Here is a 129279-nt window from a genome sequence, read left to right as displayed (position 1 = left end):
GGCTATGTATATCCTGTTCATTGCATCATCATTGAGCATATTCCAGAGTGTCTTGTTTGGTGACATTCTATGTCTTATGTTGGTTACTATCTTACACTGGGACATACCCCCATCCTTGAGTCCACTAGATCTTTTGCGACTTTTCTCATCACTTGATCCACTTCTTGATCTTTGCGAGTCGTCACACTGGGGCATACCCCCTTTAGTGCTTTTCTACTGGGGCATACCCCTATCCTTGAGTCCGCCAGATCTTTTGCGATTTTTCTCACTACTCGATCTATTTCTTGATCTTTGCGAGTCGTCACACTGGAGCATCCCCCCTTTAGTGCTTTTCTACTGGGGCATACCCCCTCTCTTTGGGTTTACCGTGTCTCGTTTTGATTTCATGGTTGTCAGACCCATTTGTCGATCTTTACGAGTTATCACTTATGGCATCCCCCTATTTTCAGTTTGTTTAGGGCATCCCCTTTGTTTCATATTCACCATCATAGATTTTCATCTATGAGCATTTGTTTCAGATTTCACCACCATAGATCGGGCATCTATGGGCATTTCAGATTATCACCACCATAGATCGGGCATCTATGGGCATTTCAGATTCCACCACCATGGATTTTCATCCTTGGGCTTTCGAGATTATCACCACCATAGATCGGGCATCGGGCATCTATGGGCATTTCAGTTATTTCACCACCATGGATTTTCATCCTTGGGCCTTTGAGATTTTCACCACCATGGATTTTCATCTATGGGCTTTGATTAGTTTTTCACCATCATAGATTTTCATCTATGAGCATTTGTTTCAGATTTCACCACCATAGATTTTTATCTATGGGCATTTCAGATTCCACCACCATGGATTTTCATCCTTGGGCTTTTGAGAGTTTCACCACCATGGATCTTCATCCTTGGGCTTTGATCAGTTTTATCACCACCATATATCAGCTATCTATGGGCATTTCAGATTCACCATCATAGATTTTCATCTATGAGCATTTGTTTCAGTTATCACCACCATAAACTGGCATATATGGGCATTTTTATTGTATCACCACCGTAAGTCTTCACTTATGGGCCTTCTAGTTTAGTGTTTAGAGTCAGCTTTTTGGTTTGGCTTCCAGAGCTATTATTTTTCTTAGTTTAGTGTTTAGAGTCAGTCTTGTCATTCAGAGTCGCGGCTCCTGACGTTCATATTCGCTGGCATTGCACATCATACCTTCAGGGTTTTGCATTCCTGCTCGGCTTTCCTCACTTCGTTACCTGGTGCTTATTGCATATTCATCTCGTACTCCAAGGTGGTTCGACCGTTACTCATCTTTGACATTGATCTCTTGGGTCACTTTTGGAGACATCTTAGAGAGAGATTGGGTCCTTAGTGTGGCTTCAGAGGCGCTTTGAGATAGGTTTTCTTTTGGGATTAGAGCCTTTGTGTTCGTCTGCTAGCCTGAATGAGTTTGTGTTTCACTAGTGTCCCTGTGGGGGTCTCCTTGGTTCTTCGGTAGAGTTCACTTCATTCCACTCACTATTCACACTTTCTTTTCATTCCAGTATTCATATTCCTTGCACTCGTGAACTCTACCGAAGATGGGCATATTTGTAGACCTCCTTTCAGGAAACCAGAAAACTATTAGTTTTTTTTAGGATTTTTATAGCATGGGAGGAATGCTATTTCCTCATCACCAGCAGCGGGCAGCACTGGAGATAAATGGAGGGCCCCCTTTTCCCTATACCCGGGAAATCAGCTGCGGAGACAGGAGCAGCCATGCTGATGGTCAGAGACCCCATCCTTGCTGACGAGGGGAACAGGAAATGGAGGGTTGGGCTTGCTAAAGAAGACACCCACAGAAGAGAAAAAAGAGGGACCCGTGGAGGCTTTGCCGAGTTGGTCTCGATCTGGTCAGAGAAGATCACTCACAGGTATGGTTCTTTTCTCTTCCTCTGTCCATTCTTGGGTGATGTTTGTGTGTTGAGGGTAAGCATATCCATATATCCCTTCTTAATGGTTCTTGCTTAAGGTGATTTCGTCCTTGTTTTTCGCCATAATATATCTGCAACCATGCTCTGGTTTTGTTTGATGATCTTTTGGTTTCATCCACCTTCACCTAAGCCCAGGGATTGATGCACAACATGAGGTTGTTATGGGTTCCATCTGTTTCGATTATCCATGCTTGGTTTTGCCTTTTTTTTTCCTTTGCTCCGTTTGCCTCCATCCTGAAAGCCAGCGTCATGCTTGGAGTGATGCAGAGAACACAACATTGAAGACATTGAAATCTGAGCATCCCATGCTATCTCTACTAACCCTTTGATCCTCTGCCGTCTCGTGTGCATGGAGCTCCATGCGCATGGTCATCCCTACCTTCCTATCCATAGTATACTCCATGTTCATCCATCATATTCCTCTCAAGCAGCCCATGTATATCATATCTCTAAACTTATCCAAACCCATTTTCCTTGTCCATGGCACTCATTCCTCTCGTTCTCGCGTGGCCATGCATAGCCATGAGTGGCTGCCACCCTTCATACCTGCCTCCTCAAGCTTGCCCAGCCAGCTGAATCAATGGCGGCATTGGAGCTCCTCCTCCTCCACTGCTCGTCTCAGAGGCTAGGAGAAACTTCTCCACCGATCTCCATGGTCGCCAGGCGCATCGCTGCGGGCAGCAACGCTCCACTCCGGCGGCTGACTCCCTGCCGCATCGCGAAGCCGCCTCGCACCAACGAGCAGGATCGCCTCCTCCTTTCTTCCTTAACCCCGATCGGAAGGCCCGTCTCCTTCGTCTAACCTGAGAACTGAGCCGACGCCCATGCGTTGATGTCGCCGCGGCTGTCCAAGACTGGTTCAACCCTTGGCTTCAGCAACCGGAGCAAGCACGCGCGAGTGCGCCTGGGTGGCGGACCTTGAAAGAGGATGACGAAATGTGGGGTTCCGCTGAAGACGGAGATGAGGTTGACGGTGAGCTCAAGGACGTGGAGTGTTTAGATGGTGCCCAGGCGGAGGTTGGAGATGTGGGCTGTGAGAGAATTTGGTGTCCTTGGGTTTGCTTTCAATTTGGGCTTGAGTTGGAGCCCAACCCAAGCTTATGATGGAGTTAGAGTTAGAGGCCAGTCCAAGATGATGGATATGGGCCTGGTTGGAAGCCTAAGCCCAGTTGCATTAAGGAAGGGCTTCATGCCCCCTGTATTATTCACTCTCATGGCCCATACCCATTCCAAGATAGCCATTTGGCCACTTCATTCCTAAATAATCTTTTTTTTAAAAAAAGGAAAACAAAATCTTTAATATCCATAATTAATTAACCAAATCACTTCCTTTTATTTATTACCTTATTTCTACCAATTTAGTTAACTCATACTTAAAGACAAATTATTAATTATATTTTTATCTCGAAATTTATACTACTCAAACTTCATCAGCTTAAACGTTATGATTATTAATTATTATTATTATTCCGTATGTATCTATTTACCATATTTTAAAATCTCATTCATTAAAACCTAATACTAATTCTTCAAAATATTTGTTTAAATCATATTTTCATAAATCAAATCATTATCCCGTATTATTATTTATTCAAAGTCCAATCTATAAAAAAAAAAATCACATGTTTTAATCTAATTCCTCAAATACTTTTTTTTTAAATCTCATATTTATCCACTAGAATTATTATCCTATATTCTCCTATTTATCTATGCCAATCCTTCAAAAATTCTGAGTTTTAATTTAATTCTTTAAATACTTGTTTAAATCCTATTCTCATAAATCGAATCATCACCCCGTATTATTAGTTGTTTGAATTCTAATCCATTAAGAAAATCCCATGCCGTAATTTAATTCTTCGAATACTCGTTTAAATCTTATGTTCATCAATGGGAATTATTATCCTATATATTCATTTATTTATCTATACCAATCCTTCAAAATTTCATGCTTCAAATTAATTCTTCAAATGCTTGTTTAAACCTTATTTTCATAAATCGAATCATCATCCCGTATTTTTAGTTATTTAAAATCTAATCCTCCAAAAATCCCCTGTCTTAATTTGGTTTCTCAGCAATTTGTTTGAATCTTATTTTCATCAATTAGGATTATTATCTCATATTTGTCTATTTATTTAAAACCTAGTTCTTCAAAAATCTCTTGTCTTAACTCAATTTTTTTTCAACCCTAAAAATCCTACGGTTCATCTAAATTTTACCCTCATCAATTAGAATCATTATTCCATGTCTATTCGAAGTCCAATCTTCCGAAAACCCCATGCCTTAATTAAAACTTCAGTCCCAAAAAATTCTATTATCCATCTTTATTTAGCTAAATATTATTCTCGTTAATTAGTATTATAATCCCATACCTATCTATTTACTCAAAGTCATATCCTTTTAAAAATCCAACGCCCTAATTCAAATTCTCAATTAGAAAAATTCCGCTATTCTCTTTTTTTTATTCGTCTAAACATTTTGTTAATTAGTATCATTATTCCGTGTTTATTTATTTACTTATTTCAATCATTAAAATTCAATTCTTCAAAACCGGATTTCCAAGTTTAACCTTTAGACTAAAAAATTCCACCATTCATTCTTATTCACCCAAATATCATCATTGTCATCGCTGTTATAAATTCCACGTTTACTTATTTCCTTTTTCCGAAAACTCCACTAAATAAAGTCCAATTATTCAAAGATCCGACTTTCAAACCTAATTTTCAAGAATCCCACTATTCACTATTCATCTGTCCAAATATCGTTATGATTAATTAGTACCATCATTCCATACTTACCCATTTATTTCTCTTAAAAATTTCAATCATTAAAGTCTAATTCTTCAAAATTCCGATTCCTAAGCTTAGCTATTCGAAATTCTAATTGTCCTATCTCCGAACTTCATTTTCAGTTTCTCGTACTCCAATTCCCGTGTTTATCCTGCTACTTATCATTATTATTGTCACTATTGTTTTATTCATTATTTCTATAATTTTTGCCTTCAAATGATTTTCTAGATTGCCAACTTTTTATAAGTCGACTCTCATAATCTCTACTTCTCAAATAACTCACATTTTTTTCTTTCAAAATTCAATTCCCAAAGCCCCAATTTTCGTAACTTAGTTTGCCTCAAAAATCTCGAACTTTCAAATAATCCCCCAAAATCCCAATCTCTTTCAAATTTAATTTCCAAAATTCTCATTCTTACATCTAACTCCCGCGAATCCAATTTTCAGACCAATTTTAAAGCTCCAATTTTCGAATAACCTCTAAGACTCCAATTTTCAAAAGAATTTCAGAAATCCAGCTTTCCTTCGAGTAAATTTTGATTTCCGTTTGGTGATGCATGCGATATGTCTCGTGCTCTATATTGTGCACTAACCCCATTTTTTTATGATAGCACATTGCTCATTCGTGGCCCAGGTACGCATCTACTCCTATTCTAGTCATTCTCTATTGCATGTTTTGACTCCCATATGCGCTTAATCGATTTGAGTACCCATTGATTTTCCTGTCAATTGCCACGTCAGCTTCATTTTATTAGTAGAGACCCGACTTTAGGGACTTAGAGGGGTGCTATGGTCTTTACCGTACCTTCCCGATAAGTAACCTGACCCCCGAGCCCGATCTGGTTTTTTCACAGACCGCCTTTTCCAAAATAAGGAGTCACACTTAGGGTTTTTCTTTCTTATTTTGTTTACCTTTTAAAAATAAAACAAAAATAAGTGGCGACTCCAAGTCATTTTCTTAATCAACAAAAATCATAATTTTTCAAATAAAAATCGAGCTCGCCATCGAGTGGAAAACGCATGAGCACGAAATGCGGGGTCCACACAAAATCATTTTTAAAATTTACTACTTATTAATGAATCCAACACATTAAATCTTACTTAATTTGAACTTTATTTACGTAGCAAAAAAATATAATTATATGCAAAGAAGAAACTAACACAACTTTCTAATACTATGGAGTTTCATAACTTTTTAATTTTAATTAAATTAGTTTTTGAATTTTAAATTATTTGTAAAAATTAATCAATTTTACATATAATCTATAGATTGATTTATTATTTATTTGTTCAATAAAAATTTTAGAGAAGTTAAAATAAATTTAGAAAAAGGCATGTAACTTTAAAAGAAAAAAAAATCATATTAAAGATTCCCAAAATCAGTATTAGATTGTTGAGAGAGAAAAAAAATACATCATATTTAATTTTATTTGCTTTTTATACATTTTTTTTTTTCTATATGACCAAACAATGCTATCAATTTTTTAAAAACAATTTCTTATTTTTGAAAATAGAAAAATATTTTTTCATCACACGACACGACAAACTCAAGGTGGTAATGACAACATAAATGACATTTCTCATTAGCATTTATATAGAAGGGTTAAGCAACTTAGAGCTTAGCTTACCAAACCGCATTCAATACTGGCGGTGTTATAATATTTTCAAAGCCACACAATTATTCCTACATTCCTAACTCTACCATGATGAAAATATCATGATATATCATATGATATATCTTGTATCGCCAGCCTCCGACACAATTAATGTGGAAGAAATGACGGAGACAATATTTCCATAAAATTGATCATTTTTCACCTATATATGGACAATATATCGATATTTTTGCGACATTTCTACTGGTGCGCCAATATTTCATGCCATGTCATCTATTTCCTTTTTTTTTTTTTTACAAAAATCTTGAAATGGGCCCAATCACCAACCCAGCTCACATCCTCCCACCAGCCTGCATGCTTGGGAATTTTCCACGACTCCTATGCTTAAATACACCAAAGGGATTTGAACCCTTAGCTCACAAAAAATCCCACCATCAACCAACCAACCATGATTTACATTATAAAATGAACATATCTTTATATATATATATATATATATACCTATTATAAATTAATGAGAATAAAATTATTATAATAAATATATTAATTTTGATTATTGTGTCTTTTATATAATAACTAAATACAAAATAAATATAAACTTATGAATTAAATTATTAAAATTTTAAAATAAAAAATACTTATACAAATTATCATGATTTCTTTTACATTATTAAATACACCCAAATTAGATGAATATGCATAAAATATGTTTTCAAATTTGAACATTATTGTTAAATATCACACCTTATATTATATATATATCAATTTTTTTAACAAAACAACCTAAATATTTCTATTATTGTTTTTTATATCATTTTTTTTTTTTTACTTTTCACAATATTTCCATGAGTTTTTTTTATTAATTTTTGAGTCATCGATATTTTGTGTCAAAATATCCGTTAATATATCTCCGATATATCTATAAAATCAAAGTATCGATATATCCATGATTACCGACATTTTCATCCTTAATCTCTATAGGCTACTTCATTGTGGCCAAAATTTTTGTAGAGAACACTCAATGCTGGAGTACTTGGATTTCCCCTTTTTCTTTACTCACTCCTTCACCGGGTATTATGTGACCATCAAATTCACAAATAGCTACTGTTTTGTCTCATGGGCCAAACTGAAGCAAATTTAGTCAAGCAGCCAAAATAAGGCAAACGAGCAAAACCAAGTGACCTAAATCAAACAGGGAGGTGACCTCTTATTAGCGTGTCTTATAATGCCTACCAACCCCAATTCAGCTTCAGCACCATACTCCATTTCCTGCTTACCTAAATGAAATAATCCCAATGCTTTTGCCCAGGATTCAACTTCAATAATACAAATAATATCAAAACCATGACAAAGGCTTTTACTACCATTCAACATTGTTGTATGCTTTCCCTGGCACCCGAGTTCATATTCCCCTTGCCACTTTGGCCATTTTTGTAAACACACTCTTCTACAGACCTAATTCCCTTTCATAGTTTCTTACTCTGTCAAGAGAAAAGGCAGAACAAAACCATCCAGAGAAATATCAGAAAATATACAATACACACACAGGGATAATATGATTACTTATGGAGCAATATCAAAGAAACTCTAGGTGAAATGCTGCATGCAATATTATTTATTTTACATGTTATTATGCCTCTACTAAAGATTCTTTCTTAACTGGAGTGCCACTTCAATATGGAACGATAATGGATTCTATAAGCTCTTGAAGTGGAGCTAGCTCCTTCCTGTCAATCAGCACAAATTCCTGCACAAAACCCACATAATTAACATACTGAACAACTTTTTTTTGGAAATCCACCTCAAAAGTAAGCATCAAACAATCTGCAGCTTGATTCATCCATTAGACAAGTGAATTATTGGAACATAATTCAACCACCAGTATAATGTATGTCAGTTATTTCCTCCTCTAGTATCTAAATTATCACTACAGGAGCCCATTTTCGGATTTCCATAGCCAAAAAATGTGGCCCTGTGGATCATTCAGATGAACATGACCTTATATATAAAGAAATGTTTATAGATGTGATGGGCGATAGATTTGTAACAGGGAAAAGAAAAACAAATAACCATTCCATGGGTGAAACCTCCTGTCAAGTAACAAACAAACATTATCCTATACCCCAAACCCCTTTTCTTTTATTTTTTTCACTCATTTACAAAGCCATACAGCATCTATATTAACAGACATATGGATTAAACTTACGAAGAGGAGGTATTTTATAATTTCAGCATTACATGAGCAATAGTAAAAGAAAACTAGGAATTGATCCTAGTTCTTTTCACCACTACCTCTGCACCACTCTCATCAAATATGTAATATGAGAACACAACAAATTGCTGCAGAATGGATTTTAGGTTGCATCTTCTTTCCTTCATTTCTCCGTCTCTTCTTCTAATCTTGTTATTCTCCACAATTACCGTGAAAATCTTTGAACCTTGTTCAGAACCTAATCTTGGGCAATTCATTACTTGGTGCCAGAATCTTCTGATCTTAGCATCCATACAGTGGTAGTATTAGCAATGTAGGAACATCTTAGCAAGGTTTGAAAACCCATTTGTACAAGTTGCTTCGTGTGCTCGTCATGTTTTTGGTGCATTCTTGGGAGGTTGACACCCATTGACAGGCCTAACTCCAAGTTCCATTTTTTTTCTTTCCTTCTTTAGCTTCATATATTGATTGGACTGTACTACAGTATCAGGGGTTGATTTCCTTTGATTTATCATAAATTATAAGTTTGATTGGTGTAGATGCCAAGCCCATGAGTTACTGATTTTGATCATGAACTGTTTTTTGCTAGATCTAATGGATACTAGGGTGTTTCAGATAGCCTTATTGGAGCTGTTTTGAAACATGGCTCTTAATAATTGTGCCTTTCAGCTCTCTATGGGGTTAGATGGTCTTAGCATTCCTCTTGTTTTATGTATGCTGAAGAGTACAAATCTCTTTGGTTCAGTGGGTTTGTATGCATTTTTCTAATGTATGTCACAGGTAGCATTATAGAATGATAAAACTACCCTGTTCCTGATTGTGCTCATCTGTTGCAATGTGAAGAAATGGGTGAACTTAGTGAAATGACCGACTTTTTCCTCCACTGATAATTTTAGCATGTAGGTTACTACAGACTACAGTGACATTAAACAGAATCAATTTTCACTAGGTTCTCAAATAGTCAGTGTTTTTGAGCACTGTGGAAAATTTGGAGATCTTATTTCAAAGCCAGATAAACATGATAGTTTGCTATGACTTCACTTCATAATATGAACTACAATGAGTAGCAATTTCTTGTCTGTAAGTGCTGCTAAAGAAGTTTGACATGCTGTAGAAGATACACAATTCCGTGGAGAAAAATGTGTGAGCATTGAAAATGTCTGAGAAAATGAAAAAGCGGCAGCCTATTAATGTGTACAGGTGGTCTAAAGGGATGGATATTCCAAAACTCCAACAGTGATTTGGTGGGACCAATGGAATTCTGGTAACATGTGATCTCATACGGTCTTCTATTGATTTTAAGTTTTAATATTTACCAGTCTTAGACTTACAAAAAATGGTACCATTCTTTGGCTAGCAAAATATTAGTCATCATATTTTGAAGTGTTTTTATGAAAGGCTCATTAAAGTAGTGAAAGAGCTTTCTATCTTCCAACATTAACCCTGGACTCCAGAAATCGAAAAAGCCAAGGACTTCTTGTATGCACAAGAAGTCAGATGAATAAGAATACCAATATTCATAATTATTGTGAGTGGTTCACATATTTTGAGAGTGGGACGCCTTCTCAAGGTGTGATGTATGTGCACTACTAGAGTAATAGTAGGTTTATATTCATTTCCCCTTCCTTCTTGTTCTTCTTTACGCCTTCTTCTTCATTACTCAAAAGAGTGGAAAAAAATCCCAACTACATCTCGCAGCCCTATCCTTGAGTTTACTTATTTCTTTGTTTCTCAAATTCTAGTCCCTTCAAGTCCAGCATCCCTTGGTATGAAAGCTAGCTTAGGTTCATGTTGATACAATAGACACCTTATCACTCACCAGCAAGATGGAATTTAGAGGCACAAATGAGTAGCATGGAGATTTAGAATACACAAAACATGGTGGCACCAAGGAGATTTAGAGTACACAAGATATGGTGGAACCAAGGACTAAAGAATTAAGATTAACCGGTATATCAATCTAGTGGAAACACGTATATGAAAACAAGATATCCATATTGCATGGAAATCTAAAATTAAACTTCAGATTTTGTTAATAAAAGGAAATGCACAATTGAGTGAGAGGCTAGGAGAATTTATTGACAAGATATGACAAGTATAATAATGTAAATAGTGAAAGTTGTATGTACTAATAAGCATAAAATCAAATGGTTCTGCATTGAAGTGTCATAAAATGCCTTTTCCACCTTTCCAGAGAAAAAAAAGCCAGATTAGTAATTATTTTACCCACCAAGTTATATCATCGTTACTAATCTTTTCTTCAACATTAACAGTTATAATTACTACGCAATCAAATAATAAAATATCCACTATTACTATTACTACTATTACAATCTTTTCTCTTCTTTGCGTCTTAAAAGGTTTGTTTGTTTTTTTTTTTTTTTTTCTTTTTTTGTAATCTTGTGAACGATTTCACACTTTATTTAAAAATAAAATAAAAGAAAATAAAATCAAGAACAAACCACAGAACAAAAAAAAAAAAAAAAAACCATGAATAATAATCTTACTAATAAAATTAAAATCCACTACTAAACAATTCATTAAACAAATAGCATCCTTCTTCAGCATGTGCATGTATTTATCTACTAATAGTACATAGAAACATGCTAAATATTTTAGAAAGTCTGTCTATTTCTAAAAAACAAAAGAGTGATCAGTAGGAAAAAATTATACAGGGATTTCATTTCATTTTTAAGAAAAAGGAGGTTATTATCAAAACCCATCAGAATTCCATTGGTCTAATTTGGGACCTTCTGGTAGATTTTGATTCTATCTATTCCTACAAATATATCAAGATAAACAAATAAATAAAATAATACCAATCCAGTGCCAAGATTTATTTTTGATAATTATTATTTCTTTAACTAATTAATAACAAGATTATGTTAAGTATTTTAGTTGATGAGAGAATATGAAAGAAATATGGAACTGAAGGCTAAAAAAGTAGGAATGTTGTCCCATCTGTTATTTGGTTAGCGACGAATCAAAAAATTGTTTTTTTAAGAAGATGAGTGGTGTAGAGACTAATTCTTTTTCATTTCAATTCCCCCACCTCTATTTGATCCCAATGTCTAAGGAACGCCCCCAATGCTTCTATCTTAAACCAGCCCTCTCTCTCTAATTATTCAATCATGAAACCAATGACCTCTCCACATTTTTCATCTTTACAATATGTGTATATGCCATCTTCCTTTCCTAATGACAAAACAGGGTCATGACTTCATCAGGTTTATTCTCAATTCAGTCAATGTGTTGAACCTGCCTTCCACACACAACACCTAACAAACTAAACTTTGGCCAAGTTCTTTTAGTTAGACAAAGCCCTTTCAAAATGTTGGACTTTTGCTTGGTTAGTGGCCAATAAAAAGGCAACACTAATGACATGTTGTAGGTGAGGAGATTTGATAAGGCCTTCATCCCCAACTGGTGTGTTATGCGTCTGAGTTGGAGCAAATAGACAGATCATCGTTTTCTTCGTAGCCCGGTTGCACTAAAGCCTGACATAAGGTTATTAGACTTGTTGGGACCAACTAGGTTCCCCCTAGGAGCATGGTGACATGATGATCATAGCTTTTAGGGCTTTGGTGAACATTATAGAGGCAGAGATCTATGGCTAGTTTTCTTATTAGGAAAAAAAAAAGGAAAAAAAAGGAAAAAGAGCATTGGAAGATCGGAGGGTTGGCCACTTCCATCAAGTCCCCTATGTTCAAATGTCGTGGGCACTTAGATGAATGCACTATAAGGTTAGGGTATGCGCCTTTCTTGACAACAATTGTTTTTAAGAGAGTTGATAACGCCTAAGGTCCTACAAGTGATATCAGAGCTGAGGTCATGGGTTTTCGAACCCCAAGGGTGTTGTTGGGGGGAAGATTATTGGCAGATCAGAGGTTTGGCGGTGTCCATCAACTCCTCTATATTCGAATGTCATGGGTGCTTGGGTGAATGCACTATAAGGTTGGGGTATGCGCCTTTCCGGACAACAATTGCTTTAGGAGAGTTGATAGCGCCTGAGGTCGTACAAAGAGCTTTATGGCTAGTGTTAGCTTCTCATTCGAATTAAGATGATCTGCATTCCATTTCAATAAGATAAATCGGTTGTTTCTGATCCCAAAAAATAGGGCAGGGAATGAAACAAAATTGACCCTTTTAAAAATAATAATAATAATAATAACAATAAGAGTGCAATGATTTTAGGAAGTATTTCTAGCCTTTATGACACTTGGAAATTTTCATCCTTCAAGTATTAAAAATACTAGAAACACTTCCTACAATCACTGTCAAACGCACTCTAAATTAGGAAAAAAAAAAAAAAAAGCACTTGTTTCCACCAAAATATCAATTCACCAAAAGATAAGGCTCTAAACCCTGCCATATGTATTTTGCAAACACTCACTACATAAATGCACATTCTTGAGGCAATATCCCCTTCCTTAAATAGTACTATTTAGAACAACATCCCTTCCAAAGCCACAAACCACCTGATAGTCCCTGAGCTTTATTATCTCCCAATAAGGCCCTTCAGCCCTGCCTTACATCAAGGTGATGGCTTATCTGATGATTGTGGAAAAATGTAATCTATACATAGGTTAGCAAATTAGGTAAATTAGGGAGGTTATAGCTATATAATTCTAAAATTAAGGACATAATTGGACAATCTCTTAATCAAGTGGATCTTATGTAATTAGGTCAAAAAAGTTCCTATTTTTGGTGCTAAGAATGATTATATATATACTTGTATTTGTACAAATTGAAATCAATGAAAAAAATCATTCTCTTTATTCCTTCCAAGATTCTTTAGGCTCTTCATGGTATCAAAGCTTTAAGCTCGTAAATCTGGGAATCATTCCTTTTTGTTTTGTTTAACCCACACTGCCACCTTCAACTCTGCCTCGCATCATCCTCCTTGCACCATCACTGCAAACACATATCATGTCACCACCCTTGTCTCCACTTCACATTGCCATCCTTGCATTGTCACTGCAAACACAGATCATGAACGTATTCTCAGCAACCACCTTCGCCCTTGCGTCGTTGATACAACAGTAGATTGCAAGCTCAAGACCTCCCATGCAACCACCTCAGATTGCCACCAGCTAGGGTTCCAATACAATTTTGAACTCAACGTGTTGTTTAAGCCTTTAGTGTATTTTATATTTCAAAAAAAAAATGTCAGAGGTATTAGAAACTCCCACTATCACCCTTCAATCTAAGGAAGTGATAATCTGTCACACCATGAGAGAATTACAGAATATTCAAGTGGCATACAAACTTAACGAAAAGAATTACTTAAAATGGTCATAACTTATTCATACTTTTTTGAAGGGAAAAGGGAAATTAAGTAATCTCCTTGGAGTTGGACTAAAGAGAAGAGACCCTCAGTCTGATACCAGGGACAAGAAAGACTCGATGATTATGACATGGTTGTGAAACTCAATGACACCTGAAATCAATGATACCTGTATGTTCATGATCATTGCTAAAGACATTTGGGATGATGTTCACTAGACATACTCAAAGGCATTTAATAGAGCCTAAGTATATGAAATAGAAGTCAACATCGAAGCAACAAAATAGGGAAACAAGACAGTCATGGAGTAAGACAACATGCTGAAAAATCCATGGCAAGAACTCAAGCATTATCGATGCATTGAGACAAAATATCCTAAGGATGCAGTAACTCTAAAGAATTATATCAAAAAGGATTGAGTTTATGATTTTTTTAGTTGGTCTTAATATTGAGTTTGACAAAGTTAGAGTTCAAATACTTAGCAAGGAGCTTTCAACTTTGAATTATACTATTTTTATTATCTGAACAAAAGAAAGCAGGAGAAGTGTCATGCTCAAACCTCAGAATTTGGAAGGCTCGACTATGATAGCTAACTAGGGAAGTGATTAGAAGGCAAGCACCACTGACCACAAAAGGATTGAGTGGTCAAGGGTCTCAAACCATGATAACAGGGACAACTTATGGTGCACTTATTGCCAGAAGGCAAGACATACACGAGTGGTGCTGGAAACTCTATGGAAAGACATCAACATCTAGCAAAGGGTGGGGCTACAATGAAGGGCAATAGAGGGATAATGGGCAAGCACACTTGTCCTCTATACAACCAATTGAAGGGAGATCCCTGGAATAAGACAAATTTAACCAAGATGAGATTGAAAATTTGAAAACTTTGTTAGGAACTCTTGAGAAACCTTCAGGTACTTGCTCACTGGCACATTCAAGTAAGTTTCCCATTTCCATTGGATTAAAAGTCTTTGATGAAACCTTTGCTAATTCCTAAGTTATAGATTTAGGTGCCATGAATCACATGAATCATTCATCACACAAATTTAACAACTACAACCCTTGTCCAAGCAGTAAGAAAATAACCACAGCTGATGGTTCATAAACCACCATTGTGGGCATACGAGATGTCCGAATTAGTCCTACACTCACACTTAGAAATGTGTTTCATGTTCTAAAGTTGACCCTTAATCTTTTTTACCCTACTCATTGTGTATTTTAGAACTAGGATTTGAGAAAGACGATTAGAGTTGCTAAGGAATAGAACAGGCTATACTACCTTGAGATACCAAGTAAATCATCCTTATCATTTCTTTTTTAACACCATCTTTAAAATAAAGAAAAAAAGTTGACTTCATCATCATAGACTTGGACATTTGTTATTTAGAACACTTAAGCTCTTGTTTCCTTCTCTATTTAGGAGATTAGATGTTGAGAGCTTCCATTGAGATGTATGTGAATTGGCCAAACACAAGCATATAACCTTTCCAACCAACAATAAAAGAAGTTCAAATCCTTTTCATCTAATTCATAGTGACATTTAGGGTACTCCTACTATTCCTAAGATATTCAGACCATGTTGGTTTGTGTCTTTCATCAATGATTCTACTAGGGTCTCTTAGATCTTCTTACATAAACACAAATCTGATGTGAGTTTAGTTACCCCAAATTTCCATAACATGGTAAAAAACCAGCTTAGTGTAAAATCAAGAGGTTTCAATCTAACAATGCTAAGGATTATTTCAATCAAGATCTAGTTTCATTCTTTCAACAGAAAGGGATAATTCAAGAATCATCATGTGTAAACAACCCACGACAAAATGGAGTTGTTGAGAGGAAAAATGGCCACCTACTCGATACAATCGAGCTTTCTTGTATCAAGAAAATGTGCCTAAATCTTATTAAGGGAAGTCATCCTTACCACCACACATTTCATAAACCAATTACCTTTCAAGTTTCAAAAGTCCCATGGAAATGCTCTTAACGTTTTACCCTAATTTGAGAACCACAAACCATCTTATTCCTAAGATATTTTGGTGTGTCTCATTTGTTTATGTTCACAATCAAAATAGGGGAAATTGGATTTAAGAGTAGTCAAATGTATTTTTGTAGGATATTCTTCAACTCAAAAGAGATAAAAGTGCCACCATCCACCATCCAAAAACTTTTTTTCCCTCAATCGAAGTTACTTTCAACGAAAGTGAGTCTTCTTTCAATACTCCTTATCTTCAGGAGAAGAATTCTATCAAGGAAGATAAGGATCAAGATTCCTTTCTCATTGACCTTCCTAAAGTGTTTGAGCTAGTATCCATACCCTACTTCTTTGAACCTGAGTCATCTGTAGCCCTTAAACCCACTATTGAACAAACCAATGAGCCCTTGGTTGCTCTTGAGGACCGAATGATTGACAAAGTATTCTCAAAGAGGAAAGTTGCAGTCCCTAGACATACACAAGTCCAAGAATCTGAACTAGCTTCTGGAAACGAGGTAATAGTTTTTTTATCCTCCCTCATAATCTAAGTTAGAACTTTAGTCTAAAAAAACATATATCACAACCTCCCTATTGCCATTAGGAAGGAAACTATGGAACCCACTAAACGTCCTTTGTATTGACTTTCTTATGTTGTGTCATTTGAAAAGTTGTCACCATTCCATAAGAGTTTTCTTATGAGTTTGAACAATATTCACATTCCTACCACTATATCCAAGGTTTTATATAAGGGAAATTGGAAACAAGCCATGAATATAGAAATGGAGGCCTTAAAGAAGAATAGAACTTGGGAGTTGGTGGATTTGCCTACAGAAAAAAAAAAATCATTGGGATGTAAGTGGGTTTATACTATTAATAATAGAGCTAATGGGTTATTAGAGAGATACAAGCCAAGATTGGTGGCTAAAGGATATAATCAAACATATGGTGCAAATTATCTAGAGACATTTGCCCTAAGATGAACATAATTAGAATTCTACTATCATTTGCAACTAGTTATAATTAGGATCTATAACAATTTAACGTCAAAAATGTGTTTTTGGATGGAAACCTAGAAGAAGAGATTTATATGGAAGTCCCTCCTAGATTTGGAAGTAACCTAGCCACTAAAAAAGTGTGTAAAATGAAGAAAGCTCCATACATGCTAAAGCAATCTCCAAAAGACACTGTTTGGAAAGTTTGTCAGAGTGATGAAGAACATGGGGTATAGACAAAGTTAGGGAGATCATACATTATTCATCAAGCATTCAATTCAAGGGGAGTTACAACTCTTCTAGTTTATGTAGACGACATCATCATGAAGGGGAATAATGAAAGGAGAAACAGACTTTAAGGCAATGCTTAACCAAGGAAATTTAGATTAAAGAGTTAGGAAGGTTGAAGTACTTCTTAGGAATTAAGGTTGTACATTTTAAACAGGAAATTTTTATTTCTTAACAAAATATATAACAAACCTTCTCAAAGAAACACGGAAGTTGGTGTGTAGACCAGTAAGCGCACCAATAGACCCTAATCACAAGCTTAGAGAAGTTGAGAAAGATGTTGTCATAGATAGAGAGATGTATCAATGTCTAATAGAGAGACTCATTTATCTCTCTCAAACAAGACCGAATATAGCATATGCTATAAGTGTGATTAGTCAGTTCATGCACAATCTAAAAGAGGTTAATCTACAAGTTGCTAACTGAGTGGTACAGTATCTTTAACGGTCTCTAGGAAAGAGCATCCTATTTAAATGAAGCTTGGGGCTATAATACTTGAAGCATACATAGACGTAGATTATGTTGGATATGTAGTTGACAAAAGATCAACCACTAGGTATTGCACCTTTCTTGTTGTGAATTTGGTGACATTGAAAAGTAAAAAAATAGAATTTGGTGGCTAGATCTAGGGCAGAAGCAAACTTTCACAATGGCTCAAGGAGTTTATGAGCTACTATAGTTGAAGATCACTTAGGAAGATTTGAAGATTAAATAGGATTACCCAATGAGACTTTATTTCAACAACAAATCTACAATCAGTATTTCACATAATCTAGTGCAACATAATTGAACAAAGTACATGAAGATAGACAAGCTTTTTATTAAGCAACTACATGGTGAATTGATCTCTACTCCTTATGTGTTTACTGACCACCAACTCGCAAATATTCTTACCAAAGGTTTAAGCACTACAGCATTTCAAGCAAGTGTATCTAAGCTAGGAATGGAAAAAAATTATTCACCAGCTTTAGGGGGAGTGTGGAAAAATGTAATTTGTATGTAAGCTAGCAAATTGACTAAATTAGGGAGGTTATAGCTATATAATTCTGAAATTAAGGAAATAATTGAACAATCCCTTAATCAAGGGGATCTAATGTAATTAGGTTAGAAAAGTTCCTATTTTTGGTGCTAGGAATAATTGTATATATGTGTTTCTATACAGATTGAAATCAATGAAAAAAAACATTCTCTTTATTCCTTCTAAGATTCTTCAGAGTCTTCAATGACACTTTCCAACACCTTTCCAATGTCAATGCCCATCTACAAAATGCCAACCACACCTACAATGATAACCATATCATCGACATCCTCAAGTCCAAAGGAACCACCCCATCTACATTATCATCTGGCTCATTAAATCCTATCCTTATCATCAACTCTACATTCACATCAAAACCCACGTGCAACATGAACATCAAATGCACTCACCCCACATTTTGACTGAATTTTCAATATAGCACCTATATTTTCAATGAAATATCCAAGATTTTATTGTTATTGGGGACAAAGAGTTTCATTTCCAGCGTGCGATTTTATCATTCACCAACATTTGAAATTATTGATGACATCTTACCAATAATATTAATTTGTTTTTAATCCATAGGTGAATAAGCCATCAAAGCATGGAGGGCCAAAGAAGGATCAAATGATCATAAAGAGCCCCCAACAATGAACTAATTAATGAGCAAGTCTATTGCCCAACTGCTAGAGTCAACTTGAGTCAGCCCAAGTAAGAAATCCAACAAAACCAAATTAAACACATTTCTAGAGAGCTCCTAGGTCATTAATGGTCACAAAGATGACAAGAAGAGAATTTTATCCCTCACCTCTGTGGTAGATCTCTATCTATTGTCATAAATCTAATAATTCCTCTCTCTCTAGGTAATCCAAAACATACCAACCATGCACAATATCAAAAAAAAAAAAAAAAAAAAAAATCTACTCCAAGATCCCCTCCAAAAACCCTGAAACCAGTAACCAATATATCTAGAATCTCTCTCAAGTCACCTATTGGATGCTCGCCATAGTGAAGGTCTAGGTAATATTAGCATTAAAAAACCAATAGACTATCAAATATTTTGATAAGTAAATTAGCCGTTATAATTTTTGAATCAATAAGGTGTGAATTAGCCATTATACTTTTTGAATCAATAAGGTGCACAGTACCCTTTCTTAAATCTCCATGAGAAAGATCTACAACTAATCTAATTATAAAGTGAAACAAACTACAAATAAACAAAGAGAATTAGGGCTTGTTTGGCAACATTAGAAAAAAAACAATTTTTAAGAACAAATCTTAAAAACAGTTCTCAATTATTTTCAAGAATAAAGTTTTGTTTGGAACTCAAATATAAAAAATAGTTTTCTTGAATTCTTCACCATAAAAGTACTATAAATTTATGCATAATAAAAAAGTTTTTATAGTAGTTTCCATCTTTTCAATTGTAACTTAGAAAACTAAACAAAAACACCTGAAAACACCTCAATTTTATTCTAAAAAACTATTTTTAGAACAAATTCTCAAAAAAATGTATTCTATCAAAAGTTTATCAAACATGTTTTGTAAGTTAGAAAATGATTTTTTGTTTTCAGGAGAGAGACCAATTTCCAAACAGGCCCTTAGCCATTATAGGCATACAAATTAAGTCTTTCTTAAATATAAGAACCATAAGAATGAAGACTTACACAGGTAAATAGTATAAAATGCTTGAAGCATGTGTTGAGGTGAGCCTCCTCCTTAAGACTTACGATTTTCTGAAAGTGAGAGTGATAAATGTGGGCATATACCCGGAATAGACGTTTGAATATCGTCTTCACAACTTCCCTAAAGTTGGGAGGAAAAGGTGCACCTACAACATTAAAAGTAGCCGATGAAGTATAGAAATAAAGTGAAGGGAAAGCTACAGATACCAGCCTGCTCACCCTTCAGGCATTGAAAATAATAACTACAACACTGAAGATCCATTGGTTTGTTTCTTGGGAGGGTGGTACTTTTGACTTTATTGAAAGGAAATGAACAGTATAAAGGTTTTATATAAATCTAATAACAGATATTACCAAGCTTCTGAGGAAATATGGATTCATCATCAAGCTGAGCTTCAATCCAATCCATCAAGTATTCAACATATTTTGGAGCAGAAACTTCAATAGGCTTCTTGATTTGTACACCATCAGCCCACCTATACTCATACCTGTAAAGCACAAAATAAGGAATTATCACATTTATATCAATGCACAAATAGAAGGTTTTCAATTTGATTCAATGTCTTTATGGTCGGCAACAACTACATTGGTAATTACTACAATAACATAAACAACTTAATTAAATAAAGCCCTTTCTGTGGTCTAGACTACCCCATCAGATGTGACACTAGATACGTCATTGACAATACCCCTTGCAATGATAGCGGGCATGGTAATTCATGGATGTCAATGCTCTATAGGATACATCCTTAGATGAATATGCTTATTTTTCTTATTATTTTATATCAATTTCAAGTCTCTCATGGGATGGATTGTAAGGTCTTGTTTGTGGTGGAATCAAAGTCCTTCAAAATCTTTATTGAAAGGTCAAAGGGAGGATAAAAGGTAGAATGTTGGAGAGAAGCAGTTTTCCAGCTGGATCAAGTTTGGGGAGAAGAGTCTATCTCAATTGCCAGAAGGAACAGAAACTTGTTGCAATGGTGAAGTTAAGCTTCCTTATCTCAAGAGTTCGGGGGGGAGGGGGGGGGGGGGGGGTGTGGGGGGTTGTTTATTTGCTTGAGTTGCAAAGCAGTGGTAAAGGGCGTTACCTTAAGTGCTTTGGTTGCACTAGAAAAGGGAAGAATTTTTTTTGGCTTTTCCAGAAGGCAAAGGCTTCCTAGGAAGATGGGATAACCTAGCTAAGAAGCTTCGTTGCCTAGAGATTAGCTGCCACAATTGAGAAAGCCCTCCTGTTGTATCTTGTGTTGATAAAAGGGCTAACCCAAGGTGGGTGATAAGGTGTGGTAGGTTCAGCTTAGTGAATTGGAGGTAAAGCAACTAGAGGACTCCTTATGGAGTTGTTTAGTGGGGAGTGCACACACAAATTGAGTCTGCCAGTATGATTTTGAAAGCTAAGGAGACCTCTTAAGATAGACATATTTGAATAGTTTTCATTTTTCTTTGCAAATATCATTCTTTAATTAAAGTTAACATTTAAAAAGATTTTAAGACATATCTATATAGTCTTGACCCTTGAGATATTATTCTTTAATTAAAAAATTAGTATTTAGAAAACTAGACAAGGCATATTTTGATACATTTTTAGTGAGAATTGATACTTACCTTTTCACTTATCAAATTCATCATTTTTATTTATTTTGATAATTATATTTTTAGTGCCAAAATTTTTACTTCTTTATTTAATTTGAAGATAACTTGTCCCTCCTTTTGTGTGGGGCCATGTGACATGTTAGAATTTAATTTACTAGAATCATTGTCAAGTGATAATTTTTATTTTGTTATACTTGTTTTGTATTATGTATTTTTTTTATGACACATGACAACCAATAAGTGGTTAAAATTTTTACCGACCTACAAATGCCCCCCTTCAAAATTTGTTCATGCACACATATTTGAATATGTAAAAGTTGGGAAATTTTGCATGGCGATGTTAGTGCTAGCTAGTATTTACAATGGGCTAAGGGAAATTTCATCTTCCAATTCACTGAGCAAGTGTGATGCATCTTGTGAATTTTTCTGACATTTTTTTTTTTTTTTTTTTTTTTTGTGTGGACAATTTTACTCAATTTCCCAACAATTCTTTTGGGCAATTTTGGGTTGCAAGTATAATGGCTTGTGGGCAATCCCTTTGCATGGTAATGCTGGTTCTAGCTAGTATCCACAATGGGCTAATGGAAATCTCACCGTCCAATTCACTGAGCAAGTGTGATGCATCTTTTCTTATCCATTATGTCTACATGTAGTTTATTAAATATTTTAGCATGCATTTCAGTCATCCAACTCAATCTAGTACCCCTTTGATGGTCAAATTCAGTAGAGTGGATGGTCAAGCACTTCAATGACCCTAATGCTCATGGTTTGTTTAAGAGTTCTAACTTATGCTCATTGGACATATTACCCAAGTTCAAGGATCAAGCAAATGTTTTATGTGGCAATAGGGACATGTCCATATCTTGGACAAGTTGTTTCATTGGCCTTCACTCTAGCTACTAGACATTACACCAACAATGATGTTTATATCATTGAAGCTTATAGTCCTTTTACATTCAACAAACAATTTGGCTTCTATCAAGACATGGAGAATACAAAGTGAGAATTTGTACTGTTAGCTCAAATGAACATTTTCAGTTGTGGGTGTTCTATATAGGGCTTGAGACCAAATGCCAAAGTAGAGTTACCAACTCATCCTCTTAAAGGAGCACCTTCAATTACAAAGGAGTATTTTGTTTGGTGGTCCAAAAAGTTCAATATAGAAGTACTTGGTAAGACTCTAGCTTCGAATCCTCCCACCAAGATTCCATATTCTAATCCTCTTATAAGGTTCTAGATCTTGACGTTTGAAAATGCAAGCAACCTTGTGATGACAAGGTGCCAATATTGAAAGTTCAACCTCAATGTGTTGAGGAAAAGGGTATTAACCATCCTTGTGAGAAGCCTTTGGGTGAGAAGAGTGCTCTTATTGGTTTGTTGTGAACCAAGAGGAAGGTCTTATGGTGAAGTAATGAGTGATAGATGTTGGTTTGTTGTGGAATCAAAGTCTCAAAATCTCGTGGAGGCTGTTGGTGGGAAGCTACAAGGAATCATCTTGGAGAGAAGCAGAGGTTTTTCCTTGTCGATTTGGTTTGGGGATTTGAGTTTGAGTTGTTTGCTGGAGGGGGTGGAAGCTTGTTATAAGAAGGAAAGAGTTGGGAGATTTGTAAAAAGTTAGGAGGATGAGGGAAGGAAGTTTAGGATGGAAAGGCATGCTAATGAGGAGGGTAGGTTCATCCTGTGTTCTATTCTTGATCTGGAAGCAAAAAGGTTTTGTTTAGTGTTCCCTGAGAGGAAAGGGATACTTGGGGGTTGGGTCACTTTGGCTAAGAAGCTTCGTTCTCTTGGTGTTGCTGCCCCTCTTGAAGGCAAGGCTGGCTCCATTTCTGCAGGTGATAAGGCTAGTAAGAGCGGTAGAGGCCAGGTAGAGGATGAAAAAAGGGCATTTGTTGATGTTGCTAAGGTGACGATAGGAAGGTTAGGAGATGTGATTTGGCTTCAGCTTGGGGGTAGAGAGTTGAGAAGTAAGGAGAAGCAACTGGGGCATTGTTTGGTTGGCTGGTGGGGAGAGTGTCAAATTCGATTCCAAAATTGGCTACATTAAGTAGCTAGGGGGTGCATCACTAGAATCTAAAAAGGGGGAGTGAATTTTATGAAGTTGGTAGGTGCAAACTTTTTGTTGGAGTTCGAGAACATTGAGGAGGCAAAGAGAGTGTTGAAAAGGTGGGTCTGACGCTACAAGTTGAAGTTGTTGCATCAGAAGAGATAGGGGTCGGAGGTAGGACGCGTTCAAGTAGGAGAGCATGCTAAACAAGTCTGGGTGAGGGTGGTGGGTCTTCCACTACACTTCTGAAATCGGGAGGTGTTCAAAAAGATTGAGGACTATTGTGGGGGGTTCATTGTTGTGGATGAAGACATAAGTCATTTTTCACAACATCAGTGGGCTAGGCTCTTGGTGAAGTCAAAGGGGAAAACTTACCTAGGTTGTTACAATTGGTTGTAGATTCCTCTTGTTTTACAGTCCAACTATGGTGGGAAGTGTCGCCATAGGTGTCAGTAGTGGTTATGATGAATAAGAAGCACAGAAGTGAGTGGTTGAAGGTTAGGGATGATTGAGGGGATTCATGCATGGGGAGTAGTGTGGGGCTTGCATAGCTACCTTTGCAATCTATTGGGGGTAGCATGTCGTGTTCAAGTGGCGAAGTCAGAAGCAGAGAGGTTGTTGACTCTTGACTTGCCTATTATAGGTTCCGATAATGTCTAGGAGAAGTTTCAGGAAAAGGTGGGAGGGGTAGAGCAATTGGAAGGGGAAGGCATGGTGGGGGAACTTTAAGTAGAAAGGGGAGTGGCCTACGGTTGTGGGCAGATGGGCCATAATTGGTTCTATAGACACAAGGTTTGAGTTAGACTTTGGAGCCCACGGGGCTAAAAACCTGGAGTTAGAAAGGGATGGGCACATAGCCCAGTTGGGGCCTAGTTTGGGTCATGCCCTGTTGGAGAAAGGGGGTGGCGGGCGTACTTTAGTGGAAATGGGCCAGCCCAATGGCAATGCTTTGGAGCCAGTGGGTTCGACCCAGATCAGTGGTGGTGGGAGTTTAAGAGGGGCTACGGCTTTTGGAAAAAGCGTTTTCACTAAGGAGTGGATGGCCGATTCGGAGATTCTCGGTGGCACGATGACTGCAGAGGCAAAGGGGTTACATTTGATGGCCTATCACATAACTCTAACTAATGAATCCCTACTAGAGGAAGCTTCTAGGTACCCTTCTTCTTTGCCTCGTTCTTTATACTCCTTGGGTGTTCAAGGTTTTCCTTCTTCTTTCTCTGGGGTGCAAAGGGCATTGGTTGTTGCTGGTACAAGTCATGATGCTCCTATTGGGTCTGCCAATGAGGAAGGGGAGGCGGCCTTTGACCCGTTGAGGGTAATTTGGCAGACGGGAGAGTGAAGGGTTGTTCACCTATGTGGGAGTGGGGGGATGAAGAGGGTGTTAACAGGGCCTTTTCAACAAGGGAGTGTTGGAAAAAAAAAAAATCTTGTCATTTCTTTGAAAATTTAGTACAAATATATATACAACTTTCAAACTTGTACAATAAATGGAAATAGAATAAGACAACTGACCTATTCCTAAAAATTCTCCTACAAATCCTCTAAATTACATTTTCCCTTATTTACATAGTCAACTAATCTAAATATGCACCAAATCAGGAATAAATCAAATACACTCCACAAAATCAAGAATACTTATTGGATTCCAACACTCCCCCTCAAGCTGGTTCAAAGATATCTTCCATTCCTAGCTTGCTAACCATAGAATTGAATGTAGGATTCTAAACTCCCTTTGTGAAAACATCTGCTAGTTGTAGTTTGGCTACAACGAACGAAGTGCAAATCAATTCACTATCAATCTTTTCTTTAATGAAATGTCTATCAATCTCAACATGTTTAGTCATGTCATGTCGTACTGGGCTATGAACAATATTGATTGCAACCTTGTTATCACAATACAATCTCATGGGATTCTCAAGATTAACTTGTAATTCCCTTAATAAACCATTTAGCCACATGAGTTCACAAATGTCAAGGGTCATGGCTCGAAACTCCGCTTCAACACTAGATCGAGCAACTACATATTGCTTTTTGCTTCTCCAAGTAACCAAGTTATCGCCCACAAAAGTACAGTACCTTGAAGTAGATCTCCTATCAGTAATAGAACCTACCCAATCTACATCTATGTAAGCCTCAACTCTAAGGTGATTATTGAAATAATCCAGTTAGACTTTCACCGCTTCTTTCCTCAGATGCAAACTCCCCTCTCCCAAATCAGTTGAATCCTCCCCTTAAACTAAAATCCATAACCTCTTCTCTTCTAACCATAACCTTTCCTCTTCCTTACTACTAATCTCCCCTTGAAAAGGAACTAAAGACACATTGCTAAAAAATTAAGACTCCCCTTCGCAAAATTGAACATCCATGGAGACATAATATTTGCCTATAGGAGGATGAAAGCATTTATAACCCTTTTAGAAATTAGAGTAACTAAGAAAGACACATTTAAGAGCATGAGGATCAAGCTTATCCCTTTGATGAGAGTGTATATGAACATAACATACATAACAAAAAACTTTAGGACAAAGATTCAAAGCAGAAAGAATATAATGAAACTGTGATAACATTCACAAAAGAGTTTGATAATCAATGGCACAAACAGGCATTCAGTTGATGAGAGAGATAGTAGTCATGACAACAACAGCCCAGAAACGTTTTGGAACACTCATAGTAAAGCATAAAGCCCGAGCCACCTCCAGAATGTGGTAGTTTTTATGCTTTGCTATGTCGTTCTATTGTAGCGTGTATGTACGCGTTGTCTAGTGGAGGATTCCGTTTTTATTGAAAAAATAAGCAAGGGACTAATTCACAAACTCACAACCATTGTTAGAGTGAAAAAATTTAACCTAAATATTAAATTGTGTGAGTCATTTTAGAAAATTGAGGAATAACATGTAGAACATCATTCTTAGTATTAAGCAAATATACCCAACTCACCCTAGTACAGTTATCAATAAAAGACACAAAATATTTTTGATCCAAAGCAGAAGCAATAAAAAAAAGACCCAAACATCTGTAAAAACACAGGTAAAAGGAATCAAACTTTTATTGAGACTTATTTTGAAAGGCACATGATGATTTTTAGCATAAATGCATTGTTCGCACCTTAAACTAGAAACTAAAACATTTTAAAACAGCTAAGGAAATAAACGTTCCAAATAAGAAAAAAATGGGTAACCTAATTGGTAATGCCATAAAAGAATCTTTTCTCTATCAGATGTCTCTCTTGCTACTTGAATAACACGATTAGATTTAGATTGCAACTCCCTTGCCCCCTCCAAGTAGTATATACCTCCCCTCTCCTTACCAATGTCAATCGATCTTCGTAAGATTGTCCTGAAACACACAGTGAGTAGAATTGAAGGTTACAGAACAATTAAGATATTTGGTAATCTTACTAATAGAAAGAAGACTATTAGAGAGACTAGGCGCAAGTAAGACAGAGGACATGGAGAGTGTGGGGGAAAGTGAGACATTCCCGACTCTTGAAATCGACGTAGGAGTCCCATTAGCAACCTGAACAAACTTAACAAGTGAGGGCCTTAGAGAGTCAAATAAGGAAGAATGACTAATCATATGATCAGTGACCCCTGAATCAATAACCCAAGTGTTAAAGGTGTCAAAAATAAAAGTCAAACCAGAATTACCTTCTTAAGAAGATAATCGAGAAACTTGAGAAGCAGAAGCTAAAAGAGTAGCATCGGTAAGAGTAACCTAAGCAGATTTTTTGTTCTTCCTTTCAGCATGTTTAAGCTTGTACCACTCCAAATAACCATGTTTCTTCCAACAAACATCTACCATGTATTTGGTGCTATTGCAGTAAATGCAGCAGCGAGAAGAAGAGTCAATATAAGGAGTAAAAGGCAGGAGTAAAAGGTGTTAGCTATGTGCTATTCTTATGGATAGCCATTACGGAAGCCTCAAAGTGATCTTTTGTTCCCCTGGTGACCTGCCTTTGCTCTTCACGATGAACTAATGAATAGGCTTCCTTTAGACTTGGTAAAGGAGTGGTGGCCAAAACACGACCACTAACTTGATTCAAACTGTGATCAAGACCTAAAAGAAATATGTAAACCCGATCCTCAATGATACACTTCCTTTGCTTCTCAATATCAACTACACACGTCATATCATTGGGCCTTCGATAATCAAGCTCCATGAATATTGAGTTTAACTAATTGTAGTATTCTATAAGAGGGTGACCACCTTGGCATGATTGAAAATATTTCTTCATCAATTTATATACTTAAGAAGAGTTAGAGACATCAAGATAGCTCCTCTTGACTATATCCCAAACCTCCTTAGTCGTTCCACATTACACAAAGTGTGACATCAACTGGTCAGTCATGGAATTGATGAGCCAAGACTTGACTAAAGCATCTTCGACCTCCCATTCATTATAGTTTGGATCATCCTCTGCAGGTGCAACCTTCCTTCCTGTGATATATCCCTTCTTCTTCCTGCCATCAATACTCATTTCCAAAATTTGAGACCAACCACGACAAATAGCACCATCCAACTTAATAGAAAATGTTTGAGAGGCAATCTCATGAATGGTCACAATTAGTTGTACACAATTGTATATCATAGTTGTACGTACAGTTGTGCACACAATTGTACATAGCTATACAGATAGTTATACATAGCTTGTAAACAACTAACTCCTTTCCCAATGAAAATCATTTGGAAGTCATGGGTGCAACCCAAAGTGAGCTTCTTTCCTTGGGAAGCAATATGGGGAAAAGCTTTAACCCTGGACCAAATTCAAAAAAGAGGATAGTCCTTAGCAGATAGATGTTATCTATGCCAAATACATGAAGAATCTATAGATCACATCATTCTCCATTATGTAAAGACAAGGGTTTTATGGGAGATGTTCTTTACTATTTTTGGGTGTCTTGGGTGCTTCCCTCTTCAGTTAGGTCAACACTTCTGGGTTGGGATGGGTCCTTTGTGGGCAAAAAGAGAAAGGAAGTTTGGGGAACAGGCCCCTTATGCATCTTCTGGACTGTTTGGAAAACAAGAAATAGAATTGCTTTCGAAGATGACGTGTTTTCCATCCAAAGACTAAAAAGTTCTTTTGTTTGTTTTCTTTGGTCGGAGACTAAGTGGTTTATAAAGGATGGTCCTCTGACATTAATTGGTTTCATTGATTGGTTAGGCTCTCGATGAGGGTGGGGACGTTTTTGTACCCCCATTTTGATAGTTTTTTTGTTTGAGTTATGTGGGGGTGGGTGTATTTAGCTTGTATACCCTAGGTTGCCATCTTAGCACCTCTTTTAAATTTATATACTCCTCTTTACTTATCAAAAAAAAAGAGTACTCTTATTGAGATCATAGATATTGAGAGCAAGGCTCCACTTCCTAAAGTTAGGGAGGATGAAGATGGTTTGAGAGATTGTTGTTGGCAACACAAAACAAAAAACCAAGACTTCATGCCTTTGACTGAGAAGACCTTCTAATGGTTGATGATAAAGAAATTTTTCTAAGGTGTGTCTAGCTCATCTTTACCATTATAAGAAGCTCAAGAGATGGTAAAAAATTCTTAACCCCACTCCCTTTGTCTTTATTGGGATAGCTTGTTGATATTTTTTTTCCTTTATTCCATTGTAGCTTAAAGATATGAAATTTGTCTTAAATGAAAGTGATGTTGTAAGTACAACCTCTATTGAAGGGTCAAACTCATTTGATCTAGCAGCTGAAGGGATTGAGAATTCATGTTTTAAAACCCTCATACTTCAATGGCACCTGACACTTCTCATAAGATATCTAAGCCACATCCCCTTTTGAAGGACATTGAGATTCGTGTTTTACTGGTTGATTCTTCTAGCAACCAAAAGAGGAAGTCCCATATTCCTAAGATGAAAGGAAAATGTTCGCCTTCCATGGTTTCTATGTATTGTGTTAGTAATGTGATTTCCCATAGCTACTGACAAATGTGGGATAGATCATGAATGAAAGTAGTCCATACTCTTAATGAAGTTTATGCGCTTTATGCTGAGGCTAAGAAGATTTTGAGTGCTATTATGAGTACTAGAGTAGTGGATTCATCTTTATTTAGAGCTTGGTTAAATGTTATTTTAAGGAGGCTAAGCGATAATATTCCTTATATTCTATATAAGAAACAAGATATGAATAAGTTATTTCATTGATACATAGATCATGTATATCAATTTAATAAAAATTCCCCTCTTCCAGCACCAATTCTTCACAATTCATCAAAGCTATACATATATTAATGATCCATTAGCATAGATTGGCTAGGGAAACTAAAGACTGAATTTGATAGGAAAGGACAGGCTAGTTCTGTAGGCTTGACATGGGTGCCTAGGAAAACATCCAACTATTCCAAGATATAGAAAATATTCAATCATATCAGTGGCTTGTTAGTAGCTCTTCCAATTGTTTGTTAAACTTAGTTTATTCATTTCTACATATTAGGACAATGATGAGTATTTTTAAATACCCATATCTAGTTGGTTTACATCTAAGTCAAGCATGGTTTAAGTCTTAAAGAAGCAAGTTAATCTTTTTTCTTTTTTCCTGATGACAAATAACAAAGTAATATATTAAAAAATGATTTAAAAGGTACAAAGGAAGGATAAGAAGTCCTCCCAAAACAAAAAACTAAACAATTGGAACAACCTCCAAAATACTAAGTAAACCTATACACCATATGGAAAGTACATAACCTCTCCTTACTAGCCCACACCTTTGGACCTACATACCGACAACCAATCAAGTTGAATCACATTAAGGGGAATGCCCTTAAAAGTTGTGGAGCAAAAGGCCCAAAGGAAGTAAGGAAATGAATGGTAATCCCAAAGAACCTCTGAAATCTTCGCCTTATCCTCAAAAATCCAAGCTTTTCTTTCCTGTCACACAACCCAAATCAAAGCCAAACAAGCAATTTACCACAGTACTAAGACTCTATCGGAGCTTTAAAACATCCTTCTTTTCTAATTTGATCCCACCCTCCTGTTCAAGATTTAGAGCGAACTCTGACTATATAATCCTTAAGTAACCAAATCCCTTGTCTATCCTAGAATCATATTTTCTTGATTAAACTTAAACAAACTCTCATACCCTATTTTCCTTTTTTTTTAATAGATTAACACACAGAATATATATTAGAAAAAGGGCGCTTAAGAGGCAACCCGAAGCATACAAGGAGTATACAAGAGTCACCAAAAGGCAAGAACAAAAAAAGCAAACACTCACCAGCCCTCAACAAAAACCCAACCAATCAACAAAGTTAATTAAAGATAAGGGTCCTACATCTAAACAAGACTTAGCCTAAGACCAAAGATAACAAACAAACGAATTTTTCATTCTTTGAATCGACAAATCCTCATTTATCAAAAGTTATCCTGATTCTTTCCTTCCAAATCGTCCAAAATAAACAAAGAGGAGCTGCCAACCAAGACTTTCTACGCTTCTTGCCCACAAAGGAAACAAACCAACCTAAAAGAGTGTCTCTAGCCGAAAGCGGAAGGACCCAATTAACACCAAACAAAGTAAACACAAGCTCCCACAAAACCCTCACTTGGAGCAATGAATAAGAATGTGATTTATCATCTCCTCTTTAGCACAACACAGGAAACATCTATTAGCTAAGTTCCACCCCCTCCTCTTGAGTTGATCTAGGGTTAGGACCTTCCCCCATGACGCTTCCCAAGCAAAAAACCCCACCTTAGTAGAAACACAAGGGCTCCAAATGATGCTCCATGGAAACGGGACTGCACAACTAGGATCAAGAGTATTATAAAGGGATTTAACAAAAAAAATTTCATTCTTTGTCTCTTTCCACACCACCCTGTCCTTCAAACCAGCAGCTAGTCTCTTTCCTTGAAGAGTCGAAAGGAGCCTCTCCACTGCCTCCACCTCCCAATCATTGAAAGATCTAGAGAATCAGGGATTCCATCCCCCCTCTTCCCCTAAGGAATCCCAACAATCTGCTACCACGCATCTTTAGAAACCGCTAAGGCAAACAAAGAAGGAAAAGCATCACGAAGGGTATTATTCCCGCACCATTTGTCCTTCCAAAATCTTATCCTTCTACAATCCCCCATAGAGAAAGTAATATTTTTAAGCATCAAGGAACCTTCCTTTCTAATTTCCTTCCAAAACCCCACCCCATAGCCCTCCCTTACTTCACGGGTACTCCACCCTCCACCTTCCTCCCCAAACTTCCTACAAATAACAAGCTTCCACAAGGACTCCCTTTCAACTGCATAGCGCCAACTCCACTTGCACAAAAGGGCCCTATTGAGGATAGAAAGATTTCTAACACCCAATCCACCCTTCTTTTTATTTGAACAAACAATTGCCCACTTTACATGATGGGGCCTCTTCTCCAAAGCTCCCCCACCCCAAAGAAAGTCCCTTTGGATTTTCTCTAGTCTCAATTTAACAACTCTTGGCATACGCATCAAGGACATGAGATAGATTGGCATGCTAACCAAAGTGCTCCGAATGAGAGTAATTCTCCCTCCCTTAGAAATGAATTGCCTCTTCCACAAGGCTAGTCTCTTCTGCATCCTCTCTTCCACACCATCCCAAACCACCACCGATTTGTACGGAGCACCCAAAGGGAGCCCCAAATAAGTGGAAGGAAGAGCTCCCACTTTATAGCCAAGCTCAAGGGCCAACAACTCTACGTTCTCTACTCTTCCCACCAACAAAATTTCACTCTTATCAAAATTGATTCTCAGCCCTGAAATGGCTTCAAACCACATTAACAACCAACTAAAAAAGACATTTGCTCTTGGGAAACCTCACAAAAAACCAGCATATCATCAGTGAACAACAGGTGAGTAATTTGGAGACCATCGCCACCCCTTCCCCTTATCCTGCAGCCTATTAGGAAACCCCCCCTTACTACTCTATTAATGAGACAACTTAAAGCCTCCATCCTTATCACAAATAAGTAAGGGGATAAGGGGTCCCCTTGCCTTAACCCCCTAGTGCTTTGAAAAAACCTTGTTGGCGAGCCATTAATCAAAACTGAAAACGTAACAGTGGATATACACCAACCAATCCAGCTAGCCCATTTCTCCCCAAAACCCATTTTTTGCATCACTATCAGCAAAAAATTCCAATTAATATGAATTTAAGCCTTCTCTAAATCCAATTTACACAACACTCCACTTTCATTCCTTTTCAACAAAGAGTCTATGGCCTCATTAGCAATTAATGCAGCATCGAGAATTTGCCTTCCTTCAACAAAAGCATTTTGGGTTGATGACACCACCTTTCCCACTACCTTCTTTAGTTTGTTAGCTAAGACCTTTGCAAGCAGCTTGTACAATCCTCCCACCAAACTGATGGGTCTAAAATCACTCAAATCATTTGCCCCACCCTTTTTTGGGGCTAAAACCAGGAACGTGGTGTTCAGTCTTCTGACAAATTTTTCCCTCTCAAAAAAATATTTGAAGAAACCCATTAACCCATCATTTAACGAAATCCTAGCAAAACTGCCAGAATGCGAGAGGGAACCAGTCCGGACCAAGCGCCTTGTCCCCATTCAGCTCTGAAAGGGCCGAGTACACCTCTTCCACAGAGAACATCTCCTCCAAACCGGCTGCCTCCTCAACCCCAATTCTGTCAAACTCCAAACCGTTCAAACTAAGGTGCCAACCACCAGGATCCGATAACAGATTCTGGTAGGCCCTAACCACACCCCTCTGAATTTCTTGATCTTCAGACAACCAGATGCCATTAATTTTAATCTTTTTCAAACAATTCCTCCTTCTATTAGAATTTGCTATCCTATGGAAGAATCCTGTGTTCTTATCGCCTTCCTTCAACCACGTTTCTCTTGATTTTTGTCTCCACGAAATTTCCTCCATAAGCGCCCACTTCTTGAAATCCTCCCTAGCCTCCTTTCTAGCCTCTAACTCCTGCTCATTTAAAACTCTTAGCCGCTCCAGATCATACCAAAAAGACACTCTGTCCAGAGCCAACCTCTTGTTCACCCCCACTTTTCCAAATACTTCCTTGTTCCAAATCTTCCAATTGTTTTTTAAATCCTTTAATTTTTCTATCAGGATAAAGCTATAAGACCCACTAAAGTTGAAATCTTGCCACCAGCCCTTTAGCATCTCCTTAAACCCCTCCTCCTTCAACCACATATTCTCAAAACGAAAAGGAATTGGACCTCTCCTCACTCCACCCCCCATCTAACAGAATTGAAAAATGATTAGACACCGCCCTTGGGAGTGTACATTGAGTCACCCCGCCAAAATGAAACTCCCAATCCTCCAAAACCAGAAACCGATCCAATCTTGACCTGGATTGACCATTCAGCCCTCCACTCCATGTAAAGGGCCCCCCTTGAAAAGGCAAATCTCTTAAAGCCAACTCATCAATCACCTCTGAAAACCTTCTCATGGACCCAAACATTCGTCCTTCTCTACTACACTCGCTGGGAAATATGATCACATTAAAGTCCCCTCCAATACACCATAGGTCAGTTCACAACCCTCAAATGGCACCTAACTCTTCCAAAAAAATTCTCTATATCTTTTCAAGGTAGGTCCGTAAACCCCCGTAAAGATCCACAAGAAGTCATCCTCGCAATTTTTAAAGCGACACGAAATTGAGAAGAGACCCACCTCCATACCTACTAACTCCAAAACTCTGTTATCCCAGATAACTACCACCCCACCAGCTGCCCCCCTTGCATTTACAGCTCCCCAACCTAAAAATGTTCCCACTCCAAGACTATGCACGAACCCCTAGGTCATGCCTTGAATTTTAGTTTCCTGCAAACACACCAAATCCACTCTTTTCGACCTGATCAAGGCCTTAATTAACTTCCTTTTATTTCTATCATTAGCCCCTCTTAACATTCCAAGATAAAAATTTTAACTTCATCTAATGGTCGACAATCTGGCCCCACCTCCTCTAACCAAAGAGTTCTCCTTGCTCGCACCATTATAATTAATGGATCACTCTAATTTTTTCAGTTCTCGATCAAACTTAGTAGACCCTATGGTTCTCCTCTTATTACTTTGCTCTCTTCTTCTCTTGGTCCTTATAAGCAATTTCAAAATTTCACTTTCAAACCCTTCCATTGAAAAACCCAGAAACTTGTTGAATCTCGCCAAACAGCTGTCGTCCCATCAACAGCCTTTCCCCTCCAGATCCTGTAGCAACTCCTCAACCTCACCCCCCACTCCTTCTCCAGCCATAGTCTTCCCCCCCTCAGAGGCCATCTCCCCAGAGTTGCCATCAGCCAAAATAATACTCAGTGGGATCTGCTCCTCTCCACCATCCACGGAGGCCAACCCGCCGAAAGACCCCCCCTTCGTCACAACCTGACCGAACCTAGAAGAAGGAGTAGAAGAAGAAAGCTCCCAACCCCCATAGAGAACGAAGGAGTTTCGATGTACCTAGAAGCTACACACAGAGCTTCATCAGTCAACGACGCTCTTTCCACCACCTCAAGGGCCTCCAGCGGCATCGCAGCCCTCGTCATCCCTACGAGAGGATCCTTGTCTCCGCTTTAGCCTCTAACCTTGCTAATCGAAAACTCATCTTGTGCCCTAGCGAAAGGGATTGAATACTCTTGCCCAATTAAAACCCCTCCTCCCATTGTGCCAACACCTTCGGGCCCAAAGCCCACAACCAACTCCCCCTCGCTGCACCTTTTTAACACATTTAGAGCAATGGGCCTAAAGACCCTACCCAAACCCACCTACAACTCCTTATCTTGTCCCTGGGCCTCCCCAAGGCCCATTCCAATAGGCCCACATCTGAGACCACCCGACCCTAAACCAAGACCACCCAACTGTTTAAGAAAGACTTCTTACCCCCTCTCATAGGGACAGAAGAAGTACCTACCCCAACCCTCTCTTCAGTCTCTACGACATAGACCTCAACAGGAAGGATGAATGGGTTGCCTCCAACAGACGACACATCCTGTTCCGCCAACTGCAAGTTCAACTGCTCCACCTTCTCCCTTTGACTCCCACAGCAAGCAGCACGTGAACTTCACCCATCTTCTTCTCCTTCCCTTGAACCACCCTCCTCGTAGAATTTTCCCGCCAGCACCACCTGCACGAAACTAGGTGGAGTCTCCCACCACAAATGAAAGGAATAGCACCCCGACCCCACAACAACATGAGCAGAGTTGGGTAAATCCCTTTTCGCACACTTCACCAGGATCCGAGCCCACTGCAGCTCAGACAAAGAATCAATATCTTCATTCACTATAACAAAGCCTCCACACCCATCACCGATTCTTTTAAACACCTCACGACTCCACAAATGAAGTGGGAGCCCGACCACCCTCACCCAAGCCTCATTAGCAAAGGAGTCTTTGCAAAGACACCCCACCTTTGGGTTCCATCTTTCCAAAATAAGAAAATTCTCCTTAATACTTCTTTTGCCTCTAGCTAGAACTCGCTCAACCTCACTTGGCAACTCAAATTCAAACAACAAGAGTCCTCTGCCTAACACAGCAACCCTCAGACTTCCCCTTTAAAGGCCAATGTTGATGCGTCCAACTCCTTATGTAATCCAACTCAGGTAATGGAGCTGAATTATTACCCCACCAGCCCACCAAACACTGTCTCATCTAATCTAACCTTCCTCGCACTTCTCTTTCCCCCACCTATAATCAAATTGAATCGCCTACTCTTCCCGATTTCGACTTTACAGCATCTGCATAGGACTTTGTCTCCACCCCCTTCACCCTCATCGGAACCTTTGGACATACCCTATTTTCCTCTCTCTAAAGCTTCACCACCACTTTCTTTGTAGTCTCAGCTCTAGAATCTTAGGTCTCTAAGTTGTCCTAACCTGCAAATCAATCTCCAAGCTCATCAAAAAGTGAAATAAATAAATAAATAAATCTAATAAGTCATCCATAGGTTGACTACTTATAGCAAACTGAACCAAACTCCCTCCCTATTAACAGTGAACTTCAAATACTACAAATTTAAACTAAAGAAAAACATAGATTTACTTTCATAAATAAGTGGTAAAATTCCACATGCTTCAATGTGTTTCCACAGGTTTTTTCAAATATATGAAGTTTCAGAAACACTTTAGATTTGAATTACTTTCTTTAGAATCAAATGATCCAAGTCTTAAGATAACATTCTCAAGAATAGGAGTTTGAATGAGCTACTGCAGCAGCATCTGTGATCTATTTTGTATTTGGTGAATTAGATTAAATCTCCAAGGTAAGTATCTATTTCCTTATATATACTGGATGAAGCAAATGGAAATTTAAACATTAATGATACTAAAAACATGCTATTTTGGTTGATTTAGTAAACCATACTTGGGGCCAGCAGTCATTGTAGGACAGTTCTCTGGTGTACAGAACTCAGTGAGCGTACCATAGAGCAGATTCACCTGGTTGAAGAAATCAACAGCTGAAAGTTGAAAACATCCAACAACCCTGGATTAGAATTTGTCCCACAGTAGCCCTGATCCTACTTTTGGTGTGGCCTCAGAGAATTAGATACATAGAAAACCTTATGTGCATCAATAAGATGTACTCTACAATGTAACAAAATAAGCTAATAGAATAGCAGCATACATTTACCAAACCTAAAAAATTGAGGGGGAAAGATGCAAAGGAAACTGAGAGAGAGAGAGAGGAGAGAGAGAGAGAGAGAGAGTACTATTGACAGCAAGCCACTCATTTGCATCTTCACCAGGAGGAAGTCTAACTGCTTCCCTCAGATTTCCACTACCTAAGGTGGCATCAATGTGCTTTCTAAGTTGTGCCCCCTGCATCAGGAAAAATAAGAACGAATAACAAAAGGGCATCATTCAGAGAGTTCTATGACATGGTCATATAAGATCCAGAGTTATAACTCTCAGTTAGGCAATAGTTTTAGAAATTGAAAGAAGAAAACTGTCACATTTTTGGCAGTCTGTGATACAGTGCCTCCATATCACAACTGTTAAATTCTGGTTTATCTGAACAAAAACTTCCAAAAATGCAACTAAATAATTGCCAACTTGGTAAAACAACATTCCAAAACGAATACAACATTTCCACATAACAGATGAACTATTACTAAACTGCAATTATTCATACTTTTTTTGTTTTTTTTTCTCCCAAGTTTAAGCACCTGTAGTGATTCAAACTTGCTCAGGAGCAGGACAGAGTAAGGAAGGAGTAGGAGCAACAAATTTGTGCTATTAGGTTGACCATGCAAATATGTACATCTCCAAATACATTAACCAAATATCTTAATGCATGATAGATATATCTACAAATTTTTTGGTATAGCACCAACAAGTAGATGATGCAGTTATTTGCAACCTTTGCATGTCATGTCTTTTAGATATATCAACTACTTCGAAGTTTACACCTGTTTGAATTTCTTCGATAAAAATCACTTCAAAAGGGCAGGTACTAGCTAAATCAGTAGGTTTTATCGTGAAAGAAATCACAGAAGGAAGGAAATTAGCAACATTAAGCAAGAACGTATAGTTTCTAAATCATTTTGAATAAAATCAGATCGAGAACTTGAATCATGTGTGGCACCAAATACAGAAGGATCAGAGGGAGATGGACTGCTCAAATACACAAAATTTGGATTTACCCTGGCAAACCAGAGTTCCTGTTCACTAGAGGCCTAGAAAAGCCAACAGGTAGCAGATCAGCTAGCAAAAGAGTTGAACCTCCCATTAGGAGCTTTTATAGGGGATTTTCAACCTTTTCAAATGATTGTAGAGTGCACAAGGCTTTGGAGATCCCATCATTCCTACTCTTTCCTCTCCTTCTGCTTGAAGGATAACTCTAATTTGTATCCCATTTCTCTTTTTCATTAGAAAAATAAAAAAAGGTGCATTTCCTAGTTTTTCTTCTTCTTTTTTTTCTTTTTTTTAAAAATAAAAAATAAAATAAAATAAAATAAAAGAGGATCCAGTAGCCTGCAAATAATTCATAAATATCCCAAATACTGCAAATAAATCCTAAAAATTCAGAAAAAAAAATCAGAATTATTTTGGATGCTTGGTGACAACAAAGACTTGTATTTCAAACCCAACACAACCACCCAACCCAAGGAAAAGTGATAAAGGTTTTTCAAGGGAAGCTCACTCAGATGTTCTTTAGCTACCAGTCTTTCTTGATGGGGAGGCAGCTTCCAAGGGGGCATTGGAAGTGGCAAAGGAAGTCAGGGGCTCTGGTGATAAGCCTTCCATATGGCTGAACAAAAAATGCTCTTGTTTTGTAAGAACGTGGGAGTCTCTGTGGAAGAACATGAAAAAGAGATTCTAAGAATCCTAATGGAGATTGAGGAAAGAAGGGACTCTAGTCTAGTAACTCAATTTAATCAATGAAGAGGAAGGCAAAACCAGTTCAAGGAAAGGGAACTCAAAAAATTGTTTAGGCCTGTCAAATATGGGGGTAATGGAGGGAAAGAAGCAGGGATGTGGAAGGCTGGTCTAAGATAGAGATTTCTAAATGAAGTTTCATATTCTATCTTGGAATGTAAGAGGCTCACATGATCCAGATAAAAGGAGGGTGATCAAATCCTTTGTCAGGGTGAAGAAGCAGAACCTAGTTTATTTTTAGGACACTAAGATCAGTGCAATGGCTACTAGGATAATAAGAATCTTAGGGGTGGGTTAAGGGTTTAAATTAGGTTTCTCATGATGCTAAGGGACAGTAGGAGGGGTTTTATTGATGTGGGATTTTAGGGTTCTTAAATGTCTCAGATTCGTAGTGGGGTTTATTTTATTTCCTCTTTCTTTAGAAATTGTGAAGATGGGTTTTAGTTGGGTGTTCTCCGGTATTTATGACCCACTAAGTGAAAAGGAGAGAAGGGAGATGTGGGAGGAGTAAGGCTCTATCAAAGGGCTTTGGGAAGAGCCTTGGTGCATATGCAGAGAACTTTAATGTTGTGCACTATCCCATTGAAAAGAGGAACTGCAGTCGGATTTGTCCAGCTATGAAGGGATTCTTTGGATTTATATAGGAGTTTCGAGTTCATGGACTTGCCACTTGTTGGAGTGGTCAGGATGGCAGTTCTAAGTCTCAGCTGGATCGGTTCCTATTTTCTGGTAATTGGGAAGAGCATTTTTCTCATGTATCCTAGAAATTAAGGCCTAGGCTGGTGTCAGATCACCCTCCAATCTTCTTGGACTTCGGGGGAATTGGGAAAGGTAAGGCCTTGTTCAGATTTGAAACATGTAGTTAAAAGTGGAAGGGTTTGGGGAGATGATCAAGGATTGGTGGAAAAATATGAGATTGGGTGCACTCCTAGTTTCCTGCTCTCAAAAAACCTGCAAGCCTTGAAGACAGACCTAAAAAATGGAAAAGAGGTCTGTGGCAATGTATTTGTTAGGAAAGAAGCTACATTGGAGAAGACAAGATGTTCAGATAGTTGAGAAAGGAAGGGACCTTTATCATAGAAGGACACAAAGAAACAAAAAATGGCTAAGGATGCATACAACCACTTAACCATTTTGGAAGAAGTTTCCTGGAGGCAAAAATCAAGGGCTCTTTGGCTAAAGGAAGGGGATAACAATGCAATATTCGTTTATGATATGGCTAATGCACACTAGAATTGCAATTATATTAGCAGACCCAAAGTTAATGGAGACTGGCATGCTGAGAAGACATGATTAAAAGTTGGATTTTCTTGTTATTTTAAGTCTATGTTTGAGAATCCTCATATTAGGAGACTGGATGTTGCAGAGGATTCCTTTAGGTGCGTTGTTAGCTCAAACAGAGAAAGGTTAGAGATCCCATTTTCAAAGGAGAAGGTGGTAATTACTTTATCAGAGATGAGAGGTGATAAAGCACCTGACCTTAATGATTTCACTATGGCTTTTTAGAAGTTGTGTTGACCTATAGTAGAAAGGGAGTTATACAACTTTTTGAGGAATTGCATTCAAAGGAATATGTTGAACACAGCCTAAATGCTATGTTTATGTATCTTATTCCTAAGAAAGGCAAGGTTGACGACATTAAGAAATTTCAGCCAATTAGTCTAGTAGGCCATCTTTATAAACTTCTAGTGAAAGTTCTAGCAAATAGACTGAAAAAGGTTGTGTCCAAGTATTAGAATGCCTTTTAGGAGGGAGACAAATCCTAGATGTTGCTTTGATTGCTATTAAGGTCATTGACTTGAGGAAAAGAAGTTCAAGTTCAGGCCTAATTTGGAGGTTTGATATGCAAAAAGCATTTTTTTTATAGGCATATAAGAATAAAAACATATTAAAGGCACCAGTGAAGAAAAGGCAAGCATAGTACACTAGAAGTATACAAGTGACAAAACAAAGAAGCACAAATCCTTAATGCCTAGACCCCCCCACCCCCTCTTTTTATCCTTGCTAATCGTTAGCCAATTCACTAGATGAGACTTTTTCTCTCAAGCCCCTTATCCCCATAGGAAATATTTTTTATTTTTTTTCAGTCTCACGGGTCCAGCATAGGAATAACAAAAAGGGTCACATGTTAAAGAAAAGATGGGTTTTAGTTATAGATGGAGCAAGTGGGCTCATTTCTACATATCCATTGATTTGGGTAGTATAGAGTGCAAGAAATGCAAGGATCATTTAGAATAAATGGAGAAGTACAGAGACCATATGGAACTTAATCCACCTTTATTCCTCTTTTTGGGCCTCAATAATTTCAGCTTTCAAGGGCACTCCTCTTACTGTTATTCAGCTAAATTGGAATTCAGTATATAAATAAAGGGTTAAAAGAGCAACAAAACCACATATGCTCAATACAGTTTTGGGTGGTATATAAGAGATCACATTTACCTGTTCTTTTGATCAAAAGTTTGTATTTTTGGGAAGGATTTCTCATCCTTCACATTACTTCAAAATACTAATCATTAAATTTTGTTTCTAATAAAAAAAAAAATTGTGAGATTGTTAGTCCTAGTTAATGACACTCCCACATATTTCTTTTAGAGTTTTGAAGTGTTGAAACAAGGTGATCCTCCCTTCTTTATCTGTTTGTGCTAATCATGGAGGCCCTCAATTGCCTCATTGCCAAACTAAAGCAAGGTAGATTCAAAAGAGGTTTTTTAACTTAAGAGGGCAGAGAGGGAGAACAGATGAATAGCTGTGATTTACTGTTTGCAGATGACATACTTATTTTTTGCAACCATGAGATATACTAGAGATGGTTTGTTGTCTATTTAAAGCTTGTACCAAACTTGAAGGTAAACTTACAAAAAAGTGAGATCATTCCTATGGAAGAGGTGGTGGGGGTGGACAAATGGCTGCTCTATTCGGATGCAAGGTTAGGAGTCTTCCTACCTCATATCTTGCTTTGCCTCAAGGGGCAATTCATTCCCATGTTGTGCTGGACTTGGTATTGGAGAGATTCAAAAAAAGAGTGGACCCCTGAAAGAAGCAATATCTGTCTAAGGAAAAGAGAGGGGTAGTGGATTAAATCTCTTAAAGAGTGCCTTATTGAGTCCTCCAACTTACTTCATGTCCTTTTTTTTCCAATTCCCAGAAGAGTGAGGATTAGATTTAACGAAATAAAAAAAATTAAAAAAAAAATGTGGGGGGGAGGGGTGCAAAGGGGGGAAGATTTTCTGTGGGGTAGCCACCTAGAAGGAAGGAAAATGCATTTAATGAGTTGGAGAATTGTTTGGAAACATAAGAAGTATGTTGGATTGGGAATTAGGAGGTGAAATGTTTAAACTAACCTTACTAAGCAAATGGGTATGGAGGTTTGCCAATGAGCACAATAGTATGTGGAGAAAGCTCATCCAAGCCAAATATGGAGAAATGGATGTGGGTTGGAGGACACCAAAGGTGAAAGGTCTTTTGGTAATTGGTGTATGCCTATGGAAAACCATTATAAGAGGATAGGATGATTTTAAAATTAAGACAGCCATTCTTTTAGAAATGTTATAAGTACTAAATTATGATGGGACAGCTAGGTAGGTAAGAGTTCCTTGAAAGTAATTTTCCTCTTATATCTCAATTTAGCATCTGACAATGATACTACAGTAGCAGAATTTGTGAGGAAGGTGGAAGGAATTTTTGCCATTGGTCTGTGCAGTTCAGAGGCACTTTCAGGATGGGAATATGAATGCAATGGTTCAAATTTTCAAGCTCATAAATTCAATAAGAGTGCAAGGAGCAGGGGTTGATAGCTTATAATGGAAAGAAAATAGGAAAGGAAACTTTTGTATCAAGTCCTATATTATAGTTCTTTATATGGTGAGAGTAGAGAATGTTCCAAGCTAAAGAAATTTGGAGATCTCATGTTCCTTTGAGAACCTTTTTTTTTTTTCCATGGAAGCTCTAACCATCGATATCCTTGTGAGAAGAGAGTGGACAATGGTGAATAGATGTAGCATTTGTAAAGATAGTTAAGAAACATTCTAATCCATTGTGATGTGACAAAAAAATTTATGGAATCTTATTTTAGAAATTTTTGGATTGAAGTGAATGATTTTCTCCTAGGGTGGAATGTCAAGTGGATGCAGAAAAGAAGGAAGATTTGGCACACGGCTCCCTTATGTTTATATTGGTGCATGAGGATAAAGTGTAATCAAAGGATCTTCTGTGAGGAAAAGCTACTAGATTAGAGATTGAATGAGACTTTTTTGAAATCCTTGTTGGGGTGGTCTCAGGACAAAAAAAAAAAAAATTAGTATTGTTGAAAGTTAGTCTTATGGTTGTGATCAAAGACAAAAACCACGGAAGCTCACTCATGGAGTCACACCACCAACAAAGAGTAGAGTCTACCAATACTTATTGTCTATTGGCATCTTATATTCAAATGCCCCAATACCTCTTCCTTATATCGAAGAACAGTTACTAAATCCCTTTTAACTCAAATATATATCTAACTTCTCAAAACAAGAGACTTGTAGAAAACAAAATTAAAACAAAATTAATTGATTATTTAAATAAAAGAAATTTTGACCATACCCTAAGCTTGGAAAAAGATAATAAATCTTAGACTTACATAGGCCTCACTTTCACACAGGAAAAAATGTTGCCATTATGCCAAATTGTGCTTCTATGGATCGTTAAAGAACTACTAAAACAAGGAATTTACTACTTCCTTATATCAAAATAAAAGCAAACCAAAACCAAACAATAATACAAATTGACAAGACCCATAACCAACTAACCAACACGTCCAGTAATTTATCAAAATAACCTTGATTACAAATTTCAAATATATCCATATTCACAAAAGCTAGAATCAAACCTGTAAGTTTCAAAGGGATTCTTGTATTTAATTGCAGAATTTAATTCATTTCAATGAATTTGCTGTTCCCAATAAACCAAAAGGAGGGGAAAAGGCTGGAAACAGGCTCATCACCAAGATAATGAGAGATTTGCATTTGTTAGTTCCCAATTTTGTGTAGAAACAAAGAATAAGCAAAGGAGAAATAAAGAGAAGAGAAAGGAGATTAGGTTTCACACCGCAGCTTCCTATGTTTATACCAAAAGAGGAATACAAATGAGAACAATATCCTCACTGTTGCCTGCATAATAAAGGGCAAGAAAACCAAGAATTGAAAATTGTATTGCTGTGTATATTCACACTACCAATCTCAGCTCAAGCTAACACATACATCTTATGCATGCCCAATTAGCTAAAATGAATTCAAATTCACACTTTGAAACTCCTTCGTCAAGCCATCAGCAAGTTGATCCCCAATAACAAGTGCAAATCAAACCACAGTTCAACCTCCCTCTGTGAAGTGTTGATCACCCTCCATATGCATAGTTCCATCATAGACTCCTCAGTTCCAAGAATATTAGCCAAGCAAAATTCTCAATGAAAGCATCTCATGAACTTCATTAGTCATTGTTCTAAACTTCACATACTCAATTGACCAAAGACCTGAGTGTTGCTAGTTTACTTGGTTTGCCCCAATGAAGTAAACTAGTTAGAAGTGCAAGTTCAAGCACTAAAAATCCTGGTCACGGTGCATCTATATACATTCTTCAGAATGGTAGCCTGATACGTTTCTTCACAAGTGCCAGGGGGTTAAAGCAGAAGGATCTACCTTCTATTTATTTTTGTTGTGAAAATGCTTAGCAAATTGGTAGCTAAGGAAGCAGAGAGGGTTCAAACACAACTTCAGGTTTGATCTTGCTTTTGTTGAATGTGCATGACACTATTTGCTTTTATGGGGTGAATATGGACCAATTGGTGATATCTCATTTATGCCTTTTTTGTGCTTCAAGCAGTGTCATGTCTTAAGGTCCACCAAGAAAAGAGTGAGGATGACCCAATGGATCCAGTAGAGAATGTTAATGTGTTAGATAACTTAATCTTCCAGGTGCGAGAAATCACCTCAATCTAACTGGGTTTACCACTGGAGGCCTCTCAAAAACGTAACCCAGTTAGCAGTTGCCAGTAGTTAAAAGAATGGTGAAAAGAGCTGAATTAAAGATGCATTATTTGTCAAAAGGAGAAGACTAATTCACATCAAAAGTGGTGTCATGTTTGCAAGATTATTCTTGTCAACCTCTCTCATCCATGTTTCAATCAGGAACAAATTAGGGCAATTGCAAAATGATTACTAGTGAGGTGAATTAGAAGAGGCGAAAAAAATGCATTTGCTTACACGGGGGTGATGTGCTCACTAAGAGAGAGAAGGGGTTCCGAGTCAGAAGTTTAAAGCTACAAAACAAAGCCCCACTAGGAAAATGATTTTGTTAGAAAAGTGCTTGGCAAGGCTATGAGAGCTTCTTAAAGTTAATGAAGTTTATTGCTCTTAGTGGGGGATGGTGTAAACCTGTGTTTCTGGCACCAGTTTCCAGCCCTCCGCCAAACCGATGCTAAAAGAAAGCTTCAATTGTAGGTTATTGGAGCTGGTCACATTCAATGGGGGGCTTGTTGCAATCCAAACTATACAGGATATTTCAACTACTACGAGTTGAAATTGATGGATGCTTTCTTGTACCTTAATTCAAAATGTGAGCAAATGTAGTGATACAGATGACAAGGCATGGGGGCTTTCTAAGTATAAATATGTCTCCATTAAATCATATATTGCAGTTGAGAACTCGAGAGGGGTGAGGGTTCTCAAAGATAGAAATGAAGAAGATTGCTCCTTGAGAGATGGTTCTTGTGACTTGGACAACAATTTCAGAGAAGATTTTGATGATCATCCAGCTAAGGAGAGGCGCATCCTCTCTAACTGCTGTCTCTTTGCAAATCAGCGGAAGGGGATCACCAACCATTTGTTGATCCACAGCCACACCACTAAATCATGTGGTATCTGTTTCGCATTTCCCACAAATAGTACCATTAGAATGAGCTTCTTTGATTTGTCCATTTACATAGCCAAACTCTCCTCTCCCATAAGAGACAAACATGCTGACACTCTAAATCAAGTAATTTGCCTCATCTACTTTAACTGTATTCAGATGAATATTGGGATTGTCAGAACTAATCTCACACAGATTCTTTGATTCTCGACAGCTGGACCTGCAGTCCCTGAGTTTCTAACAGCGGACATGTGTCTTTTAAGAACCACAATCTACACAATAAACTACTCATAAGAAGAGGAAAAAAGGAGGAAAAAAAATAGAAAAAACACTTACAATGTAAAAGCAAGCCCAACACAAGCTTCCAGGAGAGACACACACAATAAATCAAGGTTGACAACCCCCAACATGCACCAGACAGTCCCAATACATCAAACCACAATTGTAGTCTACATACAGCAAAATCAAACCTATTCAAGGCCAATAGTAGCAGGATAACAACAAGAAAAGGGCAATTTGTAGGTGCTCACTATATTGACAATCCTAATGAGTACAAAATATCCAGCAAATAGCTCAAGAAAAGTAATGTTTCACCTTTTTTCCATCAACAAATGTAAGGTATAGGTCTTGTTTTGTACTTTGGGGAATTTATCCACTTGTTTCATTTGACCCAAGTTTTGTATCTTTGGGAAGGATTCCTTATCTTTCACATATACTTTCAATTCCTTATCAATGAATTGTTGTTTTTGATCAAAAAAGAACAAAAAACAAACAAACAAATGACCCTTCAAGAATTACTTAATGGTCGGTAGAGTCACCAATCAGAAGTAGAAATCAAATACAAGAAAAAACAGCCCTCTTTTTCATAGATATATATATAAGAAAAATGGAATGACTAACTGAACATACTCAAAAGTTTGTAAAATTTGAGATCTGCCCTCCCTAGCAATTCCACATGAAACCCTATATTTAGTTTCTTTTTTTATTTTTTTTTTATTTTTTTTATTTTTGGTTCTGTACAGTGTTGACATTAGTGATGAAACATTCTGGCATCATTTGGAGCAGTCAGCTCTGAATTTCTCAACCTTCTGTTGGGGGCCTCCTTTGAGGGAAGTGTAACACAGGACTCACTGTTTTGAGAAAAGATTTGCTGTGGAAAGGCAGTATCTCTCTATCAGGGACAAAAGGACTTTGATTAAGAGCAATTATTGAGGTTACATTACTTCAACCCCAGCATTATTTAGAAACAGATTGGTAAAGGTATAGAGATTTTTTGTTGGAAAAATCGATGGTTGGAGGAAAAAAGAGAATTGAATTTTGATTTATAAAGGAGAAGCATGAATCGGGTGTGCAGACAGAATTTCTTCTATTTTTCAATGGGTAATTTGGTTATGTCTTTTAGGTGGCTTACACGCTAAAATCAATGGGGAAAAGCATGCTGGGAACTTTGAACAACAAGAAAGGGTACATTTTGGCTTTAGAGCACTAGGGCTCAAGTATGGTTAGGGTTGTGATCAAAAGAGTGAGTTCTCATAGTGAAGACTGGATGTATATATAGTACATACAGCAATAATTAATAATTAATTTAATTAATATGGTCAGAATAGAAAAGGAAACAAGAAGAAGAAAAGAGAGATAATAAAACTTAAAAATGTTATTAAGGCCTTCTAAAACTCTCACCTAGAAAAGAAAAAAAATGGGGACTTACCATTGAATGAGAGCACATCTACAGAGAATTCTGATGCATTGAATGATGAAATAGTCTCAAAAACTCTTGCTTACATAGAAATATAATTACCAAATCTCTCTAACTCAAAACATGAAAAAACTTATTGAACTCTAGATAAGGCACAAACTTAAAAATATAAATAAATAAATGAAGACTAAATAAGAAACTTCTATAGGCCATTAAATAATAATAACAATAAGGGTTAATTCCATTGAGACCCCTAAGGTTTGGTGTAAATACACCCAATCACCATTGGTTTCAAACTTCATCAATTAGCACTCCTATAAATTTATTTCGTCTATAAAATGATTTTTTAAAGAGATTTTAGTTAAAAATATTTTAGATAAGAGTGTTCAACAAATTCTCCAAAATATAAATTTTATTCTTTAAAAAATAAAATTTATAGAGGAAACAAATTTATAAAGGTGCTAACTAACGAAATTCGAAACCTGTGGTGGCTTAGTATATTTACACTAAACCTCAAGGGGTCTCAATGAAATTAACCCTAATAATAATAATAATAAAGTATGAATAAAAACAACAACAACAACAAAATATTGTACATGATGCTTGCTTTCCAAATCCTACTCTCAAATTTAGAAACTTTCATTAGAGCAAGGTGAAATAAAATTTAAGATAACTAAATATAGACAAACCAACTCCAGACAATAACAAAAATTCATACAATGTATTAACTTTGACATCGAAAACCTTATATGTAAAAGATGACCAAAATACCCTTAGATTGAAAAGTTTAAGGCCTTGTTTAGTATGCTAGAATTTAAAAATAAAAAATAAAAAATAAAAAACAAATAGGAAAACACGTTTGGCAACTAGAAAACAGAAAACAATGCAGTTGCAAATAACATCTTTTAGTTATTTTCACTTCTTTTCGAGGGTTGTTTTAAAAATTAATTATACAAATATAGAGAATGATTAAAAATAAAGGACTAAAGATAAAAGTTATTTTTAAAACATATTTAAAAACATACAAAACAAGTCAAGAACATTTCAAGTTCTCAAATAGTTTTCATTCTACAAAACATCAAAAAACAGTTTTCAAAAACTATTTTTTAGAAGTGTTTTTGAAAATACTTCCCAAGGACACTAGAACCAAGTAGATTTAACCACACCCAACCAATAATGCTCCTCTATCATGTGGCACCTTATGAAGGTACTCACTAGTAGTGAAGCCCCATAAGAGTTTCGAGAATTTCTTGAATGTCATTCTCATCACTATGCCGTGTAGGCAAAAGTGTTAGTTCCTTTTAGGAGTAGGAGGGAAAAAACCTTATGTTTAATATCTTATAGGACAAGATTCCATAGTTATTTTCTTTTTGTGAAGGAAAATAAATATGTCAAAATGGAATATTTTTTTCCATGGAAGGCTTACGAAGATATGTTTATTAATAATAGAGGTGGAAGTAAAATTTCTAGCTTAAGGAGGGAAGCTTAGTGGATCTAAAGGATTTTCTAGCCAAGAAAGATGCTAGGATAGGGTTGACCTTTGGGGGGACAACTAACCTCCCTACCTTTCGGCACATCCTGATCATATACTATTTTCACAGCTTCATATTCATAGACATTTGTTCATGTATTCATCATTTTGTTTCAAGCTTTAGAGGACTCACATTGCATTCCCATTATTTTTCTAAGTAATAAATTTTTTTCAATTAGGAACAAATGCAATTTATAAATGTCCTACAAACAAAAATATCTTTTTTATATATACTAAGAATCAATGACCTATTGAAATATGAAGAGAAAAAAAAAAGCGTATTTGCAAGCACCCCCAGTATGTCATTATTATTAAATAACCAATTTTCTTAAAAGCTTAAGCTTGTAGAATTTGGGCCTACAATATATATCATGCACTCTAACACCCTCCTTCACATGTGACCCCGTATACACACGTAGAAAAACACATAAGCACACACAGGCCCATAGATAAACAAACCACAAATAGTCTCCTTGGCTTATACATGAGCTTAATAAAGTGAGGAAATAAACATGTGATGAGGTTCGAACAAATGACCTCCCATTAAATGAGGCTTTGATACCATGTTAGACAACTTATTCCCCTTAAGCTTTTAGAAGAATTTGTTGTTCAACACGGTGTCAAAGGAGATCAAGGACTTGTTAGGATCAAAGACTAAGTCATCTCGTCTAAAAATCAATTGACTGCCACTGAGGTCAAGCTCATCCTCTTTATGTGGTTTGATTTCACACTCATCCTATGACTTAATGGGATCCCACACAATGCCTTCATCTTGGGGCCTTGACTCATCCTAAGGCTTATAACAAGACGTAACCATCTCTGACCTTACACGCCCATCCCAAGGTCATTTTTTAACCTTCCTTTTCTCATGAAGCAACATTGTTGCATACCTTACAATCCCTCCCCCAACATGCAACTCCTACAACTTGAACTTATGACTTATTTAATATTTATAGAGATATTCCTAATAACTTTCTTTATTCTATAAAGAAATTTAATATTATAATGACATATCAATATAAAAAATATTTTATATAATATTTTTTACAACAAGGAACATATATCAATTAGGAATTTGAGACACTTTCCAACAATCTTCACATTAAATCAAATTCTATTGAGTCAATATTTCATCTCTCTTGATACACTCTTAGAAAACTTGTCTAAACCAAATCCTTATTTCATTGACTTTCTTTTGTGCTAAACTCTCCTCATGTACCATGATTCCCTTCATGCACCATGGTCTTGACGTGTGTCATGATCCCCTCATGTATTACGGATTTAGACCATTTAGACACTTAACAATTTCAACCTTTTAAGATGTAATAAGTGTATAGGAGAAATTACACATCACATTGCAATGAGAGAACAATTGACTCTACCTTTAACTAAAATTCCTTTTCTAACGTTCTTGTGTGCTTTGTTATCTTTGACTCTTCTACTAAGGCTCTGATACCATATTGGACAACCAATTTTCCTAAAAGCTTATTACACTTGTTAAAAAAATTGGTTATCTAACATGGAATTAGAGCCTTGTTTGATATGAGGTCATGTGTTCAAACCTCACCATATGTTTACTTCCTCAATTTATTAAGCTCGCGTAAAGCCCAAAGGAGGCTATATGTGAGGAAGGTGGTTAGAGTGCACAATATACATTGTGGTCCCAAATTGTATAAACTTTAAGTTTTTAGGAAAATTGGTTATCCAACAATTACCGCTATGAAAATGATGAGCAATGAAACTATTATAAGGTAAAACAAGTTCCTATTCGATACATTTGCCAAAACATAAGACCTTGGCTTGAAACAATATCCAAAAAAATAAAGAGGAAAACAGACAAACAATATTACATTAAGCAATTCAAGTAAATGCAAGATTGGTAATCATGTCATGGTAAAAAACAAAAGAGACAAGACAATTTGTGTTATTAGATAAAAAGGTAGAATCAACCTTACTCCCTGAGGGTGCACTCTTTTTTGGACGGAATGTCCTTTGGTTCCTACTTGCAAATTAAAAAGAAAATAAATAAATAAACAAATAAATAAGGGAAAGAAAAAAAAATTAAGGCAGAATTTATTTGAGGATGAGAAAATTTTGAAAGCATTAATAGCAAAAGAAAATAATACTATATTAAGCATAACCTTGAAATTAAGAATAAGGTGGTAAGTAATAATGATATCTAAACTATACATACACAAAGCAAATAATATACACAAACCAGAAGCAAGCCAAGACAGCTAAAGGGAGAGAGAGAATGTGAATCTACGCATGTGTAATTTAGTTAAGCCAAGACAATTAGAGAGAGAAAGAGAGAGAGAGAATGTGAATCTATGTATGTGTGCTATTTAGTCTTGTTTGGGCATTATATTGTATAGGAAACTGTCAATAAAATTTGAAAGAAAGAGAGAATGTGAATCTATGTGTATGAGTGTCATAGTCTCATTTGGGCATTACATTGTACAAGTATTTACCACTAAAATTTTACAATCCTCTCTTGAACCTATTTAATATGATCCAACATCGATACAAAATATCATTTTATTAGAGAGTACATTATGAAGAAAGAGGTACTATTAAAATTTGCAAAATCACAACATCAAATTGTGAATATTTTTACCAAGCCTTTGAAGTTTGAAGATTTTAGAAGGTTGAGGAGTCACAAATCAAGTTTAAGGGGGCATGTGGAAAAGTTAAATTTGATTTAGAAATTTTCTAAATATTAGAATTATTTTTAGGTGGTATTTGTTTTTTTAACTTAATTCTGAATGTAATTTGTTTTCAGACTTTAGATGATTTATTTTTAACTTTGTTTTTTACTTATTACTTCTTTTTATAAAAAAATTGCTAAATGGAAAAAAGTCAAAATATATGGCTTTTTTTTTAATCAGAAACAAACAAATGTATTAAAATAGAAAAACATGAAAAGGATGAGAAGTCCTCCCTAAGATGAACAAACCTTATCAAAAAACTAAGAAAACCTCTGCTAAACAAGGAGGGCTATACAAAAAGACAAAAGGCTTATACACGTATAATGAAACTAGACCTTGTAGACCCAACCTTAAGGTGTGCAAATCGATAGCCAATTAAGTTGAATTACACTCAAAGGATAGGGTTTAAAAATGTTTGTATAGTAAGCCCAAAAAGAAACATAAAACTGAAGAGAATCTCACATCAACTCCAACGTCCTCCAAGTATCCTCAAAAATCCTAGCATTCCTCTCTCTCCACACAATCCACAACAAAGAGAGACATGTTATCCTCCAAAGAGTCCTGCCTTTATTAGAATTCCCAAAACACTTTAAGGAGATCACCATCATATCGAGAATATTGCTTGGTTGAACCCACTCCATCACCACCTAAGAAAAGATCTATGCCACAAACCCAAAGTGATCAGACAGCGCAAGAAAAGATGATCAATCATCTCACTACTCCCCCTGCAGAGGATGCACCAATCAGGGCTAAACACTTTGAAAGGCCTCCTCAATTGTAGCATGTCATTGGTACTTACTTTCTTATGTGCCACTAACCAAGCAAAGGCCCTGACTTTAGAAGAGACTTTTGACTTCCACAAAAAATTAACAAGGTAGAAAGGAATAGAATTTGAGAAATTAGATAAGGTTAAAAAAAAACGAGTTTATTGAGAATGCTCCTAAAGAGGACGGAACCCAAGTTTTCACATCTAGAACAAAAGGATATAAATAAACACTGTAAAGTAGAGACAATAGTCTTTCAAAATCCACAAACTCCACATCAGATAGATTGCAACGAAAGGTGAAATCCCAAGACAAAGAAGTGTTATTACCCAGAATAGCCGAAATAGGAAGGTTTTTTGTTGTGGTGACTCTAAACAGTCTTGAAAATTATAAGCTAAAAGGTTGATCCCCCCATCATAGATCTTCCTAAAAACAAATTCTGGTCTCATCACCCACCACAAAACGAGTGTGTGCGAAAAAAACTTGGAGCAAATGTGCAATGGTCTTCCAAGGGCAACGATGTGACCATCTAACTATATTGTTAGCACCCCATCCATTCGGATGTGTCCTATAGATACTCAAGATAACCTAGTGCCAAAGGGCAAAACTTTCCTTAGGGTACCTTTAGAACCATTTCCCTAATAAAGCTTGGTTCCTCAAAGAAATTTTCCCAAACCCTAAACCACCAAACTCCTTAGGCATACAAACTAAATCCCACCTAACCAAATGATCCTTTTTACCCTCCCCCGAACCCGACCAAAGAAAATCTCTTTGTATTTTCTCCATCCTTAAAGCAACTGAGGCCGGAATTTTAAAAAGAGAAAGAAAGTAGTTCAGGATGTGCGACAAATATGACTGAAATAGGGTGATTCTACCACCTAAGGATAAGAAGGCTCTTTTCATCCATCCAACCTCCCACAGACTATCCAACACTAGGTCCCAAAAAGAAATCGAATTTGGATTCCCCCCTAAAGGAAGACCCAAATACAATAAAGGCCAATCAGAGACTGCACAATCAAGCAAAGAAGCCAACCTGGCTATTTGACTTTGGCTAATGTTGATTCCAAAGAGAGTGCTCTTATTTAGATTAATCCTTAACCTTGACAAACGTCCAAACACCAACAAAATTAGCTTAAGAGACTACAACTCTTCCAAGGACGCTCTAGAGAAAAAGATAGTGTCATTTATGAATTGAAAATGAGACACCCTAGTCCTATCTCTACCCACCAAAACCCCTCAAAAACACCTCTCTCTTCCACCCTCACAATCGATCCACTTAAAACATCAACCACAATGGTGAAAAGAAAAGGGGAAAGAGAATCTCCTTGTCGTAGGCCTCTAAAAGCCTTAACCTAACCCTTAGCATTACCATTCACTAAGATTGCAAAAGTCATCGAAGATAAACACCCCTCATCCAAGACCTCCATCTTAAGCTAAACCCTTTTCTTTCAAGAGCATAATCTAAAAAATCCCAATCAACATGGTAATAGGCCTTTTCAAAATCAATTTTGAAGACTACCCCTTCCTCTCTTGATCTCCTCTTTTCATCCACCAATTCCTTTGCAGTCAAGACAGCATCCAGTTCATTTTCAAAATATATAGCTTTTCACTAGATGCTAAAAATAACTTTTTGAAACAACCAAAATAATATCTCAACATGACCCTCACCTTATTAATTCTTAATACTTAATAGAAATAAAAGAATAAAAAAACAAACAGCTTTTTTTTTTTAATAGGTAACAAAATTTGTATTCAAAGTGCCTACAAAGCCCAAAAGTATACACAATGTGTACATGACCAAATAAAAGGAGGGATACACAAAAAACAACTCTCTTGCCTCACTTACAACCTAGCCAATCAAATAAAGAAAAAGTGATAGACCCTAAATGTATCTTGACCCACTCTAAGAACATGTACAAAAAGGACCATAAAATAACAAGGTCCATCAAATCAGAATCTTCAGAGGCCCTTCGGTTTCCCTCTTTCTAAAAGGTTCAAAATAAGCACAAAGGAGTTGTTATCCACACCTTCTTTCTTTTCTTCCCAACAAAACCCCCCCACCAACTAAGGAGGACATCCTTTATTGAGAAAGGCATTACCCATTGAACATCGAAGAGAGCAAAGATAAGATGCCACAACATGATTGCCTTGGGATAGTGAAAGAGAATATGATTTGTTGACTCCTCTTCACCCTTGTACAAATAACATCTACTTAAAAAACACCTACAAATAACATCTACTTAAAAAACACCAACCCCTCCTTTTAGCTGGTCTAAAGTAAGAATTTTTTCTCAAACTACTTCCCAAGCAAAAAAGATCACTCTCATTAGGACCTAAGGATTCTACACAATGCCTAAGGGGAATCCTTTCAAAGAGCGACTTGCTAAGGAGGAGTAAAAGAGCCTCCCTTTGATAACTGTTAAGCCATGACATCCTCAGCACCTCTTCTGATCACTTGTCCTTGCAACCTTTTTGAGCAACTCTTCCACCTCTCCCAATTCTCAATCACTTATCTATCTTGTGAACACTAGATTCCAACATCCCACTTCTCCAACCTGATCCCACAACTGGTCCACCCAGGCATCTTTATTACTGGCTATAAAAAACAACTCTAGGAAAGCCACAACCAAGGGATCCTTCCCATACCACCTATCCATCGAAAATCTCACCCTCCTACAATTTCTTACCCTAAAACCAACCCTTTTGTAAAAAACTCCTTCCACCCACTCTAGATCGCCTTCCAAAGGCCAACCTCATAACCTTCCCTCGAAGCTCTGAAACACCCACCCCCACCCCTCTTCTCTCCATACTTCCCTACAATCACCTATTTCCAAAGAGACTCGTTGTCAGAACCAAATCTCTATCACCATTTCCTTAGAAGAACCTTATTCAAAGTAGATAAATTTCTAATACCCAAGCCCCTATCCTTTTTATCCAAGCCAACTACTGACTAATTCACTAGGTGAGGCCTACTTTAGAGCTCCCCTCCCCCCAAAAGAAGTCTCTTTGAAGCTTCTCCAATCTAAGACTCACCTTGTGAAGGATTACAAAATAAAGACATGTAGTAGATTGGTAGGCTCAATAAAGTGCTCTTTATTAACGTTAATCTCCCTCCTTTTGATAAATACTACCTCTTCCACAAAGCAAGACGTTTTTGAAACCTTTATGCCACTATGTCCCACACTTATTAAAGGAAGCTCCCAAAGGGAGGCCTAAGTAAGTCGAAGGGAGAGAGCCCACTTTACACCCCAACACCCTAGCCAAATCCTTTGTGTTATAAACCTCCCCCATTGGGATTAACTCACTCTCATCCAAATTAATTTTGTCAAAGAGGATAGGAGGTCCACCTAAAAATGTGAGGTGAAGCTCCCCTCTCAAATTCCAAAAGGACTTGGCCCAAGATCTTAAAGAAAAGAGAAAAAGGATCTCCCCTTCTCCCCATTTTCCCACTAAATAGTGACAAGAGAGGGTGAGAGCGAGGGGAAGGGCGACGACGATGAGGTGAAATCAAATCGGAAAAGGCAGAAGTTCGGGATGGAATCGAAAACCTTTGAAGTAGAGGTGGAGAAGAGAAGGGGTAAAACCCTACTCTTCATTGTGGAAAGCAAAAAAGGGGTTTCCTCATGGGTTAGATTGGGGCCGGCAAGTGTCGAGACGTTTCTGGAAGGGCTGGACCAGTGTATCAAGGATGGGAAAAACGACAGATGGGAGAAGGGATGGAAGGAAAAGGGGAGAAGGTATTCCATGGTGCGTGAAGTGAACAAGGCGGGAAGCTTCATTAGGCTAGGAGTCGTAGACGCGGAGGAGAAAAGGTTTAGTATCTGCATCCCGAGAGGAAGAGGGGGAAGAGAGGGATGGACAGTCATGGCGAAAGTGGTGCTGAACTTGTATTCAAGGATCGACAGAAGGGAGGCAAACAGGGACGAGCCAATCCCTGAAAGAATGTCACCTGAGAAGGGGGAGAGATGGGGAGGAAGGAATAGCAGTGGGATTAGGATGGAGATTAAGGGAGTGGACATATGCAGAAATGTGGATCGGTTGGGACATTGTTTGATTGGAAAATGGAATCATAAAGCAGCAGGAGGAGGGGATTTGGAGAGGATGGGGTGGCTAATGGCGAGCGTTTGGGGGTTAAAAGGGAAGTTAGGGTTGGCCTGGATGGATGAGGGTCAGGCCCTTTTGGAGTTTGAGAAGGCGACAGAAGCTAGGAAAACCTTTGACGGTGGAGTTAGGCTGGTGGGGGGGATTCACGTTGATCTGAAGCTGTGGAGCCAGTGCTATGGGTGTTTGGAAGAAGGGGACTTAGAAGAGGAAGTATGGGTAAGGATAAAAGGTTTGTCGCTGTCGCTATGGGCTCCTAGTATTTTGCGAAGAGTGGGAGATGAGTGCGGGGGCTTTGTAGCCATGGATGATTCGACGGAGAAAATGGAAGATCTCTGGTGGGCGAGGATTCTGGTGAAGACGAAGAGAGGCGAGTTGCCAAGCTCGATAGAGATTGGAGTTGAAGAGACCACATATCACCTCCCGATGTGGTGGGAAGTAACGCCGTTGATCAGAAAGAAGACGAAGGAGTGTCGGAATGCAAAAGGATGCGAGGAAGGGGACGACGGAGACGCACGCGCTGGCCGGCGAGTGGAGGAGTGGGGCAGTGCTAGTCTCGAGGCACTGCTACGGTCAGACGAAGTGATGGAAGGGCAACCGGATGGGATGGGCAGGGTCTTGTCAGTGGGCCGGATCCAATTCGGGTCGATGCTTCGGGTGTCAAAGGATGAGGCGGATGATGGGTCGATCCCGAATGGGCTTAATGGACCCATTGTGGGCCTTAGGGGGGACGGGGGGCCTAGCCCGCTATCAATATCTAGTTCAGGTGTGTCAAAAGCAGTTAGTAGTGGTGGGCTTGGACCGACGGGCAGATCGCAAGGCCCAAAAGGCAAGGAGAAAGTTTTAGAGGAAACCCTTGGGCCGCGATCTGGGTCTTCTATGGAACAAAGAGAGTGTAGTGGGCCGTCTTCGAGTGGGCTACAGAAGAATGGGGCACAGCGAGGTGGGCCCCCAGGTAAGAAGAGAACAGGCCCGAAGGTGAGCAAACCAAATTTAGGCCCGGTGGAGGCCTTGGCTCAATCTGGGCTGTTTGTTGAAGCCAACATCGAGCTAGAATTTCTAAGAGTAAGGGTGATGGAAACTGAGATCGCTCAGAAGACAAATCCCCTCGAGGAATTGGTAGACAGTGCCCTCCAGAATGAAGCTTTGAGGTATGAGGCCTTATCATCTTTAGGGGGTTTGTGGGTCTCCGGGAATTCTTCTTCTTCTTATTTGCTTTCTCTTGGTCGGACTCCAGAGGGGGAGTTCTTTGATCATTCTGGGGGAATTAGGGAGACCTGCCAAAATGGTAGTGAATCTCAAGGGCAAGGTGTAGCTGGCACTAGGGTGAATGGTAGTGCTTGTTGGGATTTGGTTGAATTCAAAGGCCCCTTGGCAACGGCAAGGGAACAGGAGGGAGGGTCTTCACAGTATGAGATTCAAGAAGAAAGGGGGGAAGAGGATTTAGATTGGCAAGAAAGTAGCCTAGTAAGATTCAGCCAATTCCTGGGTTTTTCGACTGATGGTCTGGAAAAAGAGATTTTAAATTTTCTGACTAAAATCAGGAAAAGAAGGGAAAAGATTCATAGTAAAGGATTATTGGAAAAATCGAGGTTTGAAAGAGAGCTGAAGAGGTTGGAATGCTCAGTGAATTATGAGGGGGATGGCAAAAAGAAGGGCCCTATTCAGGGTAAAGGGGTGCAGATGGTGATTGATTAATGAATCTCAAATTGTTAAGTTGGAATGTGAGGGAGGTGAACGAAAGTACGAAAAGGAAGGTGATTAAATCGGTTCTTAGGAAGTAGAAGGTGGATCTCTTTTGCATCCAAGAGACAAAAATCCAGAATATGACTGATAGGGTGGTGAGAAGTTTAGGGACGGGTAGATTTTTAGATTGGAAGGTCCTGAACGCGTGTGGTTCGGCTGGGGGTATCCTGATTTGTTGGGATAAAAGAGCTCTGGAATTGCTGGAGTGGGAGGTGGGTCAGTTCTCTTTATCCTGCAGATTCAAGACAATGGAGAATGGGGTGATTTGGGCTTTTACGGAGGTTTATGGCCCGTTCACTAGACTTGAAAGGGAGTGGCTGTGGGAAGAAGTAGGGGCAATCAGAGGAATCTGGGAGGGGCCTTGGTGTCTAGGTGGTGATTTCAACATTACCCTGGCTCAAGGAGAGAAAAGCAGGCAAAGGAGAATAACTTCAGCTATGAGGAGGTTTGCGGAAGTTGTACATGACCTATGCCTTGTGGACCTTCACCTGCAAGGGGGTGCCTTCACGTGGGCTCGTCTAGATAGATTTCTGGTCTCTGCTTGCTGGCTTGATCAGTTTAGTAGGGTGAGCCAGCGGAGGCTTCCCAGGCCGATTTCGGACCAATTTCCAGTATTACTTGAGGGGGGTAGTAGGAGGAGAGGGCCTGCCCCCTTCAGATTCGAAAATATGTGGTTCAAAGTCGAGGGGTTTTTAAGGATTTAATCCGGAGTTGGTGGCAGGGAATAGAGGTCAGTGGCAGAGCCAGTTTTAGATTATCGGCAAAACTGAAGGATCTGAAGCAGAAGCTTAAAGTTTGGAATAGGGAGGAGTTTGGTAATCTGGAAAGTAATAAGGAGGCTGCGATTCAGCAAGTGGAGTATTGGGACAGAGTGGAGGATGAAAGAAGTTTGTCAATGGAACAATTAGCTTGTAAGAAGGAAGCCAAGGAGGATTATGCCAAGTGGGTAGATCTGGAAGAAACTCACTGGAGGCAGGTGTCTAGGGAGCTTTGGTTGAAGGCAGGTGATAGGAATACGAGATATTTTCATCGTATGGCGTCTGCCCACAGGAGGGTTAATCACATGGACAGAATTAAAATTAATGGGATTAGACTGACAGAGGAGCGGGAAATCAAAGAGGGGGTAGCAAATGCTTTTAAGCAGCAATTTTCCAAAAGTTCAGGGTGGAAGGCGGACATTGGAAGCCTCCCTTTTAATCAAATTTGTGTGCAAGAGGCAGAGATACTAGAGGCTCCCTTTACTGAAGGTGAAGTCCAGTTAGCCCTGATGGAAATGAATGGGGATAAAGCCCCAGGTCCTGACGGGTTCTCTGTTTTCTTTTGGCAATGCTGTTGGGATTTCGTCAAGGAGGAAATTCTGGAGATGTTTAAGGAGTTCCATGACCAGAATACGTTTCTCAAGAGTATTAACAACACTTTTCTAGTGCTGATTCCTAAGAAAGGAGGGGCAGAGGATTTAGGAGACTTCAGGCCCATCAGCCTTTTGGGGGGCCTTTATAAGCTGCTGGCAAAGGTGTTGGCCAACAGGCTTAAGAAAGTTATAGATAAAGTCGTATCCCATGATCAGAACGCGTTTGTTACGAGTAGGCAGATTCTTGACGCTTCTCTAATAGCAAACGAAGTGATCGACAACTGGAAAAAGAAGAGGGACAAGGGGGTTATCTGCAAGTTAGATATAGAGAAGGCCTATGATAGCATTAATTGGCAATTCCTCTTGAAAGTCATGGAAAAAATGGGATTTGGCGCTAAGTGGCTGAGGTGGATGTGGTGGTGTATTTCCACAGCCAAATTTTCAGTTATGGTGAATGGATCGCCAGTTGGTTTCTTTTCGAGTTCTAAAGGGCTGAGGCAAGGGGACCCCCTGTCCCCTTACCTTTTTGTCATGGGGATGGAAGTATTGAGCGTCCTTATTAGAAGGGCTATGGAGGGGGGTTTCATCTCAGGGTGCAAAATTCAGCATGATAGAGGGCAGGCTGTCCACATTGCTCATCTGCTTTTTGCTGATGACACTATTGTCTTTTGTGAGGCAAAGAAAGAGTACTTAACGAATTTAAGTTGGATCTTGTTCTGGTTTGAAGCCGCGTCCGGGTTAAGAATTAATTTGGCTAAAAGCGAGATTATACCCGTAGGGGAGGTGCAAAGGATAGAGGAGCTGGCTGTGGAGTTAGGGTGTAGGGTGGGGCAGCTTCCGACCGTGTATTTGGGGCTGCCTCTAGGGGTGCCTAATAAGGCTGCATATGGGTGGGATGGGGTTGAAGAGAAAATGAGAAGGAGACTTGCTCTTTGGAAGAGCCAATATATCTCAAAGGGTGGGAGAATCACTCTAATTAAAAGCTCTATGGTTAGCATGCCAGTGTATCAGATGTCGCTTTTCCGCATGTCCATTTCTGTGGCAAAAAGGTTAGAAAGACTGCAAAGAGACTTCTTGTGGGGGGGGGGATTCACAGATTCACAGAGAGGAAAGCTCATCTGGTTAAGTGGGATGTGGTGTGTGGGGATAAGGAGAATGGGGGGTTGGGAATTAGGAAGTTTACTATCATGAATAAAGCGCTTCTTGGCAAGTGGACTTGGAGATTCGCTTCGGTTAAGGAGGCCCTTTGGAAGCAAGTGCTGGTGGCTAAGTATGGTCAGGAGGAGTATGGTTGGAGGACCAAAAAGGTTGTGGGTACGTGTGGTGTGGGGGTGTGGAAGGAGATTTTAAAGGAAGCTGGCTGGTACTGGGATAAAATGGGGTTCAATGTGGGGAAGGGTAATAAAATCAGCTTCTGGACTGATGTGTGGTGCGGGGATGCAGCGCTGTCCCAAAGGTTCCCGCATCTCTACAGCTTGGCAGCCAACAGAATTGCGAAGGTTGAAGACCTGTGGAACCAGAATGTTGGAGAAGGAGGCTGGAATTTGTGTTTTATAAGGGATTTTAATGATTGGGAGGTGGAGTTGGTGGGTGAGTTGCTCCAAGCGTTGAGAGGAATTAGGATAACTTGGGAGGATGACACGGTTTTTTGGAAGGGAGGGGGAAGTGGGCAGTTTAGAGTGAAGGATGCGTACAGCTGGTTGGATAGGTCTATGGATGTCAACTTTCCAAAAAATAAGATTTGGATAGGAAGGGTCCCAACTAAAATCATGTTTTTTGCGTGGGAAGCGACTTGGGGAAAGATCTTGACTCTTGATAGGCTCCAAAAGAGAGGATGGCAGCTCCCGAATAGGTGTTTTTTGTGTGCTTGCGAAGCGGAAAGTGTGGATCACTTACTTATACATTGTACAGTGGCTAGAGTACTTTGGGACTTTGTGTTGGGTTTAGTTGGGGTCAAGTGGGTGTTCCCCAATACTGTAAAGGAGGTTTTATTTAGTTGGGGGGGTTCTTTTGTGGGGAAAAAAAGGAAAAAATTCTCGAATGCAATTCCGTTATTCATTTTTTGGATGGTGTGGAAGGAAAGGAATAGATTAGCCTTTAGGGGGGGGGGGACTTAGCAATTCAGAGGTTTAAATATTCTTTTGTATGTAATATTTGGGGTTGGGCTAAATTGTACATGGAAGACGAGCCGCATTCCCTTTTAGATTTCCTGGAGTGGATGGCCTCCAGTTGAGGGGTGGTTTGTTTTTTGGTTTTTTTGCTTGTTTTGGGCCTTTGTTGCCTGGTATACGCCCTGTATACGTTGGGGCTTTTTAGCCTCTTTAATGAATTGTGCTTGCTTATCAAAAAAAAAAAAAAAGTCCTACACTTTGTTGAAGGAATCAACCCGCCAACTAAATCCACACAACCTCATCTACACCCATCTTTTCGTACTTGACTACATTCACATAAGAAGACCCTTCAACAAAACTCTTTTCTATAACTCATTGAACCAAGGTAGTGCTAGTTTTAGAAGCCACAAGGGAAGAACCACAAGCTTTACACCAAGGCTTCTAAGCTTTCTAGCGAGCAACGGCCAACCCCTTACCATTCCTCTTCCTTCAGGAAACACAAGAAAAACGTCTTCCTTTTGCAAAACGAACAAAGCAAAGGAGAAAGTTGCCCATTGAATTTCTCTTGAGCTCCAACAAAATGTTTCTTCCCCCCCCACAGAAACAACTTAATACTTAATATTATATTAAGTTGTATCTAGAGTTGAATTAAATTAAGTTCTATTTAGATTTAAGTAAAAAAAAAAATGCCACCTTAGTCTCTAAAAGTCAAGAAGAATATTTTATCTTAGGGATTATTTTAGTTTCTATATTTAAGTAGTCAAGTCCTAGATGGTTTCTATATTTTATTATTAGGAGTTTCTATTTTGTTGAGTGTGAATATCTATAAATAAGAGATTATATAATATTTGGATAAGAGAGAGTGTTGAAAGACAACAAAGTTCTAATCCTTCCCAATTTTTATCTTCTTTGCAATTGTGTGTCTCTCTTTCAACCCTATCACTGCAACACATTCTTCATTAACATCATAGAGAATAAAATGGAAACCACTTTAGCAACTTCTTCACCCATACCATTTTATGTGGATTTTTAGTAAGTATAAAACTAGCATAGTACAATGCCTACCATAAATAACAAAAATACCTACTTATTGTTATTTTTAAGCTGGACAACATTTGCTGCATTGACAAGCAACAAACATGTTGCAATTTGCGTATTCTGAGGATGCATGTCAAACTCTGACATCCACACCAGAGTTTTTGTGATGCAGGCAGATATAGAGTTCTGAGGCCAATATTTTGTCACATAAGCAAAAATATAGAATCTTTGGCAATGTCTAGAAACATCATTGATAGGTATTTTAAAAATAATATTATGTCTGGACATATCTTCAGGGAAGAATGACTTCTGATGACATATTTTTCATACAGGTTCATGTTACCAGGAAAACCACCTACTTATGACCTTCATGAGACCACCAGTACCTAAGCAGGAGAGCCTGCCAATTGATCCACCTATGGGGACAGATTTCTTCAACCTCCCAAAAATTTCTAGAAAAAATTAAAAATAGAATGAAAATTAAAAAACAAAAAAACACTACCATCCACAATTAATTGTTTGATATTACTAATAATAACATTATCCGACAAGACCACCTTCTTCTATGTGCTTCCCCTTATAGTGCTTCTTTTTATCGACACAATGTATAAATACACTTAATTTTATATAATATTATATATAATACTACTTAACATCTCCAAGAACCAAATTAGAAAAGCTTTTTGTCAGATTTGACATTTATTTTACAACTAAAAACAGCCACTAACATGGAATCTTTTTTTTTTTTTTTTTGTGGGGGGGTGGGGGGGGGGGGGGGGGGGGCGCGGAAATTATGTTTCCACACACTCATGGAAAAAATCACAAAATAGGAACCAAGGATTTTCAAATCCAAACATCATACATATATCTAAAATTAATTAGAATTTTGTGCACTTTTCGGTTAAAGATACTACTTTGATAATTCTAGTACATTTTAATGATATAGGTACTACCTTTGACCATCACAGGTAATACTTTGACCAATGATGAGTGCATGAAAGGTTCCTATTTTGTGCATTTTCTCCATCGAGTGTGTGGAAACACACTTTTTTTTCTGATAAATAAAAAAAAGGCAATTATATAATTGATAATTACAATGGATTTATAGTTAAAAGGAAGGAAGAGATATCTGAAATACGTAAATCTGATTTCAAACAGCCTTAAAGTCAAAGCAAAACAAGGTAGATAGCTGAGAAAGGAAAAAGGGCGCTGAACAAGCCCAGATACAATATGCATTTACAAAATTACTGAAATTATTATTTCTGCACAAAATAAATAAAATTAAATTAAAAAACCCCAAAATCACTGAAATTTGTAAGTTCGCATATGATGGGAGAAACAAGCTGACCATTCATTTACGCAAGTATGATATGAATTATGTAATCATGGAATTAACGAAGCTAAAATCAGAAAGAAAATAATAGGAAGAGTAAACAGTCGGGTAAAATCGCTGATTCTACATCAATCAAAAAGGAAAACAAAAAAAAAAACAAAAAAACAGCTAAAAGAAGAGATCGGGTGTGAAGGATGAGGAGAAGAATGAGAGCAAGGCAAGTAAAGAAAAAAAATATATAGGAATAGAGAAATGGTAAGGTAGGTTGCTTGCCTGCCCAAACCGAAGAGGCTCATGTTTTGGGAGAGAGTTGCGTTTGCTGTGTCTTGGGTCAGATCTGTGCGTTCTTCGAAGTCAGATATTTTTAGTGGTTCTTCTGCACGCGTCTGCTCTTAGAATTTCTCAGTTACACTTTTATTGCTCAAGTGGGTCGACCCATCCAATGACACGAGTAGGGAGACCTGTGACAGTACAAACGAAGAATACTTTACCCCTCAAATGCGACGTAATTTACATTTTACCCTACACGTCACTTTAAAAACTCGTTAAAGCGTAATGCGCTTTTTGTCTTTAAAATAATTCAAAAAGACAGTTTTTATTAACAATTTTTTTATGTTTTGTAAAACAAATCACTATTTGAAATGTTTTTAACATATTTTTTTATATTTTTAAATATTTTTTAAAGATAATTTTTACATTTAGTATTTTATTTTTAGTCATTTTATTTATATAATAAATTTTTAAATAATTATAAAAAAATAAGTGAAAATAGACCCTAATATTTTACTCTTAATCATCAAAAACTATTTTCTTTTTTTTCTTTTTCTTGTCAAACATGTTTTCATGTTTTTTTATTCCAAATAATAGAAAATTATTTTTGAAAATAGTTATCAAATAAACCCTAATATTTTTCTTTCCATTACAAATTCAGAATAAGATTATAAAAGATATTGTTCTTTTTCATGTTTTGATAGGAACAGTGATTTCAAATTTGAGTATAACCGACTTTAAATTGACAATCTTAAATTGAAATTTATTAAATGCCTTTGAAGTATAATAGCCAACTGGTTTCATTTTTTATTTATTTCTACATGACTATTTGTGATTTTCACATACAACTAAAGTTTGGTAGTTTCAGTTTTAAACAACATTTTTTTTTTCAATGTTGTTTCTTTATTTAACAAACCATTAGTTAATCTTTTAACAATTTTAAAAGGTAAAGTGTTAAGTTTTAAATATGAAGAATGAAGTATAAAATATGCAAAAGGTTGACGAGTAAAGTATATACAACTCAAAACAAAAAATAAAAATAAATCTATGTTTGAAAATGTTTTCAAAAGTTGTAATTAAAAAAAAAACAATTTTTTATAATAGTTTTCAAAAACAACTCTCTAATTTTTTCAAAAGTAAAAGTTTAATTTGAATTTGTAATGTTTTCAACTTATTTTCTATATTTTTAAATATTTTTTAAAAATAAATTCTATTTGTAGTGTTTTATTTTCAATTATTTCTCATATTCATCCCATTTTAAAAAAAAATAATTACCAGAAAAATGAGTGAAAACAATGAAAATACATTCTCAAAAAAATCATAGGTCTTACTTGACAACTATTTTTTAAAACAATTTTCTATTCTCTAGAACAAGAAAAACAAAAAACACATGTTTAATGATTAGAAAATAGTTTTATGTTCTAAAAAATATAAAACATGATATTTTTAGAGAACATTTTTAAGTTATTTAAATTGTTTACACTTGTTTTTTATTTTTTACTTTAAAAAATTATTATACATATATATGGAATGATTAAAAATAAAACATTATAAATGAATGTTATTTTTAAACATAGAAAATAGATTTCAAAAAAAACATTTCAAGTTACAAAACAAACTTTTGTATTATAAAAAACAAAGAACAATTTTCAAAAACCATTCTTAAAAATTGTTTTTCAAAACTATTTTTGAAAACATTTCATAAATAAAGTCATATTTTTTTATTAATAATAAATAAATAAATAAACTACAATTCTTGTTTTCTAATGGCCAAATGCATTTTTCTTTTTTCTTTTTTATTGCAAAAATGTTTTTTTTTCATTCCAAAAAAAAAATAAATTATGAGAACAATTTAAAAAAAATGCCTAAAGTTTGTTAGAAATTATAAGTTATAATTGTGTCTTAGTTAAACAAGTTCGAAGCATATAATTTGTACACTTTCTTGTCTAAAATATCTGTTTATATGTCTCCTCATCTTAAGCTCCTTTTTAATAAAGTTCTTTATCCTTTAATATCTATGAAAAAACTAAGATCTAATAGGATAACTGATCGTTATTCTCTGTTGTCCAAAATACTAAGCCTTCTACATAGCAAATATGGCTAAGAAAAACCAAAAATAGAGTTGTTATGGCTTTTATAATACTTCGAGTGTCATCCTCAGAGATTGACCTATGAAATTTGTCAAACTAGGTCTAAAGGATTATTTTAATCAAATTCTTTAAATTGAAAATATTTGAAATCTATTAGAATAAAATTGGGTTTGCTAAATAAATCTACATGAAAAATGCAAGATTCTATTGATTTTTTAATTCAAATATTCAAGAATGAAGTTTCCTCAATCCAACTTTGGGATTAAGGCTTTAGGTGAAACAAGTGTATTTATTTATATAAATCTAATGATATTCAAAAAGTGGGCTAAATGAGAACAACCTAAATAACTTAGAGTTGCATCTGTCTCCTTATATGCAACATTTTATTTAATTTTTGAATTATCTATTAGATGAATGGAATTGAGATCTTGGTTCAGGTCTAGGATTTGTAGGTTTTCACTACTCTATATGGATTTACCTTAAGGAAGATAACAATGATTAAGCCTTGGATAATTAGGGATCAAGAATTACCAAGAATTCCAAATATTAAGGATTGGACAAGTGTAACATTCCCTAATTCGAACTAATCTTGGAGGGTATCTTTGTTAGGATAAAACCCTTAAAAGCATGACATGATGTAATAAACTTTTAGATTTTATTTATTTAATAAAGTTCTAGTACACTTTTATCTATCCTATTTCCATGCATGATATCTTGTATGCACTTTAGCCTGCATTTTTTGCATTGTACGTGATTTACATGCATTAAGGGTTGCACAGAAGGTCAAAGTCATGGGTTCCTTGCAAATAGATGACTTGTTCACAGTCGGTTCATAGGTCTAGGCAACCCATTAGAGATTGTAGTGCACCACCTACTAATTGGAGGAATGACTGGTCTTAGCTATCAAGATAGGTTTCCCATGGTGAGTGTATTAGTGTGTATTGTTACACATTGAATAAGACCTATGGTGAGTCATGACTTAAGGTTATCAAGTAGTCATGAACTAATCAAACTACTCCATTGTGTTGTCTCTTAACCTTGAGAGAATATTGAACATGTGTTGAAGTTAGCAACGACTTTGACCTACGGGTGAGATTGTAAGTTGATCATATATTTCCTATAAATTGGGTCATTGTTAATGAAAGTCGGTAACAATAAGTATTCTCAATAAAGACACCATGATATTTCTTAGGATTGAGACATTGTGTCCCCTTGGGTGATCCTAAGGAGGTGTATTCATGAAAACTATGACCATAGTAGTTCCTTAAATGGAATTTGACATAAACTAAGACATGTTAGTTGAACATAAAATAGGAGGATCTGTAACTCAAGGATAGCAGAGGTTATCTTAAAAGACTGATAGTTTTCACCTTGTTAGATTACGAACACCAATTCATGGGGAGACTAAACATAATGGATTATAAGTCACAGACCCGATTGAGCGAGCACATGGTGTCTCGTTGTTGTTTACCTAGGATACTGCAATTCAGTTGATTCTTTATAGTGAGATGTTGAATCAACTTTAAAATTATTTTCTAAGGGACCTAGTACTCTTATAGGCAAGGATAAAAATGTCAGTAATCACGAATAAATCAGTACTTCGATTTTACGAATATATCGAATATATCAAAGATACATCGATAGATATTTTAGAAAAAAAAATCAATAGGCCTAAAATTGATCAAAATTTATAAAAAAAAATATATAAGAAAAACTTCATAAAAATGTAATTAGAAGTATAATAGATATTTTAAAGTTGTTTTATTAAAGAATTTGATATATGTATGATATGATTTATCATATTTGATAATAATATCGTATGTATCGATAAAAATATGAATTATATAAGTGTACATTTATTATTAAATTACATCAAATATTATGATATTTGATTATAATATGTTTAATTTTAAAATATATATTAATATTAAAATTATGATCCATTTAATTCAATTGTATTAAATGATATAAAATAAATTGTGATATATGTACAATTTTTTAATATTTAATCAATTGATTAATGATATTAAAAACACTATGAAAAAAATTATCATGATAATTTTTATATTTTTGGTAATCAATTAAAAGAAATTTTTGCATTTAATTATAAAATAATTATAATTAATTTGCTCTCTAAAATATTCTTTTAATATTTTCTTTATATGACGAGTTTGAATATATATCTTTAGTGTCTTATATTCAACAAGGGGCAAACTTGTCCTAGTAGTAAGGTGGCCTTAACCTTAAACCTTTTGTTTGGGGTTTGAGTCCCCTTAACAACAGAAATTGGAATTTTTGAGGAGCATTGTAGCAGCACACTGTAGCGCGTTTGACCTCACTATAGTGGGTTTGATCGTCGTTGACCCACGTTGACCATCCGATATATCGGAAAAAATTGGCAATTTATCGTCATATCACCGATAAATTGTGAAATATTGTCAATTTTTTGAGATTTTTCCCGAAATTTCGTCAAAATGATATTTCTCCACCAAATATCATTTCCATAACCTCCGATACACAATATATCGCCGAATATATCTTGATATTTTCTTTCATGATAATAGGTTCTAGTGGTCCTCACTCTGAGCTCAAATACATTGTTGGCATGGGTTATAAGGGTCGAATTGGCTCTAGGTTCACTTTGTGCATAAGAGCATTTTGGTAATTATGTAAGATTGCACAGGGCTAAGTGAACAAGGTTTCTAGATTGGGCTAATTGATTAATTAGTAAGTCATGTTAATTAATCAATTAAGACACATTTTGAACTATAGATTAAATGACTTAAGCCCTTAGTAGGCTTAAGTCACTTAAGCCCTTAGTAGGCTTAAGTCACTTAAGCCCAATAGGGAACCCCATATATTCCATTTTAGGAGTTAGGGTTTTCATAACTTTTTCTAAAGAGTCATCTTCCACCTCTAAAGAGAGAGAGCCATACCTTCCACCTTCCCTTCCATCCTCATTGAAAATGTGTCAAGATTGAGGTTCAAGTCATCGAGCTGAAGACTCTGGGTTTGCAAGACTTCCTACGACTTCGTTCTTTATCTTCTTCGCATGGAATCAATTCAAGAACTTTTGAATCTCAAGTATGTTTTTCATTAGCATATTCTAAATCGGTATAAAGTTTTAGAATGTAATTTTTTCCCCGTTGTGTATAGGATCTAGAAAAGCCTATGATAGTTTTACATGTTCCTAACTTAATTCAGGCTTAGGAAACAAAAAGATCTAGGTTCCCCCCTTCTCCCCCCCCCCCCCCCCCCCCCCCCCCCCCCCCCCTCTTTAAATCTCTACTCTCATTAACTATGATTTTAGCCAATCATTCATTCCATTGTTGAGTTCAATTTCCCAATATTTATTTACAAGCCTTAACCTTAGGTTTTCATACTTTACACCCTAAGAAAACTTTGTAGCCTCTGATGGGTGTGTTGTTACAAACCCAATTCATTAAAGAAAGATGAGCATCATTCTTGAAAATTAAAGAAATAAAAAAAATATATAATTAATAATAATGAAAAAGAGAATAAACCAAAATCTTGACTTCATCTTCTTCTCTTTAACCCAAAAAATCAAGAACTCCTAAGAAAACCTAAAATTTAAGTTTTTATGGTTTTGGAAAAAACCTTACACATGAAAATGCTCCTATTGACCACTTATTCCCCAAGTAACTAAAAATGACTAAAAACTAATAAAATCATTATTTACATTCATGTGGGACACACTTTGGTGGATGAGTGCCCAAAAAGCAATTCTCAAGGCGGAGAAGGCAAAATCTCAAAGTGGCAGTGTGTGATTTCGAAATTAGGGTCATTTCAAAATGAAATTTGAAATCATAAGTTGAATTTTGAAATAATTTTGAAATGGTTCTTCAACTCTGCCCAATTGTCTTCAAATGGTAATAATTTCTTCCTTTCAACTCCGATTTGTACACTGTTTGAAATGTTAGACTCCTGACTTCCCAATCTTCGAAAATATATATAACTTATTCAAAATTAATCTTAGAAAATCTTTCAAAATTCACCTTAAATTGAAGGTATATGGTACTACCAAATTTTGAATTCTAATTCCCATGCATGAACTTTAAGCTATGGCCTCTAACATTTTTTTTTTTTGTCTTTGCTTATTCTCCAACTCTTTCCATAATCTTCATTTCTCACCTTTTTATGTTATGAATTAATCCATTTGTAGGGATTGAGCCCTTAAAAGCAAGATATGATGCAACAAGGTCTCTAGATTGAGCTAATGAATTAATTAGATAGCCTTGTATTGTTAATTAAATCATTATGACCTATTTTGGGCTAGATTAAGTGGCCCAAGATAATGTGGACTCAATTCACTTGAGCTCGGTAAGGGAACCTTACAAATACCTCTTAGGGATTAGGGTGAGGGTCTCTATGACTTTGGGTAGTCATCTTCCACCACTAGAGAAAGAGAGAGGGTCAAAGCTTCCTCCCTTCTAAAGTCCACTCTTTGGAGTGTCATGGACATGGTTTGAACCACCAAGTGGAAGAATTTAGATGTATGAGACTTCCAAAGCATCCAGGCACATTCTTTATAAGATGGATTTCATTTTAGGAACATCTAGATTGTAGGTATGTGATGGGAAAAACCCAGATCTCTCCATTTCCCAAGCCCAAATCAAGTTAAGAACATGCATAGCTATCCTAGGCTTTTTCTAAATCCTATGTATAGAGAAAAAAATAGCATTTTTATATTTTAAAAGGATTTAGAAGGTGCTAACGAAAACCATACCTCAGATTCAGATGTTCCCGAATCAAATCCATATGGTGAAGATAAAGAACGAAATCGCAGAAGTCTCGTAAACCCACGATCTTCCGCCCAATGACTCAAACCTTGATCTTGGCACACTTCCAGTGGAGACGAAAAAAGAGTGAAGGCTATGGCTCACTATCTCTTTGGATTGTGGAAGACAAAAGTTATGGAAACCCTAACCCTTAAGGAGTATTTATAGGGTTCCTAACTAGGCTTAAGTGACTTGAGCCCACATAGGCTTGGGTCACTTAATCTAGCCTAAAAAGGGTCCTAATTGATTAATTAACCCAATAGAGTTTGTTAATTAATCAATTAGCCCAATCCAGAGACTTTGTTCACTTACCCCTGTGCAACCTTGCATAATTATCAAAATGCCCTTATGCACAAAAGTGAACTTAGAGCCAATTCGACTCTCATAATCCGTGCCAACAAGGTATATGAGCTTAGAGCGGGGACCATTGGGACCCATAGGAATACTAGCTCCCTTAGAAGCCAATTCTAAAGTTGATTCAACATCTCACTACGGAGGATTACTAAACTCTAGTATCTATGTAAATAACAACGAGACACCAAGTGCTCGGGTTTATGACTTGCTATCCATTGTGTTCAGTCTCCCCATGAACTGGTGCCCATAGTTTAACAAGGTGAAAGCTATCAATCTTTCAAGACTACCTCTACCATCCTTGAGTTATAGATCCTCATATTCTGTGTTCAATTGACATATCTTAGCTCTTAAAGAGCCTATGTCAAATTACACTTAAGGAACTACTATGGCCATAGTTTCTATAAACACACCTCCTTAGGATCACCCAAAGGGACACACTATCTCAATCCCAAGAGATATCATGCTACCTCTATTGAGAATACCTATTGCTACCGACTTCCATCAACAATAACCCAATCCATAGGGAATATATGATCAACTAACGATCTCACCCATAAGTCAAAGTCATTGCTAACTTTAACACAAACTCAATATTCTCTCAAAGTTGAGAGACAACACAATGAAACAACTTGGTGAGGTCATGATTACTTGATAGCCTTAAGTCATGACTCACCGTAGGTCCTGTCCAATGTGTAACCGTACACACACTAGTGCACTCACCATGGGAAACCCATCCTGATAGCCAAGACCAACCATCCCTCCAATTAGGAAGTGGTGCACTACAACCTTTAATGGGTTACCTAGACCCATGAACCAGTTGTGAACAAGTTATTATAAGAAACCCATGACTTAGATCTTCTATGCAACTCCTAATGCACCTAAGTCACGTACAATGCAAAAGATGCAGACAAGAATGCTCATAAAGTATAATACATGGAATAAGGATATATAAAAGTGAAACTAGAATATCATTAAATAAATAATGAATTCCAAATTTATTTCATCATGTCATACATTTAGGGGCTCTATCCTAACATTCTCCCACTAACTCTCAAATCATTACGCTTATAAAGCATGCCAGATACTCATCTGAAACCTATGTTATCCTATGACCAACAAAGACTCTCCCTGTCAATGTCTTGGTGAAGGGATCCACTAGGTTCTCCACAGAAGGTATCTTATTAACCATCATGTCACCCTTTAAACTATCTCAACACTTTGGAACACAAGCACATAATCCCTCATTCTCCTAAGATACTTGAGTATATGCTTGACAGTTGTCCAATGTTTTGAACCTATATTAGACTGATATCTACTCACCATACCCATTGTAAAGCAAATGTCTGGCCTACTACATAGCATCACTTACATAATCCTACCCACTGCAGAGGCATAGGGTACTAACAACATGCTCTCTTTCTCTTCAGGTGTTTTAGGACACTGATCTAGAGAAAGGAGAATTCCATGCTTAAAAGGTAGCAAACCTTTCTTAGAATCCTACATCACATACTTGATCAAAATCTTATCTATGTAGGCAGCTTGAGATAGCGCTAGTTTCCTATTCTTGCAGTCCCTAAGGACCTTTATCCCAAGAATATACTATGCTTCTCCCAGATCCTTCATCTGGAACTGAGTAGACAACCAGATCTTGACCGATGACAATAACCCTACATCATTACCAATGAGTAGAATGTCATCAACATACAAGATCATAAAGATCACCATGCTTCCTTGCATCTTCTTGTACACACAAGGCCCTTTGCTATGCAAATATCTATTACATCATATGGATGCTAATATCAAGATAATCATTTAAGAACATTATCTTGACATCCTATTATAATATCTTACAAAGAAGATACACCGCAATAGGTAGGAGTACTTTGATGGATCTGAATATGGCTACTGGTGAAAAGGTTTCCTATATTCGAATCAATGTTTCAAACTATAACCTTTAGCTACAATCTAGCCACATAAATCTCAACTTTTTCCATCTACTCCTTTATTCCTTTTGTAGACCAACTTACACCTATGGGTTTTATCCCTTCAGGTGCTTCTACAGGAACCCAGACTACCTTAGAATCACAAGGATTCTAACTCTACCTCCATAGTTTTTTGCAAAAGATGTGCATCCACATCACTCATTGCTTTATTGTAATCTATAGGATCAATCTCATGTTCCTTTATAATGGCCTCGAAAACTTTCCCAAATACATGAATCAGTTTGGTTGTTTAACAACCCTCCGATTAGAACGAGGCATCAGTGTACTAGAAATGGGAATGGTTGGTACTAGATGCATAGTATCTTATGTATAGTGGGAGTATCTTCTATATTCTCCAATCTATGTCATCGTTTTCATTATTACATATCATATAGTCTACATCAGAAATCTGTATTTGTAGCAACAAACACCTTCTGATAATCCTAACTATAAAATAATCCTGAAATCCTCTTGGATATCCTATGAATTGATACACCCTTTTAGAAAAAGAAGAGGTATTTCATTCTTTAAGACATATGCCCAAAGAATATGGGAAGTAATGAGAAACCAATCTCCGATCTCACTTTATCTATTAAAGCTCAATATCTTCTTTCCATTACTCCATTTTGCAATGGAATCCTTGGTGCCCACAACTGGGATATCATCTCATGCTCCATATGGAAAGGATCAAACCTACTAGACAAACCACCTCAATCTAGTCGAAGTGTCTTAATATGTTTACCCAATAGGTTATCCGATTCTGCCTTAAATTCAATGAGTTTATCCAAGGCATCAGATTTCCTATCTACATATCCAAACCTAGAGTATTTATCAATAAAATGATCAAATAACCATACTTTCCATATATAAACACAAAAAGGTTCATATGTGTGAGTATGCCCTAACTTCAAACATTCCTTGGTTCCATGCCCTTTAAAAATAAAGGGGCCTCTTAGTCATTTTACCATCTATATAGGATTCATAAACTGAAAGATCTTTTGGATTTAGAAGGTCTATACTTAAGTAGTATTTGAATCCTATATAGATTAATATGGCCTAGGCTTTAGAATCTAAATGTTTGATTAGTGCTAGGTTATATCTTTTAGTGAGATTTGACTATTCTCATTACTTGGCAAAGTGATAATGGAGTCTCACATAAAAAAGGTAATACTTCCCACTAACTTGCACAACTAATCTTGTAACTGAAACTAAGGTAAGTATAATCCCATCATGTGACCTTCTCACTTGTTGAAAACCCTGTAAAGAACTACAAATAGTGGGCCTGGAATCTATCCACCACTATTTATTCAACAACAAGAACATGATGTGTACTTGCCTATCCTTAGGCACTCCAAGCATTCATTTTTTAAGTATCCTAAAAGGTCACAAAGGAATCATTTCCCATGAATTTGTTCCCTCATTCCTTTTCTTGAACTTTCCTTATTTGGTGTTGTTGTTCTTCTTCTTGGTAGAAAAGCCTAAAGAACCTTGACTTCCATATGTACATCCTTTTACTCTTTGAGAATCTTCTTACCCATCCCTAAGGAATCTAGTAAGATCTCTAAGATAACATGAATCTCGGTGTTCATAATAGTCCTAAGGGCAACTTGTCTAGTTGACTTACTCTTATCACCAAATAACCCTTTCAACTTTAAAGAGAATATCGTAGACCAAGGCAGTAGACATGTGTTGCTTTTGTAACACAATATCTAAAGACCCAAGTATTAAACACTTAGTCTTCTTATCTGTCTTATGCCACCTTTGATATGCTTCTTTTATTTTATGATAGGTTTGTTCAAAGGAAATAACAAACTCTACCTAGATCAATTTCTATACAATTAATACTATATCTAGATTATTTTCAGTATATAATTAGGTTAAATTGAAACAAAAGATAATAGGTGACGGGTTAAAGACATTGATATCTATAACAAATATAATAATTCCATGCATTAATAAAAATAAATTGAGCATTCAAGGCAAGTTGGTAATTAATTTAGCAAAAATGCAGTGCTCTCAAACTACATATATCCATACAAGGTATCCTAGTATCATAAGAATCAAGCCTACTTTAGGCAGGTCATGACTCTTATTACTAGGTACAAAGTCTCTCTAATTAATCAACCTGCCTTAAACCTCCAAAAGTTATCTTAAGGCATGGATCAACATACCTTTATGTTTAACCCTTAACCCATGCAAGTGGGACCACTTTAGGTGATTCTACCATTTTATGTCTAAGTTAAGGATGTAACCAGGACCCTTGACATCAATGTTACCAAGTAAAGAGTTCCATATTTAGGATTGGCCACTCCCACTATAAACACATATAGTCTTGTCCATAAAGGATAGTTCATATCCCTTGATTTCTTGGGCCACCCCATCTTTAGGATGGGCCCAAAATCAAGATAGCCTTGATCTTAGAGGCTATGGGCTTGCCTATGGCCCCCTCCCGCTTAATATTTTGGAATAGAGACTTTAAGATAATTTTGGTAAGTATCTTAAAATAAATTATATATCATGAGAATTTCCAAAACATTCATTTATTAGGTGAATTGAGACTGCTATGTCAAATAGGGTTATCTTTCATATTCCTTATCCTTGAACTTTCCTTTTCAAACTAAACAGTTTTCTCTTTCTCTCAGGGGGTGAGAGCTTGGAGGACTAATTTAGGTTTCATTCTCCTTCTCTTAGGGGGAGGGGGGAGCCTAGAGAACTACTTAACCCAAATAAAGGAATGTCCCAAAAGGAATTTGAAATTCCAAATGACAACAATCAATTCCTTAAATAAATAATAATGGAAATAAAACTTATGAAAATTTATTTTGGTCAAAAGCCTCCTATTGGTTTTGGTATAGACTCAATATCCTCTCAAGGTTAAGAGTTCATGCAATTTAGTAGCTTGGTGAATCATCACAATTGATAGCCTTGCGTCCTGATTCATTGTAAGTCCTATTTAGTGTGCATCACATACACTAGTGCACTCACCATGGGAAACCTATCCCTACGACCAAGACAAGTCATCCCTCCAATTAGGAGGTGGTGCATTACTGTTTATATTGGATTACCCAAATCCATGGACCAACTGTGGACAACTTATCTACTTATAAGGATCTTATGACTTGTATCTTTTGTGTAACTCCTAATGCACCAAAGTCATGTACAATGTAAGAGACATGGATTGAATGCTCAAATGAATGTTAATACACCAAAGGGATAACAAGAGGATAGTTAAGTTTGACTTTGTTACATTATGTCTTGCTTTTAGGGGCTCAATCTTAACAATGTGCACCAGGGAATCCATTGCAAAATGGAGAGGTGGAAAGAAGATATCAAATTAGGATGGATGTAATGACATCATGTATAAGTTTCTTATCTTCTCCTAAATTCTTGTGGGGATATGTCTTATAAACTATGTAATACCTATTTTTCTAAGAGGTATATTAGTTTATAAGATATCCAAGAAGATTTCAATGATCATTACCTTTATAGTTGGCATCATCAGAAGGTGTTTGTTGATATAAATGTTAGATTTATGATGAAGACTATATGCTAAGGAATGAGACAAAGAGTGATATAAATTAGAGGGCACATAGGAAGATAGTCCCATTATTGCACAAGATACTATTGATCTAAAGGGTTAGATACATACCATTCATATGGTTTTTAGCATACCAATTCCTAATCATAGTGGGAAGATTATATTCCACAAATTATGATGAAATGGTGAGCTATGTTTATGCTCACTTAAGGTAAGGAGCTATGAAAAAGTAGTTAGAATCTTTGCATTTGAACATAGTTTGGGTTCTTGTAGAAGCACTTTAAGGGATAAAACCCATAGGTGTAAGTTGGTCTACAAGAGGGACACAAGAGTATACGGAAAGCTTGAGTTTTATGTGGTTACTAATATAGTTAAAAGTTGTACTTTGAAACTTTGTTTCAACTATGGAAAACCTTTTCAATAGTGGTCATACTCAAATCCATTAGAGTACTCCTATCTATTATGATGTATCTTATTTATGCGATACATCAACCAAACATTTTTATAGAAAAGGGCTTTGTGTGCACAAGAAGGCACATGGAAGCATGGTGATGCTCAAAGATCTTATAGGTAGATAACAATCTACTCATTGGATATGATGTAGGGATATTGTCATCAATCAAGATCCAGTATTCTACTTAGTTTTAGATAAAAATCTAGAGGAAGGCATAATATATTCTTAGGATTAAGGTCTTTTAGGACTGTAAGAATAGAAAAATTGTGCAATGTCACCTACATTGACAAGCATTTGGTCAAGTACATGATGCAAAATATCTAAGAAAGGTTTTTTATCCTTTGGGTTTAGAGTTATCTTTCTTAAGATTAATGTCTTACATTAAGGCAGTGTCGTATGCTTTTGCAATGGGTAGCCTTAAGTATGTGATGCTATATGCTAGGCTAGATATTTGCTTGGCTGTGGGAATAGTGAGTAGATATTAGTCCATTTTAAGATTAGAGATTTGGGTAGAAATCAAGCATATACTCAAGTATCTTTAGAGAATGAGGGACTATGTGCTTATGAATCTTTGTGATGAGTTTGTAATCCTCTTGTATCGAAAGTTAGACTTTCAGTTTGATGAGAACTTACATAGGCCTACCTTTAGGTATGTGTACACTTTGGCCTACCTTTAGGTATGTGTATACTTTAAGTGGTTTTTGTTATTTTTGTAGCAACAAAGAAACCCTTTTAGCTTATGAGTCCCTTGGTTATGTCGTCTAAGACCCTGTTATGTAATAATAGTGGGATGGTGACATAGTCTAAAGAACTGAAGTACCACTAGAAGAGGAAACACATGGATAGGAAGTGTTACCTTATTGTGAGACAGTACAAAGAGGTTATATAACTATGGAAAAGTGATATGACTATGGAGAAAATCTTTCCATGGTGTCCATTCTACTTTTAAGGCTAGTAGGAGTTTGTTAAGATTGAGCCCCTAAAAGCAAGACATGATGTAACAAAGTTAGACTTAACTCTTTCCTTGTTATCCCTTTGGTGTATTAACATTGATTTGAGCATTCAACCCATATTTCTTACATTGTACATGACTTGGGTGCATTAGTAGTTGCATAAAAGATACAAGTCATGGGTTCCTTGTCAGTAGATAACTTATCCATAGTTGGTTCATAGATTTTAGCAATCCAATAGAGATTGTAATGCACCATCTTCTAATTGGAGGGATGACTTTTCTTAGCCATCGGGATAGGTTTCCCATGGTGAGTGTGCTAGTTTATGTGATGCACATTGGACAAGACCTATGATGAATCATGGCGCAAGGTTATCAATTGTCATGATTCACCAAGTTACTATACAACATGGACTCTCAACCTTGAGAGGATATTGAGCCTAAGCCAAAATCAATAGGAAGCTTTGACTTATGGGTGAGGTTAAGAAGTGATCATATATCCCTATGGATTGGGTCACTATTGACAAAGGCTAGTGACAATAGGTATTCTCAATAAAGGCACCATGATATCTCATAGGATTGGGATAATGTGTCCCATTAGGTGGTTCAAAGGACATGTGATCATGAAATTTGTGGCACCGTAGTAATTTCTTTAATGGAATTTGACATATGCTTCTTGAAATTAGAGTATGTCAGTTAATCACATAATAAGTAGGATATGTAACTCAAGGATTGAAGACGATATCATGATAAATGATAGTACTACCTTGTTAGATTATAACACTAGTTCATAGGGAGTCTGCATCCCTTAAAAGCATAACATGATGTAATAATTTTGGAATTCATTATTCATTTAATGATGTTCTAGTTTCACTTTTATCTATCCTTATTCCATGTATTATACTTTATGAGCATTTTTGCCTACATCTTTTGCATTGTAGATGACTTAGGTGCATTAGAAGTTGTGTAAAAGATTTAAGTCTTGGTTCTTTTCAAATAGATGACTTGTTCACAACTAGTTAATGGGTTTAAGCAACCTAGTAAAGGTTGTAGTGCACCACCTCCAAATTGGAGGGATGGTTGGTCTTGGCTATCGGGATGGGTTTCCCATGGTGAGTGCACTAGCGTATATGGTAACATGTTGGATAGGACCTATGGTGAGTCATGACTTAAGGCTATCACTTAAGCACAATTAGGAATCCTATAAATACCCCTTAGGGGTTAGAGTTTCTATCACTTTTGTCTTCCACCATCCAAAGAGAAAGAGAGCCATAACCTTCAGCCTTCTTTCTTCCCCACCAGAAGTATGCCAAGAACAAGGTTGAGTCATTGAGCGAAAGATCGTTGGTTTACGAGACTTCCAAAAACTTCAAGATCATTTTCAACACTTGGAATTTAAGGTTTGGGAACATCCAAACCTAAAGGTTAGTTCTTAACCCTAAAAGATCTATTTTTTTTTTTTTAAAGTTGGTATTGCTTCTATTGCTTAGATCTAAGATGCCAACAATTGGTGTCAAAGCATAATGTTATAAGCATGTTTAGATTTTTTTTTAGGGTGTGCTAAATTTTTTTTTGTAGCCTTGATGTTATCCCATGGTCAAGGGACCTTTGTATGTTCCTTTTTATTATTGTTTGTGATGATTGAATGGTATAATTTGTTTTCTTTCTTTGTTTCTTCATAGATTTGGTTGTAAACTCCATTAAAGGGACATAGGTTTTCTTTTTACCTTGTAAAGTTTTAATTTTTTTCCATAGATTGGGATGTAATCTCCATTATAGGAGTATAGGATTTCTTTTATAATGTATCTTTTTTTATTATTATTGTTATTATCTATGGAGAGCTACAAGAGAAGAATTCCTTAATGATGCCAATAAAGATTGGATCTTTATTGGAGAATAATCTATGAAGATTCAAGGATTTTAGTTGCTGCAGAAGAAAGGTTAAATCCTTTCTTTGATTGAATAAGAAAAAGAAGGAAGGAGAAAGTTTTTTTTTTTTTAGATCCATGGTTGTACAACAACGTTCAATTTGACTCAAGATTAGGGCTGCTTCCTATGAGTTTCTTTAGGAGAGCTATATATAGTTTTGAAGCTTAGGAAGTCAGGAATCCAACACCATAAACAGTTCATGATTGAAATTAAAATGAGGGAGATATGGTTGTTTGAAGCAAAGCTGCACATAAGGTATGCTATTACGGGATTGCATACGAGTCCAATTCTTTTTGCTTGTTTGGGCTCATTTTTGGGCCACTTATTAGGCTTGAAAGTTGCTGAATTGTGGCAGCTATATAAAAGCTTATTGCGGTAAATTTTGATACCAAATATTGGTCTCAAGTTGAAGACAAATGGCTTTGGTTCACAATTGGAAAGTTGTGAAAAATATCCCTTGGCCATGGGATCTCTTTTTGAATATTTCTTTTTTTATGCATATTGTTATATTGCATGTGATGAGAAGTGCTTTCAAAGTTACTAATTTTGATTTGAATTTTCTTATGGAAAATAAATTTTCATGAGAGGGTTATTTCCAAATTATGTTTTATTCAAAATTGGAATGCTGCTACTATTAAGGAATTTTTATATGGAAAGATTTTTTAAAATTTGTGGGAGAATCTAGTTTCCTTTTCTAAAAATCCTTAGAAGACCCCCTTTTTTTTAGAGTTTCGAATTTTGAGATGTTCAAGAACTTGAGTTTCTATATTAAGAGAAGATTTTCTTATTTTAAAATCTTTATAAAATTGGATATTCCTTATAAGCACAAGTATTCCAATTTAGTGAATAAATAAGGTTTTTGGAAATTCTCATGATAGATAATTTATTTTAAGAAGGTCACCAAAATTATTGAAAGCTTCTTATGAAAATTGTATAAAACTCGTAGTAATTTTAATGGATATAAATTTTCTTGAAAATTAGATTACAAAACATGCGATTTACTTAATTTTGGAATAGTGTAGATTAAGAAAATAAAACTTGTGAAAATAAATTAGAGAGCAAAGTTTCCTTTTCTAAATTACTCTAAAGGATTCTAAATTATTTTCTTTAAAATTATTTTGATAAGAATCCTTACAGAATAAAAGTTTCTCTTTGGATAAAGTGCTCTCTAGTTTTTATTTTTCAAGTTTTTGGAAACTTTCTTATTTCACTAATCCTTAATTTGGAAAGTAAATATTTGTTTTTGGAGATTTTCAAGATGGATAATTTATCATTAAGGGAATTACTAAAAGTTTTATTTTTGGTAATTTGAATGGAATAGATTACTATGAAAATTAGATTCCATATTTAAGAATATTTATTAAATTGGAAAGTTGTAAGGATAAGGAAATTAAATTTATGAGGAATTTTGAATATGAGAGCTAAAGTTCCTTTCTAAATTTATTCTTAAGGATTTAAAATATTTTTCTTAAATTTTTTTGAGAATCCTTGAAGAATTAAATGCTTCCTAATTGGATAAGGTGCTCTCAAGTTTCCAAAATTTTATAAATTGGAAGTTTCCTTATTAAACTAAGTTTCCAATTTGGATAGTAAATATCCTATGAAAATTTTCATTAGAAATAATTTGTCATTAAAGGTTATTAAGAAAAGGATATTTAGTAATTTAATGGAAATAATTTTTTTTTGAAAATATTTCCTAGACAACATATTTATTAGTTAGAATTGTGTGAAGGAGATTTTTTATTTATTTATTTATTTTTTTTATGAAAATGGATTTTAAAATTTGAGAGTAGACATTTTATCAAAATTCATATTTGGATAAAATACTCTCATAAAATTTTGAATTTTGCATATGGACATTCTCTTGTAACACTGGGTTTCTAATTAAGAAATAAATATATTTGGAAATTCTCAAAGAGGATAATTCATTCATCAAAGTAATTACTAATGTTTTAAAAACTCTAATTTCCAAAGATTAAGTGGGAAAGGGCCATAGGCAAGCCCATAGCCTCCAAGATCGAGCCCATCTTGATTCTGGGTGCATCACCATCCTAAAGATGGGGTGGCCTAAGGAATCAAGGGATATGGACTATCCTTTATAGACAAAACTATATATGTTTGTAGTGAGAGTGGCTAATCCTAAAGATGGAACTCTTCACTTGGTAAAATTGATGTTAAGGATCTTGGTTACACACTTAACTTAGACATGAAGTGGTAGAATCACCTATAGTGGTCCCATTTGCATGGGGTAAAGGCTAAACAAAAAGGGTATGTTGATCAATGCCTTAGGATAACTTTTAAAGTTTAAGGCAAGTTGATCAATTAGAGAGGGTCTTGACCCTAATAATAAGAGTCATGACCTACCTAAAGTAAGTTTTATTCTTATGATACTAGGATACCTTTCAAAAGGACATGTAGTTTGAGAGCACTACATTTTTGCTAAATTAATTACCAACTTGCCTTGAATGCTAAGTTCCTTTCATTAATGCATGGAATTACTTTATTTATTATAGATATCATGTCTTTAACCTGTCACCTCTTATCTCATGTTTAAATTGGACCTAGTTATGGATTGAAAATAATTTGGTTATAGTATTAATTGCATATAAATTGATTTAGGTAGAGTTTGTTATTTCCTTTGAACAAACCTATCATGAAGTAAGAGAAGCATATCAAAGGTGGCATAAGACAGATAAGAAGACTAAGTGTTTCATACTTGGGTCTTTAGATATTATGTTACAAAAGCAACACATGTCTACTGCCATGGTCTATGATATTCTCTTTAAAGTTGAAAGGGTTATTTGGTGATAAGGGCAAGTCAACTAGACAAGCTGCCCTTAGGACTATTATGAACACTGAGATTCATGTTTTCTTAGAGATCTTACCAAATTCCTTTGGGATGAGTAAGAAGATTCTCAAAGAGTGGAAGGGTGTTCATACGGAAGTCAAGGTTCTTCAGGCTCTTCTACCAAGAAGAAGAAGAACAAATCCAAATAAGGAAAGTTCAAGAAAAAGGAATGAGAGAACAAACTCATGGGCAGTAATTCCTTTGTGACCATTTAGGACACTAGAAAAGGAATTCTTGGAGTGCTTAAGGATGGGAAGTACACAACATATTCTCGTTGTGAAATACATGGTGGTTGATTTCACCAATTATGGTGGATAGATTCCAAGCCCACTATCTGTAGTTCTTTATTGGGTTTTCAACAAGTGAGAAGGTCACATGATGGGATTGTACTTACCTTAGTTTTAGTTGCAAGGTTAGTTGTGTAAGTTAGTGGGAGGTGTTACCTCTTTTATGCAAGACTCCATTATCACTTTGCCAAGTAACGAGAGTAGTTAAATCTCACTAAAAGAAAGAACCTAGCACTAATAAAACATTTGGCTTCTAATGCCTAGGTCATATTAATCTAAATAGGATCCAAAGATTGATTAAGTTTGGACACTTTTATTCTAGAGGATTTTTTAGTTTGCGAATCTTGTATAGATGGTAAGATGATCAAAAGGCCCCTTTATTTCTAAAGGACATGGAACTAGGGAATGTTTGGAGTTAGTGCATACTGACGTGTATGAACTTTTTTATGGAAAGTATGGGTATTTGATTATTTTATTGGTAAATACTCTAGGTTTGGATATGTAGATGGGAAGTCTGATGCCATGGATAAATTCATTGGATTTAAGGTGGAATCAGATAACCTATTGGGTAAACATATCAAGACACTTTCATTAGATTGATGTGGTATGTCTAGTAGGTTCAATCCTTTCCATATGGAGCATGAGATGATATCTCAGTTGTGTGCACCAAGGACTTCATTGTAAAATGGAGTAATGGAAAGAAGATATCGAACTTTGATAAACATAGTATATCGGTGATTGGTTTCTCATTACTTCCCATATTCTTTGGGGATATAACTTAAAGACTATGTAATACCTCTTTTTCTAAAGAGGTGTATTAGTTTATAGGATATCCAAGAGGATTTTAAGATTATTACTTTATAGTCAGAGTTATCAAAAGGTGTTTTTTGCTACAAATACCACATTTATGATGAAGACTATAAGATATGTAATAAGACAAACAATGATATAGATTGGAGAATACTAGAAGATAACATACAAGATAATATGGATCCAATACCAACCATTCCCATTTCTAATACACTGATGCCTCATCGTGGTGGGAGTGTTGTTAAACGACTAAATTGATTTATGTATTTGGGAGAGTCTTTCAAGGCCATTATAGAGGAACATGAGATCCCTCCCATAGATTATGATAAAGCAATGAACGATGTGGATGCACATCTTTGGCAAAAGGTTATGGAGGTAAAGTTAGAATCCTTGTGATTCTAATGTAGTTTGGGTTACTGTAGAAGCACCTGAAGGGATAAAACCCATGGGTATAAGTTGGTCTACAAGAGGAACAAGGGCGTAGGTGGAAAAATTGAGATTTATGTGGCTAGGTTGTAGCTAAAGGTTATAGTTTGAAACATTATTTCAACAACAGGAAACCTTTTCACCAATACTCAAATCCATTAGAGTACTCCTATCCATTATAGAGTATCTCATTTATGAGATATTACGATAGGATGTCAAGATAGTGTTCTTAAACGCTTATCTTGATATTATCATTTCTATGATGTAAGTGGTTCAATTAAAGAAACAATGGGATGATTAATAAGAAAATTCTTCATTTATGATAGCGTTGCACCTAATAAAGCAAACTCTTGCCAATTCAAGAATATGATTATTGGTGCACAACAAGTAGGTAATTTCTAAGTTCTCAAATTTTATATTGTTTCATACCTTGAGTAGGTGTAGTCTTTTGTGACATGTTTCAAATATTTCTTACACATGATTGATAGGAATGGGAATCGAACCTCCATCTCCATATGAAAAAAAGAATAAGTACTTGGAAATGGAGTATAAAGATATGGAAGCTTATGTGTACTAGCAAAGAGAGAAATGGAAGACATATGGGTGCACTATAATGTTAGATGGGTGGATAGGGCCCATGAGATTAAGTATAATTAATTTCATGGTCTATTCAAAAGGGAGTACGGTGTTCCTTAAGTCAGTCAATGCATCAAACAATATCAAATACCAAAAGTACATATACTAGCTATTGAATAATGTTATCAAAGAAGTTGAGGTAGATAATGTGGTCCAAATTGTCATAGATAATGGGTCGGCATTCGTGAAAGTAGGGAAATTGTTGATGAAGAAGTTTAACTTATATTGGACCCCATTTGCGGCACACTACATCAACTTAATGTTTGAAGACATCGGGAAAAGACCTAGTATTGTAGATGTGGTAAGCAGTGCCCGCAAGATAACCAACTTCATTTACAATCATGGTTGGTTACTTGCAGAAATGAGAAAGTACTATGGTAGAGACATTGTTCAACCGGGAGCTATAAGATTTGCTACAAATTATATTGCTCTTGAAAGTCTTCTTAAAAAAAAGGCTGATTAAGAAATTGTTTATGAGTGATGAATGAGCATTACACAAGCTCAATCGGATAAACATTGGACAAGATATGGAGAAACTAATGTTTGACCATTAGTATTGGGATAGAGTGGCACATGTTGTTTCATACTTTGAGCCACTATACGTGGTGATTTGAATCATGGATTCAGAAGTTGTTCCCACAATGTCGTTTGTGTAAGTGCTTATGTAAGTGATGAAAGAGAATCTTATTCATCAACAAGTTGGAAATTGGATCTTCAAAATAATCAAAGATCGTTGGGAGAAAACACCGAGACATCCACTTCATGCAATAAATACTTAATTTTCATCAGTTGTTACTTTGATTTTATTTCATTTTCTCTTACTAAATACTAAATCTACATAATTTTATTGTAGTGTACTTCTTGAATCCAAGGTTTCAATATAGGAATGGAGTTGGTAGTGATCCGGATTTAATTCAAGCAATCCATGACGTATTTTCTAAATTAGACCCAAATGCTAAATCGATTGGTCAATTTGGAAATGAGGTAAATAAGAAACTCTTATTTTACTCAATCGAGTCAAGGAATAATTTCATTCATTATTTTATTTGAATGTTTACTAACAAATATGATATTACCAAATTAAATGTTGAATACATAGCTTGTGCTTTTTCAAGATGCAAAAGGAGGATTCAGTGATCTAAAGGTAGTTGCATTAAGGTTAACCATGGTGCCTAGTGAGTACTATTTCTTAGTAAAAAAAAAATTTGATTATTATTATTTATATAATTATGAGTTTTCTTGTAGCTAAATGGTGGTTCATGTATGGGAACTAAACACCTACATTGTGGAAGTTAGCCATTAAAGTTCTCTCACAAACTGCGTCATCTTTTGCTTGTGAGAGAAATTGGAGCACGTTTGCTCTAATCCACAGAAAGTAGCGAAATTGTTTGGCTTACCCTTGATTAGAGTAATCCGTTTTTTGTTACTACAATATGAAGCTAAAGTTAGGTGATATGGATGCAGAAAATGATTGAGTTGTTGAGAAAGATTACCTTAATCTTCTTGACATTTCAGCCGAGGTGGGTGAAGAAGAAGATAATCGGTTATTCCAATGGGTCAGGCCTATACACTTGGATGATAAAGTTGGTAATCTTGATCCATGAATTACCGCTCATGCTTGAGAATTTAGAGTTAATGTTGAACTCATATTGTTTGAAGAAGTTCACAGTGAAAGTTTTAGCAAAGTACTGAGGATTCATTTCAGGGGGCATTGGATTCCCACCAAGAGGTTGACTCCACAAGTGCTAGCCAAAGTAGTAGACCTAGCACTACTGATACTTCTGCTTTTGGTTACGATGGTTTAAGAGGTGGAATTGATGATGGAGGCGATAATGTAGGAGGAGATATTGGGGAACGCCAACAAAGTCAATATCCAATGAGTCAATTCACCTATGAAAATGTGATTTGTTCCCAATTGGTGTCTCAGCTGATTCATGTCCAGCTGGTGCTCTTTGATTGAGAGAGTAATCAACAAAATTTATAACCTATATCACCATGCATTAGGATAGCTTTAGCTAATATAGCATAGTGGCTCTAGGATCATTCTCTGGGAAGGGTTTTCAACTCACAACTGATACCGGTTCAAAGTTAAATTGGTGCTTTTTCATTTCAAGGTTAGCTTAAGAAATAAAACATAAACTTTGGTTAAATGAAGTTTTGTTTCAAGCTAACTAAAAGAAAGTAATGGAAATTACTTATGAAGAAAAACATTCCTTGGAGGTTTGGGTTCACAGGGGAAGTTCCTTATGCAAAAACAGAGCTCCGGTCATTTGGTTCATTTCCTCGCATTAGAGAAATAACATATAGTCAATTCTCTAACCGGTGTTGTATAGATGTATCCTTTAAATGGATTTCAGCTCTAATTCCCTCTCACTGATGCAACTTGCAATGACTCGTGCCTCTCACCTAGCATTTTCCATTCAAGGTGATCTTTAACTTTGGACTTCCCTTCTCAAGCTCGCAAGAGATAACTATGGATGTCTCCTTGGAGTCCAAAAGCTTACCAAGTGTTGGCAATTCTAGAAAATCCTACCTTCAAGTCACTTCCCAAAAGCTCGCAAGAGGTGAACTAGTGTATCTCCATGGGCGGAGATCACTTGCATTACCAAGTGTTCACTCAAGTGAATTGAAGGCGTTTTAAGTTAACTAAAAACATAGAAATCATTAAAGGATCACACTTTCTCTTCTTTAATGGCTGAAACCACAAAGCTACTAATTCTTGCACTTGGAACCTTTCCCGGCAACCTTAGCTCCAAGGAACTAAAAGTCTAGCCACTCATTCTCTGAGGAAACTTCCTTAGAGCTTGTTTAGCTAATAAGAAAAAGAATGAGAAAACAAAAATATAAAGGAGAAACAGAGCAAGTGCTCTGTAAAATATATTTCTTGCAAAATTGTACAAAGGATGCATCTGAGAACAAGCTCCCGACTCACCTTACATGATATCTCGTGTAAAGGAAATTACAAACTATATATAAGAGGTTATTCAACCTTTGTTCTTACTTAAAGACTAAGGAATCCTATGATAGGTGGATTACAAGGAGAGTTTGGGGATTTAGACATCAAATATCTAAAGCAAAATATCTCAAAAAGTCGGTCGGAAATATCGGGAAGCTTCAGGAGAACACCGCGGCACTATGCAAAATCCAGGTAATCTGAATTGTCGGCCGCGGATGCTCTCCGGGTAAGCGCTATCAGAGGATCCGGATATGTCTGACCGGGGAAGTTGAAACGCCCTCCTCTCCCATTCGACGGCAGGCACCGGATGTGAAATATCCGCTCAGAGGATCCGGACATGTCTGACCAAACAGAATTCCGGGAGTGAGATATCCGCTCGTCGCAAGGGGGACCGTCTGCGTGTACAAGGTGTAGGGACCCCTCTCCCTGATGACACGAAGTGCGCATTGCTATCCGGATCAACTCCATCCGGATTCCCCAAGAGGACACGCGCCGCAATGCTATCCGGCGCAACTCCATCTGGATTCCCTCAGGGAGAAGCACACGACACTCACGATCATCACACCCCGGACGATAGCATATCTTATTCGGATATGTTGTCCGGATCATTGACGAAAGTGAGCAAGCCTTGCTATAGCCCATGTTCTGCCGCCCTCCGATGGTGTGTCCGGACGCCCTGTCCGGACATCTTTGCCATGGATTCCAAAGAACTCTCCTCAATCTCGGATTGCTTTGGTGATAAAAAAGCTATCACAACACCAAAACTTAACACAATTTGATTAGAATTGATTGCAAGGGTCCTTAATATGTTAATTGGGTTAAAAGGTGATAACTACTACTCAAAAGTATTTAAAAGAGTTAATTCTAGGCTATCAAATAGCACTTTTTGAGTAGTAATCAAAATGATTTCATGCATTGCACACAAGATGAAGACCATGGCTTTAGAAGAGTTGGTTGATGCATAAGAGCTATTAGGAAGCCTTATAGAGGAAGAAAACAGATGATGACTCCATATAACGAGGAGTTACTTTCAAGGAGTTTTGAATCTATGAGCATAGGGACTCACTCTAGTGACTCCTCAAATGGGGCTAACGTCTACCCTCCTTATGTGATGGGTTATGGTCAACCTTCAAGTTCAACTGATGAAGAGTATGGTATGTCGAGCTACCCCTCTGCTGGACAAATGTCATACCAAGTTCCATATCAAATGGAAGGAGGATTTGACATGAACACATAGGTTAACCTCGAGTATCCTATACATGCAGAGGCAATGGGCAGGACTCACGAGATATATGCATGGCATGCTAGAATTTTTAACTAATATTATCGAGGCTCAATGAGTTGGTACCAATATTGTCTCTAATAGCAAGACTAGGTTCCTTCATCTACTAATTCCATTGAACCACATCGGTCCTTATTTTGGTACTAAAGGGTCATTGCAATGTAATATGTACAAATTATTGATATTTAATGAAATCAAGTTTGTCATGTAGCTTCATAATGAGTGTACAATTACAAAATTCACATTTCTTATTGATCAACATGATATAATTACATCTAATATCACAAATCATATCATACGTATATCGAATTCTTCAACAAAACAACTTTAAAATGTCTATTATACTTCTAATTACATTGCCATAAGGTTTTTCTTACATTTCCATGAGTTTTGATCAATTTTTGGCCTACTATTTTTTTTTCAAAATATTTACCAATATATCTCTGATATATCCATAAAATTGAAGTACCAATATATCTGTGATTACCGATATTTTCATCACTCGCTAGAAGATAGTCCCACTATACATAAGATACTATGGATCCAGTACTAACCATTCCTATTACTAGTATACTGATGCCTCGTCGTAGTGGGAGTGTTGTTAAACAATTAAACCGATTCATGTATTTGCGAGAATCTTTCGAGGCCATTCTAGAAGAACATGAAATCGATCTCATTGATTACAATGAAGCAACGAGCGATGTGGATGCACATCTTTGACAAAAGGCCATGGAGGTAGAGTTAGAATCCTTGTGATTTTAATGTATTATGGGTTCTTGTAAAAGCACCTGAAGGGATAAAACCCATAGGAGTAAGTTGGTCTACAAGTGGAATAAAGGAGTAGATGGAAAAGTTGAGATTTAGGTGGCTAGGTTTGAGCTAAAGATTATAGTTTGAAACGTTTTTTTAACTATAGGAAACCTTTTCACTAGTAGTCATACTCAAATCCATTAGAGTACTCCTATCCATTACGGAGTATCTCATTTATGAGATATTGCAATACGATGTCAAGATAGTGTTCTTAAACAATTATCTTGATATTAACATCTATATGATGTAACTAAATATTTTCATAGTAAAGGGCCTTGTGTGTACAAGAATTGTAGGAATGCATGGTGGTGTTTTAAGATCTTGTAGGTAGATGACAATCTACTTATTTAGAATGATGTAGGGATGTTGTCATCAGTTAAGATCTGGTTGTCTACTTTGGTTTTAGATGGAAATCTAGAAGGGGCACAATATATTCTTAGGTTTAATGTCCTTAGGGATAACAAAAATAGGAAAATTGTGTTATGTCAAGCATATACTCAAGTATCTTTTGAGAACGAGGGATTATGTGCTTATGCTCCAAAGTGTTGAAATAGTTTAGAGGGTGACATGATGGTTGACAAGATACCATCTGTGGAAAACCTGGCGGATCCCTTCACCAAGACATTGATAGAGAAAGTCTTTTTTGGTCACAGGGATAACATAGGTTTCAAATAAGTATATGACATGCTTTATGAGCATTCTTGCCTGCTTCTTTTGTTGACAAGATACCATCGTTATTTCTTTAATGATGTTCCAGTTTAACTTTTATCTATTCTTATTCCTTGTATTATACTTTATGAGCATTCTTGCCTGCATCTTTTGTATTGTATGTGACTTAGGTGCATTAGGAGTTGTACATAAGATCTAAGTCATGGGTTCCTTGCAAATAGATAACTTGTTCACAGTCGGTTCATGGGCATTGGAAACCCATTAGAGGCTGTTGTGCACCACCTCCTAATTGGAGGGATGGTTGGTCTTGGCTATTCAGATAAGTTTCCAATGGTGAGTGCACTAGTTTGTATGGTTACACATTGATAGGACCTATGGTGAGTTTTACTTAAGGCTATCATGTAGTCATGACTCCACCAAGTCACTTCATTGTATTTTCTCTCAACCTTGAGAGACTATTGAGCTTGTGCTGAAGTTAGTAGTGGCTTTGACCTACGGGTGAGATCGTAAGCTGATCATATATTCCCTATGGATTTGGTTACTTTGATGAAAGTCGGTAGCAATAGGTATTCTCAACAAAGGCACCATGATATCTCTTGGGATCGAGACAATGTGTCCCATTGGATGATCTTAAGGAGGTGTGTTCATGGAAACTATGGCCATAGTTTCTTATGTGGAACTTGATATAGGCTCTTTAAGAGCTAAGATATGTCAATTGAACACACAATAAGATGATTTTTAAATCAAGGATGGTAGATGTAGTCTTGAAAGATTGATAGCTTTGACCTTGTTAGACTACAGACACCAGTTCATGGGGAGACTAAACACAATGGATAGCAAGTCATGAACCCGAGCACTTGGTGTCTCATTGTTATTTACTTAGGATATTGGAGTTCGGTTGCTTTTGTGTAGTGGGATGTTGAATCAAATTTAGAATTGGCTTATGAGGGAGCTAGTATTCCTATAGGTCCCAATGGTCCTCGCTCTAAGATCATATATCTTGTTGGCATGGGTTATGAGGGTTAGACTGGCTTTAGGTTCACTTTTGTGCATAAGGGTATTTTGGTAATTACATAAAGTTGCACAAGGGTAAGTGAATAAGGTCTTTGGATTTGGCTAATTGATTAATTAGTAGGCCTAATTGGGTTAATTAATCAATCAAGACCCATTTTGGGCTATATTAAATAACCTAAGCCCATGTGGGTTCAAGTCACTTAAGCCTAGTTAGGAACCCTATAACTACCCCTTACGAGTTAGGGTTTCCATAGCTTTTATTTTCCACCATCTAGAGAGTTAGAGAGCTATAGCCTCCACCCTACTTTCCTCCCCACCGGAGATGTGTCAAGATCAAGGTTCGAGTCATCGGGTGGAAGACTTCGGGTTTATAGGACTTCTACGATTTCGATCTTCATTTTCACCATGTGAATTTGATTTGGGAACATCTGAATTTGAGGTGTGGTTTTCATTAGCACTTTTTGAATCCTTTTAAAGTATAAAAATGTTATTTTTCACTATGCATAGGATTTAGAAAAAGCCTAGGATAGTTATGTGTGTTCCTAACTTGATTCGGATTTGGGAAACAGAGAGATAAGAGTTTTTCCATTCAAAAAGTTAGGATGCGATTGTGATTACCGAAATCACCTAAAACTGAAGAGAGTATGGGACACAATCACAATGAATGAAATCACCAAAAACAAAGGGCTAAGACAGGACGTGATCACCATGACCGAAATCACCTAAAACTTAAGGAAGAAAGGGACGTGGGCAAAATGACTGAAATCACCTAAAAGTGAGGAAGAAGACGGGACGTGGTCACCATGATTGAAATAACCTAAAACTAAAGGAAAAGGATGGGACACGGTTGCAATGTCCAAAATCACGTAAAACCAAAGGAAGGACGGGACGTAGTGGCAATGGCTAAAATCACCTAAAACTGAGGAAGGGGACGGGACGTGGTCGCCATAACCGAAATCACCTAAAACTCAAAGAAGGACGGGACGGGGTTGCAATGAGCGAATTCACGTAAAAGTGAGGAAGGAGATGGACGTGGTCGCCATGACTGAAATAACCTAAAATTGACGAAAAAAACAAGATGTGATCATGATTACCAAAATCATCTAAAACTAAAGGATGGAGGGGACATGGTCTTAATGGCCAAAATCACTTAAAACTAAGGAAGGAGACAAAATGAGGCTGCCATAATCGAAATCACCTAAAACTCAAGGAAAATGATGGGATGCGATCACAATTATTGAAATCAATTAATATTGAAGGAAGGATGAGACACGGTCGTAATGATTGAAATCGCCTAAAATTGAGGAAGGAGACGAGATGTGGTTGCTATGACCGAAATCACTTAAAACTAAAGGAATAGGACAGGATGTAGTCTTGATTACCGAAATCACCTAAAACTGAAGAAAGGACAGGACACGATCATAATGATCGAAATAACCTAAAATTGATGAAGGAAATGGGACATGGCCTCCATGACTGAAATCACCTAAAACTGAAGGAAGGAAAACATATGATCACAATGACTCGAATCATTATAAACCAACAAATGAAGAACGGGACACAATCACAATGACCAAAATCTCCTAAAACTTAGAAAGGAGACGGGACGTGGTCGCCATGACCAAAATTACCTTAAATTGAAGTAACAAGATGAGACACAGTCCTGATTACTAAAATCATCTAAAACTGAAGGAAGGATGGGGCACAGTCGCAAGGACTTAAATCACCTAAAACTGACGAAGGAGATGGGACGTGGTCGCCATGTGTTGTGATTGAGCCCCTAAAGGCAAGACATGATGTAATAAAGTTAGACCTAACTGTCAATTTTCTATCATTTTGGTGTATTGACATTGATTTGAGCATTCAACCCATGTATCTTACATTGTACATGATTTGGGTGCATTAGGAGTTGCACAGAAGATACAAGTCATGGGTTCTTTGTAAGTAGACAAGTTGTCCACAGTTGGTTCATGGATTTGGAAAATCCATTGGAAAATCTAATGGATGGATGGCTTGTCTTGGCCGTCGAGATGGGTTTCCCATAGTGAGTGTACTAGTGTATGTGATACACACTACATGACCTACGGTGAATCATGACATAAGGCTATCAATTGTCATGATTCACCAAGCTACTATACTACATGAACTCTCAACCTTAAGAGGATATTGATCATATGCCAAAATCAATAGGAGGCTTTGACCTATGGGTGAGACCCTAAAGTGGTCATATATCCCTATGGATTGAGTCACTGTTGATGGAGATTGGTGGCAATAGGTATTCTTAATAGAGGCGTCATGATATCTCATGGGATTGAGACAAAGTGTCCCTTGGGTGATCCAAAGCACATGTGATCATGAAATATGTGGCCATAATAATTCCTTTAGTGGAATTTGACATATGCTCCTTGGAGTTGGAGTATGTCAATTGATCACATAATAAGTGGGATATGTAACTCAAGGATTTGAGAGGTAATCTTAATTAGTGATAACATTACCTTGTTAGATTACGGACACTAGTTCATGAGGAGTCTGCATGTAATGAATAGTAGGTCATGGACCTAAGCACTTGGTTTCTCATTGTAATTTACATAGGGTATTGGAGTGCAATTGACTCTCTAATTATGGACACCAGTTCATGAGGAGTTTGCATGCAATGAATAGTAGGTCATGGACTTAAGCACTTGGTTTCTCGTTGTAATTTACATAGGGTATTGGAGTGCAATTGACTCTCTATAGTGGGATATTGAGTCAATTTTAATTTTTGTTTATGAGGAGCCAGTACTCCTATGGGTCCCAATAGTCCCCGCTCTAAGCTCATATTCCTTGATGGCATGGTTTATGAGGGTTAGGTGGGTTTTTAGTTCACTTTTGTTCATAAGGGCATTTTGGTAATTACATAAGGTTTCACAGGGATTAGTGAGTGACATCTTTGGACTAGGCTAATTGATTAACTAGAACCTTGTATGGTTAATTAATCAATTAGCAACCTTTTTGGGCTACATTAATTGACCTAAGCCCATGGTGGGCTTAAATCACTTAAGCCTAGTAGGAAGCCTATAAATACCCCTTTTGGGGTTAGGGTTTCAATGTCTTACCATTCTCGCATTCAGTCTAGAGAGAAAACCCTAGCCTCCACCATTGAAATCTCCACTATCTCAATGCTTAGACACAAAGAAGAGTCATCGGGCAGAAGATCATTGTGTTTATGAGATCTACTGCGACTTTGGGGTTATCTACATCGATCTATGGTTTTTATGTTATTCTTATTGTTTTTTAATACCTATTTATCCATTGTGATAGATTTAGAGAGCCTAGGATAGATTTGCATGTACCTTACACGATCCAAGGCATGGGAACGAAATAATCCAGGGTTCCCAACTACTGGTATCAGAGCCCTAGGGTAGGTTTGGCATGTTAGATCTGTTCTAGGGTGTGCTAACTCTATTTTGCAGTGTTGTTTTATTCATCCCATGACCCAAATGGATGAATGCATGTAATTATAGTGGTTATAATTTTCTTTCTAATTATTATAATTAATTTTGGGTTATTATTTTGTTTGGATCTGTTGATGATCTTTGATTATTGTTCTCTAGATTGGGTTGTACACCCCATAAGGGGTATAAGATTTTTAGTTGATTGTAAAAATCTTTACTTTTCAATAGATGAGTTGTAAGCTCCATTAAAGGAGCATAGGATTTTTTATTATTGTAAAAATTTTAGTTTTTTGCATCCATCTATTTTGACCCAAGAGAAAAGATGGAATCTTGAAAGTTCTTTTTGAGATTCAATGGTGGTTAAAGAAAAAAGAAGAAATCTTGGAAGTTTTTCGTTTAAGATCCATGGAAGCATAGTGACTTTGACTTGAACTCAAAATCGGGACTACCTACTAGTAGTTTCTTAGGCAAGAAAAATATGGATTTGAAGCTTAGGAAGTTATAAATCCAATGGTTTAAACAGATTGCAATTTGGAGTTAAGATGAGGGAGATATGGTCGAATGAAGCAAGGCTGCGCAAAGTGCATGGCAGCACAGTGACGTCAAATTTGAGCCAAAATCGGGGCTACTTCTAATTATTTTCTTAGGGAAAATAATATATGGTTTTGAAGATTAGGAAGTCAATAATCCAATGCTTTAAACATATCACAATTTGGAGTTAAAACGAGGGAGATATGACCAATTGAAGCAATACTGCACAAGGAGCATGTTGTTACGGGCCCAATTATTTTTGGTCGTTCGGGCTGAATTTTGGGCCTCTTGTTGGGCTCAATTTTTTTGGTGGCAATAGGTCCATTTGGGTTATCTATTTTCACTAACCCAATTTTTGGTTGTAAGGTTATTTTTGGTAGTTTGGATTTTATCCAAATTTTAATTGGCAAATATGTAACAAAATCCCTAAAGGCCATGAGAAATTTTTTATTTAATTATTCCCTTATTTTTACTATATGCTCTTTATTAATTGCATATGTGGCCTTAAGATATTTTAGTATTCTTAATTAGAAATAGATTTTCATATTTTTTTCAAAATTGAAAAACTTATTTAAATTGGAATGTGTATGGTTAAGAAACTTTATGTTAAAGAAAAGATAAGTTGGAAAAATGATTAAGAGTTTTTTTACTTTTTTTAAAAAAAAATTAATTCTTAGAGATTCTAATTTTATTTAAAATCTTCTCAAATATTTGAGATCTCTAAGAATAAAATCTTTCTTTTAAGGAAAAGTTCTTATTTTTTAAAATCTTTATAAAATAGTATATTTCCTATTTTGCACAAGATTCCAATTTAAAAAGAATAAGTTAATTTTGGAAATTCATGATAGATAATTTATAATTAAGAATGGTTACCAAAATAAGTATTAGAATCAAAAGAAAAGTTTTTTTTTTTTGGTATTCTTAATATATGTTCATGAGAAGATATTTTCTAGGATTATCTTTTTAAACTGGTTGTTGCCAAGAAGATTGTTATTTCGTTAGATATCTTTTTATTAAACTTTGGAAGGTTTTAATGTTCTTTTTCAATGAGAGAAGGAAAACTATACCTATAGTTGGTCCTCCACACTTTCCCCCCTCCTCCTAGAGAGAAGGAGGAAACCGATCTGTTTGGATAGTTGAATGATAAGGAATAAGAGAGTAATTCTTTTAGCACAGGAGTTCCGATTTAAAAGTAATTAATAGATTTGAAGAATCTCATGATAGAAAATTTATGATAAGAAGGGTTACCAAATAAATTTGAAAAGTTTTAGTAATTTAATGAAGATATAAAATATTTTGAAAATACTTTCCACAATGGATTGTTTAATTCCTTTTTGGTAATAAACATTTTTGGAAGTTTTCCATAGAGAATATTTTATCTATTAAAGAATTACTAAAATGTTCTATTTTTGGTAATATTTAATGAAATAAATTATTTTCGAATTTCCAATTAAAGGTTTATTTGGAAAAGTGTAAGGAATAAGGAAAGTAAATCTTATGAGGATTTTTGAATATGAGAAGCAAAAGTTCCTTTCTTGGATATGATGCTCTCAAGATTATTCAAAATCTCATAAATTGGTAATTTCCTTATTACACAAGATTCTCCAATTTAGAAAATAAATATTTTAGAAATTTACATTATAAATAATTTATCATTAAAATATTCTTACCAAAATGCTTAGTAATTTGATGGAAATAATTTTTTTTGAAACATTTCCTAGATAAAATATTTCAAGGAGAATTGTATGAAAATAGTTTTTTAAAATTTTGAGAGTGGATATTTTATCAAAATTCTTTTTGAAAATTCCTCTCATGGAAATTTAAAAATTTTCATGTTGGTATTCTCCTATTACACTAGGTTTCCAATTAGGAAATAAATATTTTTGAAAATTTTTAAAGTAGATAATGTATTCATCAAGGAAATTACTAACGGTTTGAAAATGCTCTTATTTATCTCAAAAGATTAAGTGGGAGAGGGCCTTAGGCAAGACCACAGTCTCCATTGTTGAACCCATCTTAATTTGGGTTCACCACCCCCATGATGGGTTAGCCCTAAGAATCAAGAGATATTGACTCTCCACATGGATAAGACTAGATATGTCTTTAGTGGGAACGACCACCCCAATGGTGGGGTTCTTTACTTGGTGACATTGATAGTTCAAGGACAATGGTTATACATTTGACATTGGATATGAAGTGGTAGAATCGCCCCATATGGTCCCACTTGCATAGTCCATGGGCCAAATAAAAGTTATGTTGATCTTACATTTTAGTACCTTTATGGTTAAGGCAGGGAGATCAAATTGAGAGGGTCTCTAACTAGTAATAAGGTTATGACTTGCCCCACGTAGGCTTGATTCTTATGATACTAAGAAACCTTGCAAAAGGATATGTAGTTTGAGAGCACCATATTTTTGCTAAATTAATTACCAAATGCCATGAATGCTCAATTATGTCATATGTTTGGTTATATTCTTTGTTATAGATATCATGTTGGTTCTATTATCACTCTCTTTCTCATAATAGGCTAAACCCAACTAATCAATTGGACTAATTTTATTCTAGATATAGTAACTAATGATGGGAAAAACCCGGATCTCTTCATTTCCTAAGCCTGAATCAGGTTAGGAACATGCATAACTATCCTAGGCTTTTTCTAAATCCTATGCACAATGAAAAAAATAGCACTTTTATACTTTAAAAGGATTCAAAAGGTGTTAACAAAAACCATACCTCGGATTCAGTTGTTCTCGAATTAAATCCACATGGTGAAGATGAAGATCGAAATCGTAGAAGTCTCATAAACCTGAAGTCTTTCGCTCGATGACTCAAACCTTGATCTTGGCACACTTCTGGTGGGGAGGAAAAAAGGGTAGACACTATGACTCTCTATCTCTCTGGATGGTGGAAGACAAAATCTATGGAAACCCTAACCCCTTGGGGGTATTTATAGGGTTCCTAAGTAGGTTTAAGTGACTTAAGCCCACATGGGCTTGGGTCACTTAATCTAGCCCAAAATGGGTCCTAATGGATTAATTAACCTAATAAGACATACTAATTAATCAATTAGCCCAATCCAGAGACCTTGTTCACTTATCCCTGTGCAATCTTCCGTAATTACCAAAATGCGCTTATACACAAAAGTGAACTTGGAGCTAATTCTACCCTCATAACCTATGCCAACAAGGTTTATGAGCTCAGAGCGGGGACCACTAGGACCTATAGGAATACTAGCTCCGTCAGAATCCAATTCTAAAGTTGATTCAACATCCCACTACAGAGAATCAACTGAACTCCAATATCCTATGTAAATATCAATGAGACACCAAGTGCTTAAGTCCATGACCTACTATCCATTGTGTTTAGTCTCCCCATGAACTAGTGTTCGTAGTCTACCAAGGTGAAAGCTATCAGTCTTTCAAGACTACCTCTACCATCCTTGAGTTCTAGATCCTCCTATTGTGTGTTCAATTAACATGTCTTATCTCTTAAAGAGCCTATGTCAAGTTCCACTTAAGGAACTATTATGGCTATAGTTTTCATGAACACACCTCCTTAGGATCACCCAAGGGGACACATTGTCTCAATCCCAAGAGATATCATGGTGCTTTATTGAGAGTATCTATTGCTATCGGCTTCCATCAATAGTTACCTAATCCATAGGGAATATATGATTAGCTTACAATCTCACCCATAGGTCAAAGCCATTACTAACTTTAGCAAAAACTTAATATTCTCTCAAGGTTGAGAGATAACACAATGAAGCAACTTGGTGAGGTCATGACTACTTGATAGCCTTAAGTCATGATTAACCATAGGTCTTGTCCAATGTGTAACCATACACACTAGTGCACTCACAATGGGAAACTCGTCCTGATAGCTAAGACCAACCATCCCTCCAATTAGGAGGTGGTGCACTACAACCTTTAATGGGTTGCTTAGACCCATGAACCGATTGTGAAAAAGTCATCTATTTGTGAGGAACCCATGACTTAGATCTTTTATACAACTCCTAATGCCCCTATGTCACGTACAATACAAAAAATACAAGCAAAAATCCTCATAAAGTATAATACATGGAATAAGTATAGATAAAAGTGAAATTGGAACATCATTAAATAAATAATGAATTCCAAATTTATTACATCATGTCATGCTTTTAAAGGGCTTTATCCTAACAACTAATTGCAGACAAGCTAGTTTAGGTAGAGCTAACTATTCCTTATGAATAAACCTAGCAAAAGGAAAGAGTGGTATATCAAAGTGGTTTATCAAAATGGTATTAGACGAATCAAAAGACCAAGTATCTAATACTTGGATCTTTGGATAATGTGTTACAATAGCAACACATGTCTATTACTAGAGACTTTGATATTCTTTTTGAAGTTTGCAATGGTTATTTGGTGATAAGTGTAGGTAAGCTTTAACAAACTATTCTTAGGACTGTTATGAACAACATTATTCATATGATCTTAGAGATCTTGCAATTTTCTTTTGGGAGAGCTAAGGAGATTCTTAAAGATTATAGGGTGTTCATATGGAAGTCAAAGGTTCTTCAGGTTTTTCTACCAAGAAGAAGAAGAACAATACCAAATAAGAAAAGTTTCAGAGAAGGAATAAGAGAGCAAGCTCAGGGGTAAGTGATTCCTTTGTGGCCTTTTAAGACACTTGAAAAGGAATGCCCAGTTCACCTAAAGGAAAAAGGAAAACATACATCATTTTCTCATTGTTGAGTATTTAGTGGTGGATTTATGGTGGATCGATTCTAGGTCCACTACCTGTAAGTCCTTATAGGACATTCAACAAGTGAGAAGGTTAAATGATGGTATTATACTTACCTTAGATTCAAATGCAAGGTTAGTTATGCAAGTAAGTGGGATGGAATATCCTTTTCTTTTATATGTATTCCATTATCACTTTGCCAAGTGATAAGAAACTCAGGATTAAACCTAGCACTAATTAAACATTTGGTTACTAGACCTAGGTTATATTAATCTAAATAGAATCCAAAGACTAATAAAATCTGGACTCTTTGATTCCAAAAGATCCTTCGGTCTACGAATCCTATATAGATGGTAAAATGACCAAGAGGACTAGAGCTAAGAAATGTTTAGAGTTAGTGCATACTAACATGTATAGAACTTTTAGTGTCCATGCATGGGGAGGGTATGGGTATGGGTATGGGTATTTCATCACTTTTAGTGATGATTACCCTAGGTTTGGATATGTACATAGGAGATCCGATGTCTTGGATACATTCATTAAATTTAAAGCAGGATCGGATAACTTATTCAGTATATATACCAAGTCACTTCAATTAGATCAAGTTGATAGGTCTAGTAAGTTTGATTCTTTCCATTGGAGCACTAGATTATTTACTAGTCATGTGCACCAGGGTTTCCATTGCAAAATGAAGAGGTGGAAAGAAGATATCAAACTTGGTTGGACATAGTGAGATCATGGATAGGTTTCTCATCTTTTCCTGGATTATTTTAGGGATATGTCTTATAAACTATGTAATACCTTTTTTTCTTAAGAGGTATATCAGTTTATAGGATATCTATGAGGATTTTTGGGTTATTACCTCTATTGTCAAGATCATTAAAAGATATTTGTTGATACAAATGTCAGATTTTTTTATGAACACTATGATAAGAAATTAGGCAAAGAGTAATACAAATTGGAGGATATATTAGAAGATAGTCCCACATTGTATAGAATACTATGGATCTATAAGGTTAAAGACATACCATTCCTATGATTTCTAGTATACTAGTGCCTCATCATAGTGGGAGCTACATATCCCATAGATTATGATGAAGTGGTGAGCAATGTTTGTGCTCACTTAAGGCGAGGAGCTATGAAGAGGTAGTTAGAATCTTTGTATTATAACATAGTTTGCATTCTTGTAGAAGCACCTAAAGGGATAAAACCCATAGGTGTAAGTTGGTCTACAAGAAGAACACAAGAATAGATGGAAAACTTGAGTTTTTTTTTTTAATCTAAGATTGTAGCTAAAGGTTATAGTTTGAAACTTTGTTTCATTATGGAAAACCTTTTCAACAGTGGTCATACTCAAATCCATCAGATTACTCCTATTTATTGCAGTGTGTCTCATTTATGAGATATAACAACCAAACATTTTCATAGCAAAGGGCCTTGTGTGTATAATAAGGTGCAAGGGAAGCATGGTGATGCTCTAAGATCTTGCAGGTATATCATAATCTACTCATTGGATATGATGTAGGAATATTGTCATTAGTCAAGATCTAGTAGTGTACTAAGTTCTAGATGAAAATCTAGAGGAAGACGCAATATATTATTGGGATTAAGGTCCTCTAGGATTGTAAGAATAGGAAAATTGTGCCTTGTCACCTACATAGATGAGCATTTGGTCAAGTACATGATGCAAAACTCTAAGAAGGGTTTGTTACTCTTTGGATTTGGAGTTATTTTTCTTAGGATCAATGTCTTTAGACATTTGTGGAGAGAGATCGCATTAAGGTGGTATCCAAGGCCTCTGCTATGAAAGGCCTTAAGTATGCGATGCTATGTGCTAGACTAGATATTTGCTTTATTGTAGGAATAATGAGTGAATATTAATCCATTTCCTTATTAGAGCTTTGGGCGGATTTCAAACATATACTCTAGTATCTTTGGAGAACGTGGGATTATATGTTTGTGAGTCTTTGCGATGAGTTGGTACTCCTTTTGTACTTGGAAATTGGACTTTTAGTCTAATGAGGACTCTCACAAGTCTACCTCTAAGTATGTGTACACCTTAAGTGGTTTACTTTTATAGCAGCAAAGGAAGCCTTTTGGCTTATAGGTAGTTCCCTTGGCTATATCGTCTAAGATACTATTATGTGATAGCAGTGGAATAGTGGCATAGTCCAAAGAACTTAACTACCATTGGAAGAGGAAATACATAAAGAGGAAGTGTTACCTTATTGTGAGATAGTATAGAGAGGTGGTATGATTATGGAGTAGAATCTCTCTACAACACCCAGTCTGCTTTTAGGGTTAGTGGGAGTTTGTTGGGATTAAGCCCTAAAAAGAAAGACATGATGTAACAAAGTTAGACTTAACTATCCTCTTATTATCCCCTTGGTATATTGACATTGATTTGAGTATTTAACTCATGTCTCTTACATTGTACATGACTTGGGTGCATTAGGAGTTGCATAGAAGATACAAGTTTGTTAGGATAGAGCCCTTAAAAGCATGACATGATGTAATAAATTTGGAATTCATTATTTATTTAATGATGTTCCAATTTTGCTTTTGTCTATCCTTATGCCATGTATTATACATTATGAGCATTCTTGCTTGCATCTTTTGCTATATACGTGACTTAGGTGCATTACGAGTTGCATAAAAGATCTAAGTCATGGGTTCATTGCAAATATATGACTTGTTCACAACTGGTTCATAGGTCTAGGAAACCCATTAGAGGTTATAATGAACCACCTCCTAATTGGAGAGATGGCTAGTCTTAACTATCGAGATGGGTTTCCCATGGTGAGTGCACTAATGTGTATGGTTACACATTGAAAAGGACCTATGGTGAGTCATGACTTAAGGCTATCAAGTAGTCATGACCTCACCAAGCTGCTTTAGTGTGTTGTCTCTCAACCTTGAGAGAATATTGAGCTTGTGCTAAAGTTAGCAATGACTTTAACCTACGGGTGAGATCATAAGTTGATCATATATTCCCTATGGATTGGGTCATTGTTGATGGAAGCCGGTAACAATAGATATTCTCAATAGAGGCACCATGATATCTCTTGGGATTGAGACATTTTGTCCCATTAGGTGATCCTAAGGGGGTGTGTTCATGGAAACTATGGCCATAATAGTTCCTTAAGTGGAACTTGAGATAAGCTTTTTGAGAGCTAAGATATGTCAATTGAACACACAATAGAAAGATCTATAACTCAAGGATGGTAGAGGTAGTCTTTAAAGATTGATATCTTTCACCTTGTTAGACTATGAACACCAGTTCATGAGGAGACTGAACACAATGGATAGCAGGTCATAGACCTGAGCGCTTGGTGTCTTGTTGTTACTTATGTAGGATACTAGAGTTTAGTTGATTCTTTGTAGTGGGATGTTGAATCAACATTAGAATTGGATTATGAGGGAGCCAATATTCCTATAGGTCCCAATGGTCCTCGCTCTAAGCTCATATACCTTGTTGGCATGGGTTATGAGGGTCAGACTGGCTTTAGGTTCACTTTTTTTTTTGCATAAGGGCATTTTGGTAATTACACAAGATTGCACAGGGTTAAGTGAACAAGGTCTCAAGATTGGGCTAATTGATTAATTAGTAAGCCCCCTTGGGTCAAGTAATTAATCAAGACCTATTTTGGGCTAGGTTAAGTGACCCAAGCCCATATGGGCTTAAGTCACTTAGGCCCACTTAGGAACCCTATAAATACCTCCTAAGGGTTAAGGTTTCCATAGCTTTTGTCTTCCACCATCCAGAGAGATAGAGAGCCATAACCTCCATCCTCCTTTCCTCCTTACTAGAAGTGCACCAAGATCAAGGTTCAAGTCATCAGGTGGAAGACTTCAGGTTTACAAAACTATTGTGATTTCGATCTTCATCTTCACCATGTGGATTTGATTCAAGAACATCTGAATTTGAGGTATGGTTTTCGTTAGCACTTTCTGAATCCTTTTAAAGTATTAAAATGTTTTTTTATTTTATTTTTTATATTTATTTATTTATTTTTTTTTTTTTTTACGGTGCATAGGATTTAAAAAATGCCTATGATAGTTATGCATGTTCCTGACCTAATCTGAACTTGGGAAACAAAGATATTCAAGTTTTTCCCATCAACTAGTATCAGAGCCATAGGTTAGTAATTGTGCTAAAACCATTCTAGGATGTGCTAACTTATTTTTTCAGGGTTTTTGTTTATCCCATGGCCCCAGGGATAATTAATGCGCGTTCTTTATTATGATCTTGTTATAATATGATGGTGATAACTGTGATTGGTTTTTATGGGGAATGTAATAATTACTTGGATTGGTTTTGTACTTTTCCTAGTTGGGTTGTAAGCCTCATAAGCTCAGGGTTGTGAATGACATAAACAACTCTAGGCCGTGAGCTCACAACTCTAATTGATATGAACAGCTCAAGCTTATGGATGACATGAGCTACTCTGGGTTGTGAGCTAAGGGCTTTGGATGCTATGAACAAGTCAGGGTTGTGGATGATATGAACGATTCTTGTTCATGAGCCTAAGGCTCTAAATCTTATGAACAACTTAGGATTGTAGATGACATGAACGACTCAATGTCGTGAGCTTAAGGCACTAAATGCTATGAACAACTCATGTTTATAGTCGATATGAGTGACTCTGAATCTTGAGCTCAGGGCTTTAGATGCTATCAACATCTCAGGCTTGTGGATGATATGAGTTACTCCGTATCTTAAGCTTATCGCTTTAAAATCCATGAATAACATAAGGTTATAGATAATATGGACAACTCAGAATCCTGTGGGCTCAAGCCTCTAGGAGTTATGAATAGCTTAGGGTAGTGGATGATATGAATGATTCTTGGTCATGAGGCCAAGGCTCTAAATGTTATGAATTGGTCAGGGTTATGAATGACATGAATGAATCAAGGTCGTTAGCTCAGGGTTCTTCATGCTATGAACAACTTAGGGTTGTGATTGACATGAATGAATCTATGTTGTCAGCTCAGGGCTCTAGATGTTAACTTAGAGTTGTGGATGATAAGAACGACTTGGCATCTTATGAGCTATAGTCTCTAGATGCTTTAATCAGCTCAAGGCAGAGGATGATATGAATGATTTTTAGTCGTGAGCTTATGACGCTAAATGTTATGAACAGCTCGGGGTTGTGGATGACATGAACGACTCAAGGATGTGAACTTAGGGCTCTAGATGTTATGAACAACTCATGCCTGTGGATAACAGGAACGAATCCAGGTCATGAGCTTAGGGCTCTAGATGCTATGAATAGCTCAAGGTTGTTGTTAATATGCACGTCGTGAGCTTATGGTTTTGGATGCTATGAACTGCTCAGGGTTGTGGATGATATGAATAACTTGAGATCCTTTAAGCTCAAGCCTCTAGGTGCTATGAATAGCTCATGGTTGTGATTCTTAGTCATGAGCCCAAGGCTCTAAATGTTATGAACATCTAAGGGCAGTGGATGACATGAACGACTAAAGGTCATGAGCTTAGGGCTTTGGATGCTATGAACAACTCAAGGATTTAGATTCTATGAATAGCTCGGAGTTGTGGATGATATGAACAACTCAGGATCCCGTGAGCCTAGGCCTGTAGATGCCATGAATGGCTCACGACTGTGGAAACATGAATGACTCCAGGTTGTGAGCTTTATGAACAACTTAAGGCTGTGGATGACATGAACGACTCAAGATCATGAGCTTTGGGCTTTGGATGATATGAACAACTCTAGGTCATTAGCTCAACGCTCCAGTTGTTATGAACAACTTAAGGCTATGGTTGACATGAACGACTTTAGGTCGTGAGTTAAGGGCTTCAGATGCTATGAACAATTTAGGGATGTCGATTACATGAATGACTCCGTGTGGTGAGCTCAAGGCTCTAGATGCTATGAACAACTCATAGTTTTGGATGATATGAACGACTCGGGATCCCGTGAGCTCAGGCCTTTAGATGCTATGAGCAACTTAGGATTTCAGATGATATGAACGGTTCTTGGTTGTAAGGAGAAGACTCCAAATGTTATGAACAACTTAGGGTTTTGAATGACATGAATGACTCAAGATCGTGAGCTTAGGGCTCTAGATGCTATAACCAACTCTCGACTATGGATGATATGAATGTCTTAAGGTCGTGAACTTAGGGCTTTAGATGTAAGGAATAGCTCAAGGCTATGGATGACCTAAACGACTCTAAGTCATGAGTTCAAGGTTTTAGATGCTATGAACAGTTCAGGAATGTGGATGACATAAATGATGTCGTGTTGTGAGCCTAGGGCTCTAGATGCTATGAATAAGTCAAAGTTATTGATGATATGAACAATTTAGGATCTTGTGAGCTCAAGCCTTTAGATGTTATGAACAACTCAAGGCTTTGGATGATATGAATGATTCTTCTTTGTTTTGAACACAAGGCACTAAATGTTATGAACAACTCAGGGGTATAGAGGACATGAACTACTTAAGGTTGTGATCTTAGGGCTTTAGATGATATAAATAGATTAGGTATAATGTTGACATTAAAAACTTCGGGTTGTGAGCTTAAGGCTTTGGATGCTATGAATAGCATAGGCCTATAGATGACATGAGTTGCTCCATGTCGTGAGCTCATGGCTTTGGATGTTATGAACTGCTTGAGGTTATGAATGATATGAATGACTCGGGATCTTATGAGTTCAAACCTCTAGGTGCTATCAATCATTGAAGGATGTGGATGATATGAATGATTCTTGGTCATGAGTAACTCAGGGCTTTGGATGACATGAATGAATAAAGGTCGTGAGCTCAGGGCTCTAGATTTTATGAAGAACTCGGAGTTGTGGATGATATAAATGACTTGGGATCCTGTGAGCTTAGGCCTCTGAAGGATATGAATAGCTAAAGGTTGTTGATTTTGTGCCCAACTGATGTATGTCCTGTTGATTAGTGATCAATCAACTGGTGTACCTTGATTTCGGTCCTCAGACGGGAGTAATCAACAAAATTTATAACCTATTTCACCATGTACTAGGATAGCCTCAGCTAGCATAGCATAATGGCTCTAGGATCGTTCACTAGGAAGGGTTTTCAACTTATAACTGATATTAATTCAAAGTTGAATTGGTGCTTTTTCATTTCAAGGTTAGCTTTAAAAGAAAACATAAACTTTGGTTTAAAAAGGATTGGTTTTAAGCTAACAAAAAAAAAAAAAAAAAAAAATAGTCACTAATTTTAATTATAAAGAAAAGTGTTTCTTGGAGTTTTTGGATCACTAGGTTCAGGCTCCTAATACAAAAATAGAATTCCAGTCACTTGAATCTTTTCCTCGCATTGGAGATTTAACATATAGTTATTTCTCTAACCAGTGTGGTACAGATGCTTCCCTTTTATAGATTCAAACACTAAATCCCTCTCACTGATTCATCTTGCAATGACTCGTGCCTCTCACCTAGCATTTGCCATTCAAGGTGATCCTTAACCTTGGATTACCCTTCAAAAGCTTGCAAGAGATAATTAATGGATGTCTCCTTAGAGTCCAAAAGCTTACCAAGTGTTGGCTATTCTAGAAACTCCTGCCTTCAAACCACCTCCCAAAGGCTCGCAAGAGATAAACTAGTGCATCTCAATGGACGGAGATCACTTGCCTTACCAAGTGTTGGCCCAGGTGATTTAACGGCATTTGAAGTTAACTAAAAACATAGAAACCATTAACGGGTCACCCTTTCTCTTCATTAAAAGCTAAAACAACAAAACTTCCAATTTTTGCATTCGACACCTTACCCAACTTTCTTAACTCCAAGAGACAAAAAGCCTAGCCACTCATTCTCTGAGGAAACATCCTCAGAGCTTGTTTGGCTAGTAAGAAAAATACAATCAAAATGAGTAGGTAAGGTAGAGCAAAGCTCTGTGTATTACTTCCTTCAAAACTATACAAAAAGTTGTCTCTGAGAACAAGCTCCTGAGATCTTTGTGTAAAGAAATTTACAAACTATATATAAGAGGTTATTCACCCTTTGTTCTTACTTACTAACTAAGGAATCCTATGATTGGTGGATTACAAGGAGAAAATGAGGATTTAAACAACAAATATCTAAGAAAAAATCTAAAAGAGTCGGTCGCAAACATCTGGAAGCACTCAGGTGGATTTTACAGCATGCAACATGGGCTGCGAGATTTCGCAAGCTGAAAGTCTCCATTTCGCACAAAAAGGTTGATTTCGCAGCTAGCACATTGTGATTTTGTAGTTGCGAAATTGGCTTTTAGCTTGGTGCGATTAGCTTCCAATGGCTATAACTTCTTTATTTCAACTCTGATTTGTGCACTGTTTGAAGTGTTGGACTCTTGACTTCCCGAGCTTCAAAACGACATATAGTATGCATGAAATGGACTCCAAAAAGTGCTCAAAATGTGTCCAAGAGTTTCTATCCTCTTGAATTCTTCATGTTAGATTTCTGTCTTTGTTTCTCCTCCTTGCATTCATGATTTACTTTTGGCAAAGGACTATAAAGCTCCAAAGCTTGGATTATTCTTGTAAATGAGCTTTCATTTGCTTTGCCATGGATTCTATAGAACTCTCCTCAATCTTGGATTGCTTTGGTGATAAAAAAGCTGTCAAAAACACTAAAACTTAACACAATTTGATTAGAAATGATTGCAAGGGCCCTTAACATGCCAATTGAGTTAAAAGGTAATAACTACTACTAAAAAGTGTTTAAAAGAGTTAATTACAAGCTATAAAATAGCACTTTTTGAGTAGTAATCACTCCCCCCAACTGACATATTGCTAGTCCCTTAGCAATGAATGAGAGAAAAAGAAAAATAAATAGTAATATAATTTACAAAATCATGCTGATCACTTCAAAAAATTTTAAGTGGCCTGATGATCAAACTCTCACATGGAACATTAAAGATATAAAACCCACACTTCAACAAGAGTTACCAAATACCTTGCCTAATCACAATTCATAAAGAGAAGGCATTATGGAAATTGAAGCTTCAAAATGATTTCCACTTCCAAAGGGCTAAACCTTACTTTTTCACAAAAATCTAATTCGACTATAGTATGCTGAACTAATCTCTCTCCCCAACCTAGTTCTTTTTCAACACTTAGCAAACTGACAAAATTCAATAGGCTAAGAACGCATCCTTTTGTTTCACAATTTTTTTCATTGTAGGAGTACAAGGCTTAAAGGTATTCTTTTCTAAATTGTCCATGTAACGGGGGTCCATCGATGACTCCCATCCAATTAAGGTTTATGGCATCAAGCTTTAAGGATCTTTCAACCACTAACTCCTCGGATTTTACCCCGGACTTTTGAAAATGAATTTTAATACCCAAGCACCTACAGTATGTTAAACTTCACCTATTCACCCTTGTAACGAGCATTGAGGTTGGTGGCTCCCAACCAATGAAGGCTTAGGGCACCAGGTTTTAATGATTTTCACCATATACCCCTCAGACCTTGCTCGGGTTTCAAGGCAACCAAACATTTTTCTTCTTTTTTTTTTCAAAGGCTCATTGGCCTTTTATAAGGTGTCCCAACACTATTAAATGAGGTCAAAGGTACCAAGTCTAAATTTTCCTAAGTCAAAAGGGAAATAGTTTTTCATCTTATAATCAGAACCTATTGTGCATAGTGTGTGAATAGCTTAAAGTGGAAGACATAAGGTTAAATTCAATAGAAGTTTCGACAATTCATCAACTTTAGTAAGCATAATACAGCTCTAAGTCAACTAAAAAGAAAAAAATTCAATTTCTCCTATTTTATTTTGAGAATTTTTCCTTAATAACCATGGAGAGTAGAATAAAAACTTAAAAAAAAAAAAATTAAAAATTAAGCAAAAACAACTAAATTACCAAAATAACTTAGCATTTAAAATAAAACTCCCTCAACTCTCTTCCCCCCAACCAAGCTAACATTGTCCTCAATATGGCAAGAGCGATTGAAATTACAGGGAGGAAGTGGTACCTCCTTAGTGACATGGAGTTTGAGTATAATAGGAGAAACCACATGTTTCAAAAACAACAAAAGGTATGAGTAGAGGAATTAAAATAAGATCATGCCAAGTATACTAAAAAAAATTGATAGATATGTATTACTTTAAGAAAGTACACTATGGAGCAAAAACAAGTAAAACATCCAATCCCAATATATAAAACATAAAAAACATGGGATTATGAGTTCTACTAAAATAAAGAAATACAGAAAAGAAAATAGGTAAATGATCAGATGGTGGTGGGAGGATCATGTGGAGACGATGGCTCGACTGTAGAAGTCTGAGTGCTCGGGATGGATGCCTTTATCTCTCCTGTAATCGGCTCCTCAGGGGGCATAGTCTGCTCTGCTAGAGGAGGGTCCTGAGATGGATCTGTAGGTTGTGATGGGATAGGCATATCGTGCTCAGGTGGAGATAGAATACCCAAATGTTGTTGTATCTGCCTAAGGATGGCAGTATGCTGGGTCTAGGTGGTGATAAGCTGATCCTGATGTACACGTATGGCCGCCATCTGCTGGGTCAGGATACTTTGAGTAGCGGTCAATATCTGCAAAGTATGACATAGGCCTCTGAACTCTGAAATGGATATGGTGATACTAGACTTAAATGGATGAGGCTCAGATGTAGTTGGTACAACTGGAGGAGTCCCGGGAGTGGCAGGAGGAGCAGAAGATGCAACCTTAGGCATAGGTCCCGTAGAGGGCACTGTAGGGGGAGGTGCTCTGATGTCTGTAGGTATCTTAGCCTGCTGTGGCTCCTCTGGATGCTCTGGCTATGCTATCTCTAGATGCTCTGGGCCAGCTAGGGCTCCTGGCTATGCATCATAGGCCGTCATACTAGTCCATTTGTCGAGAGTGAATATCTCTCGAAAAATGCATATGCACTCAAGATGAGGCTTAGATGGATATCCCAAGTGCTTTAATATCTGTCAGAGCAACCTCGGGAATAGAAGTGGAATGGCATCCGCTCTCAGCAGCTTCTTCATGTGGACCTTCTCTTCAAAGTAAAGAAGAGCGGCCATGATGAGATAATGAGGGCCAAAGAAAAATCCCTCTGATATCTGGAACAAGGCCTCTAGTAAAGCTCCTCTCCTCTGCACCATATGCTGAAGTGGATAGATGTTGTGGCGCATAAGTGCATCGATAAAGAACATGCTGGGTGGGAGCTCCTTCCTTAACAGATATGGGCGTGTGGATGTCCCCCTGGACAGTATATGGACCATATTACTCTGAGAATGATGAGCCCACACTCTATAATCCTTTAGACTTGCTGGCTCATAAGGAATGCGTAGGGCCTCTGCTATGTGTCTGGCTTCCAAGATACCATGACGTTCGTCAATGGTGAAGTGGATGACAGTAGGATCCCGGACGCGATGCGTAGTCATAGACTGATAAAAGTCTAATGCTACACGAGGATAGAAGTAATCCCTGGGAGTCATTAGGTACTCCAAATGGTACCTTTGCAGTAGATGGAATGAATCTCTGAGCTCTGGCTAAAGCCTAAAGGTCTCTCTATCAAAACAAAGCTCGGAGTGGAATGGCCTAGCCCGACAATCCAAATTGCCCTCTATGGGTGGCTGAGTGACCATAGGCCACCTAATAATCACCTCAGGAGTCATCCCAGAAGGAATCTGAGAATCTGTAGTAGGCAGCTGAGGCTCTGATGAAGGCTCGGATGGCTCTACTAGAGCTGATACCTTGGCTTTCTTCTTAGGAGGGCGACTAGTTGACTTTTTGGGACTAGAGGAGCTTGCCCCTGGTGTAGTGGGTGGTCTCCTAGTCTCATATCGTCTCAAAAGAGGACTCGGAGGCACTCCCTCTACTGAAGGTGGAACTGCAGGCGGCTGTGAAGGCTCAGTCATGGAGTCTTGCACAGGTGAGACTCTCAGTGCTTTGGTGCGGGCTGATGGAGATGGGGTCTTGGCTCCTTTTATTTTAGCCATGATTGACTTGGAGAAGGTTGAGAGAGGGTGGCCGGAGGTGCACGGGGGCTTTGCTTCAAATGGAGGTCCCTTGGAATCTCCTTGGAGATGGTGCTGTGGTTTAGCTCAATTTCGCACCTGATGGGGGTTTTTGCAGAGCAAATGATCGGTGCGAAATGGAATATAGCAATTTAAAGATTTAAATTGGGATTTAAATGACGGTTGAGCTTTTCGCAGGAGAAGGCTCATTTCGCAGCATGAAGGGAATTTTGTAGCCAAGGGGCGATTTCACAAGCCACTTTGCAGCTGTGAAATGGGAGTGTGGGGCTGCGAAATGGCACTTGTGTGCCAAGGGAGTGTTTCGTAGCTACAAAATGGTTTCGTAGAGGGTGCTTGGGTTGCGAAATGAGGCTTTGGATGGTTTCACAGGCTATTTTGCAGCTGCGAAATGCTAGTTTGGGCTGCGAAATGGCACACGTGTGCCTAAGAAGGGTTTCGTAGAGGGTGGTCTTGAGGCTGCGAAATGGTTTGGCAGAGGGGGGCATGTTTCGCAGCAAGACCTCAATTTCGCAGAGGGGGTCCCTTTGGCTGTGAAATGATTTCACAGAGAAAGCCCCTTTTCGCAGGGGAGCTATTTTGGCTGCAAAATTTTTGCAGGCCAAAAAAATTTCCTTGCTTTTGAGCTCCTTTGGTTCCCTGAGAGCTTCCTTCACCTCATCTGCAATTCCTCCTAAATTTGATCATTCAAAAAGTCTAAGTTATATCAAAATAACATAAATTAAAACTAAGTTACAATTGAAACAATTAATAAAGCTTTTAAATAAACAAAAATTAAACAAAAAACATGGACTTTGGCAAGACCAAGTCCATCTAAACCCTTTTTGGTTAGGATTTCTGTGGCTCAAGGAGGTTGACTTCCTCCTTATCTTGATTGAATGGGTCCATGAATGGTTTGAGACGATGGCCATTGACTTGAAAAGTGTCTGTGCTGTTGGAATTCAGTAGTTCCACCACTCCATTGAGATGCACTTGGTGAATAATGAAAGGGCCTGTCCATCTTGACTTCAGCTTCCCAGGAAAGATATGGAGCCTCGAGTGTAAGACTCTTTGTCTCTTCCAGAATTCTTTGTTGGAGATTAACTGATCATGCCACCTCTTCATCCTCTGTTTTGCAACTTTGGAATTGATGTAGGCATCATTTCTTAATTCCTCCATCTCATTAAGGTCTAAGCACCTTTTTGCCCTGGCTCTGATCAAGTCCATGTTTACCTTCTTGATTGCCCACCAAGCCTTATATTCAACTTCCACAGGGAGATGACATGCTTTGCCATAGACTAGGCGATAAGGAGACATGCTAAGAATAGTCTTATAAGTTGTTCTATATGCCCATAGTGAATCATAGAGCTTAACAGACCAATCTCTTCTGCTCGTGTTCACCATCTTCATCAATATATTCTTGATTTCCCTGTTTGCTAGCTCAACTTGCCCGGAAGTCTAAGGGTGATAAGGTGTAGCTACCTTATGCTTCACCCCATACTTGGCTAAAAGGGTTTCAAAAGGCTTGTTGCGAAAATGAGTACCCCCATCACTGATTATGGCCTTAGGCACCCCAAATTTTGAGAAGATGTTCTCTTTAAGAAACTTGAGAACCACTCTATGATCATTGTGTTTACAGGGGATTGCCTCAACCCATTTAGAAACATAGTCTACCCCTACCAAAATGTAAGAGTTACCGAAAGACATTGGGAAAGGTCCCATGAAGTCAATGGCCCAAACATCAAAGAGATCAACTATTAGGATGGGGTTCATAGGCATTTGATTTCTTCGTGTTAGCTTCCCGAGCCTTTGGCATCTATCACAGCTCCTACACATAGTGTGGGCATCTTTGAAGAGTGATGGCCAACTAAACCCTGATTGCAACACCTTCATGGCTGTTTTATGAGAGGCAAAGTGGCCTCTATATGCACTCTCATGGCAATGACTGAGGATTCCTTGTTCCTTTTCTTCAGGGACACACTTCCTTGTTATTTGATCTGCACAATACTTGAAAAGGAAAGGTTCTTCCCAATAATAGGCATGAATCTTTGCAAAGAAGTGCTTCCTATCTTGTGCTTTCCACTCACTTGGGACTTCACCTGTAACTAGGTAGTTAGCAATATGAGCATACTAAGGAGTATTTTCTAGCAACATAAGTGATTCCTCTGGAAAGTCATTATTAATAGGTAACACATGGGAATTATGTTCTATAGCCAACCTTGAAAGGTGGTCAGTTACCACATTTTCCATTCCTTTCTTATCTCTGATTTGGAGATTGAACTCTTGTAGTAAGAGAATCCATCTAATCAACCTTGCTTTTGCATCTTGCTTTGTCAATATATACTTCAAGGCTGAATGGTCAGTGAAAACAATGATGAAAGACCTACTAGATAAGCACGAAACTTGTCTAAGACAAACACTACAGCTAACAATTCTTTCTCTGTGGTTGTGTAGTTCCTTTGAGCTTCGTTCAATGTCTTGCTTGCATAGTAGATCACATAAGGCTTTCCATCTTCTCTTTGGCCAAGAATAGCTCCTATAGCAAAGTCACTGGCATCACACATCACTTCAAATGGTAGTTGCCAGTTAGGAGCCCTCACTATTGGAGCGGTTGTCAAGAATTGCTTTAGTTGATCAAAACTCTTTCGACATCTTTCATCCCATACAAACTTAGCATCCTTAGCCAATAATTCACAAAGAGGCTTTGAAAGCTTAGAGAAATCTTTTATAAACCTCCTATAGGACCCTGCATGGCTAAGGAATTGCCTTACTCCTTTTACAGTTGTTGGGGATGGCAATTTGACAATAAGTTCCACCTTTGCTTTATCAACTTCAATTCCTTTCTCAAAGATGATGTGGCCAAGGACAATTCCTTGCTGTACCATAAAATGACATTTCTCCTAGTTGAGCACCAAGTCCTTTTCAATGCATCTGTTCAGAACCGCTTCCAAGTTGACTAAGCATTCTTCAAATGTACTTCCATATATGGTGATGTCATCCATGAAAACCTCCATAATTCTCTCCACCATATCACTGAAGATACTTAACATACATCGTTGGAATGTTGTAGGTGCATTACATAAACCAAAAGGCATTCTTCTGTAGGCATATGTTCCAAATGGGCATGTGAAAGTGGTCTTCTCCTGGTCTTCAACATCAATTTCTATTTGAAAATACCTGGAGTAGCCGTCCAAGAAACAATAGAAAGGATGGCCTGAGACTCTCTCCAACACTTGATCAATAAATGGCATTGGAAAATGATCCTTCCTTGTCACAACATTCAATTTTCTATAATCAATACACACCCTCCAACCAGAAGTGAGGCGTGTAGCAACTTCTTCTCCCTTTTCATTTTGAACCACCGTGATCCCTGACTTCTTTGGTACCACTTGGGTAGGACTCACCCATGGGCTATCTGATATGGGGTAGATAATACCTACTTGAAGTAGCTTCAAAACCTTAGCTCGCACCACCTCTTGCATATGAGGATTCAATCTTCTTTGAGGTTGACGAATTGGTTTAGCTTCTTCTTCCATGTATATATGACGTGTATAGACCAAAGGACTGATGCCTTTCAAGTCAGATATCTACCATCCTATTGCTTTCTTACACCTCTTGAGAACTTCGAGTAGACACATCTCCTCAGGAGTTGTAAGATATGAAGATATAACAACAGGGCACTTTCGATTTTCTTCTAGGTATGTATATTTCAACTCCGTGGGCAGGGGCTTCAGATTAAGCTTTGGGGTCTCCTCTTTAGCAGCTTCTTGTGCTTCATCTTTATTGGACAAAGGTAGAATTTCTTCTCTCCTCCTCCAACCTTGTAGAGCAGCAAGCACATCTGAGGGTTCAGGAAACCCTTCTTTAAGATCCCTAAGACTTTCATTCAACTTGTCTTGCATTTTCTTATTACAATGCTCCTCCACTAGAGTGTCAATAATACACACCTCTTATGGACCTTCTTCTTCTTCTGGAGTGATTGGCTTTTTGGACATATAGAAGATATTGAGCTCCAAGGTCATGTTGCCAAACGTGAGTTGCATGAGTCCATTCCTACAATTTGTGATTGCATTCGATGTAGCTAGGAATGGCCTTCCAAGGATGATAAGAACATAATTAGTTTCCTTGACAATTGGGTCTGTGTCAAGAACAACAAATTCTATTGGATAGTAGAAATTATCAACTTGAACTAAGACATCTTCAACTATCCCCCTTGGAATTTTCACTGATCTATCTGCTAGAGATAGAGTGATTGATGTTAGCCTCAATTCACCAAGTCCCAATTGCTTGTAGACAGAGTATGGTAGTAAATTCACACTTGCTCCCGAGTCTAACAAAGCTTTTTCCACTACAGTTTCTCCAATCATGACTGAGATGGTAGGGCAACTCGAATCTTTGTACTTCAATGGAGACTTGCATGGTATGATTGCACTTACTTGCTCAGTTAAGAAGGCTTTCTTATTCACATTCAACCCTCTTTTGATAGTACATAAGTCCTTTAGGAATTTTGTATAAGTTGGAACTTGTTTAATCATATCTAGCAATGAGATTTTGACCTTCACCTGTCTTAATACTTCAAGAATTTTTTATGCATTTCCGATTCCCTTTTTCCCATGCAAAGCTTGAGGAAAAGGTGGAGGTGTGTGTTTCTTCATCACATCTCCCTTGATAAGTACTTTCTCTGGATTTGCATTCACTGTTGAATCATAATCCTCTTTCTCTTCACTACTATCTTTCTTCTTTCCTTTGATTTTCTTCCTCTTCTCTGTCTCTTCTTCTTCTTTTTCTCTCTCAACATGTGGCTTGGGTGTTGGCAGCTCAACCTTTTTACCACTCCTTAGAGTGATCAATGCTTTTACATCTCTCACTTGTGAAGATTTTCCCTCATGAGTTTCCACTTCATGGATACCCTTGGGGTTTTGATGAGGTTGAGAAGGAAATCTCCCCTTCTCTTGCATTGTATTTAGGTTGGTGAGCCTTGAGATTGAGTATTGGAGATTATCTATCTTATGAGATAAGTCATTTTTCATTCCATCCATCCTTTTATTCAATGTATTCTCTATACTGTCAATTCTTTGACTGAGTTGAGCATTGATGGATTTATGATCTCCAAAAAAATCTCCCACGACCTTGCTTAGGTTCACTATTGCTTGCTCAAGATTTGAAGCTTGTTGAGATGGTTGAGCTGGCTGTGTATACTGAGGCGCTCTTGGCTTCCAGGAGAAATTTGGATGGTTCCTCCAATTTGAGTTATAAGTATTTCCATATGAAGCATTGTTGTTGGGCTTGAATTGTCCAATGACATTTGCTTGATCTCCAAACATTTCCCTAGTAGTTGGAATTGTAGGGCACTCCTCCACCAAGTGCTCATAAGATTGACAAATAGGACATGACTTAACTTGCACTGGTGTTTCGGCAACAGCTTGCACTCCATGTATCTTTTTTAGTTCTAGCTCCTCCAATCTTCTTGTCATAGCTGCAACCTTTGCTTTCATATCAATATCTTCATTCAAGGTGTACATCCCAGCCTTAGCATTAAAGGCATTTGGTTGAGACTTCGTCTTCCCCACTTCTCCTTTATTCAGTTCATCCCATCCCATTGAAACTTCAGCCACATAACTCAAGAAGTCCATGGCTTCCTCTGGATTCTTACTTATGAAATCTCCTCCACACATAGTCTCGAGGAGTTGCTTCATTGAGGAAGACATCCCATCATAAAAGTAACTCACCAATAGCCATGTATCAAAACCATGATGAGGAAAAACATTAATGGCTTCCATGTATCTTTCCTACTACTCATAGAATTTCTCATTCTCTTTAGCTGAGAAGTTTGAAATTTGCCTTTTCAAGCCATTTGTTCTATGAGTAGGAAAAAATTTCTTGAGGAATTCAGCTTGCAAATCAGTATAAGTTCGGATACTCCTTGGCCTTAAAGAATTAAGTCAAATCTTGGCCTTATCCTTTAAAGTAAAAGGAAATAGCTTTAGCCTCATCAAGTCGATCGAAGCTCCTCCTTCTTGGAATGTATTACAAACATCTTCAAATTCCTTGATATGTGCATAGGGATTCTCACTTTCCATCCCATGGAAAGTAGGTAGAAGTGGAACAATATGCGGTCTAATTACTAGCTGCTCTATAGGGGGCATTGATGCGACTTTTGGTAGCTTAGCTTTAAAGGCATATCAACAAAATTTATACCTTAAATACTATTACTAAAGTAGCCAAGCTACTATAGCATAGTGGTTCTAGGATCGTTCACTGGGAAGGGTTTTCGCAAACACAAGTGATATTCAAATTAGGAAAATAGGTGATTTTCTTATGGATGTTAGCTTTAAAAGAAGATGTAAATGCTTTAGAGAGATTTAAACTAATTTAAGCTAACATTAAAGACTAAAATGAAAGGGTGTAAAAACAAGTTTCTCAAAGATAGGATAGCTATGCTCTGGCTCTTATGCAAATTGGAAATCTCAGGATAGGCTCCTCGCGTTGGGGTTGCAACTATGGTGATGCTTGCTTCCCGAACCGGTATGGATTTAGCAAATCAAGTTTTAATCCTTTAAAATGGCAAAATAGATGGTAGTGAATTTCATCAATGGTTATTCACCTTAGACTTCCTTTGAATGGCTCGTAAGAGATAACTAATGGTCTAAAGCTAAAAGCTTACCAAATATTGACAACTCAAAGTCATTCCAGGTGATAAACTCACCTTTCAATGACCATTGAAATTGGTTCTAACGGATTAATGCAAAACTTGGAATTGAAAACCTCACCTTCCAATAGCTCGTAGGAGATAACTAATGGATATAAATCCAAAATATTATCAAGTATTGGCCGTTGGAAGTTGTCCAAAGGAAATAAAAACCAAACTTTGCATTAATGAACCATTAATGAAAAACGACTACCTTACCTTCCAGGTGCGAGAAATTTCCATGGGATTGCATCCAAGCCATCACATAACATCCATACTTTGAGAAACTTAAAAGTTTTGGCCAATCATCCTCTGAGGAAAAGTCCTCAGAGGCTGTTTGGCTACTAAGAAAATGAGAAAGAAAAGAGAAAAGAAGCTTCTGAACAAAAGTGCTCTTATAACTTATAAAGTTACAGGTTACAAGATATTTTTTTGTCTGAGGCTCTTCACCTCTATTTAAAGACAATAACAAGCTAAATTACAAGAGCTATTACAAAAGCAACCTTTTCATTGGTTGATTACAAGGGTAAAATAGGTATTTACAAAGCTAAAAATCAAGCAAAATATCTTGGAGAACCGGTAGTGGAATATCATCAACAGCGTCTCAAAACAGGGGATTTCAAAGGCATTTTTGCAAGGTGCCTAAATCCACCTTGCGAAATTTCGCAAGGTGGTTCTTCATGGTGCGAAATGGCCAAATTTCGCACCATGAAGAAAATCTCCTTGCGAAATTTTCGCAAGGTGAAATTCACCTTGCGAAATGGTGTTCCCATGGCTTGATGCAGTTGTCTTCCGAAGGCCATATCTTCCTCATTTCAGCTCCAAATCGTACACAGTTTGAAGCGTTGGATTCTTGACTTCCTGAGCTTTGAAATGGTATATAGAATTTAGAAAATGGACTTCGGAAAGTGCTCCAAAAGTGCGAAAGAATACTAAAGTTGCTATCCTCTATTTTCTTCACTCTGTTTTCCTCTTCTCCATTGTTCTTTCCTTGCATACTTTGAACGACTTTGGAAAAGGGCTATGGAGCTCCAAAGCTTGGTTCTTCATGAATTTGAGCTTCCAAAAGCTTTTCCATGAACTATATACAGCTCTCCCTCATTCTTGGATTGCTTTGATTTAGCTAAAAGCTATCAAAAACACCAAAACTTAACACAATTTGATTAGAAACGATTGCAAGGATCCTTAACATGTCAATTGAGTTAAAAGGTAATAATTACTACTCAAGGGTGTTTAAAAGAGCTAATTACAAGCTACAAAATAGCATGTTTTGAGTAGTAATCAGGCACTATACATGATGGTTGATTCATGCCTAATTGGTGTTTCAGCTGATTCGTGTCCAGCTGGTGCTCCTTGATTGAGGAAGTAATCAACAAAATTTATAACCTATTACACCATAAACTAGGGTAGCAAAGACAAAGCTACTATAGCATAGTGGCTCTAGGATCGTTCACTGGGATGGGTTTTCACTTTGCAAATGATATTAATTCAAAGCTGAATTGGTGCCTTTTCATTTCAAGGTTAGCTTTAAAAGAAAACATAAAGATGTTTGAATGAAAAAAAGGTTTGGTTTTAAACTAACCAAAAATAGTAACTGATTTTACTTACAAGGAAAAGTGTTTCTTGGAGTTTCAGATCACTAGGCTCAGATTCCTCATACAAAAAGGGAGATCCGGTCACTTGTTTCTTTTCCTCGCATTAGAGAATTAACATATAGTTCCTTCTCCAACCGGTGTTGTACAGATGCTTCCCATTAATGGGTTCAAACACTAAATCCCTCTCACTGATGCATCTTGCAATGGCTCATACCTCTCACCTAGCACTTGCCATTCAAGGTGATCTTTAACCTTGGATTACCCGTCAAAAGCTCGCAAGAGATAACTAATGGATGTCTCCTTCGAGTCCAAAAGCTTACCAAGTGTTGGCTATTCTAGAAAATCCTACCTTCAAGTCACCTCCCAGAGGCTCGCAAGAGGTAAACTAGTGAATCTCCATGGACGGAGATCACTTGCCTTACCAAGTGTTGGCCCAGGTGATTTAAAGGCGTTTTAAGTTAACTAAAAAGATAAAAACCATTAACGGGTCACACTTTCTCTTCATTAAAAACTAAAACAACAAAACTTCCAATTTGTGCATGTGGAAACTTACCCGGCTTTCTTCACTCCAAGAGACAAAGAGCCTAGCCTCTCATCCTCTAAGGAAAAATCCTCAGAGTTTGATTGGCTAGAAAGAAAAAGAATGAGAAAACAAAAATATATATGAAAAGCAGAGCAAGTGCTCTGTATTTTACTTCCTTGCAAATTTGTACAAAGGATGCTTCGTCTCGAGAACAGGCTCTCGAGATGATATATATAAAGAAAATTACAAAACAAAATATCTGAGGTTATTCACCCTTTTTCCAAACTTAATAACTAAGGAATCCTATAATTGGTGGGTTACAAGGAGAAAACGGAAATTTAGACAAAAAAATCTAAAGAAAAATATCTCAGAGAGTCGGTCGCAAATATCGGGAAACTTCAAGAGAAATTCCACAGTAGTGTGCAAAATGGCTGCGAAATCGTTTCGCAACAAAAGGGTGATTTCGCAGCCGAGCAAAATTCTTCCTTCAGCTTGATGCAGTTGTCTTCCAAAGGATGTAACTTCCTCATTTCAGCTCCAAATCGTACACGGTTTGAAGAGTTGGATTCTTGACTTCCTGAGCTTTGAAATGGTATATATAATGTAGAAAATGGACTTCGGGAAGTGCTCCAAAAGTGCGAAAGAAGACTACAGCTGTTGTCATCTATTTTCCTTTTTGCTTTTCTCCTCTTTGCTTCTCTCCTTTGTTCTTTCCTTGCATACTTTGAACGACTTTGGAAAAGGGCTATGGAGCTCCAAAGCTTGGTTATTCATGAATTTGAGCTTTGAAAAGCTTTGCCATGAACTATATACAGCTCTCCCTCATTCTTGGATTGCTTTGGTGAGCAAAAAGCTATCAAAAACACCAAAACTTAACACAATTTGATTAGAAACGATTGCAAGGGTCCTTAACATGTTAATTGGGTTAAAAGGCAATAACTACTACTCAAAAGTGTTTAAAAGAGTTAATTACAAGCTATGAAATAGCACTTTTTGAGTAGTAATCAATGGTGCACTCATACGAGGTGGATGCATGCGGTTCCTCATTGATCTGAATGCATTGGGATTGTCCTGGTGACCATGGTGACTATGCTGATCTTCAGGTGTAGCTTCCATGATGTTATAGCTCAATTTCAACTCCTTGTTATGAGGTGTTTCAAGTTTCACAAGCCTTCCTTCACTATCTCGTATCCAATTTGGCATACACAACTAGTATCAATTGTAACAAAAACAAAAACAAAAGGAAACAAAACTAAAAAAAGACTAAAATTAACTAAGACTAAACTAAAAGATATGTTAAAATATGAACAAGTAGAAGAAATAATGAAAAGAGTTAGTAAAATGAAAGAAAAATCACCAAACTTGTGATAAAGATCACAAGTACTCTGAAAAGATAATATCACTTTGAAGTTGGCACCTTCCCTAGCAACGACGCCATTTGATTTTCGTGCCCAGCTGGTGTATGTCTTGTTGATTGGTGATCAATCAACTGGTGTACCTTGATTTCGGTCCTCATATGGGAGTAATCAACAAAATTTATAACCTATTTCACCATGTACTAGGATAGCCTCAGCTAGCATAGCATAGTGGCTCTAGGATCGTTCACTGGGAAGGGTTTTCAACTTATAACTGATAGTAATTCAAAGTTGAATTGGTGCTTTTTCATTTCAAGGTTAGCTTTAAAAGAAAACATAAACTTTGGTTTAAAAAGGATTGGTTTTAAGCTAACAAAAAAAAAAAAAAAACACTGAATCCCTCTCATTGATTCATCTTACAATGGCTCGTGCCTCTCACCTAGCATTTTCCATTCAAGGTGATCCTTAACCTTGGATTACCCTTCAAAAGCTCGCAAGAGATAACTAATGGATGTCTCCTTAGAGTCCAAAAGCTTACCAAGTTTTGGCTATTCTAGAAAATCCTACCTTCAAACCACCCCCCAAAGGCTCGCAAGAGATAAACTAGTGCATCTCAATTGACGAAGATCACTTTCCTTACCAAGTGTTGGCCCAGGTGATTTAACGGCGTTTTAAGTTAACTAAAAACATAGAAACCATTAACGGGTCACACTTTCTCTTCATTAAAAGCTAAAACAACAAAACTTCCAATTTTTGCATTCGGCACCTTACCCAACTTCCTTAAGTCCAAGAGACAAAAAGCCTAGCCACTCATTCTCGGAGGAAACATCCTCAGAGCTTGTTTGGCTAGTAAGAAAAATACAGTCAAAATGAGTAGGTAAGACAAAGCAAAGCTCTGTGTATTACTTCCTTCAAAACTATACAAAAATTTGTCTCTGAGAACAATCTCCTAAGATCTTTGTGTAAAGAAATTTACAAACTATATATAAGAGGTTATTCACCCTTTTTTCTTACTTACTAACTAAGGAATCCTATGATTGGTGGATTACAAGGAGAAAATGAGGATTTAAACAACAAACATCTGAAGAAAAAATCTAAAAAAGTCAGTCGCAAATTTCTAGAAGCACTCAAGTGGATTTCGTAGCATGCAACATGGGCTGCGAGATTTCGCAAGCTGAAAGTCTCCATTTCGCACAAAAAGGCTGATTTCGCAGCTAGCACATTGTGATTTCACAGTTGCGAAATTGGCTTTCATCTTGGTGCGATTGGCTTCCAATGGCTATAACGTCTTCATTTCAACTCCGATTTGCATAACATTTGAAGCATTGGACTCCTGACTTCCCAAGCTTCAAAACAACATATAGTATGCATGAAATGGACTCTAGGAAGTGCTTGAAATATGTCCAAGAGTTGATGTCCTCTTGAATTCTTCATGTTAGATTTCTGTCTTTGTTTCTCCTCCTTGCATTCATGATTTGCTTTTGGAAAAGGACTATAAAGCTCCAAAGCTTGGATTATTCTTTTAAATGAGCTTCTAGAGTCTTTTCCATGGATTCTATAGAACTTTCCTCAATCTTGGATTGCTTTGGTGATAAAAAAGCTATCAAAAACATCAAAACTTAACACAATTTAATTAGAAATGATTGCAAGGGCCCTTAACATGCCAATTGAGTTAAAAGGTAATAACTACTACTCAAAAGTGTTTAAAAGAGTTAATTACAAGCTATAAAATAGCACTTTTTGAGTAGTAATCAGTTGTGGATGACATGAACGACTCCAGGTTTTGAGGTCAGGGCTTTAGATGCTATGAACTGCTTTAGGTTGTGGATGACATGAACGACTGAAGGTCATAATCTCAGAGCTCTAGATGTTAGGAACAGTTTAGGGCTATGAATGACATGAACAACTTTGGGTCGTGAGCTCAAGGTTTTAGATGCTATGAACAACTTAGGGTTGTGGTTTGCATGAAATACTTTGGGTCATGAGCTAAGGGCTCTAGATTCTATGAATAGTTTAGGGATGTGGATGAAATGAATGACTCTGTGTCACGAGTTCAAGGCTCTAGATGCTATGAACAACTCAAAGTTATGGATGATATGAACAACTCATGATCTCGTGAGCTTAAGCCTCTAGATTCTACGAACAACTCAGGGCTTTAGAAGATATGAACAATTCTTGGTCACGAGCACCAAACTCTAAACATTATGAACACTTCAGGGCTATGGATGACAAGAACGACTCATGGTCATGCGCTCAAGGCTTTAGATGATATGAACAACTCAAGTCTATGGTTGACTTGAACTACTCTAGGTCATGAGCTAAGGGCTCTAGTGTTAGGATAGAGTCCTTAAAAGCATGACATGATGTAATAAATTTGGAATTCATTATTTATTTAATGATGTTCCAGTTTCACTATTATCCATCCTTATTCCATGTATTATACTCTATGAGCATTCTTGCCTCAACCTTTTTGCATTGTACATGAGTTAGGTGCATTTCTACCAAGTAGCTTCATTGTATTGTCTCTCAACCTTGAGAGAATATTAAGCTTGTGCTAAAGTTAGTAGTGGCTTTGACCTATGGGTGAGATCGTAAGCTGATCATATATTCCCTATGGATTAGGTCACTGTTAATGGAAGCCGGTAGAATAGGTATTCTCAATAAAGGCACTATGATATCTATTGGGATTGAGATAGAGTATCGCATTGAGTTATCCTAAGGAGGTGTATTCATGGAAACTATGGCCATAGTAATTCCTTAAATGGAACTTGACATAGGCTCTTTAAGAGGTAAGATATGTCAATTGAACACATAATAGGGCGATCTGTAACTCAAGGATGGTAGAGGTAGTCTTGAAAGGCTGATAACTTTCACCTTATTAGACTACGGACACTAGTTCATGGGGAGACTGAACACAATGGATACCACGTCTCGGACCCGAGCACTTGGTGTCTCATTGTTACTTACATAGGATACTAGAGTTCAGTTGATTCTTTATAGTGGGATGTTGAATCAACTTTAGAATTGGATTCTAAGGGAGCCAATATTCGTATAGGTCCCATTGGTCCCCAGTTTGAGCTCATATACCTTGTTTGCATGGGTTATGAGGGGAGAATTGGCTCTAAGTTTAGTTTTGTGCAGAAGGGTGTTTTGGTAATTACGTAAGGTTGCATAAGGGTAGGTGAACAAGGTCTCTAGATTGGATTAAGGGATTAATTAGTCGGCCCTATTGGGTTAATTAATCAATTATAACCCATTTTAGGTTAGATTAAGTGACCCAAACCCATGTGGGCTCAAGTCAGTTAAGCCTACTTAGGAACCCTATAAATACCCCCTAAGGGTTAGAGTTTCCATAGCTTTTATCTTCCACCATCTAGAGAGGTAACCTCCACCCTCTTTTCCTTTCCACTGAAAGTGTACCAAGATTAAGGTTCGAGTGGAAGACTTCAGGGTTATGAGACTTCTACGATTTCGATCTTCATCTTTACCATGTGGATTTGATTCAAAAACATCTAAATTCGAGGAATGGTTTTTGTTAGAACTTTCAAAATTCTTTTAAAGTATAAAAAAGTTATTTTTTCACTATGCATAGAATTTAGAAAAACCCTAGGATAGTTATGCATATTCCTAACCTAATCCAGACTTAGGAAACAGAGAGATTTAGGTTTTTCCCATTAGTTAACTCAAGGCTCTAGATGTTATGAATAACATAGGGTTGTGGATGATATGAACGACTTGAGATCCTGTAGGCTGAAGCCTCCAGATGACATGAATAGCTCGGGGTTGTGGATGATATCAACAAGTCTTAGTCGTGAGCCTAAGGCTTTAAATATTATACACAACTCAGGCTTATGGATTACATGAACGACTCAAGGTCGTGAGCTCAAGGCTCTAAATGTTATGAACAACTCAGGGTTGTGGTTGACATGAAAGACTCTAGGTTGTGATCTCAGGGATCTAGATGTTATGAATAGGTCAAGGCTATGGATGATATGTGCTACTCTAGGTCATGAGCTTAAAGCTGTGGATGCTTTGAATAGCTCAACATTATGGATGATATGAATGACTAAGGATCCCATGAGCTCAGGCCTCTAGATGATATGAAGAGCTTAGGGATGTGGATGATATGAATGATTTTGCGTCATGACCTTAAGGTTGTGCATGACATGAACGACTCCAAGTCGTGAGCTCACGACTCTAGAAACTATGAACAACTCAAGGTTGTGGTTGACATGAACCACTTTGAGTTATGAGCTTAAGGCTTTAGATGCTACAAAAATCTTAAAGTTGTGGATGATATGAATGACTTGAGATCCCATGAGTTCAGGCCCTAAGTTGCTATGAACACCTCAAGGTTAAGGATGATATGAATAGCTCAAGGCTATGGTGAACATGAACGACTCTGGCTCATGTGATTATGGCTCTAGATGTTATCAACAACTCAGGACTCCAGATGTTATTAGCAGCTCAAGGTTGTGGATGACTTGAAAAAATTTGAGTCGTGAGCTCAGGGCTATAGATCCCACGCATAGCTTAGGGCTATGGTTGACATGAACGACTCTGGTTCATGAGCTCCAGGCTCTAGATGCTATGAACAACTCAAGGTTGTGGATCATATGAGCTACTCTAGATCATGAGCTCAAGCTATAGATGCTATGGACAACTCAACTTTGTGGATGACATGAACGAATTGGAATCCTGTGAGCTTAGGCCTTTAGATGCTATAAATAGCTCAGGGTTGTGGATGATATGAATGATTCTTGGTAATGAGCCTATGACTCTAAATGCTATGAATACCTTAGATATGTGGATAACATGAACAACTTCAAGTTGTGAGCTCGGGGATTTAGATGCAATGAACAGCTCAAGGCTGTCATTGACATGAACGACTTTGGGTCGTGACCTCAACACTCTAGATGTTATGAACAGATTAAGGCTATTGATGACATGAGCTACTCTGGGTCATTAGCTTAGGGCTCTAGATGCTATGAACAACTCAAGGTTGTGGATGATATGAATGGCTCGGGATCCCATGAGCTCAGGCCTCTAGATGGTATGAATAACTTAGGAGTGTGGATGATATGAACGATTCTTGGTCGTGAGACCATGGCTCTAAAATGCTATAAACAGAACAGGCTTATCATTAACATGAATGACTTTGAGTCAAGAGCTCAAGGCTTTAGATGCTATGAACAACTTAGGGTTGTGGATGACTTGAACGAATTTAGGTCGTGAGGTTAGGGCTTGAGATGTTATAAACAACTCATGGTTGTAGATGGCATGAATAACTTCAGGTCATGTGCTTAGGAATCTAGATACTATGAATAACTCATGGTTGTGATGGACATGAATGTCTCTGGGTTGTGAGCTTAGGGCTTGAGATGCTATGAATAGCTCATGACTTTGGATGACATGAATGACTCTATGTCATGAGCTCAGGGCTCTAGATGCTATGAATAAAACAAGGCTATGGATGACATGAATGACTCTTCGTCGTGAGTTCAGGGCTCTAGATACTACGAATAGCTAAGGGTTGTGGTTGACATGAATGACTCTAGGTCATGAGCTTAGGGCTTTAGATGCTATGAACAAGTTAAGGCTTTGGATGATATGTGCTACTGTAGACCCTCAATTTTGTCCCTCGACACTGGCATTTATCCTTTGGGTGTCACATCCACCCATCGTTCGCATATGGCACCACTAGGGCCCCTTTTGGGCTTAGTCGGTGTCCGAGCCTCGTGTGAGTTTGTCTGTGGTCCATTGTGGTGCATATGTGGTTCATTTTGGAGGGTCACCATGGCCATTTTCCTAGTCATTCACATCACGCTATAGGAAGGAAGTGGGGTCATCCCGATGTTTTAGCTTAGTTGGAGTTTATAGGGGCATGTTGAGGTTCGGAGCACTCGGGCTTGTTTTGATCGTATCTCCCTCATCCAAACTCGGAATCAAGAAACGTTTCTTTTTATGGATTCCTTATTCTTCCAGGAACATTCTGTAAAATTTTCAAAATTTTTTGCAACCGGTCAGCTGGTTGGCAGCCGGTTCAGCCGGTTCAGCCGGTTCATCGAGTCAGCCGGTGTAGAACACTGATTTTTGGTAATTGTTTTGATCATATATCCCTCTTCCGAACTCGTAATCATTCACCATTTTTTTTCATGGATTCCTTAATCTTCTAGGAACATTCTGTCAAATTTTCAAAATTTTTTGCCATCGGTTCGACCGGTGGGCATCTGGTTCGTCCGGTTCAGCCGGTTCATTGAGTCAGCTGAGGTAAAACACTAATTCTAGTAATTTTGGGGCCCAAATCCTACATGGCTCAGGCCCGTAAGCTCCAGATTGGTTTTAGGCAA

General features: G+C 37.0%; 2 protein-coding genes across 4 annotated transcripts; both read right to left on the bottom strand.

The window, feature by feature from the left end:
* Positions 1-7657: 7657 nt before the first annotated feature.
* Positions 7658-64445, bottom strand: LOC117913638 (MOB kinase activator-like 1A). 3 transcript variants are annotated; one of them, XM_034828666.1, is made up of 8 exons: positions 64314-64445; positions 50839-50887; positions 37111-37219; positions 36765-36858; positions 20191-20324; positions 19819-19982; positions 8040-8126; positions 7658-7860 (listed from the first exon to the last, which is right to left on the bottom strand). In XM_034828666.1, exons 1-7 carry the CDS (start codon positions 64334-64336, stop codon positions 8052-8054), a joined length of 648 nt encoding a protein of 215 aa, XP_034684557.1. In that variant the 5' UTR covers positions 64337-64445; the 3' UTR covers positions 7658-7860; positions 8040-8051. The 3 variants fall into 3 exon arrangements, with proteins under 3 accessions (XP_034684557.1, XP_034684556.1, XP_034684558.1); XM_034828665.1 differs by lacking the exon at positions 7658-7860 and having other exon boundaries at positions 7879-8126; positions 64314-64444; XM_034828667.1 differs by lacking the exons at positions 7658-7860; positions 37111-37219; positions 50839-50887; positions 64314-64445 and adding an exon at positions 26649-26806 and having other exon boundaries at positions 7879-8126; positions 36765-36852.
* A 47858-nt stretch (positions 64446-112303) lies between these two features.
* LOC117913244 (gibberellin-regulated protein 14-like) lies at positions 112304-112753 on the bottom strand. The gene has a single exon (XM_034828203.1). The coding sequence runs from the start codon at positions 112751-112753 to the stop codon at positions 112304-112306; it is 450 nt and encodes a 149-aa protein (XP_034684094.1).
* Positions 112754-129279: the final 16526 nt, after the last annotated feature.

This window comes from Vitis riparia, chromosome 4, assembly GCF_004353265.1.
Source record: "Vitis riparia cultivar Riparia Gloire de Montpellier isolate 1030 chromosome 4, EGFV_Vit.rip_1.0, whole genome shotgun sequence".
Classification (NCBI taxonomy): domain Eukaryota; kingdom Viridiplantae; phylum Streptophyta; class Magnoliopsida; order Vitales; family Vitaceae; genus Vitis; species Vitis riparia.
The sequence above is the reverse complement of the archived record's forward strand: the minus strand, read 5'-3'. Positions and strand labels throughout refer to the sequence as shown.

Coding starts and splice junctions, on each gene's coding strand:
- LOC117913638 (XM_034828666.1), bottom strand. CDS start 64,336: ATGAGCCTCTTCGGTTTGGGCAG. Junction 50,888..64,313: donor AGCCTCTTCGGTTTGGGCAG/GCAAGCAACCTA, acceptor ATTTGCAAGTAG/GAACCAAAGGACATTCCGTC. Junction 36,859..37,110: donor TGAGTGGCTTGCTGTCAATA/GTACTCTCTCTC, acceptor TTCAACTTTCAG/CTGTTGATTTCTTCAACCAG.
- LOC117913244 (XM_034828203.1), bottom strand. CDS start 112,753: ATGGCTAAAATAAAAGGAGCCAAGACCCCATCTCCATCAGCCCGCACC.